General features: G+C 41.4%; 4 protein-coding genes across 10 annotated transcripts; 2 read left to right on the top strand and 2 right to left on the bottom strand.

The window, feature by feature from the left end:
• Positions 1-666: 666 nt before the first annotated feature.
• LOC144521016 (uncharacterized) lies at positions 667-44,962 on the bottom strand. 5 transcript variants are annotated; one of them, XM_078255210.1, is made up of 9 exons: positions 44,628-44,962; positions 18,713-18,893; positions 17,079-17,133; positions 16,825-16,915; positions 16,222-16,682; positions 15,729-15,893; positions 14,761-14,922; positions 7,598-7,732; positions 667-4,376 (listed from the first exon to the last, which is right to left on the bottom strand). In XM_078255210.1, exons 2-9 carry the CDS (start codon positions 18,823-18,825, stop codon positions 3,876-3,878), a joined length of 1,683 nt encoding a protein of 560 aa, XP_078111336.1. In that variant the 5' UTR covers positions 18,826-18,893; positions 44,628-44,962; the 3' UTR covers positions 667-3,875. The 5 variants fall into 5 exon arrangements, with proteins under 5 accessions (XP_078111336.1, XP_078111338.1, XP_078111335.1 ...); XM_078255212.1 differs by having other exon boundaries at positions 16,825-16,912; positions 44,624-44,962; XM_078255209.1 differs by having other exon boundaries at positions 44,624-44,962.
• A 4,768-nt stretch (positions 44,963-49,730) lies between these two features.
• nkain4 (sodium/potassium transporting ATPase interacting 4) lies at positions 49,731-96,203 on the top strand. The gene is made up of 7 exons (XM_078255214.1): positions 49,731-50,105; positions 67,660-67,797; positions 68,981-69,061; positions 74,854-75,054; positions 84,645-84,705; positions 93,441-93,525; positions 94,327-96,203. The coding sequence occupies exons 1-7, from the start codon at positions 50,052-50,054 to the stop codon at positions 94,334-94,336; spliced, it is 630 nt and encodes a 209-aa protein (XP_078111340.1). The 5' UTR covers positions 49,731-50,051; the 3' UTR covers positions 94,337-96,203.
• Positions 96,204-97,380: 1,177 nt separating this feature from the next.
• Positions 97,381-103,678, bottom strand: birc7 (baculoviral IAP repeat containing 7). Its single transcript, XM_078255219.1, has 8 exons — positions 103,456-103,678; positions 100,440-101,033; positions 99,825-99,924; positions 99,577-99,658; positions 99,375-99,420; positions 98,966-99,175; positions 97,836-97,901; positions 97,381-97,667 (listed from the first exon to the last, which is right to left on the bottom strand). The coding sequence occupies exons 1-8, from the start codon at positions 103,676-103,678 to the stop codon at positions 97,468-97,470; spliced, it is 1,521 nt and encodes a 506-aa protein (XP_078111345.1). The 3' UTR covers positions 97,381-97,467.
• LOC144521018 (YTH domain-containing family protein 1-like) lies at positions 103,557-113,103 on the top strand. Of its 3 annotated transcripts, none has more exons than XM_078255215.1 (7): positions 103,557-103,979; positions 104,757-104,781; positions 105,361-105,444; positions 106,590-106,669; positions 108,380-110,023; positions 110,208-110,252; positions 110,498-113,103. In XM_078255215.1, exons 1-7 carry the CDS (start codon positions 103,953-103,955, stop codon positions 110,522-110,524), a joined length of 1,932 nt encoding a protein of 643 aa, XP_078111341.1. In that variant the 5' UTR covers positions 103,557-103,952; the 3' UTR covers positions 110,525-113,103. The 3 variants fall into 3 exon arrangements, with proteins under 3 accessions (XP_078111341.1, XP_078111342.1, XP_078111344.1); XM_078255216.1 differs by having other exon boundaries at positions 108,380-110,014; XM_078255218.1 differs by lacking the exon at positions 105,361-105,444.
• The last annotated feature ends 31,076 nt before the right edge of the window (positions 113,104-144,179 follow it).

The following is a 144,179-nucleotide window of genomic DNA, read 5'->3' on the forward strand; positions in this document are numbered from 1 at the left end:
AACCGTACTTTGCTAGCGGGTTATTATCAATTAAATTATCATCTTTGGTCAGATTGTTTCCTCCCCCAAAAGTTATAAACCCCTTCGTTTGACTGATAATGTTAATAGTGAGGTCTAAGTGACTTGATTGCATTAGGGTGGACAAAATAAAAGAGACCCTTTCGGACTGCATTGCATTGTTGGGGCAATTGCATTAGAAGCCTCGCAAATGTGATGTTTTTATTCTTCGTTCTTGTGTCCAATTAATGTGTATACTGTAAAATGTTTGATTGGCTAAACTGTTCTTGTCTCTATTATCAGTCAATTTTGATATTTTTTTCAAAAGCTTTCTTTACCTAGAACTGGAGTGCGTGTTGGAAATGTGTAACGCATAAACGTGATCAAATAATTGTTATTAATAACATTTGTTTTTTTAACAATTATTTTGTTTGTGTTTCAGTTGTTGGATGCACCTGAATGCCTTTATCTAATCTATTCTAAAATCTCTGCAAAGCCCAGAAACTTCTGGTTTATTACTTAATTTTACACAACACATTTTATTGCAAGCTGCATTCATCGCAAGTTACAGTTATTACTGTGAGGCTGCTACAGAGCCGTGAAAACTGACACTGCTGCCTACTTTGATATCCTGTACAGAGCAATATGACAACAGGCAAAAGACAAACACACGTTATAATGTGCCACTTTATTAGAAAAGTAAAAACTCACTTTAATATTTTATGAAGGTTAATATAAAACATTACAATCTTTTGCATATCTGCACTGCCACACTATATTTTATTATACTCATTTTTTTTGTTAACTAAACCCTGTGCTTTAAGAACATACAACATTGGCTACAGCTGTCACAGCAGTATTGGCCCATAATTATATCTGAAGACAATTAACAAACAGCATCTGTATCTGCATGGAAAGCATGAAACATTTTGCATCCACAAAGTACAATGTGTCCGTGATAACCATCTTTTTTTTTTTTCAACAAATATACTGTGTACTGTATGTTACATTGGAACAACATCAGAACAGCAACAGAGTATTTTACACATTTACATCATTATCATACTGTATTTGTTTGTGCAATGAACATCTGTCTCAATCAGTGTATACTGTTTTAACAGTGTCCAACAAAATATATCAGATCAGTGCTTTTTCTCAGGATAAAGAAAATGTGACACATAAAGTGATAGCCAGAGAAAAAGAATTAAGTGTGATAGCAATTTCCAGCCAGCATTGTCTAAGGGAAGCCGCAACAGAGCTTGTTAAGCAACTCAGCTGTTAGCCATTTCTCATATCAGACAGTAGTTGAGCCGTTGGTGCATTGTTGATATCAGACTGCCTCTGCATCTCCACCCCCCCCCCCCCCCTCTCTCTCCATATCACTCCCTGAGTCTCTCAGAACTAGACATCAAAGGCCCCTCAGCTGCACACCGAGGAAGAGAGGTGAAGCAGAGAAAAGAGAGGTCAGTGACAGCTGGGGGAGGGAGTATATGCAAAGGGCTGACCAAGTGGACGCAAAATGTGTCTCATCCGCTAACCTGGAAACACACATGGGTTAATGTTGCAGTGCATGTTCAAGTGTGTGTGTGTGTGTGTGTGTGCGTGTGCGTGTATGCACGCAAACACGTCAGAAGTGGGATGGTCCTTTGGGTCCGTGTCGATTTGCAGTGATCCTATCCAGGTTTATACTCTGTTCTCTTTTATACTCTCTTTTCCCTCCACACCTCTATCGCTCTTCCTTGCTCCCCCAGAGCGGTGGATAAACAACGCTCTAAACTACCAATGGCTTCTCTCTATCTTTCTATTTCTCTACCCTCCTCCTACTTTAAGTTGCTGCTTTGGAAAAAAAACTGAAAGCTGCTTTGCATCACATGGCAAAAAAAAGATTAACAAACAAGAGATCAATTAAGTACCACAATATTTGTTTTCATCTCCATATATCAAAGCATGCACTTTTTTTGATCAAGCAGGAAAAATTTGCACCAACAACATAAACGTACTGTTTTCATGGCAGTGGCATGAGCTATTCAACCAATGGTATTATCAGTAGGTAAGAAAAAATAAACAGTGCATTAAATACAGAGTGCATTTGTTTTTACATACTTTCTGACACAGTAGCATTTATAAATTTATGTTACTAACCTTTCTAAACCCGTTTTTTCTTTGCATGGTTGTCTCACAGTGAGATCATTCTAATGCTTCCTTCATTTCTGTGAGCAGTTTGTATCCCTTTTCACCTCTTATCTTTATTTACATTTATTAAGCCTTTAATGTTTTGTTTTCTTCCTCAGTTATTTCTGTTCCCCAAAGCTACATGGGAAAGACATTGTTTAAAACTGAAGAGAAGAAGAGGCTGGAGACGAGTGTGGGTAGAGGGTGAGGGGCAACCTTCCAAAGGACACTGGCTGGTAATCTTTATGCCCAGCTCTTTATTTTCCTTGGAGTCTAAGCCCTCTGTTGCTATTTCAACCACCAGACTTGATTCTGTTGAGCTATGGGGAGCTCTGGCTTTGACTTACGACTACAGAGCAAATGAGAACTGTACTCGGAAACACCCTTTACAGCATGTCAATGCACAATTAAGCCAAACACCCTTGCAGCTGTGCAGTGCAAAATTATAATAGTCATTAAATCAGATATTTACAGTGCCCAAAGGACATGAAATATTAACTACACAGGATGAAGCATCCTGTATTACTTTGGGCACTCTTTCGTTTCCTTATTTTAAAAATAATATTCTTCTCTCATTTTTCCCAGTAATACAGTAAAGGTTTTGCATTGTGAAATCTGTCACCCATATCACGCTGGGGAAATTCTTGCACAACCCACTAAATGCCCTTGACCTGATCGCTTTACCCCGCATGGCTCTGCCAAGTATGTGTGTAGCTGCGTGGGGGTGTTTTGCCTCTGTTGCCTCGGGCTACAGATGTTTGTCAAATCGGAGCGTGGATTGTTGATTGAAAGTTACAGAAAACTCACTTTTTTATAGTTATAATGATGGCTGTTATTGATAGAGAACTGCTAACACGTTTAGGGCACATTTATGATAGTAATTTGTGAAATGGGGACTATAGCCTTCACTTACCTCTGTGTTTAAGCAGGCCTATAAATGTTAGGCCTATGTTTGAACAAAGCACCACAATGCTGTCTGCCAGGCAACAGGCCACACAGACAACCGGTTTCAGATGTTTGCTGAGGGAAAGCTAAGCACCGCAAATCTCTGTGACATCCATCTGCTTATATTACATAAGTCCCCCCAAGATGAGGCATGTGTGTGTGTGTGTGTGTGTGTGTGTGTGTGTGTGTGTGTGTGCGTGCGTGTGTGTGTGCGTGTGCGTGTGTGGGTGACAACAGCTAACAGTGTGCCTCATACTCCCAATATACCTTGCTACTTCTTTCTATTCTCATGTGTGTGTTTGCACAATGCATGCACATTATTTTTTTTAAATGTATATTAAAGTGTGTTCCTCTCAGGGTGTGAGTTACACCACATACTCTTTAAAGAGTACAGTGTTCATATAAAAATAAAATATTATGGAAAATGATGCACAAACAGGTGAGTATGGTCAGTGACACAGTAGGTTGAAGACATATATTCTTGTTTTCTTTTCTTTCTTTTTTTTTTGTTAAAACATATTTGGTCCATATTGGGGCTGGACTAGGCTTAGGCTGGTTCTGAAGTACAGACCAATCAAGGGAAGTCTGAACCTGGATTAAGACCCTGTTTATACCTGATGTCATCACAAAATGGATCCTCATGTTGTTTGTCTATAGAGGGCCTTGTATCTATGTACAGCAACCTGTTGGCTGGTGAACAGGAGGGTCCCTTTCATGACTCTGTACCAGTGGGTTCTGGGCCCTTTCTGCCTGACAGCCAGCTACAGGCCGGTGACGTACATCTCCATCCCATCATTGAAGGTGAAGATGGTAGTGGTGCTGGAGCTGTTGCCCCCTTGTTTCACATCGCTGATGGTCTCATAGAAGTTTTCCCCACCAGGCAGTCCTCTAGTAGGCAGGGCGGTGGGTCCTGAGCTCTGAGGTGCCGCTGGTGCTGCCTGCTGCTGCGGCATCTGCTTCTTTCTCTTCATAGTGGCAGAACCCCCAGCTGTGCTGTTATTGGTTGCCGCCTGCTCCCGTTTCCGATGGGTGTTGATGGTAGCGTACGCAGGGTCAGACTCTGTCATTGCACATGTGGGCCAGGACCTGTCTCCTACCGGCTCATAGCAGGGCTCCTCCTGGGAACGTGCCTGGCCCTGAACTCCTCGACCTCTGCCCCGGGAACCTCCACCAAAGGAGCGTGGGAGGGTCTTTGATCCGTTGTTTTCCATGGGAGGTTTCTTCTTCTGGGTTTTACACACAATGGAGTAGGTGTCTGCAATCTGAGAACACACAGTAGGAGAGCAGAGTATGGTGTCAGTCATACAGTACAATTCCATCCTACTGTTTATGGCTGGTAGCTCCTAAAATAGAAGGTGACTATTCTGGTCATTCACAGCCTTGTTTCTATAAGTGAATGTCTAACCACAACTGATACATAGCCTACACATGCTGTACTGTGCTGGGATATGAACAGTCATTGAATCACGTTTCCCACCTTTAAGTCTCTTTTTACAATCACTGGTCTCTCTACATAGCTATGAGTCAGTGCAGTCTTCCTATATGTATGTGCTATTTCTGTCTACATATATGTCAGACATAAAGGTACAATATGTGAACATGAGAGTAAACATACAATGCTGCAAATTTGGTGTGTGTGTGTGTGTGTGTGTGTGTGTGTGTGTGTGTGTGTGTTTGTGAGCATGGATTGTGAGGGTGTGTGTGCAGTAGTTTGCGCATGTGTTGACGGGGCTTGCTCTCTGCTGTAACCTGACCTATTTTGACTTGGTATGATAAGACAGAATAAACTGTGTTATCGGTCTGTTGAGGTCTAGTCAGAGTGACAAAGTTAGCTTCACGATGGACGGACCTGTTAAAATTTCACCTCAACTACTTTGGTAACAGAACATCAGAGTATGGTGCAAAAGATATGGATGACAGCCAACTTACTGTGCTCACGGTTGGACTTTGCTCACATATTGTTTGCTTGGAATGAGGCCTATGTACATGTTATGCATGTGTCTGTAAATGCATACACATACTGTACAGTATCTGCAAGTTTGTTTACTGTATGTCTGTGCATATATGTATGTTTTAATATCGAGGACTCACAACTAAAAGGCATGTGTGAAGCTTTGTGGGGAATTGGAATAAACCAGAGCTGTGACCTCTGGCATTTCTGTGTCAAAATTCCACAAGGGGAGCACAAGAGCAGAGAGGATTGTGGGACATGGTAATGTTTACCTTCCATGTTCACCCAGACCAGAAGCTCTGATCGAGTGGCCCTGAGAAACACTGGCTATGCAAACTCTCTCTCTCTCTCTCACACACACACACACACACACACACACTCACAGATTAGCCTTGTTTTTGTTCCACTACCAAAAAACTGAAACCTTAGAGCATAGAGACAATGGTCACTTTCATGGTGCCTTTACATTACATGTCTTACATAACAGAAAATATAATTATATATATATATATATATATATATATATATATATATATATATATATATATATATATATATAAGCTGGGGAAAGTGCAAACCACTGTGGCTTTAGTTGTGAATATCGCTCTCTCTCTCGCTCTCTCTCTCTGTCTCGGACACATACCCTGCCCCCACATACATGTATCTCTTGTGTGACCTTTTAGGATAAACAAAGACCCTGGCTTAAGCTACAAATGTGTGCACACAATGTGCAGTGTGTGTCTGTGTGTGTGTATGTGCAATTGTGTGTGTTTGTGTGTGTGCATTTGTGCACACAGAATTTGCTGCTCTGTGCAGCAGAGGAAGGAAGTCACAAGATGATGGGGATTTCAAAACTGGGCTGCAGCTGTTGAGGAAGCCTGTGCATTGTGCGTTTTCTTTTCTCCTCCCCTCTGCCTGTGCTCATTTCTGTTATGTCTCTTCTGATACTGCTTTAGCTCTCTGCTCACACCAAGTCACATTTAATTTCAGCATACACTGATTATCCATGGAAACAAAAGAGTATGCATGACTTTATGAATAGCAAATATGGCACACGTTTCCAAACGATCTGTTAGCAGTCAATATTCAACTGGTGAGACATGCTTTGTGCAACGTGATTGGTTGGGGAAGGCAGCGCCTCCTAATAGCCACAAACAGAGTGGAGCAGAAGGAGAGAACGCCAGAAGAGAGGAGGAGATTAAGGTGGGAGTGGAAACTCAACACCGTTTGATGGCTGCAACTGACAAACTCCAGAGAATACAGAAGTATATGGGCATGGGCATGTTAGGGCAACAACAAACTCACAAATGGAAAAACACAGCAAATAAGGGACAGAAACAGTTTACCAAAGAGAAGGAAAAAAAATGGAAAGAAAGTTTAAAAGGAAGAATTGGGAGAGAGAAAGAGAGAGAGAGAGGCATTGCAGAATGCAGTCAAGGCCAGCTGCTTTGTGTACCCGTCTGATTTGCAGAGGAGGAGTTTAACTCATGAGCCAAACAGCAGGGACTTAACCCCTTAATCTCCACATACAGGATCCAAACTCATTGGCTCAACACTGGCTTAAACAAGAAATTTAGCAACAGATTACAACTGCAGCTTTCCTTAACTCTTACACACCTTTCAGGATACATTAAACTATCCATTCATTTTTTTGTCATCTAGATTGTTTTCTATTAGATTATGTGAACAATACATTCATTCTCTGACTTATTAAATCCCAAGCTTAAGTCATAAATATACCAACAAAGTTATTGACATGGAAATACGACTTCCCTGAGCTGATGAAGTTGATAATGAAAAAGAGAAGCTCAGTCAAACACAGACTAATAATAGACAGTGGTCTATTTCAGGGACACACCTCCAACCCTCGCATGTCTAAAGTTCCCCGACTGCTTGTAACTCTCAGGATGTTATAATGTTTCCAGCAGAGAGCAACGAAAGGGGGGTTGAGAGTGGAGAAGTGGGTGGTGGAGTTCTTGCAAATGTGGTGGGGTATGTGACATGATTGGCAAGTGCAGGTCCCCCCCCCTCTCACCAGAAGACAGACTCCACCATACTTATACTGTATATATATATATATATATATATAGTCAGTTTGTAGCCCACATCCCATTCTGGGCTGATTACATTCTGCCTGCGTAGGCTGATGAGGCAAGATAGCTTACCTTTAACAAACGTCTCTATAAATGTAAAGTGTAATGTGATAATGAATTGTCAGCAGGTGATACTGATGTCCGATCCGTCTGGTGACTTGTGCGATGGAGACAGATAGATGAGGGGGGAGAGGGGGGGGGGCTGGGAGATTTGGGGTCAGGGTTCAGGCAGGGGGATGGGGGCGGCTGAAACAAAACCTCTGGTAAGCAGAAACCTTGTATGACAGGCAGGTCACAGGGCAGTGGTGTAATGATGGCATGCCCAATCAAACGGGCCCCCCTATCAGTAAACACAGCAGTCACAAATCAGAGACCTGTCTGTATATCTGTCTGCCTGTACACACACACACACACACACACACACACACACACACACTACCTCCTTTGCAGTTGGGGGTGATGGGTGCCCCTGTACGCTCTCTGCACGGAGTGGAGGTGGGTGCAAGGTGATGATGTCATCTTCCTCTGGAGGCTTCCAGATGTACTGCTCCCCATTGCCCATGAACACTGCCTCCTGGTAAACCAAATCAATTGAGGAGCAGGCAAGTATTGCAATTATGATCCGGAGGGCTTTGTGCAAAAGTAATTCACACAATTAAATAGGAATGGTGCAGCAATTTTGAAAACACACGTTTACACGTCGTTTACACGTAGGGAGAGATTTGTTGTGCCTGACTGTGTGTGGTTTTTTCAATAGGTAGGCCTACACAGTGACCATGCTGCACAGTCAGAGCGACTTGTGCGTGTGTGTGTCTGTGTGTGTGTATGTGTGTGTGTGTGTGTGTGTGTGTGTGTGTGTGTGTGTGTGTGAAAAAGAGAGTACATTTGTTTTGAAGATCAGAGGTCATGATTTCATGGAGGGATGACACACTTGCACTGTGGGATTACAGTTTTTCCAACTGCTTACACACAAAATCTTTTCATGTCACACGATTTTTGAAACCTCTCACTCAAAGTGCAAAACTACACAGCAAATCTCCAAAACCATAAGCTATTTCTCAGTTTTCAATCGCATAAAACACTTTTTTCAAAACACTACACACAATTCTCTACCTAAGACACAAAAATCTAACAGGAAGTGACTTGCTTTCCTTTTCTAAACACAACCAATCAAAATGCTACACTTATTTACCAGGGCGCACGCACACACTCCTCACATGTGCAAACACATTATGTCATAAGTGAACACTAACCAATCACTGCTTTAGTATAGGCCTATACAGAGGTCAAAGGTCAGATTACCTGTTTTGAACAATGGATGCCAACAATAGACAGAGAGCAAGAGGAGGAGGAGAGACAGACAGGGGACGACAACGAGGAGGAGGAGGAGGAGGAGGAGGAGGAGGGAAGAAGGGAAAGGAGAGCCATCTCTGATGAGATCAGGGCTACACTTATTCATCAAGTGATCAACCACAGATTGACTATGAGAGAAGCCCATCTTGAGTAGCTTTACAATGGCGTCCATATTGCATGCAACTATCTAATGTATATTTCAGCATTACAAATCAATCAGACTTTGTTTGTGCATACAATCCCCCCCCGCCATGACACACACGCACGCACACACACACACACACACACACACACACACACACACACACACACACACACACATATTCTTTATTCTAAAAATGATACCTTTGGTTTACATATGTTTGTACTTTTGTTTTCTTGTTTCATGCTACTGTATACAACACTGTGCTACTCTTACAAACGTGATGCTTTGTCCATCAATATTTTCTGTTTTACTGTAACATTGCATTGTTGTTTACAGTACACTTTTCAACCCCTCTCAGCAGATTACTTTCTCTCTAGAACATTGTAAATGTAGATATAAGCCTAAGAAAGACAAAAGAGCTTTAGATTTAGAACAACAGTGTGTACATGGTATATCCAAAAATGTACTATTATGAAAAAAAGTGTTTGCCATTTGATGCAAATGCTTCATTTTGAAATGTGTTTATGGTATTTTGAATGCAGTGTTCATTTTGAAGGAGCTGTGAGGCATTTTGCATTTTGCGTGTGCAGTTTTGGGAATTGTGTGTACAGTTTTGAAAAAAGAAGACATAGTTTTGAAAACGTGTGTAAGCAGTTGGAAAAAACTGTAATATGGACTGCTTTATTAAAGTTGATCAGTACTGCTGTGATCAAAATGACTGACCAAACAAGGTTATGGTCATAAAAGTGTCACTTCTAGAGTTTTTTTATGATAGATGTCTCTATTTTAACAATATCTACCCATGTTAAATGATCTGGCTTTTTACTTCTTTTTGGCTCTCCAAGGGGAGCTTTCCTGTGAAGATTCAAACAAACGAATCAGCAAGTGGCACTGTGGTCAAAAAGAGAGTTAGACTGAGTAAACCCAGCCTGATCTGCCGGCGATTTGATTTCGCCCTGCAGCTCAGGCTGGAAACCTGTACATTTATCTATCCTGCTTCCGTTACAATTTTGCTGGGACCAATCACAAACTGGCTTATCCACCTGGCGCGCTATTGGCGGGTTTAACACGATGACGATAGAGACGCGACCAAGCAGCTTCTTGTTTACATTCAACATAGCGGCCACTGAAGCGCAGCAACCCGTTGATGCCGCTGTCGCTGCTATGTCACACGGATCGTTGGTCTGATTGGTTGAAGGACTATCCAATTGCGTACAGAGTCATTTGAACTATGTCCGTTGATCACGCCTCTTGTGCAGTAGAAAATACAGAGCAGACTCCCCAGACTAATGTTCAGTCTTAAAAGATTGAGCTTGGTCTGGTGATAGCCAGACTAAAAGAGAGTGGGAGTTGGTAATGATCCCCTCAGCTGGCAGCTGCTCTGAGACCAGTTCCTAACTGGCATCAAATGCAACTGACATCTTATTACATTTGCTTTGTTGCCACAGCTTTATGTTACTTTTGCTATTAAGCGTTTCCTATCAAAATGTCTGTAAAAGTCTGTATCTTTTCAAAAACAAACAAATAACTAAATTGCCTTATACTATGCAAATCACACAGAATGCCTGCTCAGTTGAATTTTCCAAAATAGTTAATCAGTTACTCCTTGATCTGTGACCAACTTTTGCACCAGGTGTTATGCAAATATTTTCAGTTAAAGATATCGTTGTGATGACAGACATATAGACAGATCCACTAACATAAAAACAATGCAACAAAAGCATAACCCCCATTTAACTCTACTGGTAGAGGTCATTTTTGCAACGTTACTTAAATTGAGAATTACTAAAACTCAACTTAAATTGCTACATTTCACAAATACTGAATGTTCAATTGACAAAGTTCTTCGTATTGTATTTGCATTTTCTATCTGCTTCATAGTACGTATATGTGATCCTTTTATAAATAACAAAACAAAACTGTCTGTTTAATACAAAATGGACTTCATAATAAAACATTACCGAAACAAAAAACTGCTCTGTCACTGTTGTTGATCAGAAACCAATTAGAAACCAATTAGAAAGAATGTAGTGGTATGGGCACATGCAACCAAGGATGATTAAACTTTTATATGCTCCTCCTGTGCAGTGAGAATGAGTAATAGAAGCCGGGGCAGAGTAAATGGCTTCAATATGTGAACATTATTTATCCCCACACTGGCTGCTGGCTACCTGTTAGCCATTTCTAGATAGACTTGCTGATAAATTAACCGGGAACACCCCCCCCCCACACACACACACACACACACACACACACACACACACACACACACACACACACAAACACACACACACACACAGAGGCAGGCAGCCTGCAAAGCTCTTACATAATCCATCCTTCCACTCTTTACTCTGGCCACTCTAATGCTGCTGCAGCACTGAAAAAAGGGCAACTGGGTGGAAGAAACACACACACACACACACACACACACACAGGATTTAGCAATCAAATATTAAAAGTGCAGGTCAACAACTGGGCTGACATTCGCAGCCAAGGCAAAATTGTTTAAACAGCCTTATCAATCTACACTAACAATAAAAGACAAAGTCACCTGTTTTATGCAATGCCAAACTCTCTCTCACACACACACACACACACACACACACACACACACACACACGGAAAATGGATGTGTGTGCCAGCAAACCCTCAGGAAAGGCTGATCACCATCCGATCATTGTCCCTCTTCTTCCCTCTCAGAACTGCCCTAAACGGTGGCCTTGAGTGTTTATAAACATATCCTAGCTGGCGCATACAACACTATAATGTGATTTGGACATTCAAATAAATTCTAAAAATCTTAAAAACATAGTTATAGTTATTAAGGTTGGTTACAGTTTTTTCCAACTGCTTACACACGTTTTCAAAACTGTCTCCTTTTTTCAAAACTCTACACACAATTCCCAAAACTGCACACACAAAATGCAAAATGCCTCACAGCTCCTTCAAAATTAAACACTGCATTCAAAATACCATACCATAAACACATTTCAAAATGAAGCATTTGCATCAAATGGCAAACACTTTTTTTCATAATAGTACATTTTTGGATATACCATGTACACACTGTTGTTCTAAATCTAAAGCTCTTTTGTCTTTCTTAGGCTTATATCTACATTTACAATGTTCTAGAGAGAAAGTAATCTGCTGAGAGGGGTTGAAAAGTGTACTGTAAACAACAATGCAATGTTACAGTAAAACAGAAAATATGTATTGTGGAAAACATCGCGTATGTAAGAGTAGCACAGTGTTGTATACAGTAGCATGAAACAAGAAAGCAAAACTACAAACATATGTAAACCAAAGGTATCATTTTTAGAATAAAGAATATGTGTGTGTGTGTGTGTGTGTGTGTGTGTGTGTGTGTGTGTGTGTGTGTGTTTGTGCATGCTTGTGTGTCATGGCGGGGGGGGGGGCATTGTATGCACAAACAAAGTCTGATTGATTTGTAATGCTGAAATATACATTAGATAGTTGCATGCAATATGGACGCCATTGTAAAGCTACTCAAGATGGGCTTCTCTCATGGTCAATCTGTGGTTGATCACATGATGAATAAGTGTAGCCCTGATCTCATCAGAGATGGCTCTCCTTCTTCTTCTTCCCTCCTCCTCCTCCTCGTTGTCGTCCCCTGTCTGTCTCTCCTCCTCCTCTTGCTCTCTGTCTATTGTTGGCATCCATTGTTCAAAACAGGTAATCTGACCTTTGACCTCTGTATAGGCCTATACTAAAGCAGTGATTGGTTAGTGTTCACTTATGACATAATGTGTTTGCATATGTGAGGAGTGTGTGTGTGCGCCCTGGTAAATAAGTGTAGCATTTTGATTGGTTGTGTTTAGAAAAGGAAAGCAAGTCACTTCCTGTTAGATTTTTGTGTCTTAGGTAGAGAATTGTGTGTAGTGTTTTGAAAAAAGTGTTTTATGCGATTGAAAACTGAGTGAAAGGCTGAGAAATAGGTTATGGTTTTGGAGATTTGCTGTGTAGTTTTGCACTTTGAGTGAGAGATTTCAAAAATCGTGTGACATGAAAAGATTTTATGTGTAAGCAGTTGGAAAAACTGTATAATGCTGAAATAGTCATTAGATAGTTGCATGCCTGTTCTCATTTCTGAAGGTTTGAAGTATGGACGCCATTGTAAAGCTACTCAAGATGGGCTTCTCTCATGGTCAATCTGTGGTTGATCACATGATGAATAAGTGTGGCCCTGATCTCATCAGAGATGGCTCTCCTTCCTTCTCTCCTTCCCTCCTCCTCCTCTTGCTCTCTGTCTATTGTTGGCATCCATTGTCCAAAACAGGTAATCTGACCTTTGACCTCTGTATAGGCCTATACTAAAGCAGTGATTGGTTAGTGTTCAGTTAAGCATAATGTGTTTGCACATGTGAGGAGTGTGTGTGTGTGTGTGTGTGTGTGTGTACCCTGGTAAATAAGTGTAGATTTTTTTGTTTTAGGGACTGTTCATTATTTATTTAAGGGGCCACCAGAAGAGTTTTGGGACCTTTAGCCAAAAAAGACATGACCCTCCCCTCGCCAATAAAAAATATTCTATGACCCTCCAAGACAATTCAGGATAAAGGCATGACCCTCTCCCAACAATTTATCAATACATTCTGTACTGGTTTGCATTTGGCAAATATATACAGATTTCCATTGTTTGTTTTTGTTTTTTTTACAGCTATGAAATACAAGACTAAACCTCTGCATTCTGATCTGACACATCCCACTCCTCTGTTATGGTGTGGTGGCCATTTCAGTAGATTTACTCACTAACATAGTTGTGGAAACAAAATAAGCATGGAAACTAAATGCACAATTCCTGCATTACTGCATTACTTCAAATACTAAGTTACTCCTCTAGTAAACTAGTATTCACATGAAATAAAACAATAAAATATTGAGACCATTCAGCAAGGCACTCTGGGTAATATTCAACACACAAACTGGTTGCTATGGACTCGTCACTAGGCTTTCTCCACTTCGCCGTTTAAACAAAGTGGAATAAACGTATAAAAGTCCAAATCTACACAAAACCCGCAATCAATTAGTAAGCTGACATCAAATGTGGCATTTAGGAAACCTTTATTGCAACCATGGCACGGTAAGATGTCCAGACATAGTACAACAGTCATTTTCGTTTTTTGCGTCCTGCTGCTCCCATCGTCAGCCAGGTAATATTTTTTTTTACTAAAGCAGTATATGAAATCTGATGTATTACCTACCACCATTTAGTTGTTTTGTGTTATTTAAGATATTTATAAAATATCTGGTCATGCCAGAATTATTCCACTAATTTTTTTAAACAATGCAATTATCCGTTTCAGCCACCAGGGGCAGCTCCCCTTGCCCCCATATGTCTATGCCCTGCCCCACAGCAAACTCATGGGTCAGACCCATCTGGTAGCGAAGGAGGGCAGAGACTGAGAGAGCTACATGGAGCTACATGGAAAAATATGCACCAAACAAGCCACTTTAAAATTTTGCTGTTTCATGAATACAAAAGTTGGGTGACCCCCCCCTCTGAACTGAAAAATGTTGGATGACCCTGCCCTCAGCAAAGAATAAAAAGACACGACCCTCCCCTATTTTCCTCCGGTGGTCCATTCCATAAATACCGAACTGTCCCTTAGGTAGAGAATTTTGTGTAGTGTTTTGAAAAAAGTGTTTTATGCAATCGAAAACTGAGTGAAAGGCTGAGAAATAGCTCATGGTTTTGGAGATTTTCTGTGTAGTTTTGCACTTTGAGTGAGAGGTTTCAAAAATCGTGTGACATGAAAAGATTTTGTGTGTAAGCAGTTGGAAAAAACTGTAAATAGAAGTCTGTGAATTGAATCAATCATGATTGTGTTTCAATCATATGCGCACATATACACTGACTATTTATGATAATGATAAATGTGTGGTAAAATCCAATAAGAAGACATCAAGTGACTAAAAAAATTTAAATCCTATGTTACAGTAAGTCTGACTATAAAGAGCTTCTAGTTTGTGGACAGGGCCCTCTGGTGGTAAATAGACAGACTCACAGTTTGGTAAGGCGTCTGTTTGGGTGATACAATGCATTAGTAAGCTTGAGACCGAGCATATTGAGCCAATGATTCCTGTACCTTTGGGAAGGAGTGCAGGTGAAACGGCTCCAGTCCTTTGCGCAGAAACTCCTGACTGCGATGTAGTGGAGGAGGAGCTGTAGAGGGTGAATCACTCACGCTCGATTGACTGTCTGACTGGCTGTCGCCCCCATTATTTTCCTTCCTGTTTGTCTTGTCGACCTTGAGGTATTGAGTCCAGTGAAAACATCACTTTCAGTCAAAGAACACAGCACAAAATCCACATAGTCCACAGTTTATTTGAACTTGTCAGAGTAGGCTACATATAAGTATATTAAACCTATTAAGGGGGCATTATAATTTGAGGTTAGGCTGACTTTGTATTCTTTGAAGTATTTCACTTATAAGCAAATATGAAGCGCTATATGTTATGATGCAGTTTTGAAGAATTGTATTTTTTTTTTTTTTTTTTTTTAATCCCTCTGAAGGTTTGGTAAACCGTAAACTACTCAATTTAAAGTTTAAAATATTCACCTTCTCTAATACTGTACACATTATCCTAGCTTTGACAATTCTTCTAAAGATATATTGCCAAGTTATTTCCTTCTGAGGCCTCTTGCTGCCAGCCTCTACTATGATGTTGCAATACTTCGTAGCCATAGATACGTTACATAACAGAGAGAGAGAGATAAACGTCATCTTTTACGCCAGCACACCTGGTAAATACATCCCATCAAATCTAATCACACAACTTTCAGGAATGACAAAACATCAGGTGATGTTATCTGTCATTCTTTGTTTGACGAGCATACCTGTAAAGTACAGCAACATCTCTGTTTTTGTATTAGCACACATTGGACTTCTTGTTGGAAATGCTACAGTATTATTGCAGTGTACAGCCCTACAACACACTTAAGGAATCTATGAGTTGATCCAAGTCTGGGTTAGTAAGAAAATTAATAACATTTTTATCAAACCAAACTACTAATCAACAAGAATATTTGATAGAAATGTATGTGTATTGGTACCTTTCTGAACTTCCGTATGGAAGCATACTCAGCTGCAGTTGGATCTTGAATGGCCAAGGAGTTGACAGAAGACAGAGGTGACCTGTTGACCCCACTCGCACCATTACCTCTTCCTGTCATCGGTCCATTAATCGCGCCATTCCCTCTGCCGTTCCCTCTGCCACCCTGTGAGAAAAAAAGACAAAGAAACACACGCACAACAGAGATGTCAGTTACCAACAAAGTTATTGTCATAATGCAAAACACCCTAACAGCTGCAGCTCCAGCACTTTAGACCCACATACAAAAGCTGATGATGCATGCCATCTATAGGCAAACAAAGAAATAACTGTTATAGCTGTCACACTAAGGTCTAAAATATTGCTGCTATTATTTTCCCTCCCTTTGCAGGCAACACAGGTTAGCATGTGTAAGACTTGTGAAGTAACGACCGCATAGCACATTCAAAACATAATATAGGATTACAGTGTGGAATCTGTGTGTATGTACGTACATTCACATGCCCGTTCCCATTGCGAGCTCCGTTGGCTGGAACTGGGGGACTTTGGGCAGCTCTGACTGTAGCTGGAGTGTTGTTTGATGTTGATGGCGGGGCCGAGGGTACCTTGGGGCCCGCGTCACCTTCCCGCACACCTACGCTTTCATAAAGGCCGTCATCCAGGCAGTGGGTGGGGGTGGGGTTGTTCCGTATGCCCACCTCGGTGTAGGTGTGGTCTCTAGCCTCCCCCCCTCCTCCTCCTCCTCCTCCTCCTCCTCCTCCTCCTCCTCCCCCCCCTACTCCTGCTCCTCCTACCCCATCCCCTCCTGTCTCCACTTCTCCCCCCTGGCCAGATCCCTGGGGACTGGTGGGGATCTGTGGAAGCTGGCGCCCATGGGAGGGCCTCAGGTCCGTCTGGGAGCGCCGGCTATGGAGGAGCAGGAGATCCATACTGGCTGGACGGCTCTTGCTAACAGCTGCTCAGAGGAGAGGAGGAGGAGGTGGAGAAGGAGGAGGAGGAGGAGGGGGAGAAGTTAAGTGTTGGACGTGGCAGGACTGAAAACAGCTCAGTGTTGTATATAATAAATTGTCACATACAAACTGTCACTCATCACTTACAGTTTCCATTGCAGGGAAAGCGATTGATCTCATGCAGCCTGGTGTCAGATTTGCTCATGGAGTTTAGTTTTGGGTGTCGAAGGGTACCCTGCTGTAACAACACATGTTGATACAAGGAATAAAACATCCAAACGCATGTATGTGCATCCGCATATACTACCAGCTATTCAGGGAGAAAGGATACATAGAACGGAGCAGAAGGCGATAGTGAGGGGGAGGGGAGAAAGAGGGAGTAAAATGAAAGCATGTCTCACCATATTTACAGATGTCCCTTTCTCTCCGGCTGGGGGGTGCTTGCTCTTGCTTTTTCTGACACAACATCAGAGTGAGGAAGGTCAACAGGAGCCAGTAGACAGAGAAAGAGCATATACACACACTCAGAGCAGATAGATACTATCAGCATCCAACTCTGGTTAGGGCATAAAAGTCCTTGAATAATAGCAAGAACCCAGTCAAACAGTGAGTGGAGCATGACTCAGGATTTTGCCAAAGCGGAGGATGTCCTTCACTGAGAAACGTTTGTGTTTCTTTTTTCTTTTTTTTCACAACGATCCCAAGCAAACGTACAATTGTTATTTTGTTATTTTGGTAATTCCCTTTACTATCCTCTGGTATTAGTATTATGCAAAACATGTATCTAGAGTAGTTTAACACCCTGGAGGTGGCTGTAGCTACAGGAAACTGTTGATATGTTGAGAGTGATGAGATGAAGATAAAAGCTCCTGGGTGCAGGTGTGAATGTGTCAACTGTTTTTTCCTCCCCATCCACTTTCTCTCACTTTGGAGATTGAGGATCTGCATCACATATATACTGTGAGATCTTACTGCTGCATAAATAGCATTTCTGGATTGCAAACGGGGGCAGGAATCATAAAAAAATTGTCTAATTATACAAGTTGCTTAAAATGTAACTGAACATAAAAAGTACCACGGTCAGTCATGTCAGATCCATGTCACTGGAGCTAGCTATTGTCTCCTCTAGTGAGCTGGAACTCAATCCTATTCGCACAAACATATGGCCATCATTCCCCAAGGGAACCATGAGAAGGCAAAGAGAGCTCCCCTTGGAGATGTTCATAATAACACGACACAGGAGGGGGGTTAAGGTAAAAATGACATGAAGGGATAAAGATGTATAAAGAATGGCCACAATTACTTACAATATATCTACTGTAATCCTGAGGGGTATTTTTAAATCAATAGTAGAAGGTATCTCTTCCCATTTGTATATGAACACTCTGCCCCCCAACATTACCGTCATCCATGGGGGGGGGGGGGGGGGGGGGTTATATTTCATTCTTTAGATCTTAACAATAGTGTGGTTTTACTTCTATGACATGAGCTGGTCCGACATTTCTCTAGATCTTTATCTGTGTATCCCATGGCAACAAAGACACAGTGCAGCCTCTGATTGGTCCCAGAGGGTTCTGAAAAAAACAACAACCATAGGCTGTTCCATTACTCTTGCCTGGGTCAGAGTCTGATCCTCTTTAAACCGCGGGGTGTTCCATTGCTTTTGCCTGCTGAGGAGTCTGCTTAAAAGAGGGGTGATGTGAGGCTGCTCTGACTCTGGCCTGTCTCCTCAGTGTCCTGTAAACATCATTTCATCTGATCTGACACTCGCAGCCATTAACATTCATTACTGCCACTCTGCTCAGAGTAGGGGATAAAAGAGACAGAGAGGACGGATGGAGGGAAGAGAAAGAAGGGAGGAGAAGAGTTCATAAGAAGTAGAGGCACATAAAAGAAGGAATGGATGATGAGAGTGATCAGGGAGGGCACAGAAAGCTGGCAGCAGAGAAGATAAAACTCTGGCTGTTCTCTTTCCTTTTTTTCAGTCTGCCCTTTCCTTTTTTTCACATTTCAAGTCATGTCACCGTCCCCTTACCTTTGGCAACCAACACAGACAAGGACAATAAGGATGGTGACCACAAAAGCGGATGCTGCTGCAATGGCTCCCAGGAGCAGCAAGTTTTGGTAGGTCGGGTCCACGGCATCCATGACACCTACTCCCTCTTGCTTATTCACTCACTTCCACTCAAGCTCAAACTCCGTCTGCTCAGGAAAACCTGCAGAGATACGGGTGGAGGAAGAAAGAAAAAAGATATGAGTGACATGAGAGATAAGAACAAACTGAAGAAATGCTGCAGAAAGTGAGGTGATAAAAGTGTGTGTGTGTGTGTGTGTGTGTGTGTGTGTGTGTGTGTGTGTGTGTGTGTGTGTGTGTGTGTGCTTGGTTTGCTTCTGGCTTTTTGTCACTGTCTCTTTCTGACATATCAGTTTCTATTTTTGACTCACGAGGAGAATAATGCACAGAAAATAGAACACCTTACAAGGCAGCCAGTATGAGCATGCCAAAATAGGTTTCATCACCCTCTTTCTTTTTGTTGTTAAAAAAAGATCAAATGATACCGTAACATTCATTTGACTAGCCAAAGAGATTCTTGTGTTGGTTTAACAGGAAAAACCAGCTGAGCTCCCCAGAGTGAGTCTCACTGTCGAAAGGACCAGATCCAATGCTGCTACACTTCAATTCCTGGCAGAAGGCTTTCTTTTTTTTCTCTCCAATCAACAGTGACTGAAACACTCACAACAAGATTTTCATTTCTAATAAACAGTGGTAAACATGTTGTAATGAGTGTTCTACTGCAAACAAGAAAACACTTTTACCTCTTTTATACCCCAAATACTTCTACCTCTCTGACACACAAGGGTAAATAAACCATCCACAACCACCCACTCCCTTTTCAGGCCTTCTCTTTCCTCCTCTTTATTGCGTTAAATCGTGCTCTCTAATAATACAACTCCTCTTGTGAAACACACACACACACACACACACACACACACACACACACACACTGAATTCATGTCAGACACAATTATCTCTGATGAGAATTGCATGCTAAAAAAGAGTTTTAAAGGAATAGTTTTGGGAAATTTGCTTTCGTTCTGAAAGTGACACGAGAAGTCCAATATACCAACTTCATGTCTATGCGTAAAGTAGATGTGTTTAGTCTAGCTTTGCATAAAGAAGGGGCCAGGGGAAAATAGCTAGCCTGGCTCTGAAAAAAGCAAAAGAAATACACCTACCAACACCTCTAAAGTGTCATTGTGTTTTTGTATCTATACATGAACAGAAATGTAAAAAGGACAATCAGAAATCGGAAATCAGAAGGGGTTTTATTGCCAAGTACGTTTTTAACACATACAAGGAATTTGTTTTGGTGTTGTTGGTGCACGTCACACATTCTCTAGATGGAATATTTAACAATATAAGTATATGTATAAACAATATAAGTATATGTACACAGTACATTAAATTAAAAATAAAGATAGAAATAAAAAAAAATAATAAAGCGCAAAGAGCAATGTGTTATCATCTTCGTTTGAGTTACAGTTTTCTCATGTCAGAAAGAAACCAAATTAGTGTATTTCACCCTTTTATAATGTAGGTAAAACTAACAGCATCACTTCTCCCAGGAAGCAATTATTACTTACAGTGAGGAGTACTTTATTTTACTGAAAATACCTCTGTAAATAAAATATCTGATGGCAGGAATTTTACTTTTAGTGGACTATTTATACATTGTAGTATTGGTTCATTTTAAGTAAAGGATTTCAATACTTTGTCCACCTCTGCTTAGCCATGATAAAGGAGTTCAGGATTGGCTATTCATAAATGTATTACTAGGTTTGTGTGTGAAGTATTTTCTACCTAACTATTACCAGGTCTTAAACTAGGGATTTTTTAATTTGGTTATACCATTAAAACTTAAGCAATGTCTTAGCTGATCAAAGCTTTACTTAGTCACTGTATAGCACCACAAGCTGTAACATAATTACAAAAATAAAAATTTTAGGCCAAACAACATATTCAACTTAACTACAAATCCTTGTAGATGTAGGTATCGCTTTGTTATATGTATATATGCATACATGGATAAACAGGAGTTTCAGAGTCAGCAGTGTACATGCAGTTTAGAATTAGTGGGAAATATCTGATTATGCTAACCTGACTGAGACTATTTGGTCAGTTAGGCTAACACTACTGGCATAATGTTCTATAAATACTGTGTTGATTTTGTGAAATGCAATCTAAAATCTTCTTCGTTAACATTAATATTAAACAGCATTATACTATTACCTCTAATATATGACCTCTAATGGGTCATATATTAGCAAGCTAATGTTAGTTTTGTCAGTTAGCTCAATTAGCTGGGGTGACACCTGGCATTCACTGGGTGTACATATCTAATCTCTACATAAGAACTAGTTTGTGTCGTGCAAACCCGTTTAAATGTATGCGTAAACATTTACATTATAAGTAGGCTAAATTTACAAAGAGCTGGTGCAACCGGCTCCTGAAGTATAGCCTCCAAAATCTCACTTGAACAAACAATATGTTTAGGTTAAGGTACAAATATGTCCACAATTACTGCCTTTTAGGCACAAAGAACAGTTGTCAATACCTGCACTCACTGCTCTGCACATTTCCCAGAGGCAAAACAACACACACATGTATACACTTGCATATGCTGTATATTCCTTTATAAAAACAGACAATGGCAGCAAAGTGGTTTAAGTATTAGAGAGAAAGCTGAACATCAGGGATCGAAATCACAAAGCAAGCAATGAGCAGAAGGAGGTCATGGCAAGCTACTATATATTGTGAGTGAGACAGAGACACCACAGGATCTGGCTCTAGCTTTCTGTTTCTTGGAGATAAAACTGCATTTTTTTTTCTTCTTCCATGTCCTCTTTTCTTGGTCCCTTCCTCTCCTCTCTCTCTGTCTGTCTGCCTGACCCTGCAGATATGTTAGGCGATGCACAACGAATGAATTAGCAGAGCAGAGGCCTTAGACAGCCCTTTATGGAATAGACAGACAGGCAGGCAGACAGAGTGCAACGCCGTGGAGAGAGAAATAAAACGAGATGGAGAGGGTGAATGTAAGGGAAGGGTAGGAGAGAGATGTGATGAGACACAGCAAATAAGTAGGATGAAAGGACAGACAGGTGGGAGAAGATGCAAAAAATCAGGGAAAGACAGAAAAAAGGGGAGTACACTAAAATCATGAAGGAGGAACGAGGAGGGGAGGGTGTGATTAACCGTGGGGGAGGGAAGAGAGAAATGAGAGTGATGAGACGAAGAAGATGAAGACAGTGAGAGAAATAGCGGGGAAGCCTGAGAGGCTGTGCGATGAGCGCGGGGAGGGGAGGGGGGACAGAAAAAGAAGGGGGGAAAAAAGGAAGCGGCGATGAGAAGGAGGTCATCAGCGGTCTGTTTCTGCCTGCATTTTGTCAGTCCCCTTCTGAAATATTCAGAGGAGAAACACATACGGCTTTCTGAACCACCAGGAAACACAATGCAGGATGGAAGCACATGTCTCGCAGCATACTTAACAGTATATGAAGCTCACAAGTGGTGAACAAGACTCTGGAGGAGGAGAGGCAGTTTGTGCACGACGCACAACGCCCCTGCAGCACGTTCGACAACAGCACACAGTTAGGGTGCAAGAATGTTGATTCCAGCATCCATCTTCGTTTCAGAACATTATGAGTAAAAATGGTGACAATGATAATAACAGCATATTGAGAATTATGACGGTAATGGTGATAGCCTTGTTGATGCCTGCTGCTGCTGGTGATGATTATAATAAAGATGTCAGTGACGATGACGATTAAGGGTGCAGCTACTAATACCGATGGTAATGATGGCGATAATGAGGTCAAACTGAGAGCTGAAGAAGATGCGTTGAGGGGCGGATGCAAGCAGCAGAACTCGTAGAGCAGCAAGCAGGATGCAGCGGTGCAGCGCAACCACAGGGTGGAAGGTTTCCTCTGTGTCTCTGAGATCAGACACACTGGCACACACACCACAGAACAAAACACGCACACACACCAGCATAAACGCATAAACTGTTGTGTTGCAAATCTTTTGGATTTCACAATCACTTTGCAGTGAAATGTCAAACCAATGAACTGCTTAACCCTCGGAGGGACTAACAGACTCTGCAGCCTCTTTATTATGCAATATCTACTCAACAAAAGCTAATTGTACTAGTTTCTACTCCCACTTACGCTTAAAATAGATTGTTGAAAAGAAAATGAGCTCAAATTTCATGTGCCCTGAAAACAGTTTTTGAGACAGAGGTTTATATCCCTAATTTCCAGCTCTCGGGTTAAACAGATCCCATTTCATTTAAATGTTTTTTGCCCATAACAGTTTCTCTCAGGATCTATCATTCACAACTCTGTTAGACCTCATTACATGTTCTAGTACCATTTTTCTACAGACCCTGATAACATAATGCTGGTTTTCTTGTGCGAATGAAAGCATTTTACAGTGATTTTGCTGTCATCTGTTTAATTAGATATTCAAATTAGTGATTCATTACCAAGCGGCTGGTTTATAAGCAATGCCTTTGACTGTGAAAATATCTTTAAAATGGGAGCTTTCTTTTAGATTTAAAAAATAAGTTGATTTCAGTTACATCTCGGAGATGACATTTACAGTTACATTTTGAATTACATCATGAGTTGCTATAAATTATTAACGCTTTCTTTAGTCAAGAGATGTTGGTCCAGCTTTGTGTGGACAGCTTTTACTGAAAGAGCAGAAAAAATGAATAGAACTGACTTGAATAACAACAGAGCCAAATGAACAATGAAGAAAGCATAAACTGGTCGGCTTTTGGGAGGCAGAGTGTATACAAAGTACAAAGTATATTAAGTTTAACCTCAGCATTTCTCGGGTAATTCCCTACAGTCATCTAAAATTAAAGAAATGTGTGCAGCTGTTGAAAGAGAATTTTCAGAATACCAAATGCATGGTTGTTACCACCCTAAAGCATAATATGGAAGTTAAAAACATCTAAGTATTGATGATCGATGCCCTCATCCAGATTGACTGAAAGAGGGAAACATTTCAATAAGCTTAAATTCCTCAGTGAGGGCGCTTGGGTAGCACACCTGATAGAGCGCGTGCCCATATACAGAGGCTCAGTCCTCACCTCAGTGGCCACGGGTTCAGTTCCGACCTGTGGCCCTTTGCTGCATGTAATTTCCCCTCTCGCTGTTCTATCGAAAAAATGCCAAAATAATTGTCTTAAAAAAAGGTGATTGCTTGACTGCTGTTTTGATATTCCCTTAAATAACATGTAACAGCAAAGTGTAATAAGAAATATGCAGACTCACAAACATACATCATACAGTACAAGTTGCATGATACATAGATGTTTTGATTCAGTATGACTTACACTTTCCAAGTATTGCATTATCCCCATTGTCCATCAAGCATAAACGTTCATAAGTCTGTTTAGATATCATAGAAAAAAACGAACCTTAACTTGCCTGAGAATCATCATGTTTTTTCAGTTTTCTTAGTTAATAGCTGTCTGTACATCCATGGGTACATTGCAAACAGGATCTGCTCATAGCTAATTTGGGCATACATACATTTTAACTCCATGGCAACTTTTTACTGCTGTTTACATCCCCCAAAGCCCCTTTATTATGGGAACTGTAGTTCCAAAGCTTAGATCGTGATTATGTCCCAAATCAAAGTAAGACCATAACAAAAGGAGTGACAAAAGTCATTAATATTAACATTAATTTTTCATGTTGTACTGTCTTACTTACATATCCCACAGGCCTCGGTCAGAACAGTTTTAATTGGAACTACTTTCAAACTAAGAAAAAGTCCAGATAAAACTGTTGACATTGAGGACTTTGTTTCTGGAAAGACATGCTGTTGTTCGTCACAAGCTTGAGCATGAACTTCCATTCATTTTCTTTGTATTAGTGGCAGAATTTTCAGAGATGGATATCTTAAAACCTCAGCACGTAAAAACGAAACTATCTGCATCATGGTTACATAGCACCTTGGGGTAAGTAAGAAAATATGTTTTAAAAGTGTTTTGTAGAATTTCCATAAAATTGAGTTACGCTCTGATGAGGTCTTCATTTGGCATACACAAGGTGAGACTTTTTAGTCTCAGATTTTAGGCTGACATTTTACCTAAACATATGCATGATACTACACCAGTTAAATGCCCCCTATGGCCTTGTGCACCTCCTCACCTCAGAAAACAGCAAACTTCTTTCAATTCAGCTTCACACTTAGCTGGTTACGGTCCCTTGTATCTCCCAACCCAAAGCTCCCTGCACTTATCACATAAAGACTTCCCCAAAAAGCCTCTTTTTCCTCTCCACATTGGATTAACAAAGCCAGCATCCATGCAATTTTCCTAATTGTAGCTAGAGATTCACAAGGCTGATATGTTCCCGTCATGCTCCTGAGCGCAGCTTTCAGTCTCTGTCATCACATTAGGCCAAATCCAACTAAGTGATTATTATCAAGGGCAACAATGGAGTAACCCTCCGAGATATGAAGGTGCGTGTGTGTGTGTGTGTGTGTGTGTGTGTGTGTGTGTGTGTGTGCGTGTGTGTGTGTGTGTGTGTGTGTGTGTGTGTGTGCGTAGGAGGAAGTGTAAAGCACTACTCTTGCTCAATATAGGAATTAACTTAGCAAATGCCACTCATAGGCTTTACACACCTAAGACATCCGTCACACAGGCTAACAATCCTTCAGCATCAGCACTGACCTGCAACTGGATATCAACCTGTAAAGCAGCTTGCCCTGTATATGCCCCACCTCCAAATCAATCTATCACGCTATTTGAAGATCAGGCATCCACGCACACATCATCTGTGTGTGTGTCTTCCATACATTGTGAGGAAAGTTCATCAGAAGCCTAGACTACAGCACATTACATCTGAGAGAAGACAAGAAATCACATCATGTCCATGGTAATCTCCAGCCCTGGGGGATACCACTGCACCGTGCATAACAACATGGAGTGATGGGGAGACAGAGAAGAAAAAAGGGAGAGAGAGGGAAGCAGAGAGACAGTGGAAGGGGAGGTAGGGGGAGGGGGGGGGTTACAGCTTAACCCTCTGACATTTTTGCCATCAGCTGCAATGCCTATCTCTAAGCCTCACATACACACCCACTGAGGACTAAGACCTTGTACCGGCACTTGGAAATTCAGTTTGCAATTTAGAGCCTATCCCAAAGTGACCTGTCACAAGCGGTCACATAACAGATCCAGTGAACGTAACCTGCTGAGCTATTTGTCCTGGACTAACATACTAATCTCATAAGCAAGAACAAATATGATTTGGAGTCTGCTCAAAGTTCTTTCTCTTAATGAGTATGAAGTGGCAAGTGTAGGGTTATCTCCAGTCTCACATTGCTATCCTATTGGGCAGCACTAAGCACCAGCCACGATGCCGCTGCAAAATAGCCTCGGAAAGGAACTTGTTTTGGTGGAACATGTGTATGTTTAAAAGTTGTTTTAGTGGTGCAACAGAAAACTCTCAGTGGACGGATAGTCTAGCTAGCTGTCTGGATTTGGTGTTTGGTGTTTTAAGCCCCCAACGTCTTCTTCCAGGCAGCGCTGCATGGAAGGCACTAGGGTTAGGCAAGGGTTAGGGTTAGGTGCCTTGAAGTCGACGGTCGCAGCGCTGCCTTGAAGTCGACGGTGGGGGCTTAAAACACCATAGAGTGATTTACCCTGCAGAAATCTGAGGAGCAGTTAACCGTAGTCCTCGTAAATCTACCGGAATTTAGAATGCCAACACAAAGAAAGTGGAACAGACATTCGGCTGAAAAGGACATCCAGCAGAATTTCTGTCGGCACAGGAGAAATGCCGGAAGTGGAATGTCGTGGATATAGACTAAGTTATTTCTAAAACAAGTTAGAAGTACAGCACAAGTTAAGTAATATAAACAGGTTATCTCTAACACGGTAAAGGTGATCATTGCTTTTGTTTCAAGGATAAGGTTGGTGATATTATACTATAAATCATGTTAAAAGACCACAGCCTGATGTAGCATGTTCCTCTCTTCCATAGACCTCTATTGTTGTTCAAAAACTTTAATTCAGACAGCAATTCAATGCATGTAGAACAGCCAATAGAAACGCTTGCTCTCTGAAATGACCTGTGATTAAACAAAGTCTCCCGTGACGGCTAGATTTTCTGAATACAGAGCCAAAATCAGGTGTAGAAATCTTGTTTTCTCTCAGACCACTTGAATTACAATATGCTGAAATATTATTATAGAATTTTTGCACAATGACGCCAAAAATAAAGTGCCTACCACAGCTTTAATCCTTAGTTGAAAATACAACAAATCTGCAATTTACTCTGAGTAACATTTGCTAAACACTACAGTGCCCTGCATTAGGAAATTATTGAGCTTTAGAAAAAAACTATATATTTGTGACCCTTTTCAAATTTTCTTATCAAAATATATCACACAGAAGCAAATTTATTGATATTTTCCAATAACATTTGGTCAACTTTCATCTGTACAACTACGAAACATATTATGTAATTTGTATATGAATAAATTATAAGATGTATATTATATATGACTGCACTTGGACGCGCTATGTGATTGTGATGCTATTTTTGCTCATGCAAAGACTCTTGTTGGTCTGCCATATTTATCTCCTTCATGACGATGGGGAGAGGAAAAAAAGATTTATAATCTCAAAATGTTAAATACATAAACATTTGTAAAATCCACTCTCTTCTATTCTCAGCAGAGGACAGTTGGCAGCTCCACTCCAGTTGCTGTTGGGTATAAACAAGTGTTTGTTTGATCTGTTCCACACCCGGTCGTGTGGCTATGATGTGCTCAAATGGCAACCCTTGTGTTGTTTTATTTTTAGAGTTACACAGGATTTTGACATTTCACTTGTTTGCCTCATCCTGTGTCGTATGGCGAAATCTTTCCACCATAAAACAACAAAGAAAATCCCAAAGGTTGCTCGACAGATTTCTTTGTTTCTCAGATTTTCGGGTCGGAAGTGTGTGTGTGTGTGTGTGTGTGTGTGTGTGTGTGTGTGTGTGTGTGTGTGTGTGTGTGTGTGTGTGTGTGTGTGTGTTTTAACTGCTGAGTGCAGGATGTGCAAAGCAAATAACATCTACCATAAATGGGGGATAAATGATAAAGTACGATAGGCTAAGTAAACTCTGTTAGCGTACGTACCCTGAAACACAATGTTGAATGGGACCATTTACTATTGGTGTGTATGTAGATTTAAAACTTAAGGGAAGTTTGTGTGAGAGTTTCCATGTGTAAAGAGGCTGTGCAACAATAGGAGGAATAGACTGGATACAGTTTGTTCTAATTGTGCTTTCTGAGTGCACAGAGGACAGTTCCAGTGAGAGACTTCATAAGCCGCAAATACAGTATAGTGCTGATCCTACAGACTCAGGCAAGGCAAGACCCCATTTTCCTCTCACTTGACTCAACTTAATTAACCAGAATAAGTCAGAAGCAACATTCAGGATTTAAGATTTATTCTTATGGGATTGGGGATCTCTCTCTGTCTCTCTCTTTCTCTCTCTCTTTCTGTTTATGGTTGACTACAGTGCTAACTTCCTGCTCATTACTTTAATGATGGTGCTACTGTGAGCTTATGCTCATGAGTGCAGTATGCTTTTTAACACTGCAGTCTGGGAATAGCAAGAATTACACACATACACACACACACACAAACTAATGCATACAGCGACAGAGAATCAAATGAAATCAAAATCTCACACATGCATTATGTATGTGTGTCGTAGCAAAAATGATACATGATATCCACAGTGCTCTGTGGTCATGCATGCACACATTAACTGACAATAAAAGAGTTAATGACAGAAGGAAAAGCAAATGAGAACCTGGGTAAAGAGCGACGGACATCTTTTTTTCTCCTCTTAAGTATCAGCATACATAACTGTAATACAGAGAAAGAGTCTGACAGACAGATATATCCAACCCCAGCTCTCTGCTTTTGCTTTAGATGCATTATTCATCTGTGTGCCAATTTGGAGGAACCCTCCCAATCCCCCAGCTAGCACCAAAAAGAGGAGAAGCGAGAGAGAGAGAGAGACAGGCGGACTAGAGAGAAAGAAGTCACTGCGAGAATGTCGGTAAAAGAGAGACAGAAAAGGAGAGAGGAGGAGAGGAAAACACCAGAACAAAAGAATGAGCGAGACAGACGCAGGAGAAGCGGCAGCAGGAATGGCTCAACCTCTTAGCTGCAATGTAGTGAAACATCCAAACAGGATTTCAAATGATCCAGGGAGATTTCCTCCCTATATGTTTTGATATTCTCAGCTCTGCTTGACTTGTCTGCGCAGAGCAGATTAATGACGATTTCTACGCTAACGACTCCTAACCCTGTTGAAGACACAGAGACCTCGGGCCTGGAGCTCACTTCATGTAGCCTGAAACCAACCTGCGCACTGTTGCTAAATCACATGCTGCAGCTGCAGTATAAATGTCAGTGCAAGCACGCTGTCAAACGTTATGCATACACTTTCATAACTGCACTGATGTCGCCAGGAACTTCCATTTTTGTTCATAGCTCCCGCTGTCATCATCTTTTACTACCTCAACTGTCTTGATAATGTCAGGATCATACCAGCATCCCTCCCAGTCAATGACATCCCCGCTGACAGCTGTTGAAGCTGTCCATCCTGGGACAGCCTGCCCCAGATTTAACCCCCACACATTCAGTCTTCGTCTCATCCTTGCCCTCTTTCCAGGTTTGTTACCTATTATGGCAGCAGGCTGTCATACGTACAGACCAGATCTCTTTAGTGGACACTCAGAGCAGCGCCTCTTCACCATGATGGATGTGTGTGTGTGTGTGTGTGTGTGTGTGTGTGTGTGTGTGTGTGTGTGTGTGTGTGTGCGTGCGTACGTGCATGCATGCGCGGGTGCGTGTGTGTGTGGGCTGGATCAGTAGGATTGCCATTTACTCTGCCACCGTCTCCCCATAACAGCTGGTTGCGTTTACCACCAAGCCCACCTTACTGCACTACATATAAGACTAACAGGCTACCTTTGGCTGTGGAAACCCACTAACCTCACTATTTAACCTTTACACTAATATTGTACAATAATATCTATCTTTATCATATCTGACGTGGCTTCATTATTTCACACAGCCTTGCTGCTACGTGATCATTTCTACTGTAGTGTTATGAAATAGCATTAATGAATGGTGCTGCTGTGAAGGGCGTTGGCTCACACTCTTCTGCTGAAGGATCTGTAAAACTGTGGAGCTGCTGTGAGGATTCGCCTGTCAGATTTGGCCTTATTTGTCAGTTTGCTGTGATTCTGCTCCCTCAGCTTTGACGTGTCACCATTCAGATTGCTTCAGATGGCTCCTGGGAGTCGCTCACATGGAGAGTATATGCCAGGCCTCGTAGCTGATTTACATCAGGTCAGTCTTTACAGAGACAGACAGAATGCCTAAGCTCAACCAATAACACTAGTTATGATTTAAGCAGCTATGATAATCTCCCAAGGTGCTGGCATCGCAATCAAACGGGGAAGTAAAAATAGGTCTCAACCCTAGCATGGACAATTTATTTTAAACTATTTAATATTAAAGATCCGCCACACATTTGCAGAATAATTGTCAATTTGCAATAAAGAAGAATTGTTTTCTTTTACATCTTAATATTCTGTAAAAGTACATAAACACTGATCTGTTTCCTGTACACTCGCACAATCTAATTATATGCAAATGGAGATGGACAAAATTTTGGAAACACCTTTCAGTAATGCAATACAGCATCCTCCAGTATATGGCCTGAAAATGATCACAGCATTTAATCAACACTTCTCCAGCACTGTCAAAAAGTACATTATAAGCTTCACAAAGGTAGGACATATTACAGGCATATTGTGTCGGACTGCATTTGATTGTACATCTATACCTAATAGACTAACTCAATATAGACTATATTAGACACATTTTCTATGCTTCGGGCTGTGTGTTCTTTTTTTTTGTGAGTCACGTGCTTCCACAAATCATGTCAGTCATCAGAGATCACAATCATAACTCAATGAAAAAAAGATGAGACAGAGTGACTCAGTTTATGTACCCTTATTTCTAATTCACAAATATTTTAGATTTTTCAGTTTCCAAGGGTATTTTTGCATCATATGTTTTTAGTTTTTAGTTTGTGGCTTCGATCCACAAACTCAGTGCAACATCTGATGACTTCAGTGTTACACCCCGTCTTATAAAATAGAAACACAAAAGTCAGAAAAGCATAATTGCAAACACACATAAACACACACACACACACACACACACACACACATACGTAGACCCACATGGCAGCGCCAGTTCCCAGGTCTCGGGTGGCAAGTGATGTTTTCACACTTGTGTGGGGAGATTGCTATTTCTGCGCGGAGCCAGATAACTCAATTATTCATCGCAGATGCTGGTGCACTCACTTTACCTCTATAAAGCAAGGAGGCGGGTGCGTCTTGCTCAGTGTGTGTGTTCCACACGTGCATGTCTATGCACGCTTTTAAGTGTGTGCGCATGTGTGCGAGAGACCTCCAACAGAAGATGAACTGCTGACATGCCACACCACACAGTAAGAGAGGAAAGAGGCAAGAGGAGAAAAGGAAAAAGGAGCTGTCATAAACATGGCAATCAAAGAGATATGAAGCGGGAGGTGGGGATCAAAGAGCAGAAGGAGAAGAGGGAAGGAATTAGTTCCCTTATCTTCTCTCTAAGCCAACTGTGCACCTTCCAATCCTCTCTAGCTCAATAAATGGTTACAAAGAAAAATACTTTTTGAATAACCAGCTAAACTGAAATTCAGCTACCGTTGGGTTCAACCTTTCTGCACCAGAGGGTTTTTAAGCACCTTGTGCAGTCTTGCTCCTGTGGTCTGAAACTTAAGCAAACCATTTTGAGCCTGTTAATATATTTCTCACGCATATAATATCACACATTGCTTTTTGTGTCACTGTTTCAACAATAAGTACAGAAAGACAAGGCATAAAGGAGAGGAGAGAGAATAGGCATGATATGCGAATGAGCTGGTGACCTGGGTGGATTTAAACTCACGACACAGTGTGTGCGTTGTTGGGTTTGTGGGTAGATGCCCACTTAGCCACAGACCTCTACACAGTAGAGTGTAAAGGCCGGGGTTCACTGTGTGCTGCCGTGAGTCCACAAACAGCTGCTGAGTGCTGCTCCTAGAGCACATTTATCACCCCTGACACCATATGGAGTCCTGGGAAGTCCTGAACAAACACACTGCACACACATAGCCTAAAGACATGTCCACATATGTGCACGCTAGACATGTACATGCACTGTACATTACACACACTAAGACAAATCTTCACAAATAAACTATTAGACAGGAGACATTTAAACCTTAGTTATGTACACAGACACATGCATGCAAACTCACACACAACCATTAAACATTATCTGTATATCTTTTCTAAATCTGCACATTTTGCACATTTGTTGCATCTTCTGACATCAATCATTTACTTTAAACAAGTGAAAATGTGCACATATAGGACAGACACATAACTCTTTGTCAGTGGTAGCCTATCTCTGCTTGTGCTGCTGCCCTTATTTCCCTGAGGACGACTCCAGGGAGCCAATTGGAGCAGTTACACATGTCGACACTTTCATGCAACCATTTACCAGAGCACACCTGCCCAGTGGCTCTTTTCATCAGCTTTACAGTCTGTAACTCTCACACAGACACATACTGTAGACTGCATGTACATGCTGTAAATTCGCAGCAATACATAGACACACACAGACGATCTTAGCTGTCTCATTTTGATAGATCATACACACACACACACACACACACACACACACACACACACACACACACATGCATTCACACGCACTTCCCTCCACTTTAATCTTTAGGGCAGGCAGAATCTATGAGTGATTTATTTTAAACCATTCCCCAGGGTTTTTTATGGGACTGAGCCAGTACTCAATCTGATCACAGCATTAGCTTTCTATGTCAGCAATTCATGAATCCTCACCCTTAGCCAGAGTTTGTGTGGGTGTGCATGTGTGTGTTTGCAAGCAAGCTAATAAGAGATGGAAAGACAGAGAGAGGCGGGAAGAGATGTGGAGAGAGAGGGGAAGACACAGGAAGAAGGAACTGGCACTGTGATGAGTGTATACTGTAAGTTAGCATACTGTCTGTAGCAGACGCCCCCTTGGTTTTGGGTGAGTCACTCTCTGCACCTGCAAGCTTGCATCCAATCTTATATGCCTCAATATGCAACACAGTTCCTGTGGGTGTGTGTTGGGTGTGTAAATTTTTTTTAGAAAACCCTAAAAAAAAGCACAACATGCACCTCGCTTGCTCTGTAAAAGCAAAGCTCTGGCACAACAAAGCCAAAGCGCAACACACCCCTGAACTGTCACACTACCATCTCCCATTCACTGCCTAGTACTAAGTACCATCCGGATGACTGTGTCTAATTTTCACTGGATATTCCATTTCCATTTGAAAGGTTGTTAGTGCCCATTGAGCAGTGTTATTATGGCTGTGCAGACAGAGAGAGGCTGCCCTGCTCCTCCCAGCCTCAGACGGAGAAGCCATCGATTTGATTCAGTCTTAAAAGCTGGGTTGGCCTCAACAATGGCAGCTTATGGAAAAACCATTACCCCAGGTGTATTCTCAAATGGTAACCTACATGCATGTTTGCCATCACTCTTCCTTTCTCTCCCTCTCTGTCTCTGATTATCCTACACAGCACCACAGATGGAGAGGAGACAGAGGAGAGACCTCAGTGGGTTGCTTCTCAATGGAGTATGCATCCTCTCTAAGTGAGTCATGCTGCCTTTCTTTGCACTGCTTGTCCAAGGCCACCTACCTTACACCTCCACTCTAGCACAGCTACTGCCGAGTTACTACGCCTGCTCATCTATTACACTACTCACAACCTCGCTCTGACACTGTAGAAAAGTCAAAGATGACTCATGTGATCTAGCTGAAATGCCTGCTGCTGAAATGAAAATGATATGTGCTGTTTAAAGCAGAAAGCCATAACTTAATCATATTAGTTAGAATATCACTATGTATTGTCATTTTCCTGGTTAAGTGATGTTAAATGTTATGAATGGCATATTTACTGTGGTTGGACTGACTGTCAATGTGATGCTATTCAGTCTCATTGCTCTGGGTAGTTTGTTATAGCTCACTATGTCTGATTGACAATGCTAACAGCCCGGTTAAAAACTTAGCTACCAACAGTGTTGGGGAGTAACGGAATACATGTACCGGCGTTACATATTCAGAATACAAATTATGAGTAACTGTATTCCGTTACAGTTACAATTTAAATAGTAGGTATTTAGAATACAGTTACATTGTTGAAATCAATGGATTACATGACGATACTTCTCTGTTTCACGAGTTTATTCACTCTCTGAATAAATTAAAGCAACTCCATGCATTTCCCAGAAGCTCCAATATGAAAACGAAAAAATTAGCTATTTGCGTGATCAGTCACAATGGAGTTGGAACCGGCACAACAGAGCCAGGACAGGAATGCGTTTCTATCTTGGAAATTCAAACAGCATTTCACGTTAAAGAAAGAACAGGGAGAAATATAACTGTGGAGTGCAACCTCTGCTTGCCAGCAACCAACCTCCTTTCAGCGTTGAAATTACTCCACCTCCAACCTGAAGAAGCATCTTAAAGTAAGTTTTTTATTTTTTATTAGCCAAGGATATAGTCGTCTGCTGTAGTTTTACTGGTCACCTTGCTATTTTATAGTTGACGTGCGACTTTACATTCTCCTGTGTGCTGATTTACTAGCTCCAGAGCCGTTGTAAGACTGACTGGCCCCGTTTGACATGCTAGCTAACGTTAGCTAAAATTAGCTAGTGGTAGCTTAGACTGCGGTTAGATTTTTGTAGTATGCAGTTCGGGACTACAAATACAACAGAACAGAAGAACACACCAGAATAGGCCTGTTTAGTAAGCTGTAGCTATGTGATGGCCGCATATAATGCAATTCAATGTGGAAGTGATCCAAGTATTCAGAATACGTTACTTAGATTGAGTAACGTAACGGAATACATTACAAATTAAATTTTTGGGCATGTATTCTGTATTCTGTAACAGAATACGTTTTGAAAGTATCCTTCCCAACACTGGCTACCAAGCAGGGAGAGGATGCATTGTTTTGCCATTGTTGTTACAAAAGTAAAGCGTGAGTGGAAGATAAACTCCTTAGTGTTTTCAGTGCCACAGTGAAGCCACAGTGGAAACAACCAGCTAAATAAAATTCAAAATCATGCTGCTTCTTTTGGTCAAGTAATGTACAAGCTAATATTAGCATCCGGCTGTTCATATGAATTATCTTACATTAAAGTCACTATGCATTCATGTACCATACGTGCATGTGCATATTATGCATGTATGGCTACTGTATATACTTGGATTTAGGGCTGCAACTACCAATTATTTTCATTATCGATTTTAGCCGATAATTGTCTTGATAAAACATGTCAGAAAAATGCCCATTATAGTTTTCCACAGCCCAAGTTGACATCTTCAAATGTCTTGTTTTGCCCGACCAACCAGTCTAAAACCCAAATACATTCCAGTTAGAAAGAAAGAAGAAAAAAGGCACTTTATTAATCCCTCAATAGGGAAATTCTATTTACTGTGTTCAACAAAGAAAATCATTGAATCCTCACTTCTGAGAAGCTAGAACCAGCAAATGTTTGGCATTTTTGCTTGAAGAATTAATAAAACCATTATTTAATTATCAAAATAGTTGCTGATTCATTTTCAGTTGATCGACTAATTGTTTTAACTGAAATACTATTACTATGTTATTAGGTACTTGGCCTTATCTTACAACACATTAATTTTCATGAGATCACTTAATATAGTCTGTCAATAAAGTCATAATCTGCATATAATGCTTTGTTACAGTCAGTTGTGCTAAGCATGTGGTTATATTAGTTATGTGACTTTTCTCAACAGTGTTTTGAGTTCATTGAGGAAAACATAAAAGGGACAACAATTCACATTAAAATTTCACAGGCCTTGCTGCTCAGTATGGACGGAGCAAATCATATCAGTATTGATTTTGCTTAGTGTTTGACCTGCTGGCCTTGCATGTTTGATGCCAGTGAGATGTATGTGTGTGTGGCGGTGTGAATCAGGTTAATATAGTGCAGGGGTTCAGCTAATTGGGTTAGTGCACGGTTTGGCTAATTGGGTTAGCAGAGATTCGATGACAGCCACCACGCTGACAGACCCAGCTTGCTATCGATCCAATGGGTGAATGAAGGGGACAAACACAGCAGGTGCTTTCATTAAACAAGTGCAGGCACATGCAAACACAATGAGCTGCACATACACACACAGTGTCAGATTACATTGGAACTTATTGCATCGGCTCAATTGTGAAAGAGAGAGGGAGGAGGTGTACAGATACCATCAAATAAAATACAAAAAGTGCTTCAAATGATGACGTGTATTTACAAAAATGGTAACAAATGGCTAAATAAATGTGGATTTGTGTGTGTATGTGTGTATGCACATAAAAGAGAAGCCAAGTGTGTGAGAGAGAAAAAGAAAGAGACCACTTGGGACCTCAGTTCTCTTTCATGTGGAGGTGAATACATAAATAATAAAATTAAATCATCAAAAACAGCCCAAAATAGTCCCAGCCCTTCTCTCAATAATATACACACACCAAGTATCACACGTTCCACATCCTTCAAAGTTATATTAGTTGGTAACACTCTTCAAATTTAATAATCCATGTATTTAAATGTCAAAATCATGACAAAAATATCTTTTTTGCGCCAGTTGGACAACAATTAAAATGACTTAGGTATAGATATAACATTCCTCCTGATTAAATATGTCATTTTAGAATAAAAAAGTAAAAGAATAATGTGGTTGTGTATCTTCAGGCTTTGATGTGCTGCTTGCTTCCATAGCTACCTATTATCTGATGGTAGCTAGGTGCACTCTGCAAGGTGTCGGGGGAGCGAAGTACTAAATAAAGATATTTTCAAGGTTTTCAGGCACCGAGAAATCTCAACCCCAGTTGTGTCACTTCACTTCCTCGCTTAACACAATCTGCTGCCTCCTAAAATAGCTCAGAGTTTCTCTGAAGCCACTGCTCTTGACTTACCACCAAGACAGACAGATAACGTTTTGTAAAGAAAGACTACGCCAATGCAAAAAACCACAGCATCCACAGTGCGACAAGCACACAGCAAGATTCATTTTGTGTGATCCGGCTGTGTGCTATATGTGATAGGTACACGCAAAGTTTTGGCGGCTTAGGTTTCAATATGGGATGATCACACATCTGTGATAGTGTGCTAAACATTTTGCCCTGCAACAAATTACCTTTATTTTGCTTTTGAAAACCTTAGCGGTATAACTGTCAAGCCAACGTATCCTTGTGTAAAGAGATATTTCCAAATCTTGAAACTTGCCAAATACCATATTCTAAACGGATTAATCCCCTCTTGCTTACATTTTGATTTTGCTGTGAACCATTTCTTAAAGCCAAAGGCAGCCTCTGGAGTGGAGTTCAGCTAAAGTGATCTCTCTTTCCACAAGCCACTCTTATTAAGCAGCACCACTAAACGCCAGAGGATTCTCTTACTAAACCAATCAATATAGAATCTGCCTTGCTACGGTCCCCGGAGCCTTCCCGACTCCACCCTTCATTCTTCCTTCGGCTATCACTGTCCATACAGTCTCTCTCATTCATACTCGGCGAGGGGGTGAGGTGGATGCTACTGTGTGTGTGTGTGTGTGTGTGTGTGTGTGTGTGTGTGTGTGTGTGTGCATTTGTGTGATCCTGCACACCCGAAACAGATCTGATACCAAATGCAGCGCTGTCTCAAACCTCACGAGGTGAAACAGGTGAAAATGGTCCTCTGAGGCAGAGCTGAGGAGCAAACCGCCTGTTAATGAATAAATAACACACTAGTCAGCATGAATGCACGGCTGTCTTCGCGCTCTTTGAGTGCAGAGGCTGATCTTCCATCGCCAACACCTGTGCGACTGTCAGAGGAATCAATAAAGAGCTACTGTTGCAAAGGTGAACTCGCCCACCAGAGCACACTGTGCTTACACTGGCTGTCTGTGTCTCGAACAGGAAGGAGACATTTATGGCAGAGTGACACCTCATATTCATTAATACCATAACTGTGTTGCCAATTAAAACAAAACATACAAATATATGCATACTGTTAATATGGAAATACAGACAGATGGATTGGGAAGGTGTAGAAACACACATACATGCACAAACACAGCCAAACATACTCAGACACTCATGACTGGCTTGATAATCAATTCATCACCTTAAAATAAGATACCTTCAGTCACAACAAATTGATCACAACTGCAACATTTACCAAAGCGTAAGCAATAAGCATACATTTCCAACCACATTCTGTAACTATCCCCTTATCACAGTTATGTGTATATGAGTAAAATGTTAGTTTTTGTATTATTTCTTGCAGAGATTTTCGGTTTTCATATTGCAATCTAGCTGCTGCACACGATGGAATCATTCAATGATCTCAAATGTGCTGAAACAATAGGCCCATTACTAACTGCAGTTGTGTTTGCTATATGATGAGTTGTAGTTGCATTATGAGTAATACATACTGCCACTCTTCTGACAAAACACACCTGTATCCCGCAAGTCGTTGGTTTAACGCTTGGCCCAAATCAGAGGATGAAAAGTGGTTATCTAACGCTCCTCCTACTCCTTAAAGCAAGAGCAGGCGATAGTTTTATGTTTTATGTATGTAAAGTATGCCGATCTAACTAGGGCTGTAATCTCCCAGTCGATTTATTGGTTGATACGTTCTGGCTCGACCAAAATTCTGATTGGTTGATTTTTTTGCCGTGTTAATTTCTTTCTTTTTTTTCTTCTTTTTTTTATTTATTTTTATTTTTATTATTATTTTTTGCCGTGTTAATTTCATCAGGTGGAAAGCACTAATTGCTAACGGGGGTGTTTTAAGAGCACCCCTGTTTCACAGGTAACAGTCTGTCTTTAGAACACCCCCCTTGTTTTCACTTTTTGGATCAGCCCAACCCACTGGAGACAGAATGAAGAAAGTACTAGAAGGCCTTGGTCTGGTGGTTTGCTGAATATTTATTTAATCGTGAGCGTTTAATTTATAGTCAGTCCTCCTCTACCATGTCAAAGACATTGGCAGTGTGGCAGCATTTTACAAAAATAGATAATGGAAAAAAAAGTTGAATGCAAAGTTTGCAAGCAACAGTTTGCATATCACAGCTCAACTACAAACATGGCATATCACGTAAAAACGGTAAGCTAACTTGTCTGCGTTAGGTTGCCCCGTCTGTTTTGATTAGGCTATATGAGCATATCAGAATTGGCATATTCTAATGTTTTAGTCTAATAATCGTTTTATAGCTGCAGGCGCACCCGCCAGCAACTACGGTAGCATCCCCCAGGGTTAGCTGCGAAGCTGAGCTCCTATGTTCAGCCTCGCTCTGTGCAAGGACATGCACAGAGCTGCTGAAATGATAGTGTCTGTCAGTTATTATAACATATGACAAAAACAATTGTCTTATTGTATATTATTGTATAGTATTATGTTGCATATTCCTCAACAGTTCTTGTGCTGATATCACTAGTTGACATAGTACTATTTTCGGAAATCATAGGCTATGAAATTGCGCAGGTGCACGTGATGCAACGCTGTCAGAGCTGGCAGACAGACAGACTCGAGTGTCATTTCAGTGCAAAATAATTAGGTTTAAAAACGAAACGATTTAATATACTGCAAATAGCCTACTAGTTTTTTTTATGTTTATTTATAATTCATTTAGACGGACAAGGCTACCAAGTACTGCGCAGCTGATAAATCTAACGCTTTTTTTTTTTTTTTTCTATGCCCCCAACAGCATAAAACACAAAGCACAAGTGCATCCTGTCCTCGCTAATGAGACCCAGATGATTCGCTCTGTTTGCGCAGATTAAACTGCTGTTGGTATAAACACTTCTCCGCCCACAAGAAGTGACAAACTTTAAGAATGAAAAACAAAACGGTCTCCTCTATTTTAAGCATAGATAAAGAGTGCTCTGCTTTACTGTAGCTGTAAGCTTTATTTTTTGTGAGGCACTGAGTGGAAGAGTCCAGCAGCAAACAACAGAAAACTGAGGTGACAGTGTTGTGTATTGATAGTGCAAGAAAAGTTCAATAAAAAGATTGATTAGACATTATTTTAAATTGTGGGGCAAAGTTGTGCTGGTCAGTACGTCTTCATCTTGATTGATGGACATGGGGTCCCCACTGACTATTTTGGCGGCCACAGACACACACACACACACACACACACACACACACACACACACACACACACACACACACACACACACACACACACACACACACGTTTTTATACACCATCACCAGAAGGTTAATAAATCAAAGAGCACAGGTGAGTCTACATATGAGTTGAGGGTTGAAGGAATATTTCCTCAATGGAGACTATAATTCTAAGCTCAAACTGCACCTGATGCTCAGACCTTGAAAAGGTTTTTAATCCCTCTAAAAACCAGCTGATAGGAAGTTTAAACTAATGTTCTTATGACTGATAGAAGTATGGTTTTAATTGTCGAAACAAATGTGCATGCAAGCAGATACACACTGTAGAAAAATATTGTACATTTCTAGTAAATAAAGCACCAAAAGTTTCACACAAGCTTCAGGACAGGAGCATGTTTTCTCTCAGTTCACGAAGTTGGCTGCTAGGTGTAGAACAGAGGATGAGCTACATTATCTACATGTAATAATGGAGCTGCAATGTTCAGAACAAGCGTATTAGCTATGTTCTTGTATTATGATTGTGTCACATTAGACATAATGGGGAGTTAACAGAACAGCTACGGAAATCACTACTTTTCTTTGCTGCTTTATTTATTGTGTTGTATAAAGTCATGTTCAGGGACATTATGCTGTAATGCTGCTGAGACATGAATCAATACCTATACATTACAGTACTCCTACTCTAATGGCAAGCTACTGCAGTGCTGAACCTAGCCTGAAATGTATTTAGTGCACACTGAGATGACAGATACTAAACTACCCGTGCACTCAAGGATTAATGAGAGGGATTCTGTATATGGATTAACAAATCAGGACATGCAACTGACTGTTGTGAACTTTCAATCAATTCATTTTATTTGACACTTTCTTGATCACTGGTTGATATGGTGATCTCATTTTGTTTAAACGTGGTGTTATATGTGCTCGATGTCAATGTTCAGGTCACAATAGCACAGCAGAGAAGTAAAAAAGAAAACTACTCAAAAGCTATTTTTCCCCATTCATTTGTTCCCATTTTATTTGCTTGTCAGTCCTTTTCTTTCTTCCTTCAGTGCCCATTTCCTTGTTTCCTCCCTTGGCCACTTTAATGCCTCTTATTGTCTTATACACAGCATTAATAATTAAGAACATTTTATGCAGACAGTGAGTGTTGGTGCCCTGAGCCCTTTGGTCACGGATCTATGGCAGTAATGCTGGGTGGCAGGCCAGTTTGAGGCCCCGCACAAGTCCAGGCCAGGGCACATCTGTCTGGCTGACTGGCCAATCTACGGCCCCCGATCCCTGAGCTATTATGCACACAGCTGACATGCACACACACGTGCGCATACACACTTTGAGGATTCACGGACCATTTACTCCGGGATCTGTAGAGCTCGCATCACACTTTTGCACCTTTTATAAACAACCGAAGGCCTCAGACAATGACATTTTCACAAAAGCCTAAATAACTGTGAGCCCGGTGCTCTCTGTTATCTCTCTTATAAACACTGCAATTCTCAATCACAGACACACCATCATACTCACTCTCTTTGTAATATGTATTTAGTGTTTAGTGTGTGTGTGTGTGTGTGTGTGTGTGTGTGTGTGTGTGTGTGTGTGATAACCTACTGTGTGTGAAATATTAGTATTTATTTGAAAAGGAAGGTAGTTTCATTGGACAGAAAGGCAGTTTAAATTCTGAGTTTCTGATTGGCTTACAGCGATCTTGAAAAAGCCTGTAACCTCCTAAGTGGTATTTCTAGCAATTTTAAGGCTCCAATGATATTTTAAATCAAGCCACAGAGCACTTAGGACAACTTTAAATTCACTAAGCTTTGCTCGAACAACAGTAAGGTCATCGGTACCATGATTGTGCAATACTACTTACATTTGAATCAAACTCTCTCTCACACACACACACACACACACACACACACACACACACACACACACACACACACACACACAGCTATTCTATGTAACATATGCTGTCATTTTCTTTAGATACAGTATACTATCATTCTTTTTTTAAATAAGTGGGAAGAGTGAACCGATACATATACGTTTGTGTGGGAACTCATAATCTCAAAACGTACCACAAACCCCAGTTCCTTCTATTATTTTCCTCCACTTTCACTGGGTTTTCTTCTTGGTTCTGTATGTTTTACGAAGTCATAATTTGCGTCAGTTTGCTTCTACCATTGAGCATCTTTCCACTGATTTTGTATGCAATCGCACACCCTCTAAAATTTGCTTCGCTTTCAGTCCAAACATGTTTGTAGTACCATGTGACTTTAAAGGTATATCTGTAAGAAAGAATAGTACTGTGGTTTACACATTGTGACACCGTGTAAAAAAAAAAAAAAAATGTATGTATTTCCATACATAAAATGGCCAGAATATTAGAAACACCTCCCAATATTAAGAGTCCAGTACAACACAATCACTATGACCTCAGTGGTGAAACATATAGTTTAATTAACACCTCTATGACAGTGTAAAGAAAAACTGAACATTACAGGCATCATATTGGACTGCATTATAGTATACAGGTGTACCTAATAAAGTGGAAACTGAGCATATGGGTGTTGGAGAGAATAGATTATAATAATGAGAACAAGAAATCATGCATGGGGATTAAGAAGGTATGCTAGTGTGTACGGGAAAGTATAGGTATAGTGTGTGTGAGAGCAGGTAGGATTTGTGACCTAAACAGCCACTCGTAAATATTACTCTTTGAGAGACAATATACGTATGTTTCATATATGTATGCATGTATGAGTAGCAGACGAGAGGGAAGTAGACATAGGACAGAAGCTGTGATGCAGGTGTGCAAGTGAACCCGGGAGAGTGTGTTTTTTTCTATGAGATGAAGGTGGGAAGGGATGATGGGATGGAAGGTGGATGAGAGGGGAGGGAGGGAGGAAGGGAGGGAGAAAATAGCGCTGCAGTCCTGTCGCCTTGGGTGCATCAGCAGCAGGAATTGTTCTCTGCCCTGTGGGGGCCATCTGACTGTTCTGTCACCCTCCACAGAAGGCTGACTCTGCCTTAAAGTGCTCGGCCCGCGCCTGCAGTTCAACATGCTTGATGTTTAATACATACACAGGGAGAATATTGAGAACGCCTCAGGAGAAATGCAGTACACAGGCTGTAAAGGAGAGAGGTTTTTTTGTCAGTTTGTAGAACAACCAAGAATAGAGGAGCTCCTGTACAAAGTGCGCGTGGGCAAGCTGTGAACATAATTGCCCAGAATTTGAACCAGCGCTGAAGCTCAATCGCAAATTTGAAATATACGAGATCCAAGAGTTAAGCACCTCTCAACAAAACACACTTGTAGTGAGTGGGGGACAGTTTTATACTGGTGGTTGTATAATGCACTGACTTATTCTATGCCAGGAAACATACATCATACCCGTGTCTGTATGTATGTCGTGAACTTCCCAGTGTGCTCCTGTACTGCAATCAGCTTGAGTGTGGTGTAATTCAGGGCATCACTCCTCAATAAGGCAGGAGAACTGGCCTCAGGGGTGACCCTCCTGCTTAAGTCAACACAATGAGTGTAATGAGGTGAAACACACACGCACGCACGCACACACACACACACACACACACACACACACACACGCACGCAAACACACACACACACACACACACACACACACACACACGCACAATTCGCTCTGACTGTGCAGCATGGAGATGGGAATCCTTGCTGCATAGTAAGTGGATTTCATTCATCTACATGCACTGAGCCTGCTAGAGAAGTTCTAATCACACCCACACCTTCAGCAGCACAGTGAGTGCTTCACTACAGGTGAGAAAATCATTACAAAGTGATTTAGATAAATAGTTGGGGCAATGATTAAAACTTAAGCTTGACTACTTAGCAATCATTTCAAGCTACTAGACAGCCTTCATTTAAGACAAGCGTGTATTTTAACAGTCAAAACTTGAACTATTTTGGTAAAAAATGAAACATGAAAACCTCTGTTTCTGTTTGACATGTCTGCGTCTCCTCTTGTGCACCGTACAGTCTCTGAGTTCATCAGTTCTGAGTCCATAATTAATCAACCCTGCTGTGTAAGTAGGACTGGTGCCTTTCTCTTATCACGTACAGCAACCCACGCCCTCTGGGCCATCAGCGGATTAATGATGAGTGCATGTGATAGGAGAGCCCCTCACAATGGCATTATTAATTAGCCTTGCACCGACACAGTGGCCGCAATGTGCAACACATGTTCACTCTAATCAAAACTTTAAAGAGAACATGAACGACCTCCCAATCACCCACTCTAATACACTGCATGATATTAAACCTTGATGCGCGCATGCATTGAGTTAAGGGTGTTGCAGGGTGGGAAAGTGCACCATTTCCAAATTAGCAAGGCAACTTTCACACATCGCTGACCAACCGGTTATGCTGCACTTTACTAAGGAGCCTATGAATAATTTATCAGACAGGTGGGATCGAGTAGGGAATAATTCAGAAGCGATAAAGAGGGACAGGTAAGCTGAACGGTACAAAACTGTCCAGATTGTCAACAAAGTCGAACAAAAATGAAAGAGATCAGATGTAATGTACTCACTCGCCTCCCGGTGCGTTAGAGGAGCATCCCGGTCTCTCGCGGCCAGCTCTTCAGATGAGTTCTCCTGGGACAGCGCGCTTTGATCCTCACTATCATTCTTTGCAAGGCTCCATCCTCCTCACAGCCTCCCCTTACTCATCTTCTTTGGCATCACATGCAAAAACAGCTGCATGCCAAGTGAAATTCGCTTTAGACTGTTGTTTCAGGGTTACAGTCGTCCGTCTCTCAGTATGTGGAGCAGGAGTGACAGCAGCGGATTCCTATTTGAGGGGATGCTGACGCGCAACCGGAGGGGCTCGCCTCCTGCCTTTCTCATCTGGCTCCATCAGCTCTCGGTAAAGCAGCACCATGTGACTGAAACCACTGTCAAATTAGACAGAATAACAAGATTGGTTTCCGGTAATGGCTTTCAAAATAAAACATTCATTATCAAAAGAATATTGGTAAGATTGTTCATGTTAGGCAACAAATCTGAAAAAATAGGATTAGACCTCAAAACAGCAAGCTAAAAAAAAAGCAAGGGACTAAGGCTGGTACGGATTAAATCAATATTACAAAAATAAATTTGAAAGTGTTCTGATATTGATGTATATAAATATCACATTAAATAATATAAAATATTTTCAATGCAATGAACTCTTCAGTTAGCTTAGCTACAGTTGTTCTCAGTAATTGCTAACGCAAGCTAACTGCATTCTAACACTGAGGAGTCACCAGCGAAGAAAGCAAAACGTTTAGCGAGCCAACAAGAACCAGACATACTGTATAACGTTATCTTAAGGTTTTGTAGAACAACAAACCAGGGCTACAATACCTGTGGAAATTGGATTCAACAATCGCCGAAAGAATGACTCCAAAGGTATGCTTATGTTGCCGTTTCTGCTAACATAAGTTAAATATGTTTAAGTTAGCATTAGTTGTTTGCCAAATGCATTTATTTGTGAGTTTTTTTTAATTGCATAATATTATTTGCAAATATTAGCCTGTGTCATAGACCATTAAGCTTTCTGGTCCATTTTAAATAACTTTACACAACAGAGAGAAGTAATGGCACAAGCTCTCCTGCTCAAAGTCCTCAGCTATTGGCAGATACTGATAAATAACCTAGCTAACATTAATATACAGGTACAATTTAATATGACATTTTTTAATTTTTTTTAAATAAACATACGCTAAACACATTGTTTTCAGAAATCTTGTTTTACCTAGTAAAACTAGATTTATCAAACCAAAATTTCAATATAATGACACATATTATAATGGTCTACCTCATACCTGCCCCAACCTCTCGGCTGTTTCCAATTTATGGATTTAGACCATAGACTATATATAATCTAGATACTATCTAGATTATAAAAACATTAAGCTATTATATCGATCAAATAAAGAACGTTTTTTACTAAATGCATTTTCACAGTTGTACAGTCCATAGTTATTGGAAAGAAGTTTCAACTAATTCTATGCATTTATTTCGAAGGAAACCTACCTAATATCCTGTATTGTCCCATCTTGTGACTGGCTTGACGCACCTGTAAAGGAACCCATTCAATTAAAACTGACCTCACCGACGACTGCCCACAAGCGGCCAGTGTTAGAATAACACCAACTGTGATTCTGGCGACCGGTATTTCTTCACCAAAGCATCATCCTATTATAAATTATTGACATGCTCCTCATAATAACCTCTGTATTTATTCTTCATTCTTCTTCAGTCTGGAACTTTCTTAATGGCAAAATAGTGAATAAAAATCAGATGAGACTCTGCCTCCAAGGGCACATGCATAATCCTAAACTTTAATAAGCCTGGGCCTAAATAAAGAAAGAATTGGTATCTTTGGGACAGCCAGTGGTGGCTGTAATTTGCAACTATTTATGGTAGTCTGTGTTGATAAATGTCCTGTAGATCTTAAGGTAGCAGCTCATTTAGCTGATTTAAGGTTAGGTTATGATGTATTATTTGCCACAATCGGTGTTAGGTGCACCAATGCAAAGTATTCTGTGTTGTCTCTGTAGGCACAGCAGCACCCTCAGGTGACAAACAGTATTTCAGCCTGAATAATGGCATCTTTTGTAAGCCTGTGGTATAGGCAAACTACTTTGTTACCACAATTATTTGGGGAAGTTTTTCAGGCTGCTGTAAGCACAAGAAAGGAAACTATCTATGTTGCTCTCATATCTCTGCCAGCCTCACAAATGAGGAATTGGCTGTATGAAACAGACAGTGTCTGCATGAGGAATTTTCACTGGGGTGTTTGAGCACCAAAATGTGTGACAAGAGAAACACAGAGTGAAAAAGAGAAACAGAGAGAAAGACAGAAAGAGTGGGAACTAGAAGCGCCAGCCTAAGACGCTTTCAGAGAGAGAAAAAGCCTTGTCCTTTTGAGGTCTTTTCTCTATTGTTGTCCACCTACTAGCCAGACTCCTGGGTCTCCTCCACAATGCAGGTCCCCTCAGAGCAGCTCACCACTGGCTGTCCTGTCACTTCACATTAGTGTCTTTCTGGAGAACAGCAGCCCCTGAGGGCTTGGACACACTTGTCATGAAAGAAGTGTTCTGGACACACGCGCACACACACACACACACACACACACACACACACACACACACGCACGCACGCACGCACGCACACACACAGACAGACACACACACACACACACACACACACACACACACACACACACACACACACACACACAGAGTGAGTCGATAAAGAGGTGTTGGGCAAAATGGGCAAATTGAGAACACAAGGAGAATTTCCATCAAGGCTTCTAATATAACTATAACAGTGACCTTATTTCAGCCTTGGCTCTTCTGTCTAAGTCTGACTCTCCCACCCACCAACCTACATACACACGCACAGACATTTTTTTATGTCACACATTCAGAAACATGTTCTCATAAGAAATGCAGTTGTGAATGAGTGAGCTTCATGCGTGCAAGACGTGGAGGACAGTCACTAATGTATTCTACTAGCTCCTGCACTTACTGGCTTCATGCAGTAAAACATGACAGCTGTTACAAACAAATTGGTTAATGCCACTGACTACACACACACACAAATAGTTCCTACATGTAATAACGTGTTAGACCAGCTGGTGTGCCCATCTTTACAAACTAGTGCTATACAGCCTATAAGCTTTGTTTAAACTGACTTTGTTTCAACTTTATTTTAGGATTGTAGCTGTTCAAATGTTTCCAAATATAGAAAATATTGCCTATTAGCCTGAATTTGGTGCAGAATGTGTGGAGAAAGATTTAAACAAGGCATCTAGAATATTTCTATGTGATGTATATCTGGATTTGAATCTGAATTTCACACAGTAAAAGGTATAAGCATCATTGTTGAAACAAGCTGAATGAAAGGTTAAACTTTCTTTCTTGAAAGTTTTCTTTCTTGAACTTCAATAATAAATTGATAAAGTCATAAAACCAATCCTAAATCAAGGTCCACATTGATTTTTCCAGAGCTTTTAACTGTATTACATTACCTTCATCTTTGTTGATGTACAAAGCTCTTTGTCTTGACTTGTTGTTGGTTCAGGTGAACCTTGAGCACACACCTGAGCAAACTAGTATATGTGCCTAAGAATGCCTATCTAAGACTAGAAAATATGACTAGAATAAAAGTAGCCTAATGTCTGGAGCACAGACAAACATCATCATCAGAGAAAACAGATGAGGTGGTGATGCTACTTCAAATTGATCACGATGCTTATTTTTTCAGTTTGTGGGTTCTCATGATGAAAGAACAGCCTTTTCCCCCTCTACCGATTAAAAAAGAAAAAACCAATTCGTGCTTGCTCGCCGGCTTCCATAAATACCCTGTGGTTATTTTTGGCGCTAGGGGGGAGGAGCTACTGGGCCCCGGCTGGACCAGGTGGGGAGGGCGATGCGGAGCAGAGAGAAGATGGAGCGCTACTTTAAAGGAGCAAAGCGGAGAAGTGTGTGATGAAATGAGATGTGAAGTGTTCCCTCACTCAGCCCGCAGACGAGTATAAAAGATTCATCAAATTGGTGTGAGAGAGAGAGAGAGAGAGTGAGAGAGAGGGAGAGAGAGAGAGAGAGAGAGAGAGAGAGAGAGAGAGAGAGAGAGAGAGAGAGAGAGAGAGAGAGAGAGAGAGAGAGAGAGAGAGAGAGAGAGAAAGAGCGAGAGGGAGAGAGAGGGAGAGAGAGCGAGAGGGAGAGAGAGAGAGAGAGAGAGAGAGAGAGAGAGGGAGAGAGAGAGAGAGAGAGAGAGAGAAAGAGGGAGAGCGAGAGAGGGAGGTGGGACCTGCACTCCGAGAGAGGAGGAGGAGGGTGACTGAGAGAGTTGATTTTAAGATCTTTTTTTATTATAAATCATACCGAGCAATGGCTAGGCAAATTGAGATTAAAACAAAGGGCATGTGTGGAGAAAGGCAGGGCCAATCATTTGGAGAGGAGGGGGTTATGCTTTGCGTAGCAAAAGAAACTTGTTTATTAAAAATAGTAAAATTAATAATTTCACCAGAAAGTGCAGGTTAAAGGTATCTTACAATAATGCCCAAGATAATCAGGGGGCCCGTAATAATATGAATTAGTTCAAACGGAGTCTAAGAGACGTGTCTTGAAAATCACATAAAAAAAAAAAAAAAACTGGCTTCCATTTTGAATAATAACCCTGTAATATAGCGTGCTTTTGTACTTGTCAGGAGTGCATCTCATCATATAGTCACAAGATGGCGCCTGTCCTCCATCAGCAGCAGCATCATTAATAGCAGCTCATTTAACCCATAGACTATATTTAATCCAGTGTCCCTTCTCAGCACGAGCTCACACACGAAAGTCATTAAACCTAAAAATGAAATGAGTTTGTTAACAAACACTAGTAGGCCTAGGCTAGGCAATGAACCTTTAACGTTTCCCCACAAATGAATGCAGTAATTGGCTTTGTCGTTTTATTCGTGATTTTAATTGCTATTATACGCCTTTTAAATGTTGCTTCAATAGAAATGTATTCGGTCACCATGACAATAAATTGATTGCCTCTGTTCGAACATTTGAAATTAACAAGCGCGCGTTGTCTCTTGTGACACACCACAGACAGCGTCCGGAAACCAGTTGACGCCCTCAGTGAGCCACATCCCAGCCTACGGTTGACTACCCCAACACCACCACCTCTCTCCCCCTCCTCCCCCTCCATACACACCGGCTCGCAACCACCCACCCAGCCAGTCACCTCAAGTGCGACCGGCCGGCAGGAGCGGAGGCAAACACACAGAGCCGGAGCAGACAGGGCGATCCTGCCGCGGGGGTTGGGCTCAGCAACTTAGACACACGGAGCAAAAGAGGAGAATGGGACGCCGGTGCTTGGATCAGGACTGAGTCTGGTCGGCACATTGAGAGCTCCTTCGACCCGTTTCCAAGTCCCTTTCTCCCGGATCAGAATCACATTTTCACCGCTGACACAATGGGCTGCTGCAGCGGACGATGCACTCTTATCTTTATTTGCACTTTACAGTTGGTGAGTTGACCCACACTTCTCTACTTGTTTTACAAGTGTTTACTAACTTACAGTGTTACTGTAATATTCTTTAGAATGGTACTTTATGATGGATGGAATGGAATCTCTCTTTTAACTGGGCAGTAATAGCCTATCACATGTATGCGAACAACTGATTAACAGGACAGTTAGACGTTTTAGAAATGTCAGTAGGCTACATGCTAAAACTTCTGGAGCTGACTATAAGTAGGCTACCAGACGCACATTACAAACAAGTCTCCACGTTTTCATATTTTCTCTTACACACCCTTCGCTTTTGCTGAAATCGGGTCTGAATTGAAATCATCACGCTGGATAGATAGATGTTGTGTGTTTTGTGCCCGATTTTAAGTACGAGTGTTTCTTTATTTACTTGATCTTGAGGAAATTCACTGTCGTGATAGAAAAATTATGGTGCTTTTGGTGTTAGGAAGCCAGCTGTTCTCAGCACTAACAGCCTTGAGGTAGTGGCACAGTGATGGGCAGCAGTAAATGGGTCAACTACTGTGGGATGCATGATGATAGTGCATCAACTAATGTATGGATTTGCTCGTTTGAATATTATAGGATGACCTTATATACTCAAATAAAGACTCTTACCTGAAGTCACCATCATGTAGTTCTGTGTGAGACATAAACTTGAAGCCTGTGTCTGTATTTCAGATTAACATCCAGAGTGTTGCCACCTCCTGATGTAAAATATTTAAGATGTCTGCTAATCCATAAATATCTTTTTTGATCTTGAGATCGAAAGAAATTGTTCATCAAGAACTCAAACCAGCTGTATGTTGGAGAGTGTTGATCCACAAAGCTTTTCAGTTTCTGATCGGTGAAGTGTGGGCTGTGACATTTTACTGATGGTAGCCGTAGTAGAGTAGAGTTTACTTGACAGGGTGTGACAATGTTATTTATGGTGGTATTAAAACTGAGCTTGCTCACAACATGAGCCCCCAAGTAAGTGTCGCTTTTTACAGCTAAAGAGTCAGATGGGATGGTTCTGATATCATATCGTGCGTGAGTGAATTCGAAAATAAAGAAAAATGGAACACATAACAAAAGGAAAGCATTTGATGGGAAGAGATGGACATGGCAGTTGGTATCACCCATAACTGTTTAAAAAAAGAAAAGAATGACTTCTTACCACCTTCGGCTCTAGTATCCTGCTGCCCTTTCCCCACTTTATGTTCCAAATTGATGGAGTGCTGTTGTGTATTTGAGCCTGTGCACCTGACAGGTTACAGCTCTAAATTCATTAAATAAGTGAGGAATAGGGAACTTGGACAATAGGTAGAAAGTCTGCTTGTATCTATATGGCTTTGGTATTGCTCCCTTATTAAAATCACTCCTCCCTCTCTGACACAAACACAAACACTGAGGGCTGTGAACTCACCTTGAGGGACACACTTGTTTTCCCTTCCCAGACTTCGGACCTCTTTGCCTCATTAGAGAGGAGGATGTCGACCATTTGTTAAGAGGTTTATAAAGCTGTCAGTGGGCTGCCTAAAAAGTCCCTGAAGACTCCTGGATACAGCTTTATTTTCCCCTGGCACTTTTTCTGGAGGACCTGACACTTCCTGTCTGCAGAAACACACACTCGCACACATACACATGTCTGATGAGGTTAACCCGCAAAGAGGGGTTGCAGTAAACCCTGTGTGACCTTTGGAAAGGCTGTAAGGTTGTAGCCGTGTGTATTTAGGTGAGCAAATGTGCATATGTGTGCGTGTGTCATTAATATACATGTGCACATGTGTGTGGAGCAGCACAAGGGGCTCCCACTCTCCCCTGGCTGAAACCTATGCATTGACAATGAGCCAGGTTATTCCCAGTCCATTACAGGGTAAAACTACCATTAACAAAACAACATACTCTGCTCCTTAGATGTAAAAATATCCCTTGTGAACCGCTGTGTGTGCTAATTAGCCAGGCATAGTGCTTTGATCAAACCTCTTTTGGCATCTCGGCCATCCCCTAATTGAATTGTGGTGCGCTTTCCTCATCAACAGGCCGAGCGGTGGGACTCATCTCTCTGGGACAGAAGGCAACAGATAATGAGCCTGTATTGATCGAAACGCCTCTGTTCCCTCTTCCCTCAGCAGCCTAAATAGTCCAGACAGTAGGGCTGGATTGTTGTCAGAACCCCTATCAGCCCCAGAGAATGGCAGGAACGTTGGCAGGAAGCCCTGTCTGTCTAATGATTTGTTTATACTCCGAGACACAGGCAAGCTCATTTTGTCTCAACGGGTCGGTTGTTTGAAGTGTTGACCTAAAGCTGACCTGGCGTGGAAGTGTTTCGATTGGTCAGTTACCGGGACCGGTCCAGACATATTGTGAATGTCAGCGACTGGCCATGAGGAGGGACGTTGTTCTGAGTGGAGCTGATGGTTAATACGGCACCGTGGACAGTGTGTGATTAATGGAGGAGGCCTCGTTGTTGGTCATGGTGGTTTTGCAGAAAAAGGGCAGACGGGGACACACACACACAACATACACACACACTATCACACTGAACAAGGGTAATGACTTCAGAACTGAACGTTGACCCTGAAAATGTCTGGCCATAACTGCACTGGCAGCACTGATGGATACAACCTCACAGAGACACAGACACTATTTCATGCACGCCTCTTCACACACAGACACAGCTGTTCATTCTGTCCTGTGAGTTATACTGTAGGTTAGTAGGTCTAGTGTTGGGTAAAGATTACATCCTTTGTATGATGGGAAGAAGTGCAGCTTTGTCATTTTTGACAAGAGGAGAGAAATGAAGGAAAGAGCTGGAAGGCGTTTTCTTTGATCACAAGCAATGAGAAGAAAAAAATGTCCATGTTGTCACAGTGAATGGCTTCGTTTGTACCCATATAGTTCTATGTAGGGCTTTTAGTGAAGTGATCCATAGTACAGAGGCAGCAGAGATCCGCAAGTTTTACCTCATCCTCACCCCTCTAAATCAGAGTGCTATGTGAGTGTTTATGTGTAATATCTTGCATCACACTGCCAACTTTTGCTCTACTCTTTTTATGACATAGCTGGAGAATATACCATGTTTGTAGTAAAGGCTTCAGAGGAGAAGACAGAGTTCAACCAAAGTGCTTTCAAGAAAGTTTTAGCGGAGAAGCAGAGTGCCTCCTCCTGAAGAGTGTTATCTTTAAAAGGCACAACATTATCCCCTGGCCGGCATCTCCCACCAATTACAAAAGATTTAGGCAGTTTTATTCCCTCTGCCTTTATTGCTAACTCATTTGCTTTATGGAAGCACTAATATTCAAATTTCCTGTTGAATATTCTATGGGTCTAATGTTACACGGCTAAGCTAACCTGGGCTCGTAGAATAAAGGAACACAGCTACTAAAGGCTAACCTAGCTCTTAACATTAAATATATTGTCTCCTCTCCCTGCCTGTTTGCATTTAATGTGAGAATGAGACCTGAGCAGGCCTGGATGAGTGTATGTCTTTCCTACTTCTAGAGAGGTTGTGCTGTGTTAACTGACTCACCCAGACGATGTCTCAGTTCGCAGTCGAAAGATGGCTGCTGGCTTCGATGACAACGCCATTGGGAGTGACCTCCGCTCCTGGTCCGTTTTCCAGCGTCCTCCATCGGCACCTGTAGGCCAGGTTTTAAAAGTTGTATTGTGGGGAAAACTCTGGGTCTTTCAAATACTGTCTTTCTTTCAGCGTGTAGTTTGCAGCTCTCATGTATCTTGCTGCTTAAAGCCTCCATCTTCTCCTTTTTTTCTCTTCCTGAATGAATCCCTGAATGAATCCCTCAATGAATCGGTCCCACACACCTGCAGTACTGGGTTAAATCAGTGTCCAAATGTCATGTGTCAGTCTGACCCTGGCCATCAGCTAACCACGCCCACTTCTCCAAAGACACTAGACTGATATCATCAACAGTAGAGATGCTGGATGTCTATCAACGTACTGTCTCTCCCACCTCACCAATCTACATACGCATGTGTACTGACAGACACACACATACACAAGGTCTTGGCCCATAGCTTTGATATTAATGCATCACACAGCTGTAATTAAGAATAATTACAGCAGCTGGGGCAAATTGCATGGCCATAAAACATTGTATGCTATCAGGCCAGCAGACTGAGAGTTACTGCTACTGTATAACCCTGTTCTGTCTTCCCAGGAGAAGTGATATATCAAAACCTGGTAAATAGTGAAATATGAAAGCTGTTCTTGGCAAGAGCAAGAAGATTTCAATTTGATCAGTTACAGATGCTGCAGACATCTGTTTAGGGTGTCTTTTTTGGTGGGTGTTTTGTTGAGCGTATGGGTGTAACTTCTTTAGAGTGTCTTTGTGAGCGTGGAGTCTAGTTTGAACAATGATAATGAACTGTATTTCCTTGGCACTGCCAGGTTGATGGAGGAGATAAGTCAGCAGGAATTGAGTGAATGGCCACAGCTCTTTTGTCTCTCTGTTTCTTTACCCTTGTCTCTGCCTCTCTGGGCCTGCTATTTGGTTCTCATTAGGCCTTTTTCCGGACTGTGAAACACCTTTTTTTCTTACTATTTTCTTTGGCTTGCACAGATGGTGGCAGAATAAGATAGCATCCCTATCTGAATTATCCACGCAGATACAAAATGTGGTGTCTGTGTGTGTGTGAGACACAGCTTGCTGTACAGTGATGGGCTCCCCATTCACCGAATGCCAACAGATGCCAGCAGCAATTTATTTGTTGGCTTCTTAGTTAATTTATTTTTGACTAGTAGATTTAAATGGAGCTGTACCAGTATGTGCTTTGTATGTCTTGAAGACAGTTATCATTACAACATACGGGTTATACATACACACTGATGACTGAATATGTCAGATGTGGACTGAGGGTGGAGTTTGTAATCTACACCACTAAGCCTGAGGCGACTCATAGTCCATTATCTGGAACCCAGCGAGTATTGATCAACACTGTGAAGCCAAGTTTGAGCCTAAAGTAGCCTCATAGGCCTTCCTGGCAAAAAAAAAAAAAAAATGCAAGAGCAATCAAAGCAAGTAATGACATTTGTAAAAAACAAAAACAAAAAAAAAACTCTTTTCTTATCTCTCAGTTCTTATCAGGGCTGTCACTTTTTTCAAAAAGTCCAGTTTTAACAACTTTGAACATGTAATTTTATTTGTTTGAATTAATTTGAGCAAAACCCATATATGTAGTGTAATGCACTGCACAACAGAACCCCAAATACTTCTACAAACTGCTTCTTAGATGCTATGGTGTTGTGATTTTACAATCAGCACGGCTTTGCTCGCTAGTGGCCTCTTCCATTTTTATTTATTAGCTTAATTTACTGATAGGTCAATAGGACATGCAGTAGGTCAAGCTGTTAGTGAATTTTAAGAAATTCTCTGCTAGAGCACATGGAAAACTACTTCAATCAGTCTGTCACACTTATAGACTGTTGTGTTTAATTCAAACAGGTCATTACAGTTTAAATATTTAACAATTTTCACAATTACATTATTTTGTAGAATTTAGGGGTAAAACTGCAGGTTTGACGTATACAACCTCCATCATTACTAACATTACTAAGAGAAGCTTGGCTAGCATCACCAAAGCCTACATTTACTAAAGTAAATACAAGTAAATAAATCCACATGCTAGTCTAAGTGATGACATATTGAAAAACAAAGAAATGAAATCCATATTGAATAGATATGAGCCAACGTTTTTCCTAGAATGGAATATAACTAATATAAATAATAATATAACTTCAGGTCGTCAAGGCTCCGTCTTGGCAGTTTGCATCAGGCAAGCCTGCTAAAGTCTGCTGGCTGAAATGGTTCAGCAGCTTAGAATGTGGAAGGACACAGCCATTAATAAAAATGTTACTTGTCTTTCGGACCCAATTAGATTAATTCAATACAAGTTGCTGTTCAGACAGTTAGAATTACATGACCATTGATTAAAAGCTGCAGTTCAGACAATAGGGAAAGCCAGTCGAACACTATGAAAAAGGACTCCCTGACTTTTAAGACTCAGATTCTTTAGGTCAATACATAAAATCAACTTATCTTAAAAGAAAGTACATGTTTTAATTTTTGGGTCCTTTTTAAAGGAGGGTTCATGTGGTGGCATATTCGTTTCCTTATTAGATACATTGTAGAAGTGGGAGATGGAGGACAGTATGTGACCGTGGGTCACAGAAGTCTTAACCCTTGTCTTACATTGTCTCTGGGCCCTTATTCTTTTCATTTTGGCAGGTCACCAGGTCGACATAATTAAGTACAGTGTGTGAGTGCTGTGCTTGTGCTGTCAAATGGACCCCTGGTGTTCAGCGCTGATTGTGGTCTTGACCTAGACTGTGTTGATTGCTATGCCTGAGCAGCCCTCATCCACAGAAGAGCGGACCCTGACAGGTCTTTCTTCGTCACTAGTAGCAGCCCCATCAAAAACAAGTTGATTAAACAACAGCCTACAGTGTTTAAGAGAATGTGTTTATGTGTGTTGTAGGTCACAAAGGCAAGGTGACTGCATAATAAATTCAAATTCACAGCTCAGAATTTGGAGCTCCCTCCACTGTGTCATCCTCTCACCTGAGAGCCTAATGCAGCCTGGGTACTCAGAGATGAGAGGCACTGCTTGAATGTAAAATGAATGTTCATGCTCCGCCCCTAACGTGTATCCTTTGTTAAAACACAACAAGGCTTTGTCTTATCTCCCTTTCCCTTTATCTTTTATCCCCCCCCTACATCTTCTTTCCCAGAAAGAGGGGGTTTTCTCCCCCTGCTGGGAAAATGTTTAAATTATTGATTACCAGCTGATTTATCAGTGGGGCAGAGCCACTGGAGATTTAGGGGAGATGCAGATAGAAAGGTGGAGTGAAATAGAGAGAGAAAAATGGGGGGGGGATGGGTGGTGGCTCGACCTCTCACTCGGGGCCAATTATGTGCATGACCCTGAAGACCTGAGATCTCTATGTTTAGCTTTCCTTTTTCCCTCTCTTTCGTTTTTAATCTCCATCTCCCTCCCTCCTTTCCTGTGCACTGTTACCACGGAAACCTTTATGTATACAATAAAATGTTGAAGAGCCCGCAGGAGATAAAAAAAACCAACCTGTCAAACAGAAACATGGGAATGTATGATGCAAATCTGAGATAGCATGCTGAGGAGAGAGACGAGTGCTATAAAGGACCTCTGGGTAGTGGTGGTGGTGGTGGTGGGGGGGGGCTGAATACAACACGAGGCTCCGTACACATCCTGCTCTCAGGACAACTGTCACTCTAAAGATAGCTCTCCTTGCATACATTGCCTTTAACCTCACCACAAAAAACGACACACCCAAAATGCAACATAGCAACCAGTCAGATACAGCTGAGTGGTTAACTTTGGACTAACTTTATCTAAAATGTGCTTATTTTATACTTTTGAATGACTTTGCTTGTTCAAAACGGACTAAAGCAGCCAGGTTTTATGCTAATTGGGAAGAGGTGGTGACTTTCTTGTTGTTTCTCGACCTTCCCGAGAGTTGGGAGTCACTGCCCTTGCTGTGTGCATGTTGGTTAATAATAATATGTGTACTCGGAAAAACCATCTCCTCTTTGTCCCTGGTGGCCCTATTTACAACTGTTCACCATTTTAATGTCTTCAATTTAACAGACCATTAATTATGTGGTTATAGTGAAAACCTTGGGCTGGCAAATGTGAGAGTGTGCGCATTTACCCATCCATGCAGAGGCTTGTGTGAGTGTGCCTGTGTGTGTTCCACATCAATGACACTGCAATATTGAGCTATAATGGAGATAAAACTACAACTATTTGCAAGCCCATTTCTCTCTTTCCATTCCAACTGTTTCAGCACTGTCATTTGTTATAGTGTGGCATCGAATAAATTGCTTTGGGAGCACCACAGCTGGAATGACTATCTTGACAGATCACATTCAGTTGAATGGCTGCAAAGCATATTCATCTAACTCAAATACCCCCACTGTTTTTTTTGGCATTTAGTCCTTGTTGTACAAGCGGTTGATGACTTCACGGATGTTTTTGCTCTAATTATGTTGTGTGATTACACGGTCGGACAGCAGGGATGCACACAGCGTAACTTCCTCTACTGGTGGATGAAAGATTAAGAGTGATGGTATTATGATGAAAAGAGCAACATTACTGACTCTGTTATGGAAAGTAGAGCTGGAGGGTACAAACTGCTGACAGCTGTTTGCTGTTCTTGACTGTGTAATCATGATGAGAATTTCCTCTGTTGCAGCTAAATTGCCTACTTGTTAATTGGGGCGAAACCTAAACAGTTTTTGTTAGATCTGGGACATGGGGAGACAGAAGGAGAGAGAAGATTGGCTGGTTTAAGCTGCTCTCATTTCGTCACTTTCACTTCAATCCTGTCTATTGTTAGTGTGTTTGGGATTTATTCATGGCTGTATTCTTGTCCTGCTTTTCCTCCGTCATCTTCTCTGAGAAATCAAAGTATCTGTGTGTGATGCAGTCTGCTGTCTCATCCCTAATTTTCCATATGACACCCACAAAACAAACAAGGACTTTGGTGCTACAAGAAAAGCAGACAAAACCTCACAAGTGACATTAATCCCTCGGGTTGAGGCTGAAATCATATGCAGCCACTGCTGCTGCATTCCTCTTCAAGTTGATGCAGCAAAATCTAAATTAGCCTCTAATAATCCAAACATTGCTGCCACCTTTGCAGACAATCTTAAAAGAAATGTTGGCTGACGGCAAACTGGAGGAAGAGAGATAAAGGGAGGAAGACAGACTGAGTGAGATAAGCGTTTTCACAAGAGATACCAGCCATGTGAGAGGGGATGTTTGCTGTCACAGTGTATGAATTTGGGACACATCTCAATGAACTTTGCTTCATCAAGTCAGCTTGTTGATTTTTCTGCTAAAATCCTTAAAATGCTGTCTAGTCAGTTTTGTGCAGGCTGCTGTTATTGAGAAAGTGAGCATGAAAGCAGTTTAGACGTGGAACAGGTTAAGAACTGTTATGTTTCTTCTAGCAAAAGATTAGCTATGACTAACATGGAAACAAGACTTAATGTTTCCTTTGTCGGAATTCATGGAATGCTCTATTACACAATGTAGTCATTATCCTCTGAGCTTCATCCTCTAATCAACAGTTTATACGGGTAATAGGTGCTGACGAGTCATAATTACTTAATACATCCGGACACATGTAAATATTTAATTGTATCAAGGGGATTATTTAAATTTCATATAATGTCTTATTTTAATTTAAAATGAAATGTATGTTACGACTGTGTACAGCTAGATGCCGTAATGTACTGAATAAAAATATAAAGCTGCTTTCTGCTGCGCTGTCACGATCCCTGATACTGTTTTTGTTTGCCTCTCAAGTATTTTAGCTCATTAGACTTCTTTTTTACAGCAGACATTTTGACTTGTCGTAGGAGGAAAAGCACAGGTGTTACTAATAATATTACTGATGGCTCTGTTCTATTTAAGTATTCAAGTAAACTGACAGTTAACCAACATGCACTTTACAAGGGCTCTGAAACCGAAGCGGCTAAATATAATTCAACTATCGGTATATGTTATAATTTACTTCAGTTCTTTCTTCAGTGTCTTGTCAAAATATATTTTCTGTGAAAAAGGCCTGTCTTTTTTTTAGCAATGCAGTACAAGTAAAATCGACTTGTTTTCTTTCTCTCGCAGATTTAAAAATATGTAATATTTACACTTTGCAGTATAAAACTAATTCAGACAGCCAATGATGCATGTGCATAATTTCTCATGAAATTGTGAAACCTAGTTTGCGAAGCACCCAGGTTTAGGCCCACGATGACCACGGTGAAAGATTAGATTAGATTGGACTCAACTTTATTGTCATTTAGCAGATACAGGTACAGAGCCAATGAAATGCAGTTGACATCCAACCAAAAGTGCAAAAGAAGCATTAAATACCAAAATGCAGGTTGAGTACAGTATTCTGTGCAGTTATGTAGACGATAGAGATTAATTATGTACAACAGTGTACATAATTACACTGTTAATTAAAACAACCCTTAATGACAGTTTTTAAATAATTTAAGCACTGAATTGTCTGTATTGTAGCTTTACTCTTATCTGAGGGAAATAGCATGTAATGCACACCTAAAAGAGTGGAAGAACATTTTTGAAAGATAAGAAAGTAAATGTAAAAAAGCAAGGGAGATGAGAGTGGGCTGAGGAAACCAGGTAGCAGATGAGACAGAAAGGAGGTGAAGAGTTTCTTAGAGTGCGATAACTTTAACAACTAACACGGCCAGTTGGGAGACCAGAAAGGGCGACTCTCAATAGGTCTGACCATGGACTGTATACAGAGAAGGGAGAGCTTCATTCAACTGAAAGCTCAAATGAACTAAACTCACCTGCCCTCAATAATATTGAAGTAAACAGAAAATGATTGTGGACTAGTCCAGCCAAGAAGTTGAGTATAGCTTAATCTTAAAGTGAGCGACAGTAACAGAGAACATTACAACACAAAACTGAAAAGTTTAAAGTAGTTTGCCAGTGCCCAGAGGGAGACTCAGTTCAAAGCACTGGCTTTCATCGTGTTACTTTCAGTGGGACGGATTTGTGTGTTGTGTGTTCCCAATAGCATTGAGAGATTAGCATGTTATTAACACTAAGAGCACTAGAAGTTTAACATATTGCATCTTAAATAAAGAGCTCTTTGAAACATAGGCTCTCAATGGCCACTTTGCAAAAAAACAGAGCTGCAATGAGCACTTTACTACGACGGAGCATTAGGGCCACATCAAGGGGAAAAAAAATGAAGTTTTTATTTTTTATTTATTTTGCATTTTGAGAATAAAGTCGAAATGTTGAGAATAAAGTCAACATGATGAGAATAAAGTTGAAATACGTTTTCGAGAATAAAGTCGAAATGTCAAGAATAAAGTCAACATGACGAGAATGAAGTTGAAATACTTTTTCGAGAATAAAGTCGACATGTCGAGAAAAAACTTGATATTTCAAGAATCAAGTCGGACTTTTGAGAATAAACCAAACTACTAACTTTACCTATAGTATTCTACAAAGTGCATGAAGTCTTTCTCTTTTAGCGCATAAACACAGTATGGTGATAAGTATTAGGACTTTGAAGAGATTGTGCCAAAAATTGCGTCTCTTCAGGAGGAGAAACCACACAAACTTGGGAGAGGTGGCCGCATTCCTGCAAACTGAAATAGCTTGTAATGGACAGATGCAAGGGTATTGATGGTTACACCTACGTGCAATACAGAGAGGATATGTTGTATCACAATACACAATAAGACAATTGATCAACTTGTTTGATCCTGAAGGAGGGGTGCTCAGGCGAGCGCAGCACTCTAAGGATGTAACCCATATCTATGATGCTGCCTACATGGCAGCTGGCATGGCGGACAGTCGCTCTAATGTGATTAAGTGATAAAGGAGTTGAATTTATTCTCGTCATTTCAACTTTAATCTCGACATTATTCTTGAAATGGTATAGTTCAACTTTATTCTCGTCATGTTGACTTTATTCTCGACATTTCGACTTTATTCTCGAAATGCAAAATAAAAAAATATGTTCCTTTTTTTTTTTCCTTTGATGTGGCCCTAATGCTCTGTCGTACTTTACTCACTGTCTGTTTAGCACCGCTACCTAAAACAAGCGGTACTTAGTGAAGTACAAAGAGACCAGCTGCTGTGTGTTTCACTGTGCAGACCATATTTCAAACAGTGAAGAAGAAAGTGGCTTATGAAGGCACCCTACCTCTTAATCCCTGTCTCAGCTCTGCTAGACCAGGCACCACCAAGGGCTATCTATCTATCCAACCCTTCATGCACCCAATGAAAGCCACACACATACACACACATTCTCCCATCACACATGCTGAGATTGGCACCATTAGTTACATAAGGACCAGGCAGGCACCAGAGCATAATGACTTTACCCAGGCGAGAGGTGAAAAATTGGATTGGAGAAGGTTTTTGAGAAGTACTTTACTGCCTGCTGAGAGTCACAGTGTAAAGACAAACCAGGGCAAAGCATGCCACATTTAAAAAATACAACCCGGCCAGCCTCTGATTCATGGATTGTCTCTGTGTCTTTCACTTGATTTAGATTTAGAATAGAACAGTTATACTGACAGTAGTCTCGCATTGCCACTGTCTACTCCACACAAACATTCTGGGATAGGAGAAAAAAAACGCTCTGGGTTGTTTGCATTTCTTTAAACCAATCCCAATCGTCTTGGGCGGCGCTAAACTCCGGACGGTGGCTCTGCAAAATAGTATCTGGAAGAAACTTGTTTTGGTGGAACATTTGCACCTCACAAAAGAAAATTTCACATACAATATTAACTGAAGTTAACTGATTTTGTAACCAATTTGATATAAAATTCCAAAAAACTGAATTTTTATTTAATGGCATAAATCTTCATCCTACATACAGTATATTCATAGATATCTGCTCCTGCAGTGATTATGATGTGCTACGTGATCAGAGCTGACACTGAGTACGCTCTGATCCATTCAGGTCCGTAAATCCATAAATGACCTTATTAGAGTATAATTAAGTATAATTTGGACTCAGAGCCCATGTCAGATTATGAGTTCTAAGAGCGAGTGAACCTGTGAAGAACTCTAATATTTCTATAGATTTTCAGAGGTACTGTTATCAAGTAATTCACGAGGAAAATGCCAAGAAGAAAGTAAAAAAAAAAGATTTTGTGTAGCAAAGATGTTTTTCAGATTTTCTATCCTGTTAACCATGTGCTGATCCCGTCAGACTTGTTTTGCATTCCCCTGGAGGGGATCTCAACAGCCAAATTTGGAACCAGTGATTTAAAGGGCTACGCTCATAGAAGTGGAGTTACTGCTTGGTAATTTCAATGTTAAAACTATACAAAGAGAAGACAGTAAAATGCAAGCCATGAATCAGAGGCTGGCTGTGGTTTATAATATGTCATGTTTTGCCCTTGCAGTCACTCCCAGTGACTCCCAGGAGGCAGTAAAGTACGTTTACCAGTTGAAGTGCAAAACACATTTGAAACAACTGGTAATTTGGATATTGAATGCAAATTGCCCCTCTGAATATTATTGTTTTATCAGGCTTGGCCTCATTGGCTAATGTGTACTTGTATGTCATAGTAATACAATACACATTAGCGAGTCCATTGAGATAAAAACAGGAGATAACGTGACCGTAGTTATTCTCTGAAATTCACCCCTCACATCTCCTCAATGTCATCCTTCTGCCTGACGATGTGAGTCAGTTATATGCTTGAACACAGAGAGACTGACTCATGCAGCCTAAAGTCATACAGAATGGACACACACACACACACACACACACACACACACACACACACACACACACACACACACACACACACACACACACACACACACAGACAGACTACCTCCTTCAAAGCCACATATCCTGACTACACATTCAGTAACATTATTAGAGGACATTTTACAGAGGACATGCACAGATTGAGAAACACTGATTTGATTTATAGTATCTGGAGGCTAAGGTGGAGAGCTGTGAAAATGAGAGGGTCACCCGTTGTCTCCATCCTCTCGCTCTGGGGCAGCGTCATCAGGTCCTAACACCTCATCAGAATTGTGTATTGTACTACTGCATGTCACTAACTTGTGACAACACAGGTGAGTTATTTATCATAAACAACTGTCATAATCACCGTGCCATATCTCTGCTTGATATCCGAGTTGGAAGCTTAGGCAAAGCACTAAACTGTTTTTCATGCATTTCAGCCACTTATCTCGAGCACACATGCACATCTTAATTAGCTATCAACTGATGCAACTCAAACGTGTTTTCCCTCTCAGACACGTTCACTCTGATCCTCATCACTCTTATGTGTGGCTTACTTCCCTGTCTTCTTCTTCATGGCATGTTAACAAGGTGGTGATGACTGAAATGTTTTGGGACTTTGATGTTCTTTTGAGGAGAGGAGGAATTATAGTGTAAGGCTGTGTCCACTTGTGTGTTCTTTATCCCTAAGTTTGTGTCTGCTTGTTTATGCACACCTCTAGAAACTGAGTGAATATACACAAGCTAAAATCATCTAACAGCAGTAGGGGGGTCTACGATCCTTGTTAGTAATCTGGTATCACGTGGCTGAAGGACGATGATAATTCATGATTTAGAGGGATAAAAAAAAATGCGAGAAGAGGATGGAGCAAACAAAGGATTGGCAGTAGTGGAGATGAGAGAGGGGCTTGTTGCATCCTGCTGTCATGCCCACCCCCTTATTGCTTAGTATTTATGGTGGGAGGGATGGTATGTGTGGGCAACATGCTTCTCCACATATACACACCCAAAACCAAAATACACACTAAGAGATTCCGTCACCCTAGAGGGAGTCATTTGTGCTCGCAGGCGGACGGTTGGAGGCTTTTACGGGTCGTTGTGTAGCCGGCTCACTATTCCTGGAAGAGCGTTCTAGTATCTTTTGATCAAATTCTACCCCACTCTCCAGTAACCTGCTTCCTATGAATTGTGGGCTAATTGTGTGTGTGTGTGTGTGTGTGTGTGTGTGTGTGTGTGTGTGTGTGTGTGCGCGCACGTGTGTGCGCAGAGGCCTTTCTATTCTTGATTGATTGTTATCATCTTGGTGGATTATTGAGTTAGCAGTGAACGTGATAGGCTTACTACAGCATCTCGGAGGAGCAGGCGCACATACATACTGTACACACATGAATCCTCATGCCGATACACTTCTTTAATTCAATGACTGGTGGAAATATTTCAGGGAAAGGGTCCATGGCCGTGTGTAATGAATAAACATCAAAGGATGTAAAGTATGTGTGTTGGATAGATGAAGGTTTAATGCTCATTAGCATGACTATTGCCCTGGACTGGCTGGGTCAGCAGTCCATGTAAGAATACATTTGTGCATAGGGCAGAGTGTGCGTTTGTGTGAATGTTAGAAAACTAGTGAGCAGTGTGCCGTTCGACAAAAAGAGGGAAGGAGACAAAGATACCTAGTAACTTACAGTTACTGTAAATACTTTTCATTACATTCATTTTATTTAGCTTATTAGGTGAAGAAACGGTGTGAATCAGCTTCCCCACAAATTAAAATGTCTTCATTCTATTAGGCTTTTCATTATTGCAATGAAAAAAATAAAATAAGATAAGCTATTTGCATTTATCCAGCCAAATAGAATAAAAGCTGTTTAACACATTTTGCAGAGCCGTTGGATCCCCACCAGGATTACCAGAGGACATTCTGAAAGCTTCAACACGAGGAGATATACTGCACCCTGTCTTTTTTCTGATTCCTGTGTAGAGGGAGCTAGAAATTTACAAACTTTGACTTGACAAATGGACAGAGGAGGTCAAATATACAATATGCTGTGTAATACTTTTAGCTAACTAAGTTACAGAAATTGTCGTACACACCCCCGCCTATTCCTGCATTGGAAAGTTTTGAGGGGGCTGGATTTCCGAAGCTATTTAACCATCGGATTAACAGTTCTAATTAAACAGAATGGCATATTTAGGCTTCCTTTGTCAGTTAAGCAATTTGTTTCTTGCTCATCTTTTTTTTTTCTCCTTTGCTCAAATCGATGTGGATAAAAAATATAATTGAACTGTTGTAGCTTTGTTGGAGTCACACATGGTTGCTTACGTAATGATAATGTTCACCTGTAATCAGCTAAAGATTTGCTCATTAATATCATTTATAAGGTGTAAAATTGCCTTTCTCACATATTTGTCCTTCTTTGAATTAGATTGGATCAGGACATTGGATTTGATTCTCATCAACATTACGCCCTATGTCGTACGTCTTCATAAAATATTCTCTATTTGTCCAGACATGCGTCTAAAAAGCCAAAGCTGAATGATGACTTCACAAATGTCAATTCCTAAGGGTCAGTCCTCTAAGCTCCCCCAACATATTTAACTGCACCTCATCTTTGCTGATGTCCTCCTGCATGAGTTTTATTGAGCTCTCTAACCATGACCCAGAGCTGACCAGAAGATGTATGACTCTTTTGACTCTATTCATTTCCCTCAGCCCCTTTATCCAGGGGATAGAGGGAGGTTATTAGGAGGGAGGGAGCTCAGTCGTTCTACATTAACATATGTCGTTTGTGATTTTTCTGTTTTTGTGCCATTTTATTTTTCATAATATTCTCCCCATCCATCTCAATTTAGTTTCCCAGCCATTATTCATTCTCTTTTTTTCTCCTCCTTCCTTTAGAGTGAAGGCTTTATCTTCGGACTATTCCTTGACTTTGGTATGATAATACTTGGTGCAGGTCGCAGTTCACTCACTGTGACTTCTGTCGCTTCACACCCTGTCTGTGGAGTTATTGCCCTCGCCCTCTGTGCGAAGGAGTGTTCATTTTTAATTATCACTCAGTATTTGATCATCTCCCTCCCCTGCCTGTCACAATGTCTCATTGGGTTGCCGGTAACATTTCCATTACATTAGGAAAAGCAGCCACGGCTCTGTGTGTGTGTGTGTGTGTGTGTGTGTGTGTGTGTGTGTGTGTGTGCGCTCGATGATGCGTTCCTATCATTGCGGCAGAGATGAGATTCCCTCCTCCCTCATCCATCTTCAAGTGCTTGGCTGGAAATGACATGTCGACACACAGTGATACACATCGTTGCTTGAGACACACAAGCACACACACACACACACACACACACACACACACACACACACACACACACACACACACACACACACACACACACACACAGGGAATGGAATTGGATAGAATTCTACCTCCCCCCACCTCCCAACTAATTGAGTTGATGCAAATACGGGCTCACAGTCTTAAAGCTTCAAAATGCTTGTTTACTTTTTTTTTTTTGCTGTTGCACACACCAAGAGCTCAGGTAGAGGGGAATGGAGATAGAGACCGAAAAGAAAAGGACATCATGAATGAATCAATGTAAAAGCAATTGGCCTAAAACTGCTGTCGATGCAGTAGTGGAGAGGTCGAACCTTTTATTAGGAAACTGTGGAATTTGTCTTTTCATTGTAGAGGGTTTAACTTTGCTTATGCTTGTACATGTGAATGTGCATTGTTTGCAAAGCACATATTTCAATAAGTGCCTAAGCTCACTGCAGTGGTATTATTAAGGAAGGTCCTCACCTCCTGTAAAGTTCCCAGAGCATTCTCATTCCTGGAGGCCATTGGCAGGAAGGTTGGAAATAGTGAGCGCCTCTTTAGCTCAGCAGGGGTTGAATCGATAAATCTGTCATTGTTTATCTTACAAAACTTCCAGTCTTCACCTCTGGCGCTCCCACAGTCGGAGGCTGAACACTCAAGCTGTTCATGTCTACTTGCTCAATGTAGGATTGTTGGCCAATTGCCGTGAGGTAAATGGATATTGTCCTCAATAAACTATGAGCGGTACATGGCCAAGTTGCCAGTGTGTGTCTGTAGACTGCCATTTTTTTCTAAGGCTGGTTCATGGACTGTGTTACTTTGGCAACCCCAGAAGTTCACTGTCACAGCAGGAGAGGCAGTTTGCTTCCCGAACATTGCCAACCTGATAACATTTGTCTCTTTCTTTTTCTTTTATCTCACCCTCTAGGTGTTGGCATTAGAAAGACAGGTCTTTGACTTCCTGGGTTACCAGTGGGCCCCAATCCTTGCCAACTTCTTCCACATCATCATGGTCATCCTCGGCCTTTTTGGCACCATCCAGTACCGGCCGCGTTACATTGTGGTGGTGAGTACATAACGAGTGTGAGTAGAAGTTCACATGAAACTCTGTACAGTCTGTCACCTAATCCTATTCATCACGGTATTTGTTAAGCAGTGTCACTTTACTTTGCATCAGTCCTCTGTTTATTTGATTGGACATGTTGTTGCCTTTCCTCTTTAATTGCAAAGTGTGCTGCACTCTCGTGCATTGTGCAACACCCTCAAATCACTCTAATCCCATGGTAATTAGGGCTAATTAAAGGGGGTGGGGGTGTTGGTGGGAGGGGGGGACTAAGGAGCTCATCAGATTTATACTCAGCATTGAGTTTCTGGACACAGAAGGTCATTCTTTGAAACAGTACAAAGCATGTGATGCCCGTTGTTTCACTCCTTTTGTTAGAAAAACGCCACTATGAAGCTTCATAAATGTGCTTTTATGCACTTCAGTTTTCATTTTATACCATAACGTTCATTGTAGGCATTAAAACCCTATTTCGAGCAGCATTAGTGGCAGCAGAGATGGTGACGTCAATGACAGGAAAAGAGAGTGAATAAAGAGAGACCGGGGAGATGTAGACGGATAAATGAGAGCCACACAGGAAAGTATGAATAAACAGAGGAAGAAGGAATTCAAGGGAGGACAGGAAGGAGGGAAAGTAGAGCTCATGTCAAGTGAAAAATGAGAGAGAGCAAGCTAAGGGGTTTCATGATTCAACATGTATGTTTTACGAAGGTGCTGCTCTTGCCCTCCGCTCTTCCTCTGACACCTCTGACATTTTAAACGCACAATTCACCGTGAGTCAGAGGATTTTACAACCTTCACAATGATGACTCTCTCAGTCTGTATCTGTGAATACCACTCAGTGTCTGTCAACAGTTGGCTGTCTGACTGTACAATTTTATAAATGGTTGAAGTTGTAAACTTCATTCAGCCTGAGCAGTTAAAAAATGTAATGCTCCCACAGGGTTCGAATAAACTTGCTGAACTTACTGGCACCTTTAAAAAAAGAGTGTGTGTGTGTGTGTGTGTGTGTGTGTGTGTGTGTGTGTGTGTGTGTGTGTGTGTGTGTGTGTGTGTGTGGTACTGACTTGACTTTGTTTAGGAGCTCATTAATTCAACCTGCTTTTTAATTCAGTATCTGTCACATCCTGCTCTGTTCAGTTCATCTAGTTTCCATGGAGCTAATCTGTCTGTCTTTGCCCTCCAGTACACAGTATGGGCCGCTCTGTGGGTGGCCTGGAACGTCTTCATCATCTGTTACTACCTGGACGTAGGCGGCCTGTCCAAGGTGAGCCTTTCAAAATTTCTGTCTGCTGTTTTCTCCAAATCTTTCGTCGTGCATCTGTCAGCCAAGTTGGGTGGCTTTGTCTGTACTGTGATGAATGTTCCTTTCTTCCTGAGGTCACGGTTGCAGGCTGGCGGAGGAATTAATCCTGATTTATATTCCTGTGTTCAAGAGTTGCACCACCTACATTACAGTTTTTGTTTTAGACGCATTGAGAACTTCGTCATAGCTGACGTACATTTATACCGTGGTCGCAGAAAATACTTCTGATTGGCTGGCAGGTGTTCTGATAAAAAACTAAAGACATATCTATCGTATCCGGGTAAACTAGCTGCCATTACTGGAGTGGGTAACTTCTACATCCACACAGGTTACCTTTTATCTTTCAAAGGAAGGGACTGCTGACAGTGATCATCCCAAACATCTCTGCGTTCACTGTCAGTCAGTTCGGCATCGCCACCACAGTAATGGCGGCAGTGCTAGAGAGCAGAAAACATAAATCAGCCATCAGATTAATCTATAACAGGACCGTTTTACCACTCCTAAATTATTAAACACGCCTGAAAAAGCCTCACATCTGAGTTTGTTTTTTCTCCTGAAAATGATTCAGCTTTAATTCTGACTTTGTGCTAATGTATGTATTCTTTTTTATTACACCTAGTATAACAGCTCCAATAAGACTTTTTGTTTGTTGTGAAATATTAAAGCATTATTGAAGTATTCCTGAGCTTTATCAGCACTGAACATACTGTATATGTTAGCTCTAATTAAGTATGATGCATATGATAAATCACTCCCTAAACTTTAGGAATCTGCGCTATACACACCTTCAACTGCTCCACAGAGATGTATAATTTGGCCTTGAAGAATGTCTGTGTTCCTTTAAATTGTGTGTGTGGTGTATCTCTGCTGACAGCGGGACAGTCACCTCCCTGTTGAGTTTCAAGTGGAAGCTCACAGTTTAATAGGTAAATAATCTGCCCTGTGGTTCCTGAGTGCAGATTTAGATGCATATTTATCCAGACAAAGAGAAGTGTTTGGGTGGTCACCTCTCAACCTGTCAATGTATCCACGCTCCCTCCTCAGGACATCTTCTGTTTTCCCTTTTTTTCCACTCAGCTCACTGCTCCTTTGATATTTTTTAATTTATTATTCATATTTTGTAAGTTTCATATTTTGCCTTTTTCATTTTAGTCTCCTCTCCTCTCCTCCCTTCTCCTCTCCTCCCCTCTCCTAGCTATTGATGGGTGTTCTGCCCAATTGCCCGCCTGACCATTGAGAATAATGAATTCATGTAGGCAACGTTCATCTCACACCAGTTCAGACAGCCAAAATGAATTTCAGAAACACCTTCCCAAGCTCTGGCAACTTTGTCATTGTGTGATAGACCATGGCTCCATCGTGTGTGTGTGTGTGTGTGTGTGTGTGTGTGTGTGTGTGTGTGTGTGTTGTGTGATGGTTGTGTTCTCCTGCATGCTTCCTGCTAGAATAATGAGGCTTGTAGGGGCCAGCTGCTTGGGGCTGAGGCTGGGTATTAACCCGACAGATGGAGCCAACCTGGGCTCCCAGCTCTGCGTATGGTGGCCAGGAGGAGAGCTAGCTAATGGAGCGCGCACACACACACACACACACACACACACACACACACACACACACACACACATGCACTACCGAACTTGGCACGCACCGAGTCAGCTAATTCTGTTCGGCTAGCGTTGACCAATGTTGACGGGACTGTTCTGGTGTGTGTGTGTGTGTGTGTGTGTGTGTGTGTGTGTGTGTGTGTGTGTGTGTCTGTCTGTCTGTCTGTCTGTCTGTCTGTCTGTCTGTCTGTGTCTGTCTGTGTGTGTCTGTGTGTGTGTGTGTGTGTGATTGGTGTGTGTGTATGGGTGACAAGGCCCTTGAAAGGGAGGGGGCAGGTTGTCAGAGTCATATGCCACATGCTCCGTCACCTCCTATTGATCCCTTATCCCCTCCCCCATGGTGCAAGACAGACTGACAGACAGACCCCTGCTACTCTACACACACCTCTGTTTTAAACAGCCATTCACTGCTTCTCTTTTTATTCATTCTCTCTCTCACTCTGCACACAGTGACCGCATACACAGAGACTTTGGACATGTCTGTACTAAGCTATCTGAATTTGAAAAAGGCTTCTTTTACACTCCTTAACTGAGCTTTTCAAAAATGTTTTCCAATAAATAAATAAAATACCCAATATGTTAAGTTTTGATTCTAACAAATCTATTTTAAAATAATTGTCTCTTCTGTCTTTTAATATCAGCAAAGAATCATATACAAAACAGGAAGTTGCTTATCTAAATAGCAAATATATGTCTGGCAGGAATTGATTTTTATCTGTTCAGGGCTTAGCCAAGCTAGCTGTGTGGCTCTATGAATGCCAGTGTCAGTCAGTCAGTCAGTCAGTCAGTCAGTCAGTCAGTCAGTCGATTCCACCGCTCCAAATTTAAAATAATCTCAACAACTAGCATGGCTGTCTTGTTATAACTTCTGTTATCCATAATTGTTTAAAGCTAAAACCAAATTGATCTGATTAGGTATAAGAAATGATTCACAATCAATTTGATTTGATAACATTTTATCAAACCCCAGTGCTGCTCCAGAGTCTTAGTGTGGATTATTACAGGCGCCTACACTGCTTTGATTGCTGTGATTGCTCATATTGATTGTCAATATAGCTGATCACACAATACAGGTCATATCAATAACATGTATTTATGTTTATTTTGTTGGACAACTTTGTGAGCATAATGTAGGGATTTGAAAGACAGCTCAGTGTAACAGATTCATCTGTTTTGCCTTATGTCAACATGTAGCATTCATGAGCCGTGACCAAACTGCAGTTTTATAGTTTTATACAGAAACATATATCTATGAGAACACCTAAACAAGAACACCTTGTGTTTTCAGTTATATTAACACGCACATAACAATTTTGTTGTTGCTGACTTAGAGGGGATAAAGAAAAATAAATGTCCTATTTTTTTGCAATTTCAAAAACCGCAACACAGCCTTTCTAACTCCTGAATCAATATGCAGCCACTGTGTGTGGACACCTTTTATAAAATGTAAGTAAATGTAATACTATTATCAGAGCCAGAAGAGTCTACAACACTCAGCGTTGCTCCCCAAAGTTATCACACAAACATAAACTCCCTTCTCTGTTTTTCATAAACAATACATCATGAGAAATACTATTCTAATCATTTGATGTTTAGCTTTATAGAAAGCCTCATGTCTCTAGTGGTTCCAGTAATAGGATAGTCTCCAAATATGTATTGACTTTTGTTTGAGAAAATAGTTTGAGCAGTATCAGTAGACTAACCTTGAATCTATGATATGGGGGAATTGATTTGTGCTTTGGGGTGCAAGGGAGCATAACAATAACGCTCCTGACAGTAAGTTCCCAAAAGACTGAATATTGACTTCTGACGTACTGCAGTTGTGAGTGCGGCTACAACTTGGATATAGATGGTTTCTCTAGCTCGCAGGCTCAATCAATGGCATCTGTCAAGTCATTAGACCTCACAATCCTACCTATTGACCTTCAGCTGCCCTTGTTTTTGTGACTGTGTGAGAGAACGACAGAATGACAGAGAAGGAAAATAGAGACAGAGGGTGATGATGAGTAATCAACATGAAGAAAGAGAGGGATAATATACAGTAGCATTCGTTTTAATATTGTTCATGACTCCCGTTGCAGTCATTTGTAGGGCTGGGTATCGTTCAAAAAATTTCTTTACAGGTACCATCATAGATATATATCTATGAGTACCAATACCAATACCAATACCAATACCGTGACTTTGATACCAGTTCCTGAACGATACTTTTTATTTTATAAAACAAATTTTAACAAAAAGAAACATTACAACAACATGCTTACGACATTACACATTACAGCACAACTTTTTATTTATTTTTCAGCTCCTACTACGTGAGCCCCGTCTCTTTATGTGTAACGTAGAGTTTTTCCTTCGTGTCTCTATGACATGTAATGTTAGACAGCGAATCACGAGCATTATTAGATCTTGGTAGAAGCATGCTGCATGTTTATTGGCTCACTGACGCTGATGAGATTTGCTCCTAGGTATTGAAATTTGGCATTGAATGACATGATGGCATTTTTCGAGACTCGATACTAAGGAGGCAATTCAGTCTGTGCCTAAAAAGTTTCGAAATCGGTTCCCAGCCCTAGTCATTCACACTGACTGTAGAGATCTGTTGTTGACAGTTGTTGAGACCAGTGATACGTATGTGTACATGTGAGTGTGAGTGGGGGTTGATAGGAATCAGAGATGTTTTCTGACAGCGCTTGGCTCTGTTAATAATGCATGTCTTGTCACTGAGGGGCAGATGCGGGGTTATATTGCTGTATTGTGGTATTGATTGGTGTGAGCGTCTGTGCGTCTGTATGTGTGGGCTCATATGGCTGTGTTCAAATTGGACATCACCAGGGTGTACAAGAGCTACATGTATCAAATGCTTGATCTAAAAGTTATGGCACTGATGTGGTACAGTTTAAGAAGTTGTGAAAGTTTTCTCTGAAAAGTCTGTTGGCTTAGATTGACTAAAGTTCATGCACTCATAACCTGTGTCTCATATGCTTTAGACATGTCCTATGTGTTGTCATTCTTCAGTTAGAGCTATAAGGTTGGTTCACCCGAATTATGAAAGAAAAATCTCTTATATTCTCAACTACCTCTGGTGGTATCTTTAGATATTTTGAAGTTTTATTTGCCCTGGTTCTCAGTCTCTGAGAGTTCTTCCTTCATACAGTGGAGGTGAATATAGTATTATATAATATTTGTAGTGCTCACAGCGCTGAAAAAACTATTTTCAACAGCAACATCTCTGTCCTGAAACAATGTCCCTGTTTCTGTGGATAAACCACAAAACACACTGTCAACAGTTTGCAGAGGGATTATTTATTCACTAGTAAGTAACTCCAAATCAAGCTGTTGACTGTGACATCTGTGAAGTATCCGAAGAAACAGACACATTGTTTCTGGAAAAACATGTTGCTGTTTTGAATTAATTCAACACTTTAAGCACCACAAACAGAATGCCATTCACCTCAATTTAATGATTTGACAGCAGGAGTCTTAAAGACGCTGGGCAAAGAAAATCAAAACCAAAACTATCTACATGGCTAGACAGCTCATAGTACATAAGAAAATGTGTTTTTAGCCATGCTAGCAGCGTTTTATCTAGGGATAACAATATTGTTCTGTCCATCACAACTATTGATTGGATTGCCATGAAATGCTGTGCAGACATTCATGTTCCCAAGAGAAATAAAACCCTAATGACTTTAATCTCCTGACTTTTCCTCTAGCGCCACCCTGAGGTTGAGTGTAATGTTTAAGTTAAACTATTGGATGGACTTTGACTTTCCCACTAGCCTCAATAAACATTATACCTGCTGAGCATCAGTTAGCGTTGTCTTTGAGAGCACGTTAGCATGCTGATGTTAGCATTTAGCTCAAAGCACAGCTGTGCCTAAGTACTGTACAGTCTTGCAGAGCTGCTGGTACGGCTGTAGTCTGAGTCTTAATGTTGTTTGTAATTGGATGAACCAATCCTTTGAGCAAAAGAGAACAGCCATAATAAAAAAAAACACCCAACATCAACATCAAGTGTCCAGAGATGAGCCCCCTGCCTTCTGTACAAGATCACCTGTGATCCAGCCTTGTTTTTCTCATAAAGAATGAATGTACATCATATGTAATGAATAGTCCAAAAAAGTTTTTTTTTTTCCCCTCTCTTTTCAGGACAGTGACCTGCTGACATTTAACATCTCCGCCCATCACTCTTGGTGGAGTGAACACGGCCCGGGCTGTGTGAGGAGAGAGATGCCGGAGGCTCCAGGGGTCCGCACAACAGAGAGCCACTCCTACATCACTGTCATGGGCTGCCTCATGGACTACCAGTACATCGAGGTTGTGCACAGCGGCACACAGATTCTCGTTGCTGTAAGTACAAGATGGCAATGTACATATGACTCTAGCATTGACATATTCACATGCAGGAACATGTCATGTCACAGGAACTTCTCATATTACTTAACACCAGCAGCGGCCTCACTCACCGTGAGATTCATGTATGTGAAAGGTGAACATGATAGGGTAAGGAAGGTGATGTTTTTGTTTTCCCTTCAAGCACTTTTCTCAATAATCTTCCACAGCGGTCTGTTATTTTGTCTATCACAGCCTCCCTTCCTCTGCCCCAGTCACTGAATGAAAAATTGATCTGTTGTTTTGTCTGGCTGAGGCTCTGACCTGCCAGCTGCTAACAGGTTACTCAAACACTGGAAGGACTGTTATTGTCCTCTTTGCACTGTATGAATAGACCCGAAACACACATCCTGCCAGCATACGCATTTACACACACTTATGTATGACTGACTAAACCTAATATTGGATGGGGGCCAGGACCTTCTTAGTTGCCAGCACAGCAGGTACGTGGGTTCAGACATGCACATTACACACATTTTTTCACAGTAACATTCACTTACACACACTTTGACTCCATTGCAATGTACATAAACACATCCACACCTATTTTTCACACTTTTCGCTTAAATACGTGTGGAGTGGATTTAATGGTGGCAGTGGGTGACCAAGAGAAGGAGAGAGCTTACACACAGCAGCTTCATCAGCCTGATTTTCATGCTTACCATTTAATCTTACACCTGGGAGAGCACAGTGAATGCAGTTAACTACATGGTAGATTAGAAAACTAGCAGAGGGACCTAGTGTTGAGAAGCACTGGATTGTACCATTCATCCAATCACCCCCATGGAGGAAGGTAATAAAATGGCTGACCTCACTTTATAGCCCCAACTCTCTCACTGAACCTCATAAGCCCCTGCACTATAGGCAGTGAATTGGTATGTTCCTCGCCTCATGTGTATCTTTACTCTTCCATAGGAGCTGGGAACACTTTTTTGCCTACGTTTTTAGATGGTATTATCCAACCAAGCATACAACACTATCTCCGTGGGAACAGCTCCCGAGAGGAGCAGGGAAATTGCTACTGAAATCCCAGTGTCACAAATGGCAGCATTTTCCTTGTACCCACGATTCTTCTCAGGCTAAAAGCAGAGCAATGCTTAGGAAAATACAGTCCTTTTGAGATGTATACTCTTGTTTTGGTTTATCCTTTTTCCTCTCTGTTGGAACAGAGGGCCAGACAGAAAAATAGTGTTGAAGGAGTGAATGAAAAGAATAGGAAGAAAGTGGGGTGTCCCTTTGTCTTTGCTATAGGGGTTTCAAGGTTACCGTGAGAGGCCATTAAATATTTAGTTTGGGCTCCAAGGAGCATGTTTCATTAGGATGAAAAATGTGGATCCACTGGCCAATAATGGAGGCATCACTGTCATCTCTCTGCTCAGATTCATCATGAGCTAGAAGGAAGCCGATCAGAAGTGAAGCTTTGGTAAAGTCAGCCCTGTGTTGTTGCTTATTGCCGCTACAGGCTACATTCAGTCAAAAAGTAACTTAGAGGTTTAAATGATGAGCTTGAAGTGGAGGCAACCTTTCCAAACTGGGATAATGTATTATTCATTGATTCATCACTGGGGGGATATGTTGCTTCATTTCTGCCATATATTCTTTGTTGCCTTCACTGAAGCCCAACTCAGGCATCCATCCTACAGTACATATTGTTATTGAATGGCTTTGGTTTTCTTTTAATAATGACTGATTTCCCTGTCGGTTTAGTCAGCAGAAAATCCACACTCACACCTCTCTCGATCTTCCCACAATCCTTTCCTTTTCTGCTCCTGTGCGCTGCCTTTGCTGTTAAATAAAACAGTTGAGTCTGAGAAAACATCTCCGTTGAGATGAAGTGTAGTTAGGAAGAAAGGTATGAGTGGGAAAAAGAAGAGAAATTGTGCAAGATGTGATGTTCAGTTTACATCTGTAGACAACTCTTACACACTAAATGGAGTAGTGAGAGATGGCAAGGGGTTGTCCGAGCTGCTGAGCTTCTCATAAAATGCACACACACACACAAACACACACACACAGACACAGACACAGACACAGATATCATATTATTTAACGTAGGTTATTGCCGCCACAGTCAATGCTTTCTTCTGTTGCCTCTATTCCCTGGGAACATGCATTGGGAGGATTGTGTGGAAGTTGATAATGGGTGGGACGGCAGCCTGCGTCATTCTCTTGCTCCATTGCTCATTTCCTCCTATTTCATCTATTTTTCTTCATGTCTTCCTGTCTCCTTTTCCTGCCCAGATCTCACACTGTTTGACTTTCATGTCAATCAAACTCCCAACAACTTCAATGACAAAAATGACAATGCTTCTCTCTCTCCCTGCATTGCTCACTCACTGTCACTTTTGCTCATTCTCTCGTTTTCTCTGGAGCTTGCCATGTCAATCTATAGTCTATGTTAAAGTGCGTTAAAGTGAGTTTTTTTAGGGTAGTGTGGGGGACGAATAAGGGCCCTTATTTAATTAGAGGGGTCCTCTCAGCAGGCCTGGGCAGACCTTGTGATAACGGCTCGGGGCTGGGCTTGCCGATAGGGTCCGGTGTGTGTTTTGTGGCTGTTCAGATTCACTCAGCCCACCCCCTCACTCATCTAAAAGGTTAGGGCTCACTTTGATAAGTCCATTAGTCCATGTTGTGTTTTCAAACTCTCCAACCATCACCACTGTGGGGAATTTTTGTGAGTGTATGCTGCATGGGGAGCCAACTGGAGGGATCTTTGATGTGTTTCTATTTAAAGTGCACAAATTTATCCAGAATCAGGAAATGGCCATGCGTTGTCTAGTATAATAATAGCATTAAGCACTAGGGGTGCACGATTCAGAAAATGTCACGATTCAATTCAAAATCGATTTTCGATTCAAAAACGATTCTCAATAAAAAAAACAAAAAACGATTCACAGTATGTAAATGTAGTTACTTTTCCCATGTGATTGCAGTAGACACAATAATAATACAATAAAAAAAAATTTAAAAAATTGAATCGGTAGAGCATGAATCGTGATTCGAATGTGAATCGATTTTTTTGCACACTCCTATTAAGCACCTCTGCAATATGTCAGCGCTGACATATGCATTGTAACTGCTCTGCAAGTTTTACAGTATCTGCTTCAAAGGATTATAAAGATCCTAGGATTAAAGGACTGATAATGCAGTAGTGAGCAGTTATTAGGTCTGCTGGCTGCTGCCAAAACCAGGGAGGGGAAGGGAAAGACCCAAAGACCAGAGGAGAGAATTAGTCTACAGCGGGTTACTGAACATTGTGTCGGGCTACTTGCAGTACATAGTAAAAATATGACTGCCCGCCATTATACTTCAAAGGCTGTCTCCGCCAAGATCTTTAATTGTTAATCTGCTTTGCAGGGAAATGGTTTTCCTCCGAATAATTTTACTCTAATATTTGGTCTTTTTAAACTTCTGAGAGTAGGCAAGAAGAAGATGGAAATTAACTTAAAAAGTGAAAAGCAAGCAACATTGAAGAAGTAAACCTTCTCTCGCAGCATGTTTGCTTTCCTTTTTGCTTGTTGAGTGTGTACTTGTTTTATTTACCTGCCTGATTCGCCTTCTGTCCATTTGTTTCTTGGTCCAGAGAGCCCCATTTTTTTCCTCTTCACTCAGTCAGACCTTATCTAAAATCTTCTGTATGGGGCTGCAAGTGACAAACAAGCTGTGTTTTCTTTCTTCATACAGCTTTTATTTATGCATGGGTAGCCTCTTGTGTCTGTATGTTGTTGTTTTTTGACATCACCATGCTGTTATTTGCAGTTATTTGACGCGTAAGATGCAAATCAGCACTGCAGACACTTAACAACCCCATGTGACCCTGTAAGCTGCATAGATCTGTGTGTGTGTGTGTGTGTGTGTGTGTGTGTGTGTGTGTGTGTGTGTGTGTGTGTGTGTGTGTGTGTGTGTGTGTGTGTGTGTGTGTGTGTGTGAGAGAGAAGGGGCTGGTAGAAAAGAACAGGTGGATGTGGCCTCTGCAGTCCCTATCTCATCATGTTTTGTCATTAAACATGCAGCTGCCCACACACACACATCTAATTTTCTGCAGAGAAGCCTGTACCTTATTGTCAGGCAGAAAGTCCTGTGTAATTAACCCACAAGACATCTGCACCACCACTGTCTCCCTCTTTCTTTCTGCCCCTCCTCCTCTCTCCCATGTGAAATATTTTTACCTACGAATTCCTTTCATTATGGTGCACCAGGTAAATTTTCTCCTGTCACTGAGCCACAATCAATAGTGTGTTAATTAGCTTGTAGATCGACTTGGATATCCGTCACTGCACACACGTGCACAGGCTTTTCCACAGGGCATCTCTAAATGTATATGAACTCAGAAAACAGACAGATATAGGGCTGAAACCAACAATTATTGTCATTATTGATTTATTTGTTAATTGTTTTTTCAACACCTCGCCAGTAAGATTTCTTCAAAAAATTGCCATCAAAATTCTTCAGAGCCCAATTGCTTTTTTTGGTCCAACCAACCAGGAAAAAACGAAAGAGATTTAAGTTATAATTATATAAAACGGCATTGGCATTTTTGGCCATGATAGCTTTTTTGGTCCACCACTTTGGTCCAGACGGAAATATCTATAAGTGTAAAATGGATTGCCATGAAATTTTGTACAGACAGTTCTGGTCCTCAGTGGATGAATCCTACTGACTTTTCTTTTAACACTACAAGCAAGTAAAAATGTCCACTTATCTTGTGAAATATCACAACATGATATTGGCACAGATGAATTGGCACAGATTTTTTTATGCAGTCACGAATCCCAGATGATTTCTTTGCTGATCCTCTGACTTTTCCACTAGTGCCACCACGAGGTTCATATTTGTGGTTTCTAGCGCAATCATCAGGTCAAATTTGAATTTGTCCAACAAGCTAACTAAGATGGTAAACATTATATCTGCTAAACATCAGAATGTTAGCATTGTCATTGGGAGCATGTTAGCATGCAGCCAGCAGACGTTAGCATTTAGCTCAAAGTACCGCTGTGCTCAAGTACAGGCTCAGAGAACTGTAGACTCGCAGTTTTGATGCTCGATAATTGACTTAGACGATCAATCTATTACCAAAATTGTTGATACATTTTCTGAGCTATCAATGAATCAAGTTATCATTCAGGACTTCACTGATACAATTTTAAATGGAAAGATTGAAAAGGCCTATAGGATGTAGTTGTTTAGACCTTTGCATTGAGCAGGACTCATTTGTTGTGGAAATGACACATATCCATGTAGTTGACGGTAACACTGATTTGTTGTTATTGTAACTGAGAAGTCTTCAAGCTTCTAATCATGAAACGGATTCATGTCTCGTAGACTGATGTTTATAAGTGAGTGTGTGCATGGTTGAAGGTGGTCATGTGTCTTGCTGTACTGGCACATTCAGTATACACCTGACCTTCATTAGCCTATGCAAATACAAGTAACCCTCCTTTCTAGCTCAGCAACTGGCCTTCCTTTCACGCACAGACCCATGCATTTTTGAGCCTTGAACTTCTTTTGGCCCTCATTATCTGAGAGAGGAAAAACAGATAATGCTGAACTATCACAAATACCTCCTTTAGTTTCCTCTGCAACATAGTAAATCGTAAATGAAGGCCCACTGGAGGACAGCTTTGCTTTTGATGTTTATCCATATCTAGTGCTGCACTTTTCATGCACGGTTTTCTGCCTTCTTTCTTCCTTCTGTCAGTTGTCCAGATAACTGTTCAGTGCTCAAAAATCCTACAGAGGAGACAGAGAAGAGGGTGCCACTTACTGTTAGAGCAACAATAACACAAGGACACAGAAAGAGGTGTGGAGAGAGAAGATAACAGATTTGCAGATTGTAGAGTGACAGTGATGTGGATGGAGACCTGTATTCAAAAAGTGACTAACTTAAAGCAAACAGTGCAGAGTGCAAGGAGAAAACACAAAACAATGATTGGCAGCTAAATGAGTTGGCTTTAGTTTGGCACATCCTCACAGCCAGACAGACATCAAACCTCAGAGGACATGTGGGGGCTTTATGAGCTTAATTAATTTGACATCAATCTCTAAAATGATCCCTGAACTCCAGAAATGACAGTGGGAAGTCAAAGACGAAGAAGGGCGGGGGTGATTATTTAATATGCAGGGATATATAAGTGGAATTGTCACTTGTTATTTAGGACAGTGACCTATATTAGCTAAGGACAGCAATGCCTCCAGCAAAAAGGCACACTGAGTGTTCACTTCACTTCTGATCTTATTACCTCGCTGTACATCACACTTAATGTACCGTAGCCATAGAAAAGAAAACTAGAAGACACAGACATGAGCAGATATATTCTAGTGCATTCTCCATGCAGCGTCCAGACTTTCTTGCTGTCAGCAGTTATCAGTCGAGGAGTAAGAAACTGTGCTGATTTCACCTTACTGACCAGACAGGCTCACTCCCATGTTTAGCATTCACTGATTAAAGCTATTTTATGAAATTTCTGTCGTGTTGGGTTTGTCAACTCACAACTGCTATTTATGAGTGTGCAGTGAGGCTTGTAGCTGTAGTAAGTTTGCAAAATGGGATTTGCAACATTAGACATATTCCAGGAAATTCCCTTACACTTTTGACTAGTTTCTCTTATCAAAACAACATAGTGTGTTGCCATATGACATGTTGCACATTTTGTCACGGCAAAAATTCAGATGGGTTCATCTTTTTTTGACGATCCTATGTTTTTTGTCCCGGACTCCTCTTCACGTGCACTTCCGCTACACAGTGGTCTCATTGAAATGAATGAGGGGCCGCTGTTTTTTTCACAGTGTTGTTTTTATTGGTCTGAACATGGCCTAATACAGTGTTCACCACCACGACAATTGAGAGGATATCTTTTGGAATAATGATGTTCGTCCATCCAGTAGACAGTTCCAAAGACTTGTATTACAACTATTGTTTCAAGTTGTGATGTTTTTACTCCAATTGGGATTATTTAAGTAGTATTTGTTTTAGAGATACAGAGCACGAGAATCCACGTCTGCTCACTGCGCTGCCATAACCGGAAGTCCAGTTCCAGAGACTTGATTAGGCACATTGAAGCTGTTCTGGCAGCTCGTCAGTAGACAAACACGCTAAGGCTATGTCTACACAACTACGTTATCGTTTTAAAACGTATATCTTTTGCTACGTGTGCTACGTACACTACACTTTCAGAGCCCTAGACGTTTGGAAACGCTGCTGACCCTGTTTTAGTTTGGAAACGTCAGGGTTATGTAGTAGCCTGAACGGGCAGAAATAGAGACCCTTGGAAACGTTGACGCAGACTCCCACATTCGCTCCCTGATTGGGTGTTATCAGTCACAACATGTCCTTCCCTGATTCGTCACGCCACTATCATGTGACCCTTTTTTCCAGAAGAAAACATCAGCCTTGACTTATGGTGGTTGATTCAACATGGATAATGAATTACAGCCATTTCTGACCTTGTTGTGAATGCTATTCAAAATTTTATAATGCTACTGCCGACGTGTGCAAGCGATTATTTGATTGTTTTGCGACAATTCAAACGTCCAACGGAGATTCTTTTAGTTTTAGTTTTTTAGCCAGTTTAAAATGAAGATGTAGTAGTGTGGATACAGTCTTAATGTTGGTTTTTCTTTTAATTTGTCACCCATCTGTAGGCTACACAAACACTCTGCACTTCTCTCAGTCTCAAGCCTCCTCTGCTGTGACATATTGGATTTGCTGGATCTCAGACCACATCAGAGACCAGAGCCCTTTATGAAAATTAAACAAATGTGCACTCATGCATAGATATTAACTCACACGAGCACACACTTGGCGCACACTTTTACAGGACAAACACACAGACATAATGCAGTCTGAAACATGGTGTGCCCCTGCTGTTAACGCCATCTTGTGTTTGACACTGGCTTTATACATATGCTAATTCACCTCCATTTCACCACCACTGTAATGGATGGGGTGAGACCAGCAATTAGATACTAGAGAGAAAAAACGGAGTGAGAGAGAAGCAGAGAAAAGAGTTGTGTATCTTATCCACCCCATACAGAGACGGACCTATTCCCTTTTCTACCAGACACTACACCTGTGTTTCATTCATCAATAAAACATTTAATCTACATCTGGATGAGCTTCAATAAAGGCCAAATATATTGTTCACATGAAAAACAGGAACAAAACCCAAATGGTAGAGATGAAAGACCTGCAAACTACACGCCATCTTTGTTTCTCTTGTAATTACACAGCCAAGTTAAGTTATAGGTTGAATGAATGTTACATAAATAGCCACCACCAGACAGTCGGTCCCCCCTTGGGTTTTGTGTTTGTGTACCCAGTGTGCGAAGAGGGCAGCGTGCCCAACGCTGTTTTAATTGGCATGGCAGAGTGCCAAACGATGGAAGGCCGGGTGGAGAGAGACTGTCTCTGAGTGTCTGCCTGTCTTGGTGTCTGTTTCTGAGTCGATGATAGCCATCTGCCAGTTCCACAGGCTATTCTCAGCACTGTTTGCCCGCACATGCGTTGGCGTACAGTCACTTTGTGCGCTCGCTTTGTTGTTTTCTGGTGTTTGTGCATATGAGGTACTACTGTATGTACACTCTAGAAGCCCTTGTCAACTGTCGTAAGCTTTGCCAACACTGGTATAAAGTAGAGTGGAGCTTTGAACACCACACTGATATATATTATCACCTTTAAAGTTGGCAAACTTTTTAGCAAACAGTTGTGTATTTCCACATTCAGCTCCCTTGTTTCTGGACACCTTATGTATGTATAGTCTGATATTGTATGTATAGTCTGATATTTACTCTGATTTTAGATTTTTTTTTCTGTTTGCGGCCAGATTTTGTCAGTGTTTCAACTGTGCAAGATACAGTCACGAAACTTTACAGGTTGAGATCAAAATGAAGGCCAAGTTGGAAAATGGGTGTGGTCCGAGCAAGGGTGCAGGAAGTAGGGGGGTAGATATTAGGGAAGGGGCCATGGCCCCCCCCCCACGTCAGACCCTGGCTAGATTTGGTGTCGCGGCTGGTGTGATCCCATCGCAAGATGGTCACTAGTTTTCATTTTTAATTAATCTGTTGATACATTTTTTGATGATACAGACTAAACAATTTTTCTAAAACGTCTGAAAATAGTGACAAAAATTCCAGAACCCAAGGTGATTCATGGAGTCTTCATGTTGCTTGTTTTATCTGACTAACCTAAACATATTCACTAAACAATGTTATAAAACAGAGAAAAGCAAACCTTCACATTTAAAATACTGGAACTGTAAAGCTGTAAAGCTGTGTAGGAAGTACTTGATTATTACATTAAATTGCAATTAATCAAATCAATCAAATAATAATCAATGAATCGTTTCAGCTCAAGTGTTGTTCTTTGCACAGTGTCCTGAGGACACAGCCACCATCTTTCAAAATCGAGTCTGCATCCCCACAAAACTCGCTCTTCTCCAGATGTTCTGTATTATCATTTTGTCAATCAAAGCAAACACACAGCTGTTTATTAACTGCACACTGCCAGTTCTGCAGAGTCTAACCTCTCTTGTTTGCTTGTGTGTTCACAGCTCCTGGGCTTCGTGTACGCCTGTTATGTTGTCAGCGCTATCACTGAGGAGGAGGACAGCTGTAAGTCACTTAACGTCACCCTTAGACCCCCGCCCCCACACGCACACACACACACACACACACACACACACACACACACACACACACACACACACACACACACACACACACAACATCCTTCTTGAAACAGTTCATTGCAACAGTAAATGAATCACTCTCAGACCCTCTCACACAGATGAAATGGAAAACACCCGAGTTGAGGAGAACAGGGCTACATCTTTCTTCATCTCCCTCTCTTTCTATTCCACCCCACACTATCACCGCTCCAGCTCTCCCCTGTCTCCATCCCCTCTCCTCCCCCACGCCAGCTGGGCCCTCTCTCTCTGTCTCCCTCCCTCCAGAACCGAAGGAGCCATGTGTTTCCTCTCCACACCTCCTTCACCCATTCTTTCCTTTCTCTTTCACGTGTCCACTCCTCGCCTCAACTCTCCTCCTTGTCGGTCTGTGTGGTCCTCACTGTTGTTGTAAACCTCCTTTAATGTACTCTGGCTTTCACTTTTCTCACTTTCTTCTCTCCATGTGTCCCCTTGTTTGTCGCTCCAGCTGTCTGTTGCCTGGCTAGGGTGGGTGTTTTTGCACCTCCCCCACTCTCTTGTTCACAAACACACACACGAACACACCTTCTCTCCTCGTGCCTGTCTCTCTCGCAGCTAGTCAAACATGTACATCCTTCCTCTAAAGTGGCTCAGTATATCAGTACTCTCGCTCCCGCCTGTGTCGGCGTATGTTGGTCTGCATTAAAACTTAAACATGGAGTCAAATGAGGATGAGAGTTGACCTTCATTCTAATCCTGTCATGCATAAAGCAGACAGAGAGTGAGAAAAGGGTGTGGGAAAAAGACGACGGGGGATCGTGAAATGAGTCATCAGAGAAGAAGGAGAAACCAGAGACGAACACATGTGATAAATGACCCAGCTGCTGTGACCTCATAGGCAGCAGGTCAGAGGTCCTGCTGGAGGTTAGCCAATCAGAGGGCAAACATTTGATCTAAGGGTTAGTGGCAGTCGTAAATATCTGATTAGCACTGCAGTAAATCTCCAGGACGCATAGCGTTGTCCACATGCTTGAGAATCTGCCTTTACATATTTTCCCTTTTCCCTCTAACTCAGTGCTTTGAAACCAAATAGTTGAATGTATTAACTCTCTGTGAGGATTAGCTAAGATTAAATGGAGTTTCTCAGGCACATATTCATACATACTCTATGTGCTTGTTAGAATACTAATTACGAAGTATCTGGAGCCTGGCTGTAATCATGTCAATCCCCAAACTCTCTAATTTGATTTAAAGACAGCTTAATAGACAAAGCACTACATGCACTAATTACATCTTAAACAGTAGACTTGTAATTTGGGGGACTTGTGATGTGGTTTCCGTGTGTGTTCCTGTAGACGAGTGGTATAGACGTCCAAGCAGTTCTTTGGTGGTCACATACCAGAGATTCACTGGCTGTGAGTGGCATCACCACCCCCAGCTCTGGGCAGTACCACTTAATCACCGGTCACCCCTAAGTAATCCCTGGAGGGTAATACCATTTCAGCAGGAGTTGAGACAACTGTAATACAAAATAAAGACTTTCCCTTTTGTTTTCTGTGACATTTGAGCTTCGTTCATCCCCTGTATGGACTGTTTGCACAGATTGTGTTTGTTTAAACTCATAGCGGACAGTCATCCACATTTAAAAAAAACAGAGTTAAAAATAACAACAGAGCAATTAGGAAAGGTTGGTTAAAAAAGCCTTGGGTGAAAATAGAACATGGTGGGATTTTATTTAATTATCTGGCGGTTCTTCTCTGATCCAGGCTGTGCTGGAGTAAAACGCTGCTGCATCGCTTCCAACTGCTAGCTCTTTGTTATTGTGATCAACCCTTTGCCTACACACACACACACACACACACACACACACACACACACACACACACACACACACACACACACACGCGCACACAAATTTGTTCCTGCAGACACAGGTGCACAGACTCACACTCGTCGCAACACAGAAACCAGCTAAGGCACTCTGCAGCTCTCATTTCCCCCCCCCCTCTCATTTGATGTGTAGATTAAAGCAAGTTTCAGCATTGAGCTCCCTGGCTGCCTCAGCACCTCTCCTCCTACTCAGAACTTGTCCTTCTCTTTACATCCCCCTTGTTTGTTTTATTCCTGTTTCAGTTTCTTCGCAGTTGAAATAATCATGTTTGAGAATCCAATTTTAGTGTGTTTAAAGGCGCTGACATACTAAGCCGATAATCGGCCGTTGGACAGTCTGGCGAGGTCAGTGACTTGAGTCTGTTCGGTGTGTTCCGTGCTGCCGACCGTCCGAGGGGCTGTCGGCCTTCATTTTGGCCGATTTGACATGTATAATCGGCGGGACGGGCACTGCCGGCAGTCGGACTCAAATGACCCATCTGACTGGTAGAGTGCTAACCCAGAAACGGGGAGCAGAATGTGCGTGACTAGAGTCTCTCAAAATCTTTTAAACTGACCTTTGTCGATCTGAAATGAAGACCGATTCAGCAACTGCATGGCCTATTTCTCGCTTAAAATGTTTTCAGAAACACATTTCGGTGAACTATTTTAGTAGAATATGAGATCGTATTCTGAACAAGCCGCCATGACAATCTGTCTTTGAATTTCCGGAGAAACCAGACCCACGTGACGCGTTCGTCCAATCAGCTGCCAGTTTTCATTTTTGGGCGACGATACTGATTAGCGCTGCCTGCTGTTATGGAGACGTATCACGTCGCTTTGGTGTGTTCCGAGGCACTTTTTTGACCAACTCGGGGACACTGATCAGTCCAACTGCCTTTTCTGCCGAGGGTCGGCCGTCTGGTCTGTGTGTCTGCAGCTTAAGAAATCTTTGCTGTCTCCCTTTCCTCTCTGTCTCTTTTCCCATCTCTGGCTTTCGAGCTTTAATAAGGTGTGCTTGTAAAAAGTTAGAGTTCTCTGGTCCCTCGTTTTATCAGCCTCATTAAGCCAAAGAGGGGAAAAGGAGATGAGGCAATATGCAGGAACAAACAACACAAGACAAGATGAGCTTTTCAAGAATAAGGAGATAAAACAGGAATTCCTCTCATGCCGAGCACTCTCTCACTCTCCAGGGAGACGGGTGAGTTAGATTTAAGTGCTCAGGCTTGCGTAAAGAATAGCGAAATGAAACACACCCGTGCGCGCGCGCACACACACACACACACATACACATACACATACACATACACACACACACACACACACACACACACACACACACACACACACACACACACACACACACACACACACACACACACTCAAGAAGCCAAGAAAGCACAATGGGCAGAATAACAAGCATCATATACTATCAGCTCAGGGTTTGACATGGCTTTCATGCTTTATTACTCATACTGTGTGTGTGTGTGTGTGTGTATGTGTGTGAATGTGTGTGTGTGTACACGTACCTATACACCACTTGTATTTGTGTGTGTGTTTAGCTGACTGTGCGTGACTAAGTGTTGCCGCGTTGGTGTTTGTGTGTAATTGTGTGTGTGAATTTGTTACAGAGTTATCGGTGGTGAGCAGACACACCGACAGAATGAGTGGTGGGGAAAATCCTCTTTGTAAAGTAGGTCATGGAGTTAGAAGCCTAGCACTGGGATAAGCTCGCTTTAGCATGTCTGCTAATTATGCTGCCGCCCTCTGTGCTGAGTCACATCCCCAGAAAATCCTCCATAGCAGACAGAGACACTGGAGGGGTGGATGGATGTGTAGGTGGCAGCATATCCTCAGGTTGTAAAAAGAGTGAAAAGGTAAAAAAAAGTCTCACCATGTTTTTATCACTTCAAAATGTTATTCTAAAATGACGTCAAACATAAAGAACGTTCAAAGATTGTGAATACATTTTTTTTTAATACACACGTAGGTAAAAGCACAGGTATACATAGCAGAATGAATGATGGCTGAATTCCATATAGCGGCTTCAGTTTCAGGGTTCTGGTATTGTTCATGTTGACTCACTGTCACACTGTCATGACTTACTGGGACACTTGAATGGAACTATGAAATATCAGCTGTAAAAAAAGCCCTGTATTCGTTTTTATGCCTCTGCTCGAGTGACAGCCATGGCCAGAGGCATTAGGCCGGCTACACACTGGCTGTGTGGCGTGAGCGTGTCAGCTGCATGGCGTGTCCGTTTTTATTTTGGCTCCCATGTTAACAGGTTAGAGCTTGCACACTGCCTGCATGACACGCACGTTTCAGGCGCGGCTCGAGCCGCAACGAAAACGCGTGCATGCTAGAAATAGGACCGACGCCTATTTTTCTCGTGACACGCAAGCATGTTGGAAGCGTTTCCCAGGCAAAATAGAATAGGAAAAGATGTTTATATGTCATTTTGACACGAAAACATTTAATAAATGACATTTTAATGTTTGAAAGTCTCTAGGTTTTGACATAAATGCAGATATAAATGTAATTAAAAAAAATAATAAATAATTATCGATTTTCAAATATTGCACCTGTCAATACAGAACGAAATATTCTGTAGCCTATTTTGCCGTCAATACTGCCGACCTTGTCTTTGCTGTAATCAAATCTAATATATATAAATATATATTTATGTTTAACGTGGTATTTCATTTTATCAATGGGACAAACAATTGTGTACCGACAAGGCTGGCAGCAGCGCCGTGTCAGACACGTTTCTGGTGTGCAAAGACATCAAAAATCCACGCAGCCGCCACGCAACTGACACACAACAGAAACGTGTGCAGCCGGCCTTATGTTTTTCATCCATCCCATTTTCGTGAACGTGACATCTCAGGAACGCCTGGAGGGAATTTCTTAAAATTTAGCACAAACATCCACTTGGACTCAATGATCAACTGATTAGATTTTGGGGGTCGAAGGTCAAGTTCACTGTGATCCATAACTCAAGAATGAATATGCTAATTATGACAACATTTTATATACATATATTATGAGTCTAGACATGGATGTAAACTGCAACTTGACTGGCAGACACTTAACACCGCAAGAAGGTAATTTGAGTAAGTTGATACTACTGCAAACAAATATCTGCATTAAAATAGTTGTTGGTACTCACTTTCTTGCGTGAAATAACATACCATTGGAGTGTGATACATGTTTTTCTTTCACATATGACATTAATTGTTTGTTTGTTGTAAAAGCCTCTTCACACCAGTAATTCACTTACACAGGCGTTTTCACTATGTTGCCTGATTAGGACGCGCACACACTATGTTTGATTGACACTATTATTAGTTTTGTTGAACTTGTTATGGCATGACAATTTACACCTTTATCTTATCCGGCAGAGTAATTGAAAACACTTGTGTGGGTGGGCAGAGCCTTTAAACTGCATTTTGATTGGGTAGAGTTGAAAATATAGCAAACATAATGTGTTCAGTTTTCCTTGTTGTGTTACAGTATTGGCACTTGCTTTGTGTTACAGTATATTTGATCTATATGTACTATCTTGTTTTCACCATCATGTCCAAGTGCTTTCCTCCTTTTTGTTGCCCATTTATAGTTTTTAGAGCTACTGTATGTTCAGTTATACACAGACACAGATAGAAACACCTTTTAAACGTTGTATCTTTATTTCATAAATTAAGTTGTATGGATGATGGGCATTATGGCTGGGTCAGTGCATGCATGAAGATACATCTTTGAAAAGAGTGAAAGCGTACTGGACATTGTGACAAATGCGAAATTAGGCAGTTGCAGCAAACAAGACACAAATAATGAGGGTTTAACAGACACCCAGTCAATGATTGAGCACAAAAAATAAACACAGTGGCAGCATCTTTTACTGTATTTGTCACATTAAGGTTGTCACCTGAGTTTCATTTTAATTTAAACATAATCCAGAGGCTCTCCTGGTCTGTCTTTGCCTGGAACCGTTCTCCTCTGCATGGATGATTAACTTTAAATACACTCTTAATCAAACATACCTGAAGTTTTCATATGCGAAATAACAAAGCATGAAACGAACCAGTCTTGTGGTTTTGGTAGCAGTGATGGCTGTGTAATGGTGTGTGAGGACAGAGATGCAGTACTGCAGAATGGAGCCAACTATGAGGAGTGTGTGTGTGAGAGAGAGAGAGAGAGAGAGAGAGAGAGAGAGAGAGATCACAACTGTGTCTTGTAACTCACCTCTTCCAGCGTTACAGACAAGCTCTAAAGTCTCGAACTATCTGTCTGCCCTTTATCTCTCTGTCTTTGTCTCGCCTTGTTTTTCTCTCTTGATCCTGCTCACCAACGCTCTTTTATTCTCACCAACCCTGTTTTTCCCTCCTGGTCTTTTTCCCTTCATGCCTTTGTTTAATTTCACAGTCGGCCAGCCCTTCCACACACACACAGCCACACACACACACACGGTGGGAGATGCAGCAGTAGTGTGATTGACTGTCTCGCTTGGTTCAGCATAGGTCCTCTGATTTCAACCAGTTTCCACTTGAACTGAGACATAAATGTCTTACATTACTTCCTGCTTGTTTAGGGGCACCGCATAAATGCCTTAACTATTGACCTACATACCTTTCATTTCTTGCTGGTGTCCACACAAGTGAAAATCAGCTTGCTCCCTCTGCCTGGAAGAAACTGAGCTCACTCGTTTCAGTATTACAGTGCCAGTGATCTGTTTCCAAGTCCACTACCCACAGAAAAAAGTTTAAAATCATTATTTAAATCTTTGCCATCCACACGGAAATGCCAAACCATTATAATGCAGCTTTCCACCATTCCATCGAAAGCTTTTAAAAGGCATTTTCAAAGTGTTGTTTGCTGTTTACAGAGCAAGCATAAAGATTGCTTCAGCAAGTCTCAAACATCACCTAAAGGTGGAGCACATTATTGTGAGATTTCACCTAACATATGGTAGTGTTTTCAAAATGCCTGTTAATAAACATCCACAGATTTTTAGACCTTCGAAGGTCAGTGAGCTGTATAGAAGATCCACCTCAAGGTATAATTAATGGGAAAAAGGTTCAACAGCAATTAACGGGCTGAAATACACTACAAAGGATGTAGGAGGGATGGAGCACAGGGTTATAGATGATGCTTTTAAGTAAGGTGCAACGACTAATGTTTTGACATATAGGCTGTCTTCATTAGAGTAAGAGCAGGTGGTGGCACCTGGTGAGGCTCAGATTCAGAGCTTTAAGATGGTGCGTACGCAGTGATGTCCCATGCTAATTATGAAATTGTAATTGTTTGTTGTGCAAGATGAAAAGTCCCAAGTCATTAGAATCCATCCTCTGGAGAACTTGAATATCTGCCGAATTTCACAGCCATCCATCCAATAGTTGTCATGATACTTACTCTGAACCAAAGTATTGGATTGACACACTGGCGGATGCACCGACCGACAGACACCGCCATCCCTCAAGCTGCTTGTGTGTCTAAAAATGGCAACCATCATTATCATCTAACCGTATTCCTCAGCACAGCTTATCATGGCAGGGAATGGGTCCCCACCTGCTTATAATGAGAAAATCAGTGGTACAGAAAAGAGCAGGGAAAGCGGGTCTTTGTGTGTGTGTGTGTGTGTGTGTGTGTGTGTGTGTGTGTGTGTGTGTGTGTGTGTGTGTGTGTGTCTGTGTGGGTGGGGTGTGTCTATCTGGTTTGCAGATGAAACACAGAATCCCAGAAAACCAGGCCGGGGTCAAAGGAAAGGGACAGCCCTCATTGCACCCTGTGGCTCTCTGCACTCATCCTGCCTACCTATCAGTATTCCGCAGACCACCCCTGCCTCCTCTTATCAGGATGGAACTGATTTGGCCTTACAGTAGTTTCCATGGTTCGCCTGTGTCTATTTTCCCCCTCACAGCTGTTGTTTCCCAGAAAGTAACAGATCAGCCCTTTTTTTTAGTTTTTTGGTTATCCTCTTGAACTAGGATCCGCTGTTTGTTTGGTGTCTTTTTCCACTGAGTCAGGTTCAATCTCAGTTTTTTACTTTTCCTCCCCTCATGGTGTTCCTAGCTCCTGGACATGCTGGCCTCTTTCACATGCGCTCCTACAACCTAATCTCTTTGGCCCCCCTGTCAGTCAGGCCGACAAGCATGAAGCACCACCGTCCTCCCCCCCTCTTTCTCTCTTCACTCCCCCTCTCAGCCTTTGTGTCCCCTCTACAGCCGCAAGCCTTTCCCTTCATCTCAAAAATATCTCTCTGCGTCTGTGCAAAAAAATACACAGCACTTTGGTTACCAGCATGTCCCTCTTTCTTTCTCAAGCGACATAACACTGGTTTGCTCATCTGCACACCGCCTCGAGTCTGAACTCTTAAGTTTTCTTAAGTAAGAAAAATAAACAGAAAGGGTTGAGCATTTGGTCGGTGGCTGAAGGTCACCTCTGTTTCTGAGCGATAAAAAGGCTTGGGCTACTTTGACAGCTGGCCAGCTTTCACCTGTTTTCAAGCTTCGACTGTAGAGACCCAGGCAGACACACAGATTTAAACAAAAAGTTGAAGCAGATATGTTGTTTTATTTGTTTTTGGATGGACTTTTATTTATTAAAACTAAAAAAAGACTTGTACTGTTCTTGGAAAGCTGCCTACCGTTACCAACATCCCTGCATTACATCTGTTCCCACTGTGTCTTTAGTTTCCATTTCATTTCTCATTCAGCTGTGTGTTTGTTTTTGATCATGCATGTCATTTCATTTACATTACGGTATGTTATTTTGTTATTGTCGGTCTTTTAATTTACTCCACAATTTATGTGTTTAATCCTTTGTTTTCAGTTGATTTTATTGGTGGATTTGACCCATTCCCACTCTACCATGTCAATGAGAAACCATCTCATCTCCTCTTAAAGCCCATGTACCTGTAAGTATATAGTAAATGTGTCATGCCACCATATGTGTATATGCATGTAAATATTCACATTATCCGTTGTGGGCCCATACAATTTGGGTTGTACCTATTTGTTGCCTGCATGTTATTGTTTTCTCGTCAAGGTTACAGTACATCCGTTGATTTTCCCCAAAATGTTCATGTTCATCAAAATAACACTGACTAGTAGTGATTGTGCAGACAGTTGCTTGCTCAGTATCTGGAGCTTTGAGTCATGTCTGGGGGGTAAACGTCTTTCTGAAACATACTACATCCTATCAGAGGGCTGTAGGGAATTTGAAGGCCTTTCATGACACCGTTGTGTGTATGTGTACGGTACACATGGTGGTACACACGTGTCCCCAGGCCGCAGGCAGTTACTGATAGAAGAACACAGAGAAAAACACACAAATGTCTGTCTAAAATTGGATTAATCAATTAGGTTGTGCAGAGAACTTAATAACAATAAGTCTGGGAAGTCATGTAATAATTCTCTGCCGACATGAAATTAATATTTTATTAGCTTCTTGACAGCTTAATCAGCTCCGTCTCTAATAGGAAGGAGGAAGTTTTCGTCTCCCCCAATCTACTGGGAGTTATATCCAGGAGGAATTCATCCAGGAATGTGTGTGTGTGTGTGTGTGTGTGTGTGTGTGTGTGTGTGTGTGTGTGTGTGTGTGTGTGTGTGTGTGTGTGTGTGTGTGTGTGTGTGTGTGTGTGTGTGTGTGTGTGTGTGTGTGTGTGTGTTGCCCAACAACTGTTAATTCCCTTCCCTTTCTTTCCATGTTTCTGTAGGTCTACGTAAATAAGAGAGCGTCCAGCGGGGAGTTGACACAGCAAATTCCCACGGCGACAAAATGGCTGTTGTGACACAAACATCCAGTTCAATGGGGCACGCCAGACATTCCTCCCCTTCTCGATTTCAGTACTTTAAACATGTCATTTACTGGTGTACTGCCCAGAAAAGCCAACACTCAGTTAGGGTCCATTGTTTTCCAGGGAGGGATGACGGGTTCTGGGAAAAGGGGGGGATTACAGTGCAACAAAGCCTCATATTGTGTGTTTAGGGAAGTATCAGTCATTTTCTTTGTATTGAGTTCTCTGCTGAGGTCCTATTGCTGTGACGACCTGCCCATTCTTGTTTAATACTCCCCAAAACTGTATAGAATACAGCATATAAATACATTATGTATGTAATCAGGGACTGCCCAGCATTCCCAGTCTGTGGTACTGTGTCTTAGAGGACTCAGTGATTTAGCATATTATTGCTGGTTTGGCTCAAATCTTGGCCGGAGGGCTGAATTACAGTGGAGCCCGTGGAATGAGTTATTGTGCGCTCATTGCCTGTTTACTTTAGGCCAGGATCTGTGTGCATAAATACACAAGCAAACCAGGAAGAGGCAGGGGAGTTGAGAGGTAGAGGGAGGGAAGGAAACAAAAGCACCAAACCTACAGGGGCATCTGTCAAAAATAGAAAATGTAAATAATGAAACGAGGGGGGAAGAATTTTAGATTTAGAGTTTGTAATGCGAACTATCAAGAATGGAAAAGAGCGTTGAGTGTAAGAGGTGTTCAAACAAGGAACGGCAAGTCTTACTTTTATTTCTGGAGTCTTATTGTTATCACTATTTTCACCAACAGCCAAGTAAGTATTTCTAATGTGTCAGGTGCTAGAAGACTGGCTGAAAGCTTTGTTTACACATCAGTTCTTCTCCTCTAACTACTGACACTGATTTTTAACTTCAAGAAAACAATAGAATGTTTCCCTATTCACATTGCATACAACAGCAATGAGTTGTATGACTATGGTCTTCAATGTAGAAGTAGCGGCCTGTACCTGAGTGAAGCACAGCGTTGTCTCCTGTCACTTCACCAGTGTAGATTCTCAATGGTGATCGTCTCAGTTGTGATTGTTTTATAGCATGTTTTTTTACAAGGTTTGTATTGTAATTATGTGTATAACATAAATAAATGACAAAATAGGAAAACTGATGTATTCTGGCTGTATACGAGCTGGTTAAACAGCAACTGAAAGCTTCTGTTGAGTCATTTCTTACTCAGATTTATTTTTTATCTGACCGAGCAACATCACACAGTTTTATTTAGGCAAGTACACACACGTAGGTCATGTCTCCTATACTGATTGGTAGCACCTAATGTTAAAAAGTACTAAGTACTAAAGTCAGAGCCCCTGTTGCCTTACTGGTTGTGTGAATCACTACTGCTCTCTGGTGTTTAAAGTGTTCATGTACAAGTTGCAAGGCTACTGAGTTTCTGCTACAGGGTCCATAAATCTCCATGTTTGTCTTAAAACTATTTTTTGCAGTAAATCTTAAAATATTATGTTTTAACTTGGTAATTGTCATGTAGGAGGAGTAGGCGCGTTTCAGTGTTACTCTCGGTCAGTGTTTGAGTTACACTGTGGCTTTCGGGGAGCCCTATTTTCGGGGGTGGGAGGGTACTGTACACATGCAAAAATACACTATCAATACATTTCCATTCCTTCAGAGAATATTTTTCCTGGGACAACAAAGAAACAGAAAAATAGTGCAATGTTTGTTTTCTTTTAATCCGCCAAGCAACAATAAAAATGCCAACGCACAGTCACAGGCAATGGTTTGTTAAACAGACCAGACAAAAGTTGCATCCCATGACAATTATGAACATGCCCACAGTCTTACGGAAAACATATTCCAAAGAAAAAAGTAAATTCCCGCACACACTTTTCACCTCTGCATGATTTATTTAAGAAGTATCAGCGTTTCAGCAACATTACTTTTCCTATTATTTATTTCAGGAACCCTAAGATATAGGGCAGGGGGGGAGCTTATGTCATTTTCAGGGGAGCAAAGCTCCCTGTAGCTCCGCCTTATTTCGAACCCTGCACTCCGTCCTTTTCTTTATAATTTAGGTCAAGATAATTTTTTGCCCACTACATTTGAATCCAGCACATTTTCATTATGCTATTTGTCTGACTACTACGTTTCTTGTGCTAAGTTTGAAACTGTCTGCTTAGCTATTTTGGGGAATCAAAAGAGTTGTGAACAAAGGTTCATTCTGTTGTTTTCACTCATTTTGTCAGCACCTAAAAATATCCTGCTGCGTGTCAGATTCCTTTGTGATATTAGATGTTCTTCACTGCCAGATAGACGTCCAAAAACTGTTATGATTCTGAAAATCATATGACCACTTCTGCCGGCTAATTTCACAACGACCCATTTTTATTTCATTGGTCACCTCTTTATTTCCAAGATGCAATAATTTGTCTTTATGATTTAAAGTTTACACACCCCTGGAATAGCTAACTGGTGTGTGGGTTAGTAAAAACACAAAGCACCTCATATTGTAACATAATCAGTATTGGTAGTAAATGCTACTATGTAAAAACTAGTCTTCCTCTCAGTGCAATACAGCCTCTTCCTAAACCACCCAGTGACTGGAATTAGTTGAAACCTGTTACTAGTGAGTATATGTGCTAGTCTCCACTGAAAAAGATTCTACGTGTTTGTAGATCATTCTTTTTCTTTGTATAGAAAGTGGAAAATGTATTTTTTTTCTTCTCTTCTATTTTGTGCCCTGTGTTGCCTCAACCCCTGTGACCTGATTGTGTAATCCTATTTATCCAGAAATGTGCTTTGTGTTCATGTAAATAGGTGTTTGTTAATAAAATAACATGCTCTTGTAATGATATTGTGTGTCATTCAGTAGATGTGTTGTGCGTGTAAAAATTGTTAAGTGCACTCTGACGGCAAATAATAATGAGCATACACATATTTTGAACAGCTTAAAATGTTCATTATAGAAAAATGATCTGTAAACTCAAGCAACCAGCAATCATCTTTATTTTTTATCAGTACGGTAAGGTAAAATGAGTACAGGGGGAAACTCAAGGTCACTCATGCAACACCTGTATAACAGTGGATTCTCACTACAGCCTTAGGACATGAAAGCACGAACACTGCCTCTAATAACAGCTCTGCAGATGGGGCAGTGACGCAGGCTGGCAGCGCAATCACCACACACCACCAAATGGCCACAGGGGATGAAGACGATGGACACCAGTTTGTCCATACACACCTTACAGGTCCTTTCCTCCTGCAGCTGCCTCAGCAGCTCCTCTGGGCTGGGGTCCTTCACTGTTGGAGAAACCACAAACAGAAAATTTAGATGAGGACACTCGCGCTATGTACAAGCTAAGTGTCGTGTCTATAGGATAGAGCAATCGTATGTCAGCAACTATTGATATGAAAAGTGTTACAAGCACAAATGTTTTCCCGCTAATCATATAGGTGTTGCCCTCTGACCTTTCTCTCTGATGGGTGTTTGTGTCCTCACATTTCCAGCACTGGAGCCCTGCCTCGTCTCTGGCTCTGAAGGACACAAACATGAACAGAGACAGAACGAGAATGATTCAAACATATGACAAACTTAAGACATCCATTGTAACATTAAAATGTAGGTTATTGCTAATTTTCCTCACATTATTACTCATGTTAAATAGTCAACAAAATGAATTTGCAAATTGTATTTGAATAGGTTACTTTGGAAAATGACAGTGGTTCAGCATGCTAATCATTGATACCTCTAGTTGACTGTTACCAGTGGTGAAAAAAGTATTCAGATCCTTTACTTGAGTAAAAGTACCAATACATCAATGTAAAAAAAATACTATATTCTACTATATACTATACTATATATAATACTATATTACAAGCTAGAGTCCTGCATTTCAAATGTTAAAACTATAGTGCGTAGTTTCTGTTGCCCCCATGAGGAATTCTAAGTAATGACAACAACACTGTCGGCATGTCCACATAATACAGCCTTCCGTGATCGTGCAAGCGTCCCCACCCTTCCTCCACACAGTTGCTAGAAGCCAAGGAGGACACAGAGGATTTAAAAAACATGGACTCTTCAGAAGAGGTTATTATCTTCACTCGAGTTTCTGCGCTGGAAACTCACCGGACGACACAATCTTCTGAACACAGCCATACTGAGAAATACAGAGAGAGTTGTGTGGAGCTGATTAATTAGCTTTATAGCAACTCATCTGGCAATGGCTTGAATGTAACAGACTTTCATTAATACCAAAAAGTTATGCACTAAAGCTTTAATTAAAAGTACAAAAGCATCATTAGCAAAATTCACTTAAATGATCAAAAGTGAAAGTAATGTGAACTGCTCACAACTCAAAAGGTTGGAAACCACTGGCTTAATCTTTAACAATGTATTGTATTTTAGAAGCGTATATGTGTTTTATGTAAAAAAAATAATCTGAAACGTAACTATAGCTGATCAATGTAGTTGAGTAAAAGAAAGTACAATATTTTGCACTGAATTGTCGTGGAGTGGAAGTATAAAGTAGCATAAAATGGAAATACTCAAGTATGGTACTTAGTAAATGTACTTGTTGCTTTCCACCACTGGCTGTTACCTCTGCTCTGTGGCCCCCGCTGTCTGTCCTCCTGCTCCGCCTGCAGTACGTCAGTGACCAGGTCAGACACAGAAGTGTAGTGCTGACCTGTCAAAAGGTACTTGGTCTGAACCAGACTCTCCACCAGGTTGGCTTCAAATCCCATCTGCAGCACAGTCTGCACGACCGGCGAAAGCATGGCCGAGGAAGCTCCCAGACCTCCGACCATATCTAGGAGATGAGAGGGGGGAAGAGGTGAGGAAGACAAGACCAGTGACCATATGGTCACAAAGACACACAACGATAATTATTGGCATTAAAGCAGGCGACTAGCTTTTTATTCAGGTCTACATGGTGGGAATAAAGATTCTTTCTTGGTACATGTACATACCCATCATTCCCTGCCTTGTTTCAGTTTTGTTTGACTTACCATTTCTGGATCCGATATCTCTGCTTGTGGAGGTCTGTGATTCACCCTAGAATAAATAATCACGTTTTGAATTTACAATGACAGTCATGACTGATTTAAATGCAGCAATGACAAACTGTTATTTATCAGTGTGTGATTATAATGTCTGCTGTATACCAAACAGACTTTATTCTGAGCAGATAAGAGGGATAAAGGCTCTCACCACAGTGTCACCCAGATGAAAATGAGCATCTTGTATGTTGCTGATGTACTGCTGCCCTCTCGCCTGGATTAAAAACTCACATCTGAAAAATATAAAGATGCTGTTTTATAACCTGCTAAAGCATACATGCAGCACACAGAACAACAACAAAATATATATTTAGAAAAACATTTTCATTTGCCAGTGCATAGGCAAATGATGTATTCAACTGATGTCTATATCTGTCTTGTGACAAGTCCTGCTGTTACCGTGGAAACCACTTGGCGTGTTCCTGCCAGGGGTCGTCTCCTGGCTCCCAGTTCCTCAGCCCTCCATCACAGTGGAAGCATTTGACATTGTCACCGTGACCTGTCAGGGTGAACAGGACTACTGTGAGAAGAGTCTAATGACAGAAACTCTGTGAATCTCTAAAGCTTTGAACACAGACCATGTCTTTATGGATCAGTCCGATGCACGAACTAAAACCTGTACAAACTACAATAAAGGTGAATCAACCCTTCTCTGACACAGTCTCAACAAAATGAACACTAGTAGCTTCAGAAAAGCACGACCCATTGTAGGGTCACTTTATTTGATTGCATTATTTTGTGTTGGTTTTCACTCTGTGTATTGCCTGAAGCTGTGGAAGCCCTACTTCTTTAGCAGCCCCAGCTTTGTCCAGGTTGTTCTGTCCACAACATCATGACTCAGCAGGACAATTGTACCATGAACTCTCTCACAAAGAAAGGTCACTCTAGCAGGGACTGGGTCAGTGCAGAATATTTTTACTGAAATATACTCACAGACACTCACTAAATATTAAGACATTAAAGAAGGAGCATATAAATGTGTTTAGGCTTTATAGTAAGACAATTAGTACCTACCTGTGTAGAAAAATCCTGCTCTGACAAGAACATCTGGCTGGACTGAGGCCTCGGTGGGCCAGTTGTGGAAAGTGGTGAGCCGGGAATCCTCAGCCTCCATCTCTGGGTAGACCGCTTGTCCAGCTGTCCCCTGCTCATCCATAGTCATCCTCTGGAGTTGACTCAACAGCTGGCCGTCCACAGAGTCGGAGGATCCAACTTGGAGTGGAATATTTCCCACAGCTCGACCAAGTATGAAACTGCAAGTGGGGAAATGCCTGTTGTGCTCGGTGGCCGGGCTGTCCCCGTGTACCCAACATCTTAAAATCCCTCCACAGCAGAAACATTGGACTTTATCCCCGGGGCCTAGAAAAAAAAAACCCGCCTTGGCCAGGTCTCCAGATGTGACAGGTGCATCTGCTGGCCAGTTCTGAAAAGTTCGAAGTCTCTCCACTTCTCTTCGCATCTCAGGCTCCTCAAGGATGCGCAGCATAGTACTCCTGTCATCCGTCATTCTGTGGCATGTAGGTTTTCCTTTCTCTTCTTGTCCTGTGCCAGTCATCCCTTTTACGGTCCATAGTGGAGCACGCACTGAAGGTGAGTGCAGCACACCAGCTGAAATAATATGATCAGCTGTGGGGGCCTGCACAGCGGCCTACAGGAGACTGCTTTCCAGAAAAGCCACCAAATGCCAGAATGTATGCTCATTGATCCTTGAATGAATGAAAGCCTGAACATGCCATGTTGCTCCGCCTCTTAGGGGGAAACATGTAAAGCATTTCAGAGAATACTATGGCCTAACAACTAATATGAGTATAAAGGGATATTACAACGTTATTAAAAAATACCATTAAGCATAATGAGGTCACTTTAAAGCTTACAACTGAATAACATCGACATATAACTTTAACCTATAACTCTACATGAATAAAGGGATTTCAACAAATGCCCAAAGACTTCATCTCATATAAGAAAGAAAACTTGACCTTTCAAAGTATTACAAGCACAAAAGTGGCCCTTTATCCTGTTTATCCTATCTGATCTTTCTCTCTATTGGGTGTTTGTTTCCCCAAGGGCCTACGTAATGTATCCTCCCTTTGCTCTTGAGTTTGAAGATTAATAGTGAGGATGAAGGAGTTAACTAGTTCAACACAAACTAATAAGCTGTGTAGTCATACTTGTTCCTTGGGGCAATAGGCTACAATACTCAATGTTCAGGGTGCACTGTTTTATACTTGTTTGTGGGATTTGTTGTTGTGGCTATAGCTTTTTGAAGACTTAAATCATAACATGTATATCCATATTGTTTTTAATACTTTGTTGGCCACATATGTTAGGATGTTACATTTGAAATAGCCAGCCATGAGTCAAAACATAAGCTACACAAGATGGGAAATGAGCTGCTTTATATACCGTCAGTAAAATGAATAGCTATTATATAAGCAGTAGGGTATAGGTTTGACTTTTGACAGAATTTAGGGGGCTGTGGGTGCATCATTGCTGCCTCCTGGTGGTGAAGGGAGTATTGACTACTGTAATATATTGCTGGAATATATTGCAGGCCAGAACTAACCAGTTCATGATAACTTTCTAGTCATGCTGAAATTGCCATGACATCAGAGTTATTCTGCAGTCAACTTGCTATGTAGCCTACTACATGCATGGCACTGAGAAGCTCCCATCCTGGCCCCACACAGACACATTTCCAATACAAATCCTATAAAAAGTAGCCTACGTTTCTATTCCAAAATGCCATAATGCCACTGCCTATTAGCCTGGTTGACAACAGACCCTTCTCAGTTGTAACTGAGAGTGGGTTTGGGGAAGGTTCATTCACAGCCCATTTCCAAAGAGGCGTCACCAACAGACGCCGCTCAAATGCCTCTGGGCGCAATTGGATAGTCCTAAAACCAATCAGAGCGATGAAGGACATGACACTTCAAAGTGGCGCTATCGTCATCGTGTAAAGCCCTCCTCAACGGTTGTGATTGGTGCCTCGATTTGGAAAAATTGGAAATGGGCTTGAATGGGCTCTTGGCCAGACGGACTTGCAGAGCAAATCTCAAATTTGCCGGAAGTTCGTCAGGGTTTTCCCAGGCTAACTGCCTCTGGGGTCACCTGCCAAAAAGTGCTGAAAGCTGGAATGTAACCACGAGGGATTTTACTGATGTAGACTTTAGACTTTGCTATGATCAAGGTGACTGTGGCCCTTTCCTACCTTGTGTCATTTTTACATTCCAGGATGTCTCACATGCACACTGCACTGTGCTAAACTGTATCAGATCTTCAGGCCCAGCAGAAAAACCACACAGTCTGCTGATAGCCCCCTAGTTGTTTCCCTTGAGGGAGTTCCAGGGGGTCCCCAGCAAACATGGGAATGATTATTTTCACTATAATTCCTGTAAGAGCCATGTTGTATTATTTACAGTTTTGCATTTTAATCCCATTGCAAAATTAAATTGTTTTATGGCATTTAAAATATGTAGGCTAATGTATTCGAATTCAAGTAATTGTTGTACAATGTGCTTTGATGTGTGTTTTGCCCCTTTTTTTTTTTTTTTATCATATCCGTGGAATAAACCGTTTTCCACTCTCTAAGAGCCTCGTCATCATTGGACAGCCGTGCACGTTAAAGTTGGACATGGTGGTCTACAGAACTCTTTACATGCAAGAAGTTGCGAGGTTTTTAACAAGCTGTCACTACCATTCCAACCATAAGTAACACAATGACAGAATGTAGTGGTGTCATACACTTTCTGTGATAAAACATTGTAAAAGCAAAATTCTTATCAGATGGGGACCTTTGGGACGAAATCTTATCAATTGGGTCCGTGGTCTGATTTGTGTCAGTTTAGGGAACCTTAACATGAAGTTTGCAATGGGAACCACTGGTTTACACACAGAGATAGCAGACAATAGCACCATGTCAGTAAAAGTATAGAGTGCACTTTTTAACTTTTAGTATCCATGTTTATGATTTGGGCTCATTCGTTTTTCGCTATCTTTGTATTATCTAAATCGCAGAAATTATACTCACTTTGTTCAACAGAAGATGCTTCAAACTTTTGCCACCCCGCGGTGAACGACGTGAACTGCAGCGGCAGCTCAAAGCCCGGATGGAGCAGCCATTGGGGAAGTGTAGTACAGGGCTTTAACGTAACTGAGGAGGGCTCTCTCTCTCTCTGGAATAATAAAGACAAAGTAAAAGGCGACCGAGGGCAGAAATATTCAAGCACCGAAAGGTCCATTCGGCTACACATAGCTAACGTTTACTTGAAAACCTGTGCCAGGACTTGACTGCTTTCGGACACAGTATCCGAGGCGACAGACTTGAGCTGTGGAAGTTGGGATACGTGCTCACAGCGGAAAACATACAGCTGAGGCTGCGCTACAACTACTAGCCACACGCTAAGCGGCACAACTAGCCACATAGCTAACTGTAACTAAGCTGTGAACTTGCTTTCAAATCACTGGGCTTGAAATCCAGTCACAAGCTCAGGCTCTGTGAGAATCCAGGGACTTGCTTAATGAATTATGTCTGCCACAAGCATTGACCCTCAGGTAGGAAGAACAATGTAACGTTACCTCGCCTGTAGAGAGCTTGCAAGCTAGCTACATGCTAACGATGTATTGGGCTATGGCTATTGCTCGGAAGTGCTGGCTAGCCACTAACGTTGGCCGGTGCATGTAGCTAGCAAGTTAGCTACGTTCCGTTAAACAGTTGAATGTTTTTACTGGACATTCACGAAAGATGACACTAAGTTATGCGTTACCATGTAAACAGTTGTCAAACGCATTATTAACTGAGGCCATGTGTTTGTACAACCAACGTAGCAGAAAAACCTACCACATTTGGAAGAATAACGTTACGTGATACCTAAAGCTAATGTTGAAATAATTGAACGGAGTTCCAAGCTAACGTAACTTTGTATGGAAGGTGATACAAACCCCTGCATTGTTTCTAGAGGGACCCACATGTATTCAGACTATTATGACAAACAAAGTTACAAGCTGCATTACCGTTATTGGCGTGTATAAAGTCATTTAAAGAAGGCTAACGTTAGTTACGTTAGCTAGCGAAGTTGTGTGTGATTTAACGCCAAAAGTTACACACCAAATAAATGACTAACTATAGTAGGCAACCGTAAGTATCTACAGCTTTCACTGCAGCGTAACATTACATGTTTTGCATTGCGTCTTTTAAGGAAGTAGTCTTTAATGTTCAACTTCTGAGCAAATGCATTGCTAATATATGAGGCTGCACTCCGTCTAAAATCTCAATTCAGCTAAGATAATCATGTCTCCTTTTTTTCTTTTCATGATCCAACATGGATGCAGAGATCAAAGGGACAAGCATCTAAAGGTGAGTTGCGGCATCACAAAGGACTGAATTTGTTTAGATATCTGTTTAGTCTGGGCATATCTTCTTTGACTAAATCAGCATTACATACACCAGCCTTTGATTCTCTGATATACACTACTGTCAGGCTACACATTATTTTGGGAACATAATTGAATACTTTTGCTGGGTCTTGGCACAGTGTAAACAAAACGCACAAGTTAAAAACTTTTGGGATAAGTTTATTTGCTATTATCTGTAACCATCTTACCATAATTGGAGGGAAACATGTTTTCCTGAAATAATTTGCCTGGCTGTATTGTGAATATGTTCTGCAGAAGTTAGTATGACATAAACAATAGCTGGGTCAGGGGTTTAATAATTGAGTGGGGGCATACTGGGAAAGCCATACACATGTGAGACACATTGGAGTACAACATCCACCATGTCATTAAAAGTGCAGGTGGCTTGTGGGGGAAAATACTTTTATTTCTTTGTTTGCTGATAGTATCCATGATGAGAAAATGTCCATGATGCTTATGCTCAGTTTTCCCTGCACAATTCTAATGCCGTCTATTGATGCAATCTTTAATGTTTTGGCAGTTACATATTTGGTTCCTGAGGTTATGGCACACCCAAATCTGTCTTTTGAGTATGACAGGCTCAACCCCCGTAGCCTTGAAAGTTGTGAGTAAAAGTTTGTAATTTGCTATTTCACAAAAAATGGAGATTGTAGTCAGCTTGGAATCTAGTATAAATTTCACTTGCCGCATAATCTACCTTGCTACTGTTCATCCTTATTCTGAAGATGTTCCAATCATATTCCAAAAATACACTTGTTCTGTTTCAACCCTAACCCTGTAAATGTGTGCACATTGGTTTGTGTAGATAGTACATCTCCTGCACCTACACACGTCAAAGTGGTCAGAAACTAGGAAAGAAGAATTCTCCTGACCATGGGAGAGTGGCAGGCAGGCTCTCTATTTGCGCAAACCATTTGAAACAAAGGCAGAGTCCTTTAGCTGTATTTTGCCCAAAAAAAATGACAATTTTTAAATATGCACAGCAGACAGTTTTGAGTGGTTTTAGAAGCTTCCATGGACTTTTTTTTAATTCTTTGGTCCCTTCAAGCTGACCACAGAATCCTTTTGTGAGGGGGCAAACTGCAAAGTTTTATAGCCACCTTGTATCCCTACAGGTATATTGTGCAAAAGAATGTAAACATAAATCAGCAATCAAGAATATTTTTTGGGGTGGGGGGTATTTCCAGTCTCACTCTTCCCTCAATGCCACCACTAACCCCAGCTATACATAATGATTTACTGGTAATGCATGTTGTCAGTTCCTCACTAACGTAAGCGTTGGCGACGGTGTTGTTATGGCCTTGTAATTGCATTTTTATGATGTTCAAGTCATCTTTGATTTACTGCAGTTTTCAGTTGGTTGAGTGACAGGCAGGTCTTGACTCACGCTTCACCTGCAGGCCTCGTTGGCAGCCGGCCACAGGCTGATTCACCTCCAGGCTAGGCTTGGCTTGACATGGCTTAGTGAATCGAATTGAATACTACATCTCGTGTTGATCATATGAAATGATAGATGAGTAGCAGTAACTCTTTATATAGGGTTATCCTTAAATCTGTTTTTGTGCTGTGTTGGAGCTGACCAAATGAAATACGATTTTTTTTTTTTTTTTACAACATAATAATTTAAGCCTAGGTCACATTCCAAACTCAAAACATCTTGATAGCTAAAACAACTATTGCTATCTATGTCTTCAATAAACTGAATCTGTATATTTAAATGTATATTAATGTAATTATGTTTTGTTGCAGTGCAAAATGGTTCACTGCATCAGAAGGAGACTGTCCATGACAATGACTTTGAGCCATACCTCACTGGTCAATCAACTCAGGTAAAGCTCAATATCTCTGTCTTAAGACAATTGTTAGGAAAATTGTGATAGTGATTTCTTAAATATTTCTTTTATCGGTGTGTCACAATATGGCACAATCACTTATAAAAGAATCAAACTGATAATCTAAACACTGAGCTGTATGCCACAGTTAAAGGTGCAATATGTAATACTGACAGCTAGTGTTTACAATAGTTACTGCAGTACAAATTCAAAATAATGGAGAGAGTCGTCTCCCCCTCCCCCTCCCCCTCAGACTCGAAGTTCACGGAGGTTGCCAGGCTGAGACCGCAGCATCCACAACAATGTTGTTAGACGCTAGTCTCACATAGCCAGCCATTACTTCACAGCACAGCGGAGTAGCTAACGTTAGATGCTGGCTGTATTGACAGTTATAAAAGCCCGTGCTCACGCGGAGCTCTGTACCCAACTGACGGACACACTTTTCGGCTTAGAATTACGGAAGGAACCGCTAAAAACGCAACGACCTCGCTGTCCTCTCCACCCGACGGACAGACACACTTCTTAGGCTTAGAATTAGCTACGATAGGAACGGCTAAAAATAACACTACCTTGCAGTCCTCTCCACCCGACTGAACACACTTTATTGGCTGAATTACGGCAACAATCGCTAAACACACTGCAAACTCACAGTCCTCCCCGATTTACAGCCTCCCTCTCTTGGCTTAAAATAACTCCCCATTGTTGGCTACGGCCGCTGAACACACTACACGTTGTAAACAGCCGTGGCCCGCTTGCCTGCTCCTCCGGTAACATTAGCAGTTAGCAGGGATAGCATGGCGGCGTTAGCCAGGACCAGTCTGGATCACTTTACTGGCTGTGTCTCAATTGTTTTTGCGAGTAACCAGCTAGCTAGTACACTAGCTATATAATTCAATGTACACAAATGTTGAAATGATATAAAATGCCTGTCCGTTGTAGCCGTGATAAATTAGCCTGAAGCCAATGCTTACCTATTCAGGAGGAAATTAGCCAACTCGGCGTCCTTTTGGGCTCTAAGCTGTCTCCATCTTTCAAATACATCTCCAATATTTACCCGGGATTAGTCACGTCTCTGGTCACTCAACTGTATGTAGAAACATGCCCGTTTTTTTTTTTTTTTTTAGGTCGGGTTGAATCTTTCTCCGTTGATCCTGTTCGTTTGTTTGCTGCTTTCATGGCTGTACTAACGTTACAGCTGTAGCGCACTGGGTTTAAGTTTTTACAGGTATATCTGGCAACCCGGCCTGGCTGTCAAACTGGGCAGTTGATAAACAAACCGATATTCCGTCACGGAACGGAAATTTCAAAAGGAGAAAATACTGGCATTAGCATTGTTGTCAGAAAAGATAGTATTTCAACTTAGCATGTTTACTTAATATCTGATGACACATTTGGGTCATTTTTTGATTTATTACAGTAAATATATTACACATTGGACCTTTTAAGCATTACAAAAAACAAACACTTCAATTATTTATTTATTTTTTACAACAGGAATTTGTAGAAACATAACGTGGTGTGGTCGTTTCAGCAGAGTTGTATTCTTATGGCATTAAGTTATGTTAAGTTATTGCCCAACCATTACATTCATGCATTAAGTTAGTCACTCATGTTAAGTGAAGTAGTTTATTTAAAATCAGATCTGATTAAAATCAAACTGTAAGTCACTTGCTAATATTGTGGCTCTGCTGACCTTTATTCATCCAGAACAACAGCTACCAGTCTATCACCGACCCCTACCTGTCCAGCTACTATGCCCCCTCCATTGGATTTCCGTATCCCCTCAGTGAGGCTCCCTGGTCCACAGGAGGGGACCCCCCTATTCCATACCTCACCCCCTATGGACCCTTGAGTAATGGAGACCATCACTTTATGCCAGACACAGTGTTTGGCCAGCCGGGGGGTCTGGGAAGCAGCATCTACCCCCACAGGTTTAATTTTTTCCCTGAAAACCCTGCTTTCTCTGCTTGGGGCACAAGTGGCTCCCAGGGCCAGCAGACTCAAAGTTCAGCATACGGTGGCAGCTACAGCTATCCCCCCAGTTCCCTGGGGGGAACCCTGGTGCCTGATGGTCAGACGGGCTTTCACAGTGACACCCTCAACAAAGCCCCCGGTATGAACAGCCTGGAGCAGGGTATGGTTGGCTTGAAGATCGGAGGGGATGTCACTGTCCAGGGGTCAGGAGTCAAGGCTGTGGGATCAGTGATTGGTGGACCTGTGGTGGCAGCCACAGGGAACGGAGCCACGCCTATTGGAATGCCACCACCCAAACCCACCTCCTGGGCAGCCATTGCCAGCAAGCCTGCCAAACCGCAGCAGCTGAAAGCTAAAGTGAAGCCAGGGATGCCCAATCCAGGGGGAGCTCTTCCCCCACCACCCATCAAACACAATATGAACATCGGGACCTGGGACAAGAGCCCCGTGACTAAAGTAGCCACAGCTCCACTGCAGCAACAGCAGCCTCTTGGCCTGCCTCATGGCATGCCACCTCTAGCCCCCATGCAGCAAGGACCCATGCAGCCCCCACCTCCCCAGTCTTTGTTGCAGCCCCAGATGCAGCCTATGGCCTTACAAACCCACCATCACCAGCACCATCAGCCACCACCTCAGCCCTACCACAACCACACCCAGCCCCCACAACCCCAGACCCGTTGGGTTGCACCACGCAACCGTAACCAAGGCTACGGGCAGGGTGGCCCTGGCCATGACGGTTGTGGTGTGATGGGTATGGTTGGTAGTGGAAACAGTGGTCCTCAAACTTCTGCCAGCCAGGGACCTGGTGGAGAGTCCCACCCAGTGCTGGATAAGCTGCGTGCCTCCCATAGCTACAACCCCAAGAACTTTGAATGGAACTTGAAGAATGGACGTGTTTTCATCATTAAGAGCTACTCTGAGGACGATATCCATCGCTCCATCAAGTACTCCATCTGGTGCAGCACGGAGCACGGCAACAAGCGGCTGGACTCAGCCTTCCGGGCCATGAATGCTAAAGGCCCTGTATACCTTCTGTTCAGTGTCAATGGCAGTGGTCATTTCTGTGGTGTGGCAGAGATGCGTTCACCAGTGGACTATGGCACCAGTGCTGGTGTTTGGGCACAGGACAAGTGGAAGGGCAAGTTTGACGTGGACTGGTTGTTTGTTAAGGACGTGCCTAATAGCCAGCTGCGCCACATCCGCCTGGAGAACAACGACAACAAGCCAGTGACCAACTCACGTGACACCCAGGAGGTTCCTCTGGAGAAGGCCAAGCAGGTGCTCAAGATCATTGCTACCTACAAACACACCACCTCCATCTTTGATGACTTCTCCCATTACGAGAAGAGGCAGGAAGAGGAGGAGGAGGTGCGCAAGGTGGGCACAGTAATCTCACTGTGTTGCCTTAAATATACCAAAAATATTTATTTTGCACAATTGATTAGAATAAAAGTGTATTCTTGCTCATTTTTTTCTAGATGCTACTTTCTTTTTCCTGTTTATTTGTGTCTGAGAGACTAATTTTGTCTTTCTGTTTCCTCTTGTTTGCTCTTTTTGACAGACTTTTGAACCTTCTCCGATACAGAACCGCTCTCGGTTGGATCAGGTAAAGAACTATGTTTTCTTGTTAGTGTCATTGGCTCCCCTGATTATTAAGTGCTTTTTTCTAGAAGTTCTGACAGTTATTAGTGATTGCTCTTGATTGTGTTGTTCACACAGTGAGGATGACATTTTAGATACTCTAATATTTAAATAGCTTTATGTAGACGTCATCAAAATGTCCTGCAGTTTACTGTGCTGTTACGCAATGTTTGATTGTCTAATGGTATTTTCGTTTTGTTTTTTAAACAGGAGCGCCAAAACAGGAATAAACAATAGAAGACATTTATCCTTGGCTTGATCAACAGTTACACTAGGACTTTTGATTTAAGAGACAGAAGAATATGAAAATGCAACCAAGCCCTTCATTTTTTTTCTATTTAATCCTGGTGAATCTCTGCCATTGTTGAGACTTGTGCTTTTTGTGCCCCATGTACCACCCACTTCTTGTGCAGGGATAACAAGCTGATTTAATGTATTACCTAGCCACCACCACTTTAGTTCATTTTTTTTTTGTCGTTTTTTTTTGTCTTTTTTTTTTTTATATATTTTTCTTCCTGTTCCATCTCGTACTCTTCTCTCACCAGACTGGTTTTCTCTCTCCTGCCCCCACCACCACCTCTTTCCAATTGAATCAGGGTTTGACTGCACCATGGAGAAAAAAAAATCTGCCACTTTATATTTCAGTACAATCAGGAACGGATGTGTCCTGCCCCTATTTGTCCATTGGGGGGCAACATTGCCATGCTTCAGAGGTTTAACTGTGCCAACAGGGTTGGAGGATCCCAAATGTGTTGTCGGACTTGGAGCTGTGCGAAAATAAAACTTCAATGGTTTATCTATTTTTCATTCAGATTGACAAAATCTCTATTTTTTGGCTTACTACTGACAATTTTCATTTCAGAAAGCCGTTTTCTGGAGCCTTAATGTTTTTTTTTTTTTTTCTAATTATTGATGACTTCTCAAAAGAACTGCTCAAACAGTGACACTGCTGGAGAAATCAGGGATAGTGTGAAGTCACAAGGGACTCAAGACATTTCTGAGGAGGAATTGCAAAGGCCTCTGGGAAAAGAAATAATGGATGTGTCCTCCACAACCAGAACTCTCACCATTTAAGTCAAATATTGTGCTATCGACATCCCTTAAACCCCTCTGCTTTGCTTTCTTTTTGATGTTTGTCTTGAAGAGGTCTTTTGTATGTTTCATCAGGAGATTCTGCTTGTGAACGCAACCCAGTCTAAGAGAATTGTCGCATCCACCATTTTAAATTGTTTTATAATCAGAATGATGTCATTATGTAACTGCTACATTGAATGAATTGTTGCTTTTGCGTTTTTTCTTTCCACAAAATGGGGGGGGAGGGTTCGCATATTTGTCCATTCACCATCATTCTGTCTTAATCCTCTGTTTTTTGTTTGGTTTTTCCTCGAATTAGGTTTATCATGTTGGTCGTAATGCTAAGCTTTAACGTAGGAGCCTATATATTCATGGAGAAAGCCTAAAAATGTATAACCTAAAAATTTAATGTAACTGATTTACTATCGAGTAAGAAAAAAAGAAAAAGGAAATGTGGTTTTTGTGTGTTTTTTGGTTGTTGCAAAAAATAGTTTGTTCTAGACTGAAACCATTGATTATGATACAGTAAAGTACTTTCAGGTATGTCAATGGGAAAAAAGATTGGATATTAAAAAAACAGTCACTAATAGATGCGTGTGCCCATGCATGGCAAGCTGCAATATAGGAAGTCAATGTTAAACTATTCTCTATCCTGCAGCTTTTCTGTGAGACTGGTGATGATGTTTGGTCCTTTAAAGGACAGTGTCCCCTCCCTGTTATCGTTTCAGAGCATTCAAAGCCAGAATGCAGTTTTTGTTAGTGAGCGTTTGAGATCAGCAGGTTCTCTATTCTCTTGATTACTGTCAGTTCAGTATTTTGTGGATTGTGAGGTTACCATGATGCAGAGAGGAATGCTGCTAATCGACACAGCTTTCTCTTTCATGTTAAGGGATCTTTTCTCATTTTGGCATATTGTGTATTTGTGTAAGAGTTTAACTCTGATGTCGCTTCATGGTAACCTGATCAGATATATTCAGATCCCAATTCCTAATTTTCTGTTTGGAATCTTTGAACTGAAACAGATATTGACAGTTGTGGCCTGAACTCATTCACATTAAGTTGTTTGGTCTGTTTTTAGATTATGTTTAATGATGCATTTGATCTATTTTGACTGTCAGAGCTTAACCCCGTTGTTACTTTGAGATGGCAGAAGTTCTGCACTTTGCTGAGTTCAACCGAGTGTGAGTAAGAACCGTATGCTTCGCAACCGTATTTCCAGATGTGTGAAGCTGCGTTGTATTTTTTACCTGGCCAGTGTAGAGAACTGACCTCTAACAGGATCCTTTCTTCATCTCCTCTCCTTTTTTACCTGCACTAAACAATAGCTAGGTTGATCCAAGCAATACGGTGAAGGCCCTTCACATGTTTGCCTTCACCGACACCGCTCTCTCCAACCAGCGTACAGAGTCACGGGCAGGTGAGAAGCTATAGGATGCCACCGAAGACCGAGTCACAGCCATCTTTGCCTCAGGAAGCATGAACTGGTTGTGATTGTAGTACAGGACTTACGTGCACATTGTTGATAACTGTCAGAAGATGTTAGTTTGCAATAGAGGGATGTCAGGTTAGCCATGAAAGTATATGTATCAACACTACAAAAGGATTAATGACATGAAATATTAAATAAACATTGATTATCTTATAGACCACAGTTGTAGTGGGCATAACTTGTTCAAAAGATCTATCTTGGTTTTTCTTTATTGAAGAAATCAAGCCTTAATAAACTGTCCATTCAGAAATGACTTTGTCTCGATCTCATGAATTCTCTGTTAGTGGGTAAACGGCCAGTCCTTATACCTAATACAAAGAGAGGAATCTCTGTAGGGCAGCCCCAGTGCTTAAATGCCACTGAAAGGTTTTTCTCAGTTGGAATTGTTTCTTTCTGTTGTCTTTTTTTCCCCCCATCATGTTACTACAGTTGACTTTACGCTGTATCTGTAAATACGTTTCTCAAAGCAGACCTCTGTTTCCACAGGCTTTAGTGGTCTACAACAGAGTATGATAAAGCATAGAAATGGGAGTGCTGCCGCCTAGGATGAAGGTTTACGTTATTTAAAATGTAAATAGTTAAATGGCATATCCATCATATATAAGTAAACAGTATTTGACATTTTAGTGGCTTATTTAAAATGTAAAGACCAAGGCTGTAGGTTAAATCCGTGTACATATTTGCCAAAACATTTTTTAAGTACAGTTTTAGCCTGAGGTGCCATGTACACATTCAGTTATAGGCACTGATAATGTATAATAGTTTTGGTATTCAGCACAGATTTACAATATATTTGTTCCACACTTGTCAAAGATTTTCTTTCTTTGACAGGAGCTCTCCGTGGTGCTGATTCCCTGATTTGGAGGAACTGCTGGTGGGATGTGCCAGGTAAAGAACACACTCTAGAGTAAAAAAAAAAAAAAGACTAAGTGATCTCATATGAAACGGTGGTGGTAATTTTCCTTGCGTTTAAGATATATACGACTTTAAAATGTAATAGAATATTGTGCCACACAACGATTTAAAGGTACGCTTCCAAAAGAGATCATCCCCTTTGCTAGAGTCACCAGGTAAATTTGTCATATCTGGTACAAATCTTCCTCACAAGATTCAAAAGTTATCAATTTTCCATTTATAAAAATAATTCACGTCAGATGTAGTTCTGCAAGTATTGCGTGCATGGTGCATTGTTGGCATGACTGCCAATTATACAAAATAATCACAAGAGAATCACAAGCAGGAAACTCAGTGTGAACAGGCTTTATTTGTTGTCACATTACAAAGTATGCATGAAACTTGAGACAGAAAATAGGCAAACAATATCACATTCAGGCTCAATGCTATAGACTCGTATCAATCTGGAGCAAACCATATGTGGCATAAATATATTACTAATAACGACCCTACAATTATATTTGTTTTTGGCTCAATGCTCAGATTGTCAATTAAAAAGAGCTATATATTTAGGTTACTTGTATTTATATAATGGTTGTTTGCAATTCAAATATAGGATCACAAATTTAATGTTACATGAAAGTTGCCAACGTTGAACCTATGATGTACTGTAGGCTACGTAAAAGAAAGACAAACAACAGAAAAACAACTTTTGCCAACTTCTCCCATTAATGTTTTAATTTGGTTCATTAATTGGTTCTTACTAAAAGTAATTTATCTTCAAAAATATGTGTTAAAGACCTTGAGTTTATTATTAAAACTATATCCCTTTTGAATTGAATGTATCTTCCCTGCAAGAATACTCAGTGGGGGATGAAAACTGACACAATATACTACTTCAGTGGTGACTATACTAGAAAGCCTGTGCAACTATTTATTTATTAACTTTTAGTTTATTTAATTTAGTGTAGTATTAAGTCCAACTGGGCTACAGCTTCAAACATGCATTGTCAGTAGGACGCCTGTAGGTGGCATTGAATAACTTAGGTTTCTATATGTTGACTCCATCCGACTATACACTGCAGCCATCTTCAGTCTGTGTCCCTTCAAAGCTCTTCAGCCTCTGCTGTAGGCCTGAGCTTTGAGTCGCACAGTGAAGGTGTGGTGGACTGGAGCTGTTGACCTACTTTTGTTTATAAAAATATTGTATTAAAGCAGAGACTGTAGCCTACCGTGTTGGCCTCTGTAACGTTTTGTAAAATATTTCTAACGGTTACAATAGGACTGTAATAGCTTATAGAGACTGCCGCACAGACTCCTAAAGATGAGGATTTAGCGTTAATGCACTAACAGCGGCGGATGTTTCCCTGTTTAATGTGTAGGCTGGCTTTGCATCAGTAGCATTAGCCAATGTATTGAGTCCTACCTAGGTCTACATTTTAAATATAAATATTGATTATTTTTACATTTTATATTAAGGTCAACTCTCCCAACCCAATGTATTGACCGCCTGACAATAAACAACATTTTTTTACTCCAAAGAAATAAAAACTGCGTAGGCTACTTAAAAATGAAGCCAGCTCCTTAATTTACCAACAACAAAAAAAGAAGATGTAAAGAATAGCCTACCATAAATGTCAATGACTCCCGAAAGATAAGTTAGTAGAACCCAGAGGTAGCTAAGCCATTGGCCCCACTTGGCGAAAGTCCAATTGTTTTCGTAAACCTGCGTCGTATTTTGCGCGAGGCGTTTTACATTTTTTGGATAAGCAGACTAAACATTTAAAACTAGGCAATTTCTGACTAAAGACGTGATGTAAAGGTTAACTGGCGGTAACCTCATTTCATGCTGTAATAGCATATTAAAGTACGCATTGCGCCCATCCAGTCAAAGCAATAAACAGACACATAGGCACGCATATACATGCTTGCGCGTGCGCACGCACACACTCACGCGCAGCTGAGTGACAGTACAGAAGTCAGCTTTATCCTGCTGCTATGCTTGGCAGCCAGGGCCTGTTTCTGGAACATTAAGGGTCAAAGTAGTACACTAAATCCTGCGGCCTGATGAAACAATGAAGAGATCAAACATGTGAAGCATGATGCTGTGGAGATTCCTCTCTTGGCATTCACCGCGTGCCTTAATTGTATGGACATTAAATCAAGGTCCGCTGTGAACACGCAGAGTGACAACCCTTCGAGAAGCCTCCTCGCCCCTGCTGATGGGTGCAGAATGAAGCCAAGCCAGCAGCCTCCGACCCTGTCTGACTTCCGCAAGCTCAAACCTCCAGCATCTGCCGCCAAGAAGGATACAAGACTGCCCGACTGCGATTTAAGTACAGCTCCCGTTTCCGTGCGTGCGCGCTCTCGGCCGTGCACACCCGCACACACACTCAAATACACAAATCTAAAGCCGATTTGCAACACAATCACGGGCGCACACACACGCATGTAGACACTCACATCGTAAGCCGATTTATAGCCTACACCAGCAATAATGCGCGCGGCCACATTATTCTCCTGCGCCTCTTTGGATTCCAAGCAAAGAAATATTGATATCACTGCGCCATTGGACCTCATCAGCATACGGCCCATAATCAAAGGATATGAAGCAGAGCTTGCACCTGAAAGCCCTTCTTATTAGCATAGCATTTGCAAACACTCTAATTCTCTGGCTGTGCGTCTTTTACGCATCTCTTGGCAGGTTACCTCGCACAGAATGACAGCTGAAGCTACACAGGCTCTTGCTTTGTCCTTCCTCAAAACCACTCCATTTACAACATTAGCCTGACCCAAAACACAAAGACAACAGTGAAAACAGAAGAAAGCAACGATGGCAGCACGTCACAAGGCTATTTCTTTGAAGGCATACATCCCACTGCGAAGAATACTGTATTTTCCATTCAACTTGGCTTGAATGCAGTTCCCCGATTTGTCCACGATCAACGCCCTCGGACAAAACGCGCGATACCTCCTCTCTCCTCTCATGCAGCTGACAAACTACAGATGGCTACTTTTACATTAGGCTACTGTATATCTGGAAAAAGGCGAATCGTTCTTCTATGCGCCACACAGCACCCTAAAGCTCGTTTAGTCGGGATTCTGATTTTTCTCGTGTTTGGGGTGGGAAAAAAAATGGCTTCTTTGTATTCAAAAAGGTCCTCTCTCCACCAAGAGTCAGTCGGTTCCTTTTGGTTCGTGTCTTTTTAATCTGACCCATTTCAGGCACAATCCAGCCCTGGATGCATACCCCCTCTCTCGCGCTCCTCTCTCTCTCTTTCTTTCGGGCTGTGTGATCCACTGTCTCCTGGATTAGAGCGCCCCTCTCTTCCCATCCTAGACAATTGCGAGTCTCTGCTGATTGGGTTTCAGCGCAAGAGGATTACATGGGCGCACAATGACGTCATGGCCCGGGGCCCAAGCCCCCCCCTCTCACCTCCCCCCATCAAAACCAAATCCTCATCATCCCATAATGTCCTTGATACCACCGGCCTGACTTTCTGCAGCACGTCATGCATGCATGCACCGGAGACTGTTTAGGCTTTACAGATAAAAGTTGTAGCCGATGGTTGGCATTTACTAACAATTGCAATGTTGCATGCAGAAGAAGTTAAAATAACATGGCAGTTCCACTGTTGCTTGTGTGCACCTGTATGCCGACAGCTTAAGGGTTTTACCCCAGCAGGTGCATGACCAGCAGCTAAATGCTGCTATGAATGTTGCAGGCTTATGGTAAATAAAAAGGTTGGTAGGCTCAACTATATACTGCATTTTTTGGTCATTGTGAGGCAAACTAATTTCCAACTAAAGTTTTACTCGCGTTCAAAACTGAACGCCAGCGCATTGGCCTCTTCACTGAAATTATGCCAAGATGTAATGGTGGCCAAAATGTGGATGAATTCTACTTCACAAATGAAACGAAAAAAAGATTTTCTGATTAGCTTAAATATATTAACCCCTTCACTACCTTCCTGTTACTGACAGGCCCATATCAGCATGCAATTATTTCCCCTTGTGGGACTATTTGTGCAACATCCACATAGAACTGTATCCAAATCTGTAAAAGATAAGCATTATTCTTCTAAGGCCTGTGGCCTGTTATCCCAGATGGTCTGGGATAATACCATATGCTGCTGTAGCAGTGTATCATAACATATTTTGCGTAAAAGGTGAAGATAGAAAAATATTATTATGTGCTGCATTTTTAAGTTACACAGTACTATACATTCATACATTTATATGTATATTCTGTTATGTATAGCATGCACCACTGTTAGCACCATGGTGGAGGAAATCCCCTATAGTCTAATTGATTATGTAATTATTATTATAAATATAGTAATCCTCTTGTGGGCTCGGACTTTTAACTAAAACGTTTTTTTTTATTTTTTTTATTGGTTTTCGAAGTGTTGCCTTGATCGGTTGTCTGCCATTTTGGTGCTATGACCTATATCAGGCCTAAATATTCATCAGCTCTTTTTAATACATTCCTGTGGGTTTCTTTTGGAAATTGGCAAAGCAGATATTTTGCTTGGTGCTTCCATGTCAAGGTGCAAATGTCCATTTTCGATTTCAGGAATAATTTTGTTTAAAAAATCGTCTTCTTTTTTTTTTTTTTTATTGTTGACCCAAATGTGGCCCTGCAGTCTGCAGCCCATTCTCAATTTTAGTAATTTAACCTATATTTGACCTTTACATTAAACAAATAAATGCTATTAATACTGCCATAAATCTATGTGCATTCATATAATGCATTTCAACGCCGTCCCAATAACATCCTACAGGAATATATCGATTTCTGTCCCGGAAGAAAATGCCATTGGATTTTCAAATGTTTCTCCCTCCTTCCGTAGCTTGTCTACCTCCCACTGTTGGCTGAACAAAGAGATGGAGAGGAGGAACCGTCAGCGGATGAAATCGCTGCACTTCACTCTCGATAACTGAGTCTATAGAATCGCAAATGCGCTCTTTGTTAAAACAAATGCAATTATTAACTTTTTTTAACAGGCGTGCCTATTGTCTCATCTGAGCCTCCGTCGCAATCTGCATGTCAAAACGAGCTTCCTGCATTTACATTAATGCAAGTCAATTCACTGATGCAAGTCATTTGTTAGGCCTATTGGTTCCCCGTTGCCAAAAATGAGGAAAATGTAATAACCCGGCCTGCAGAGCGGACACCTGCTACAGGGAAAGCGTCCTCTGTCCAAATATAGCCTATACTAATACATCCATGCTGGCTTGGACTCAATCTCCTTTGTTGTGTCTTACTCTCGTCGTTGCGAGTATCCTCCATATACTGTGGCTCCATCACGTCTTCTCTCCATTTTGTGCATCCGCGGGCCTTCACCTGTGCAGAAAACGCAGCAGCATAACGCCTTAACTTGAGTGGAAATAGCCTCCGTGTGTCTCCACATGCAAGACGAAGCAAAGAGAGAGCGATATTGCATTGCATTGCGGTTGCTTTTTCTCCCCTCATCTCTCCCTCTGCCGAGCTGAGCGGCCTCCACATCTTAAGCTGAATGAAGGGGGAGTTGTCCCTGTGCATTACAATGAAATTCAGGCCCCATTCATTCAGCCACTGTCTAACGGTCTTTGGACAGCAAATGCACCCCCATCGGGGGGTCGCAGCCCCCTCATTACACCCCCTCAATCCCAACACGCAGCTCCCCACAATAGTCCCAACAAAAGAGAGAGGCGAGTCGGCCCCAGTTGTGCGAGCTGCGGCCCCTGGACTTTTGAGGTACGCTGGGAAAATATTCCTGTGCATTTGAATTACATTAAGGAACGTGCCGCGGTGGAGTTTAATGTTGAGTTATCATCAAAAAAGCATTTCAAAACAAATATGTATGTTTATAATTGCACCCCGCCTGGATCTGTGAGCCTCGGTCCTTCTCTGCAGCAGCTAAAGCTTGGCTGGCCGTTTAAAATAAAGGTTGAAGTCAGGTGATGCAACATGCGAAACACACTGACTCGTTTAATTGTGGTGTGTCAATAAATGGGCTAGGCAAAAAAGTTGGCGCAAACAGCTGTGTAAAATATGGTGCACATAGAGAGGTGGGCTGCAGGGCCAGCCTCACAATTGAGCATATTCGTTTAATCCATTCTATCTGAGCAAAACCACACCATAGATGTAAAATATAATTGAATTTAAAGCAATACATTTTTAAACATTGCGGAACATGCGTCTTGTGTAATGCCATTTTCGAATGTCGAAACAAAATGATGTAGCCTAAAAACATCAAGAATAATTTGAATAGGCCTACGTGTCTTACAAAAATTGTCACCGTGATGCTGCTCCATTCACCTGTAAACACAAACACAAACTTATCTCAACCCATTTGATTTCGCCGTAGTCCGTTATTTCAGGCAAAAAAATCAGAATTTATTTGAATAATTGATCACATTAGAACATATAGCCTTTATTAGTGCTACTACTACTACTACTACTACTACTACTACTACTACTACACATAATAATAATAATAATAATAATAATAATAATAATAATAATAATAATAATAATAAATGGAAAATACAATAGAAAAAAATAGTGGACATTGTTGGAGAAATTGTCCTGGTGTGGAGAGCCAACTTTCCCAGGGAAATCATACCGATTTCCGAAATGCTGTTGAAGGCCCGAATAGGCACAGCTGGGCATCTGCTTATGGGCCTATTCATCAGGAGGAGGGAGAGGTCAGCGCTGCGGCCCGGTGGGCAGCTCCGCACTATAAACTCGTTATGCAGATACACAGCTTATAGTTTATAACAGGACTTTCCTACAACACAGCATAGAGACACTCTGAGAACAAATAAATCACCTTCATCACATAATCAGAAACGTTTTTTTGGGAAGAATATAGCATTATTCAAGATAGTTTATGTTATTTTGAAATGTTATATTCTTTATATATATATATATATATATAAGTGTAAAAACAAGTGTTATTTTTATCAGTTTGATTTTCATTACTTTTTTTCTTTGTAAAATATGTATGTAGCCTAAGTTGTGCTTATTTTTTCCTCATTTTATCGTTACAGGTAAGGTGGATAAAACATCTCAAATTAGTGAGGGGCTCCAGAGAAAAAAAAGCAAAGGTGTTGGTAGCGTCATTCTCAAATGCAGGAAATTCCATTTAAAACATTGACTGAAGTTTACCAAAGAGAAAAGAAACAAATCTCCGGTGCATTTTTTCCCCTCAACCTCCCACACTTTTATATTGCAACTGCTACTTGTTTTGAGAGGCATATAAAGAGGTGTAATTTTGCAAACATTTCTTAAGTACAGAGAGACAGAAGGACCCTCCAGTATTGTACAGGGAGAGAAAGAGAAACACGTTGACAAAGGAATCCATTGTTCCTTGTGAACAATTCAAGGGGCCTAGTAAGCTGTCCTCTACGATCAGGCAGCCGGCCACTGATTTGAATGCAAGGGGCCCCTCCAAGGAGAAATGGTAATATATGGCAAGATATAACAAACAGTAACCTATATTCAACCCTGCAAGTCCTGTACACACATATGCACATATGCACATATGCACACACACACACACACACACACACACAGTAGACACAGAAAGAGTTAGAAGCTGGAAGTTTGCGGAACACTTTACTATACTTTGGATACAATGTGTTACACTTGCTTTTAGGATGAACCACACTTTATTGTTTTAGTCTCAGTAAAGCTAATGTGGTCCACATGGTCAAAGGTAAGCTTATATTGATGCAGAAATATAATGTAAAAATATTAATTTAACCATTCATTTTAATTTGTTCTCTTAGAAAAGAATATTATATATTAAATTAATTTATTATTATTATTATTATTATAGTCTTCTCCTATTACGACAATTGTTTCTGGGTTCCCAAGGTAATGTACACCTGGTATAAAATATGATGATAGCTAAAAAAGGTAAGGCTTAGCTTACACTGTACCTTAGCTACAGTATAAGGTAAATGTTATGCCAGGCATTTTTGATATTTTTAATTATATATTTTTAACCTTCTAGCATTGTTTGTGCAGTAAGATTCCAGTATTTGCTATTTTATTTTGTTTTGTTTTGTACTCTTTCCAATAAGCTAAATTCAATAAAACAATTATTTTATACATGCATGCACGCTCGTACACACACACACACACACACACACACACACACACACACACACACACACACACACACACACACACACACACACACACACAGACACCAACCCTGCATACACACTGACAGGTTGTAAACACAAAAGCAAAATTCCTCAAATTATTTTTTTATACACAGCATTAATTCCTCATTTGGATGTTTTATAGACATAATGACTTGTGTCCTTGTGCTCTGTGGACTCACATATCAATAATGTTGAGCCACTTGACCAGCGAGGTGAACGCCAGTACTAATGTGGAGGTCCTTGACTCACTCTGATAAATGTCATGAGCTGTTTGCATTGATCTGTTTGTGACACAGCCAGTAGAATAGGGTCATTACCCTGTCTGTTTGTGTATGCTTAGTGTACATTTGAAAGGCTCTTGCATCTCAGATTTCTCTTAAACTTAAAAGTGTGTGTGTGTGTACACATTTGATCTGAATATGCATGTGTGTTTATTTGTGTGTATTTACTGAAAGAGAGTGAACCCCCATTGATATCTCCTAGAAGTAATGGTTGTACAAAGATTTTGATTGGAGTGGTGTTGCTGATAACACCTAATGCTAATGCACGTAAAGACGCTTGTGTGAGTGAACGGCACAGATTGATGTACAAGTGGTGCAAAATTGACTCAAGTGTGTATTTGACCGTATTTCTATTTAGATAAGTCTTACTTTGTACAAACATGCATTCCATCAGTTTATGCATATTATCATTAGGCTGTACATTACTGAAGCTGCTTCTCAGTCATGTACTCCAGTCTGAACAGTCAGGAGCTTGGAAAGGAAATAGACTCAAGAACAGGAAACACTGAATAAGCATTAACTGCCTCCATAGATATTCACTACTAGCTGCTGTAAAACAAGTCAAATTCCAATGAGTGTAATACGTTGGCAGCAAAGACAGTTTTTTTTTGTATTCCACTGAGACAGAGAGCAGAGGTGACACCACTGCTGAGGTGACTTTTACACAAATCTTGCATGTCAGCCGTTCACATGAAAACAAAGGCGCGCGTTTAACCTCCCTTCAAAGCGCTGCTCTTACTGATGCTCATTCATGCCCAGCTGATGCTGTTTTATAAGTGCGTGTGGAGTAACACAAAGACACACAAGTCCTTCTTTTACTCTTTCTGGCTCTGCCACACACAAACACATAGCACATGGAAACCTGCAACAATTCAACAAAAACTTATGCACAGTTTTTTTTTTCTTCCATCCACACACTGTGACTAAACCTCGCTTTCATCTCATATTCACAGCACACCGCTCCTCTACACTGTCAGTTAACCCTGTGATTAACCTGCACCTCAGCCAAACATCATTAGGGGGAGAGTAAAGGAGAGAGAGGAAAACTGAGGAAGACGGGAGACAGATAAATGGAGCAAGCGGGAAATGGGTATCTTGTCATGCATTATATGGGAAATTCAAACATGAGGAACTACAAACAAACAAACAAACAAACAAAGTATTATAATTCTATTTATAATTTTTGCCTGCATTTACATTGTTCTTTTTTTAATCTTTTTGAATATTTTGAAAATCTGTCTTTTTGTCTGGCTGACATATATTTTGTGCTGTGCTGGACATATAGCATTATATATATATATATATTGTTTTAAATAAATTGTGCTACACTTACCATATAGCCTCACCCCGATGACCTCTCCCATCCCCCACACTTTTTTTTTGCAGATTGGGTAGGCCCCAGTCGAGAGGTTTAGGCGTTGGAGCATCAGAGAGGTTTTGCATACAGCTGTATTCAAGTCTGGGGCAACTCCACAGATAGGCTGATGGAGGAGGGTTATGGAAATGTGACCAAACCCAAAATTTTATATCATTTGAAAACATGATGTGGTGGTAGGTTTTACGCTCTAGATAACAGACATTTTACAATTACTGTAACATTGAAATTTAGGGCGGTGATCCTATGCGAGATGGTGGGACGTGAAATGCTAAAAGATGACGGGTGCTTACCTTTACTCGTCTCTGCTGTTTGTTGTAGGAGACAGCCGAAACCACAGAATGGAGTCTAGGAGATGAAGGTGTTTCTTTACACCATTCTTCATTACTGTAGCCAAGGGCATGTGGGGATACATTCTACAGAAAATGTAGTGATGGATTTATATCCCCAAAACACTTCTTCCTCTAAAATATACTAAAGGGTAATCAATGGTTTTGCAAGTCTACTTTACACTTAGAGCTATTTTAAGATTTAGTGTTAACATTATTTATAGAAATTACATTTTCAAAACTCATATCACGATATTAAATATTCTTTTCTGAATGTTGCAATAAATTCCATAAACTTTCCCTAATTTCATATCCTAGAGAACTTTGTATGTTTCGTTGACAATAATGCAGCTGGAGATAAGGTTGATGAGGTCGTACACTGAGGTTACGGTTCAGACATTGTTTTCCTCCCTGTTGGTGCGGCCCTTATATTGGTACAGTGCAGTGCGCATTGTGTCTAGTGGGCATTGTGAAGTGTCTGGGGGAACTGTTTAGTCCCCCATAAGAAGATTAGAGATGATTGGTTTTATTGACCGGCCTATGCTGCGGTTATCAGGGCGACTCTCAGAGCACCGAGCCACGCTTTTGTCTGGCCCTCATTGTTCTTCCCAGCCCAAGACCCTGCGCTGATATGAATTTGATATGACAGTAAAGTGCCAATTATGTACATACATGCAAGGCCCTGTTCCCTTTCAGCTTTGTGTGGAGTGAAAAGACAGCGAGGTGAGGAAGAGATAAGGTGACAGAATATCTTGAAGGGTTAGCAAGTGGGTCTCGAGGATAATTTGCTGTAAGAATCTGGAGTCTGTTATTTTCCTGAGCCTTATATTGTCAATAAAACGCTGCCATTGAAACATTGATGAGTGATAAAGAGGTTACGTGGGTGTGTTTTCTCTACCAGCTAGCCTGTCATATCTTATCAGCTTCAGCTATGATGGACTGATTATTGTCATCAGTTCAAAGGTTTTACTAAATGACAGAAAGCATAAATAGTACACTGGTTTTGTTTTAATACAACACAGAGTAAATGGTTTTATTTCACTTGTTAGATTTAATCATTATTCACGTCACCTCCATTATTGCATTCTATCGGCAATAGCTTAATTTGCTAACAGTGTATACACTTATGTTTTATGTCTGATCATAAATCTACATCAGGTATAGGTGATTTCACATTATCATTACATTGCATTATGTAGACTACAGCATTATGAAATATATAAATGTTTGTTATGAGTGTGTTCTGCATTTGTGTCTGTATTTGTGTGTGTGTGTGTGTGTGTGTGTGTGTGTGGACCTGAATCAGGCTAACATTTGAAATCAAAGTCGGAAGCAGTTTGTAAGTCAATTTCTAATTCCCTTTTATTCCTCTCTTTTCTCTCTCTTTTACGTACTCGTCTTGGAAAAAAGGTGTTAAATCATCTAAATCATTCCCTGGCTATTATATCCAATTAATGCCTCCTCATGGTGTTTTATTGTGTTATAAACTGCTATTGCTTGTGGTTCAGTAGACAAACACAATGTGTGTCTGTGCCGCCTGCCACCGGGGCTGGCTGTGGCTGTGCTGGGGAGGGACAGAGGGGGACTTGGCCACTGCCCATGGGGGCCCTGGCCACTCTAAATCAGTTAGTTTTGGAGGAGATCCTAGTCGGCTTTTTAAGAGGGTCCATTATAGGCTTGTTAATGCCTCAGCCGAGGGGGAAACACTACTAACGGCACTCAATTCTCTATGCACTCAGTCTCCTTCTCTCACTCACTCTCTCACACAAACACACACCTACAAACACACATGCCCATTTTCTTCTCCCCCTCGCTCTCCCTTGTGTGTTTCTCTTGAGATGTGTAAGCGACTGCGTGTTGTCTTCTCTGTGTATCCAGTGTGTTTTCCACACACTCGACACACCCATCTCTTCCTCTGTCTTCTCTTCATGGATTTCATGGGTTTGGCCTTCACTGAAAGTAATAGGATATCACAAAGTCTCCCCATTTCTTGCATTGATCTGTGAGCTCTGGGTCTGACTGTGTTCTTTTGTGCACGTGTGTGAGCGCGCGCGTGTGTGTGTGTGTGTGTGTGTGTGTGTGTGTGTGTGTGTGTGTGTGTGTGTACGCAGTGTGTAAAATGTGTTAAGCAGATCGAGGATTTCTTTGAAGATGTATTTTGGAGCCTGCAGGGGGATTCAGGAGTGTGTTATTGCATATTTAGGACACTGTGTGAGGGTCTTTTGAGAGAGTATATGTTTGTGAAATTTTAATTCACACTATAAGTGTGAAGCAGCTTAGTTCATTTATCAGTGAGAGGAGATACCCAGAGAGCTGTTTTAAGTCCCAGTAGGTCCTTCGTCACACCGAGCTCTGGAGGATCCTAACTAGCTGCAAAACTAAAAAGTTCGCAGAGGAACAATTGCATGTTGGTAGTGTCGGTTCCCACTTCATCTGCTGTTTCATATGCTCTGCTGTCATACATTCACTTGAATTGTCCCGCTGATTTATATAATGTATTTCATCTCCACAAAAAAGTGGTCATGACAGCTTTGTTCTGCTCGTGATCAAGTTATAGGCACCAATATTGCCACACCTGAGGTGCAAGCTAATGTCGTCCATCTCAGCATTCTGAACCGTCGTCAAGGAAAGGTGCCTCTCGGTTGCTCTGGAAACCATGCCTCCCAGCATGCTTTGTGTGAGTGACAGGAGGAAGGTGTGACAGAGTGAGAGCTTTGTGTGAATGGACATCCTGCGAGCTGGACAAGCTCAAAAGCCTTTTTCTATTCATCAGCTGAGCCTAAATGTACCACAGTTCATCCCTCACATTTTCACATTCTGAAAACAATATTATTATTATTATTATTATTATTATTAATAATATAATAATAATAATCATAGTTAATGCTTTCAATTATGTGCAGGTGATCTGTCCAAGCTGAATGGAAAGACTTCTATATAGGTATAAGATATACGTTGTTATCATCTTTCTCCTTCTATGTTCAAATTCTTATTCTCAGGGAAAAAGATGTGCAAATTCTGCGAGTGTAGCAGCAACATCATTTCGCTGTTGAGAGGAATGAGCAGGATAAGTGGCTTCCATGATTGGTTACAGCAGTGGCAGCCTGTGTTCATCTCGCTCCCCTCTGTGCTTGCTCATGCGAGACGCTCCAAGAGTGTGTCCTCCTTGGAGAAGACGTGTCTCCGCGTATGTGTCCAGCGAATATAAGTCTGCTTTCTCCTCCAAAACAAAGTAGCTCCGTACTATGTCTGTGTATTGTATTGTAGTGTGCGTGCGTGTGTGTGTGTGTGTGTGTGTGTGTGTGTGTGTGTGTGTGTGTGTGTGTAAAAGGTACTTGACTTCATTGAAGGACAATGTGCACAATTTGCAGTAGTTAGTGCATGCATGTATGCAAGTGTGTTGGATAGATGTGTCTGCGCTGACGTCAATACAATCGACTCCTCAATTACAAGTCTTGTGTATGTGTGCAGGGTTCAATCTCACAAGCCAGATAAAGTGTGAAACCAATAACTGATAAAGTATCAGAAAATCAAAGAAAGGGTTAATCCTGTTTGAACATCAATCAGTCGGCCTCTCTTGATCGCATCATTATAATCTCACCTGTGTTTCTCCATCCTCCTATGGTCACCCCAACACACCTTACCCTACTGTTGATTTCACCTGACTGCAAACTTTAACACCTAAAACAGTCTTGTCAGCCTCTAAAACCACATTTTAGAAATACAAAAAAAAAACACACACACAACCAATGACGGGACTGTGAAATCCCCACACATTTTCCCACCCCATTATCATTATCACCATGTTATCACCACATCGTCATTGGCTGTGATGGTGTCTGTGTTGTTTTCCTGTCCTCCAGTCTGTGTTGTGCCTTTAAATGTTTTCAGGTTTTGATCACCGTGGCTCTCGCTTTAACTGCGATGCTGCTGTGTGAAACAGAAATACCATACATTTCATGAGATACTTTTTTTTTTTTTTAAAAGATTGTTTTTGGGCATTTTAGGCCTTTGTTGACAGGGGGAATGACATGCAGCAAAGGGCCGCAGGTTGGAGTCGAATAGAGGAGTAAACCTCTACATATGGGCGCCTGCTCTACTAACTGAGCTATCCGGGTGCCCCATTTCATGAGATACATTTGATGCAGTGTTCGTTGTTGCTCTGATGGGAAGAATAATCTAATCCCTGACTTCATGACCCTATTAATGACGATATATCCCTGAACAGATCCCAACCTACTATTGTCTTCCTCTTTTCTTTATCTTTTCTAATAGTTTTGGTTCAAATCTGTTCATCTGACAGACAAGGTTTTACTCATTGAGCCTATTCATGTCTTCCGGCCCTCCTACTTGTTTTTCCTTGTCCTTCCTTTTTTAAGTGTCTTCTTATCATTCAGTTTTTTTTGCTCATTAGCCTACTTTATTCTCCTCTCCTCTCCTCTCCTCTCCTCTCCTCTCCTCTCCTCTCCTCTCCTGCATGCCTCAGCAGCCTCTTCTTCCTGTCTGTCTGTGTTGGCATGAGCCTCCCTGGCTCTGCCCCCGCCTGCCCGCACTTTATGCTGATTGGACCAGCTGTTCCACTTAAATTCACCATGGCAACCACAACCTGTCGCCTAGCAACCCAGCTCTTCTCCCTGATTCCTGCCAGTGTTCTCCACAGGCAGAGGGAGAGAAAAAGGGAGAAGAAGAGATTGAAAATTCCCTCAGATTTGTGTGTGTGTGTGTGTGTGTGTGTGTGTGTGTGTGGACATGAGTATATTTGGCTCCTCTTCTGTGAGTCAGAAAGAAATGTGTTGAGTGTGCTGATGAGATGGTTAAATGCAGACTGTGTTTGCATGTAGGCAAGAGGGACCTTCAGTTAACTCTGAGTAGGCTGGCAGGCATAGATGTATGCACCAAATGAATGTGTGTGTGTGTGTGTGTGTGTGTGTGTGTGTGTGTGTGTGTGTGTGTGTGTGTGTGTGTGTGTGTCTCTTCTTGTCTCCCATTGGCTGGACTTGTCCTCTCATGCGTGATGAGAGCAAGGGTACATGCAAGCTCATGCTAAAGAATTCATGGCGCTGCTGCTCTCAGAGGCCCCACTGTCAGTGTAGCCTCATGGCCCATGCATACTAATCAGAGACACTGGATAGATGGACACACACACACACACACACACACACACACACACACACACACACACACACGTACAAACACCGAAATGGATTGAGTAGGCACTCTGTTCTGGCGTATATTTGGCGTATCTATTTTAACCGGGGAAGATTACCCAGTTGCTAATTGACTTTTCCTGCGGCCTGGGAAGCTGTCCCATAGCCAGGTAATCCCACAGCTCATCTCCTGCAAGATGACCTCTTATCCTGGGGAGAGCAGCAGGAAGCTCCTCTCCACCTCATAATTGGATCTCCTACAAGTCCAAAGTTGTTGTCAGGTTTTATCTCACTTCGTCTTTGAATCAAAGAAATATGAAATACTTAGCCTCCAGTGCGCTGCTTCTGTACCAAATAATGTATACATTCCCAGTGTGTATTTTTAGTGATGACATACACATAATTAATTATGACTTTATTTGAATGTGTGTTCAGCTGCCTTCATCACCTCCATGGAGAATTAGCTAATTAATATGAGCAACTGAAACATGAACAAACAAAGATCGTAGAAATATATGAGGAGCCATAAATGAAACATAAATTCTCCAATGACACTTTGTAATGTGCTGAAACTGCCACACAGAATTGCCATTGTGTAGACTTGTAAATTGTTAGGAAATTAAAGGAAAAAATATAAAAGTTTCTTATGTATAGAATATCATACCAATAATAATGTTTCCATCAACTTGCTGGCAGCCTTTTTGCTGCTCTGGACCCAGCTAGCCATAAATCTTTTCAAAGTAGTTTAAAGTAGTTCAAGCTACAGACAAATCATCATTTAATAACATTACTTGTAGGGAGCAGAATTGAACGATCCAACCACTTTAGAGATCATTTTATAACCTGCTCCCATAAATATATTACAGAAAGGAGCTTTTTCTTCACGGGGTTAATTCAATGAACACATTTGCAACAACTGATGCTTTCACTTGTGTGAAGACATTTTTTTTAACCAATTTATTGATATAGATAAATAAACAAGAAACGAAAAGAAAAGTATTTTAAGCTTCTCATCCAGTGCCACTTTCACTACTTTGGTTTATGACCAAATAGTGTACTTTATTATTATTATTATTATTATTTGGATTGAACACTGTATCAAAATCATTATATGTCTGAATAGTAAAAATAAAATATCTGAAATAAAACAATAGTAACACTGCTTTTCCTACTGTGACAAGTCAAAATGTATGTGAATAAGGACTATTGTGCTTTTTACTGCTACAAGGCTGTTGAATGTTCTCTCAAAACGATGAGGTGAGACATTTTATCAACAGTAACATTTTTAATTAATTATTAACACGTTTCATCTTCAGTCCTGAAACAAAACTAAAGTACCCTTCCTTTTTAAAGAGGCTCTGGTTAAGAGAGCCAGAGCCAGACTCACTGTATTCCTGTGTAAAACTGCCAAACACTAGCAAGCACTCCTCAAATTATTACTTGTACAGCTTCTTCCTCCTCCCAGCTCTTCTTCTCTCTCGCTGCTGTCGTTGTCTTTGGGTCTCTCCCAGAAGAAAAAAGCAGATATGACTTGTGTCTGATCTCCAGCTTCTAATGCATGTTTTGATTGGTTTATAGATATCACCCCTGTTCATGTAAGGTCAACACAGACTGCCTCAGCAATTATGGGTTTTTGAACTCCTTGTTTCCATCGACTTTTCCAAAACACTGCAGCCACAGGGTCAGATATGCATTAGGGATAATAACTGGTATCTTTTAACTGGTATCTTGTTAATCACGCACACCACAACACACTGGTGCATTGACTCAAACATACCCAGTAAACACTCAACACCTCTAAAAGCAAAGGACCTTGCTATAAGTAATTTGCATGAGATGGTATATGCAGAATCCATTAAAGAATGTGATGAAGGGAAACAAGCCAAATATCTTATGGTAATTGAAACAGGTTTCCTGAGAGGCTGCCAGTTGGCCCACCAGGATTTGAAGCAGCACCGGGCCCCTCGTGTCAAATGGGGCCCCAACACCAATCTGTCTGATTGGAAACCCTGAGTTCAAACACGGAGGAAACGCCCTCGCACACGGGGAGCTGGGATCTGAGGGGTCAGACCTTGACCCTCACAGTGTGTCGGTTCCCTTCAGCTGCACCTTCCCTTTAAACACTGTAAAGCTTGCTCTGCGTTCACCTTGACATTTTTGAAGCTTTAAAGGCCCCGGAAACCTATTTTCTCAACTTCTTATGAGCTATGTGGTCCTACATTAATACAAAATATTCTGCCAAAGTTTTGACAATTTTGGTTATTTCACATTTCTGTATTTTGTGTTTTTGTCTGGCCTCCTCACTGGTTTGAAGTGGGCAGGACTAAGTTCGGGAAAGGTGATGTCACATATTTCCGTGAACCAATCGGAGTGAAGCAACATTTGAATCAGACTCTGGTGACAGTTGTTGGTTTGTTTTCTTATGTTGCCAGCACTGCCAATCAAATCAAATCTACACCCACACAGGACTGAAAAAGCATATTAGCTAAGTTTATGAGTGTTACACTCCTTAACTTTTGCATGTTGATTTAGTCATGAGTTATTAAGGTTATAGAGAAATACTTGCTTTAGGTGTCTTGCAGCAACACAAAAAACTCCCTCAAGTTATGTTCCCATTTTTGCTTACTCCACTCTACTCTATAATACTGTATTAAGAACTGATTTTCAAGGCTATTGGACCTTCATGCAGAGGAAGCTTCCGCATCAGAGAAACACACAGATTACACAGGGATTAGGGGGTGTAATCTCACACGTTGCTCTGCAATGCTGTCCACAAAAGGAATAAATGAGGATTGTTTTTTCAGTTTTGCACTCCGACACAAAGAAATAATTTTTCACACAAAACACATATGTACATACTTGATTGTACACTGCTAAGAAAATTTCCTTTTCTTGTTTTCAGTTGACTTTAACAAGTCCAACTGGTGACTAGAGAAACACAGAAACTTGAGAATGTAGAGTCTGACAGCACTTTATCTTCTTGTTTTCGTTTCACAACAGAGATATATAAAACTGCAAAGTTTAGTTCAGTTAGATTTCTCTATCGAGCTCTTCTTTCATCTATCCTTTATCTACTGTTGACAGATAGCTGACCTTCCTCATCTCTCCTTTTTTTTTCTTCTGAGGGAGAGATAAAAGAAAAGATGGGACTCGTGGAGTGTATGCAGTGTTTGGGAGGATTGAGGATGATTATTTTCGGGGATGGGGAGGAGGTTGCTGTATGAAAACAGAGGTCCTGGCTCAGCCTTAAGTGATGTTTTGATTGCTGTGACAGTTGATCTTTATTATGAAATTCCATAATAGAAAATCGACCCTGTCCACTAAGCCTGGGATCTTATCTGTGGGAGTCTGCATTCGATGGAAGTGTGTGTGTGCACATGAGTGTGTGTGTGTGTGTGTGTGTGTGTGTGTGTGTGTGTGTGTGTGTGTGTGTGTCTGAGGGATCAAAAAGGGCAAAGATATGTGCTGAAATCAGGAGACAAGAAATCTAACCGGACAAAAGTGACTAGAACTTTTGGCACTTTCTTCTATTGATTACTATAGTACAAAACCTTACACTTGGGACTCTAGAATTATTATTCCTGCAGGAGATGGTCTGGTCCTTTGGGTGAGTGTGTGTGGTGAACAATGCTGCTGCATCACTCCAGCAGAGCCCAATGATAAGGGGCCCTACATTTACCCACAAGGTTTGAGGACAATAGCAGGCTGGGGCCTTGTTGCCGTCTCAGCGGCCTGGCTCTCCTTTGTCAGTGTGGACGTGTGAAGCTCCAGTGACAGATGGCAGGGACATACTGCCATATCTGTTACCTTTCCGAGTGACGTGCAATATGTACTCTTTCCTACAGACGACCACAGAGAGCCGGCAGCTGTCCATCCCTCTTCCCACACCGCCCTGCAAGGACTAAAACACCAACAGCCCAATCCAAATTCAGCTGAGAATAATCAGGCTACAATACTTACAGATAATCTATCAAAGCATGTTACTAATATTCCTTGTTTAGGCAGGAGCAAAAATCACATCAGGATGAAAAAGAGAATTCAAACATATTTTTGGCAAGTAAGAATATTCTATTTGCAGCCAGTGTTATTTTTGGTTTCTGTTGAACACGTTCTTTGTTGTTTAAGGAAAAAGTGATGCTGTATTCTTTCATATTTACATCAAATCAGTCCCCAGGGCTGCACAGTGCAGAATATAAATCTAAAATTGCATAACGCCATGTCATCTTTCTATTCTGAAAGTATCTCCTTCTCTTCTCTCCTGTAACATGGGTACAGGCATTGTTCATTTCTTTGAGCGTCTAGACAAAATGCAATCTGTAATAAGCAGCTATGATACAAATATGTATCATTAATCATCAAGGGCAAGCCTGAGAAATGTAATTCTTTTAGCTTATATGAGTCACTGTAAAACACTACCACTAAAAGTGTCTGCATGCTCTCTCCCTGTATCTATGTGTGTGTTGTCCCTTCTCCCCCTGTATGTGATTTATAATAGCGTAGTCTTAGCGAGGGCCTTTGGAGGCAGATCGAGTGGAATTGGTCTAATTTGCGTGAACTGCTGTTGATTTATAGCCCAGCCAGAGGTTAATGATGGTGTCGCTCATTGCTGCTTGTTCTTTCCACTGTAATGTCGTTATAAAGAGGCACTGCCAAGACCCCGCGGCATTGTAGCCACCATTCCTTTCCTCACATTGACCCCACTCTTCTCCACTTCTTGCCACTCATCCCTGACACCTCATCTCACTTCACCTACACAGTCACTCACTGGAGAGATTGATTGCCTTTATGAAACAGATTATTTTGGACAAACGCCTTCGCTGCGTGCTCCGGAGTATGGGCACAGCTAGGAACAATGCAGGAGCCAGTTCTGGAAGAAGCAATTTAAATACAATACAACCCCAATATAAATACACTCCATTACAAGTACAAGTAAGTATTAGAACAAAATGTACTTACGTATCAAAAATATGCCGTTTGCAGGCCACCATTGTTAATAAGAATGTTTTCTTAATTACTTGCCTGGTTAAAAAAGCAGCCCCTTTTTAAATGTATATGTTATTGGATTAAATTGTTATTACCAATAAAAACAGTAGAATAGTCCTGCATTCAAAGTAAAAGTACTTAGTAGTTTTTTATCAGCGAAATGTACTTAAAGTATCAGAAGTACTCTTTATGCAGAATACCCCGTCAGATGGTTTCAATTATATACAGTATATATATATATATATATATTATTGTATTATTATCATACCAAAGTAGATTTAAGCAAGGAACCCCTTCAATGTCAAAGTGAAATCAGATCTCTACAATCAATCTGAATTAACATTAATATATCAGACTTATCTCTGCATGGGTTTTTCTTTACCAAAGTGCTCAAGCTCTTTCAGGTCACAGTGAATGGAGAATGAAGAGTTGGACCTTCCAGACACAGGTGTACTGATACAGCAATCAACTGACAGCCCTTGATGACACACAGGTGAAATGCATTTAACTAATTATGTGACTTCTGGAACCAATTGGTTACTCCAGTTAAAAAGAGTGCCAGTATTGTTTTTTTCTCTCTCCATATTAATTAATGGAGATCATTTTATAGATATCTGTTTTATTTACACATCCAGCAGATATGGAGCAACATTAGCATTCATTTGTAATTGTGTTTTTGGCCACCTGGGGAATGTAAGTCCAATATTCACTCTCCTTTTAGCTCTGTTTCTGATTAACTCCTGTGGGAAATATCTGGCTCTTTCGTAGCCCCAGTTTGTTCCTCATGTATTAGCATACATTGGGGTCAAAGATGTAACCATCGGTTTCTCTAAAAGACAAAACAACCTTTTAATGACCTGGGTTTTTCAAACATCGGCAGTTAATTACCTTTTAGAGAAACCGATGGTTACCTCTGTGACCCGACTGTATGCTTATACATAACTGTGTCTGTCTGTCCGTATGGTGCTGAGCAGGTGGTGTACAGTGGGATTGTAGAGCTTTTTCTTCTCTAAGAGCAGTAGGAGTGAACAGTTTAGTTGCAGCTCAAACCGGAAAATAATGAGCTGAAACTTGCTCTAGTGCTCCATAAAGCTGAGGGGAGCTGCAGATTCATGAGATCTCTGTAGATACATCACAACGGGAGATCCCTTTCATATTATCACATTGTTTTCACACTAACATTTGTAATGATAAAGTGTTGATAATAATAATCATACATTTTATCTATACAAAACATTATTAAGTGCTTTACACAAGATTATAGCCACTTTTAAGTACAGTACATAGATTAATGTACTTACTTACTTTCTAGTACTGGCAGGAGCACACACACACACACACACACACACACACACACACACACACACACACACACACACACACACACACACACACACTTTTTTTCACACATCTTTGTGGGGACCCGTCATTGACATAATGCATTCCCTAGCCCCTTACTCTAACCTTAACCATCACAACTAAATGCCTAACCTTAAACCTTACCCTCACCCTAACCATAACCTAATTCTAACCCTAATCCTAAAAACAAGTCTTAACCCTCAAACAGCCCTTTAAAGTCGTGGTGTCCAGCATTTTGGCCCCACAAAGCTGTCCGGACCCCACAATTATACTGTATTCCCAGTTGTTGGACCCCACGAATATAGTTAAACAAGAACACACACACACACACACACACACACACACACACACACACACACACACACACACACACACACACACACACACACACTCCATGACATTGACACTCTGTGGCTGCAACAGCAGTTCCAGACAGGACTCAACTGTGCGTGTCTCCAGAAGCAAGGAATGTTGGTAGCATCAGCCCAGGAGAGGCTGTGTCTGTCTGGGCATGGATGCTGCCCTGTCACCCACCCCGCTGCTCCCACCCTAAGCCCACCTCTGCCTCCCTGATCATCAGCAGCAGCAGCAGCAGCAGCATCAGCAGCAGCAGCTCGGCATTTGAAACCCTGAGACAAAGCCTGAATACAGAGAGAGACAGAGGCTGGAAACTGAAATCACAAGATGTGTGTAAAGTTCACACGCCTGCTCCTATTTCGTATTGCTTTGTACTCCGAAAATAATAATTTGCAAATCCATCCAGCTTTTATTAATGAATGTGAAATTCATCTACCCACATTAAACCCTGGAAATGTTTTCCGCTTGACCTGCGAGAGAGGGTGCTTTGGAGTATTTCTCACAGCATCAGCACTGTGACAGGAGGCAGCCATAGTCTAATATTGGGGGAGGAAAATATCCAAAGTATTTACAAAACACCCATGACACGTGTCAAATCAGTGTTGCTGTGCTGTTTGTAGTCAGCTCTTGATAGTACCAAAGCATTGCCAAAGAGAATTCTGTAGCGCCGTGGCTCGTCAGCTGGGTATTGAATTTTCTGCTTTTATGAAATGAAATCTATGTGCGCCTCTTTCCCAAGAAACATTCATGAATTCAGATTTGAGTTTTTTTTCAAGCTCCTTGTTCCCTTTTTGTCATTTCAATCACATTTTCATTGAATCCAAGTTTGCTGAGATAACTTTGAAGCCCAGTCTGTTCTGGATAACCAGAGAAATGGGATCCTCAGGGAAAATGTAATGTTTCTTCATTTTGTAGTCGATCTATCTATCCTCTTTCTTCTTCCTCCCTTCCTTTCATAACCTGTTTTTCACTCACTCTCACACCACAGCTCTACATGAAATATGATCTGAAAATGTCAAACCTCTTGTGGAGTCTGTTTCTACAAGCCTAGTTAGGACAGTTATTAAATATCACTGAACAAGTGCAACAAACAATCAGACAAAATCATTTTCCCTGTCACCACACATTGAGCTGCAGCATCCATGAGAACGAAAGGTTTTATATTTTAAATCTGTTCGATGTAGATATATACCTGTCGTCTGAAGGGAGCACTTAAAAGTGGAATTCAGAATATTCATTTTACTTGGGAAATCTTGGCGGTATGTATGTATGCGTAGAAAGTTGAGTGGTGTGTGAGTGAAAGAAGGGAATTGCTGTAGAAGAGAGCACGAAGAAAGACATAGAAAGAATTTAAGCTCAACATAATTCACAAATATTTGGTATATATCATCCAGGATAAACATATATGATACTTATTTCCTTGCCATGACGCAACACTTTATGTTACATATAACATGATATAATTTGCTATGCAATTTGCTGAAAAATGTCCTTTTAGACAAGTAGGACAAAGAGGCAGATAGAAGTCTGAGGAAGAACATGTTAGATTAGAAGGTGCTGTGTGGTTGGCCAGTAGCAGTTGGAATGATGCACCACAAAGTGACAAGGTGCTTCTGCCAGACTTTGCAGGACACACACACACACACACACACACACACACACACACACACACACACACACACACACACACACACACACACACACACACACCATCTGTTACAGACACACAGGCAGTGCAGGGGCCAGACATTTGCTTCACATGACTCAGAGGCAGAAACACATCCAGATACCAAACAGTATGTAGTTAATGTGCATGACAGGGCTACATACTTTAGACATGAAATAATTCTACTTTTGAATCAAAGAGAAAGAAATTAACAATTTGGAAAAAAATGTATTTAAACATAAACTCTCAAATACATTTTCAAGCTTGCGTATATAAGATTTGTGTGGAAGGAATCATGTGTATTAGCTTTAATTATCTTTTCTTATTTATCATTTTGTTTGCAATATTCTGTATGTTTTATACCTGACAAAGTCCTCAAAAAGGCATATAAGATTATCAATGATGCCACACAAGCATGTGTTTTAGATTTAAATTCACTGTTTTTGACATAATGGGGTGTGTGTGGTGTTGGCCACTGCAATAAACCCTTGTGTATTTCAACTTTTTCCTTTACACTATCATATGTTGTGTTTTTGGTTTGTTTTTATGCATGTTAATGCATTGTGTTTGGACTTGCCTCAAATTTCCCTTTTAAGGAACACGTACATTATTTAAAATTGTAAACTGAATTGAATAATTGCATTAGGAGAAAGGTGCAGTGTATACAATTATTTAATCTTCACACATTTTTTTTTTTACGTTTGCAATAGTTCAAATCTGCTGAAGAACCAATTTGCCAAAATGCCCAACTAGCGTTTTATTAATTCACATGTTGAGTTAAAATGATGTGATTTATGCAACCCCAGCAGATTTTTTTTTAATCTGAAAGTGAAAGACAGAAATATAAAAAGTTCTCATTTCGTACAACGAAACTGAACCTTTTAGCATAATAATAATAATGGCTTCACTTGAATATGTATGTTATTTCATGGTATTGGTTTTCTGCTGCTTTAATGGATGGATGTAGTGTTTCTCCTGCTTCATTGTCTGAGTGTGTGTGCGCGCGTGTCGAAGGGCAGGTTGTGTTTGGCTTCAGATAGAGTTTGGGTCAGGACCGCAGGGTTGGAGGTCAGAATTTAGCGCTGTCTTCAGGCTCCACTGTGTCATCTGTCTTTCTTGGGTAAATCAGTTGCCTTCTGCCAGGGTCAAGGTTTGGTTAAGGTCAAAGGTTGCCAACAACAGCGAGTGTCTCATGAGGCAAGGTGCTCCGTCTGCTGCGTCACAGACACAAAGACACAAACTCAGACACACACAAAGCTTTGTGGGCCTTATCTGGTGGGTGCAAGCCCAAGTAACAGCCGGACGTCTCCCCCTGATGTAATGCTCATGTTTAAACTGCTGCTTATTCTGTCTGATCTCCATATCTAAGTGACACCCCCCTCAACACACACACTCTGACCTCTACCCCCACTACACACACATTTTACACTCACATTTACCTTCTTCACAATCTTCCTCTCCATCCTCCAACTCTGCTGCTCCATCTTTCGGAGAAAAATAAAACTTAACCAATGACAAAAAAAGGCTGCTTACTATGGTTACTAATGGTTTTCTCAGGACCTGCCCTCCCCCTCCTCCATCCATCCATCAATCCATCGCTCCATCCCTGTGCTAACCCCTCCTCCTCCCTCAGCCCCCAGCTGAGCCTGCTGACGGCGGCGGTTGTGTGGGGGTTGAGGTCTGTTTGTGGGTGGGGGGAAGGAGCAGAGGGATTTTGGGGTAGCTGGGGATGAATGAGGTCGTCTGAATGTGCGACACGTGCCGGGGCGGCTGCTGCTGCTGCTGCTGCTGCTGATTCACACTATTAACACCCCTCCTCCCAACCTCCTGACACACACACACACACACACACACACACACACACACACATATGCACAAATGCATACACAATAAAACCTCATGGCATTCCCCTTTTATCTGACCTTATTCATCTATTGGAGCATAAATGCTTGAGACAACACTCTTGACGAAACATGGAGGTCTGCATTGACAGACACAAAACTCTACTTACAGACACACAAATATGCACATGCTAACATACACACAAATACATGCACGGCTCGTGCCAGATCCTGATAGGCTGAGCGCAACAGAAGCAGGCAGGGGGGAATTAAGGTCACATGGTGTGTGCTGCTATAATCCTTTACTACACCCAAGGACAGGTCGGCCTCTACTAGCAGCAGTCAGTCACCCCCCAACAGGAGAAGGAAAAGGGGAAGGGTGGTGTGTCTGGGTGGCAGTTCATGATCATGTTTGAATAAGAAGATCACACATGCTTTACACACATGTCTCGTGTCTGCCCTGAGCTACAGTACATAAGAGACTGGTGTGTGTGTGTGTGTGTGTGTGTCTGGAGAGAAAGTGATAAATGATAAATAATAATCTGTGTATTACTGTAAATCTGAGCGGTAGAAGCAAAGAGAGAAGAGAGTACAGTAGTACAGTATTATGTGTTGTTTCTCTGGGGAGGCTGAGGTGACAGACCGGTACGCCTCTCACTCCAGTGATTTCGCCTGCCGCCTCATATACCCACAGCTCTACGGTCAGTTGCCATGGAAACAAGAGGATAGGGTGTATATTTTTTGGTGAAATGTACATTGGCGTGTTGAGGAGGATGGGGCTGGCGTGCTGGAGTAGCGCTTATTTGTTTGACTTATTCATTTGTCTGTGTGTACATACATGCACATAAATATATATAGGCCTACTGTGTGTGTGTGTGTGTGTGCGAGTGGGTTTTTATGTTAGTACTCCTTTGCCGTCTGTTCACCTGAGGGATGGAGGATTAGGTGATTTGTGTGAGATTATCTGGAGGTGAATCCCTTGGTTGTGTTAACGACTCAACAGTGGTTTAAACACCCCCACACACACACACACACACACACACACACACACACACACACACACACACACACACACACCAAAGGATCCTGCTGTCATTTCTCAGCTCCATTGGCACGCCTTGTTCTATCACACTCCAGTGAATTGAAAGGATGGATTGTGCTCCGATGTCGCAAAAGTGTGGGTGCACGAGAGTGTGTGCATGTACTGTATCTTTCTAAACATGCGTGTATTTTTATTTGTATTTTATTGATGCATCCATGTATGCAGGCATTTATTAGTTGAATTCCTGCACATCACTGTTTGTGTCATTTTCCTCTGAATCAGCATACTGGGTAAACAGAAGCGTGACTCGTTTTAATTACAATGTTAATTGATAGGAAACAAAAGGGGCTTAATTAGGTGCAATGAGGCAATGGGCACAGTGGCACTGTGGACTTAATGATTCAATGCCCTCAGCCTGCCAATACAGACATTCATCTGTACGAGCACACACACAAACACACACTCGGAAAATAGAGGGCATACTGAGCGAGACAGAAAACGCATTGGGGAAACCCTGAGCAGGGAGAGAGCAAGGTAGCGAGGCAGAACTTTTAAGTTGTCGTCGTCATTTATTCACTGTGCCTGTTCTCGTTAACAATTTACAGATTTGCTGTTGTTCGACTAATGTTGTGGAATCGCCAGAGAGCAGAGGAGGAGCGAAGAGAGTGAACAGAAAAAGAAATCAGTAAGGCTGCAATGGAACATGTTGCACAATCCAATCAATATTTTCTAGTCACAGCCGGCATCAGCCTCAGAAATAAACAAGCTTTATAAGCCACATGGAAAATCACAGCCAAACTCTGACAAATACCTTGGAAAATTCCTCTATGTGCGGGGGAGTTTGTAGGTAATAGGTAATAGGATGTCACTCTATTTGCTTATGTGAGCATACATGTTTGATGACTTTGATAATTAAGCTTTTGTTTGGGACCTCCCTCCTCCTTCCTGCTGCCTCCAGCTCCTCCACCACCTCCCTCTCCTTCCCTCCCTTATCCCTGGTGCCGTTATTGCTGTGATATTTTTCTCTCCTCCATCCCAGAAGTAATTTGGCTTGTGAAATTGCACCTTTTTCCTCGACCCTCCTTAGAGTGCTCCTCTTCGATTTCCTGTCTGGGTGGCTGCAATCACTCTCGCCTTGTCCTTGGTCCACGACCTTGGCGGCCAACACCCCCTCCGATCCATCGTCACGGAGATGACCCCACATCTATCACCATGGAGATAACCTTTGCACGGCAGTGTGCCACACCCATCCTAAGGACTCAGCAGAGTCACTGGTGCCTATACGCACACACGCAGGCACGCACACGCACGCACACACATTGCATCAACATTTGGGAAGATATTGTGGCTTGTTTTCATTGTTTGGTATTCCTGCGAGCTGCTGTCTCACTGTGAGAAGTCTAAAAGTCAGGTGAGAGCAAATTCTTGGAATTGAAAGAGAACTTTCTCACAAAGTGAACAGCACGCAAATAGATCTCTTAGATGTATCAGTCCCATTGATATGCTGTGATTAAAGAAGGGTGAGATAAGGCGAATGAAAGAGATTAGAGATAGGAGAAATGTAGAGCGAGATAGGCACATAAAAGGACAGAGCAGTGGCCCCTTCGGGCTGCTTGATTAACTTCTCTGAATGCAGCACTCCTCGTTCTATTTTCAGATAACATCGACAAAAAAGCCAAAACAAAATAAGCATTATCATGATTGTCCTCCTCTTCCTCACCTTCATCAGCAGTACCATCCTTGTTAAATGTACCATTGCCCTCATTGACACAATAACTTGTCATCCTCCCCTCTTCAAATGTCAGACTTTATTAAACATTGTACTCCTTTTAAGCCATTGTTCTGAAATGCTCTGGTGATTGCTGATAGAATACTTTCAAAAATAAACACACTAGTGGCATATTTAATTAACAAACAATTATTGCTTCCTACTTATGCACAGTACTTCTCTGACTGACCATTCAGTAAGAGGTCTACTGCACCACCAGGTATAGGATATCATTTGTAACTGGACTGATTCGTAGATGCCACCATTGTCTTGTACTGTATATGTTTAACAGCTCTGCCAAAAATACTTCCTCCATCTCTATTGCTTAAAGCCCGGTCAGTCTCAGTCATTACTTCCAATTTAACACTAAACCCCAGAGAAAAGAGGAGTTGGCAGTCAGAGAGCAGAACAGGAGAGAGGGAGAAAAGGTTGAAAGGAAGGAGAAAAGCGGGAGAACCAAAAATAACACAAGTACCCCCCACACACACACACACACCCTCAACCCCACCCTCTTACAGAAAGAGAGGGAAAAATATGTGGACCCCTGTTGGAATTGCCAGTACCACTCAACCGTACTCTTATGCAAATTTCGCTGTGTCTGTGTCAACGGTTGCCGTGTTAACAGGGGAAGCTGTGGTACGCAGGCCCTCCTCACTGCCACATCATTTGTTTAAGTCATCCAAACAAAAGCCAGGGGAGAGAGCCACATGATTGGTGAAATATGCTTGTGTGGGACCACTGCAGTGGAATAATGATTGCGGCATTACTCCTGCGTGTGCCAGGGGCTGTGTGGCCATTTCATGCCAGTACTGAGTGAATGTAAGGGATGTTTATTCATGAGGGAGAGACAGCGAGAGAGAGAGAGAGAGAGAGAGAGTCAGAAATAGAGGGGTAATAACGGATGGCGGCGTGGTGGGGGACACTGATATAAGCTGCCTGTGTCTGAATGTGCTGAGACTGTGGACCAGCAGAGGGAGGAAGTGCAGGATGAAAAACAGAAAAGGTGATATTTTTTCTGTATGTCATTAAAATGGAGTTCAAGAGAATTATAGGTTAGGGAAAACATAAAATGTCTGCAGTCTGGTCTTGATGTAAGGCGGAGACCTAAATGTAGGCACTGAACTTAATTTATTTTCAAATCTGTGACCTATATTTAGATATAGGTAAACAAAATCTATTTTAAATGCTTTGAATTTGAAATCCAGTCAACATTTTCCAACAGTTTCTTCATCTAAAGCAATTCCATGTGCGCCTGTCGCTTGGCAAGTTAACACACTTGCCGTTATGTGATGCTGCTGCAATGTGCTTCACTTGCTTTTTTGTTTCTGAGGAGATTTACGAACTGAAAGACAGAAATCCACATACAAATGGTTTCTGTAGTTACTTAAATGCTGTTTTACAGTCAGTTTCTTCTTTTGTTTTTCATAATCGATGGGTGCCTCTGGCTGGTCTGATTATTCATGTTTCTGTCCCAACCCACAAACAAATTTCTCTCTCTACGTCTGTACTACAACAGTCAAAAGACAAAAAGCTAATTATATGACAGTATCACAGATGCAGCTCCCCTATGGCTTCTTCTTAAACAAACCAGTCAAATGGCCTCCAGATTTTTTCATACACCCCCAATTTGCCTCTCAATATGTCAGTCTCTCCATGGACATACATTGCGCCATATTCTTGATCCAAGCACCAATTGTAGGTGCCTCCATTTTCTTTCAGATGAGAGCTATAGTCCTTTTTGCCTGTAGTATAGAAAAATCAGATTTAGATTTGTTGGATACAGTTGCAGCAAAATCATCTTGGTCAAGTGAAATGTTCACAGACAAGATGAACATAGTTTTATTGATCACCTCCCTTCAGAATGTTTTCATTTTGTCACAATTCCAGACACAATGCATACATGTTTCCTTTAGCATCATTGCTTTTAAAACAAAGGTCAGGTATATTACTGTTGTATTTATTCAATTTAACAGGAGCTGTGTATGTCTGCATCAGCCAATTATATTGGAGTAGCTTTACATTAGAGTTTGCTGTTTTTTTCTGAGATGCGTCACAAGTTTTCTTCCAACCGTTTTTTTTAAGTCCGCCCTCCATGTCTCAAGTCTTACTATTGATTTTTCTATA

Source organism: Sander vitreus, chromosome 7 (genome assembly GCF_031162955.1).
Source record: "Sander vitreus isolate 19-12246 chromosome 7, sanVit1, whole genome shotgun sequence".
In the NCBI taxonomy this organism is placed as follows: domain Eukaryota; kingdom Metazoa; phylum Chordata; class Actinopteri; order Perciformes; family Percidae; genus Sander; species Sander vitreus.

What these genes read in the sequence shown, in the direction of transcription:
- LOC144521016 (XM_078255210.1), bottom strand. Translation starts at nt 18,825, where the DNA reads ATGGATGCCGTGGACCCGACCTACCAAAACTTGCTGCTCCTGGGAGCC. An exon ending in CTTTCCCTGCAATGGAAACT is followed by an intron (nt 16,683 to 16,824) that starts GTAAGTGATGAG and finishes TCCTCTGAGCAG; the next exon opens with CTGTTAGCAAGAGCCGTCCA. An exon ending in CACCCCCAACTGCAAAGGAG is followed by an intron (nt 4,377 to 7,597) that starts GTAGTGTGTGTG and finishes GTGTGTTCTCAG; the next exon opens with ATTGCAGACACCTACTCCAT.
- nkain4 (XM_078255214.1), top strand. Translation starts at nt 50,052, where the DNA reads ATGGGCTGCTGCAGCGGACGATGCACTCTTATCTTTATTTGCACTTTA. An exon ending in GGCCGCGTTACATTGTGGTG is followed by an intron (nt 67,798 to 68,980) that starts GTGAGTACATAA and finishes TTTGCCCTCCAG; the next exon opens with TACACAGTATGGGCCGCTCT. An exon ending in CACTGAGGAGGAGGACAGCT is followed by an intron (nt 84,706 to 93,440) that starts GTAAGTCACTTA and finishes CTTTGTTTTCAG; the next exon opens with TTGATTTTATTGGTGGATTT.
- birc7 (XM_078255219.1), bottom strand. Translation starts at nt 103,678, where the DNA reads ATGTGTAGCCGAATGGACCTTTCGGTGCTTGAATATTTCTGCCCTCGG. An exon ending in AGCAGGATTTTTCTACACAG is followed by an intron (nt 99,925 to 100,439) that starts GTAGGTACTAAT and finishes TCACCCTGACAG; the next exon opens with GTCACGGTGACAATGTCAAA. An exon ending in AGATATCGGATCCAGAAATG is followed by an intron (nt 99,176 to 99,374) that starts GTAAGTCAAACA and finishes CTCATCTCCTAG; the next exon opens with ATATGGTCGGAGGTCTGGGA.
- LOC144521018 (XM_078255215.1), top strand. Translation starts at nt 103,953, where the DNA reads ATGTCTGCCACAAGCATTGACCCTCAG. An exon ending in CCACAAGCATTGACCCTCAG is followed by an intron (nt 103,980 to 104,756) that starts GTAGGAAGAACA and finishes ACATGGATGCAG; the next exon opens with AGATCAAAGGGACAAGCATC. An exon ending in CCCCCGTAGCCTTGAAAGTT is followed by an intron (nt 105,445 to 106,589) that starts GTGAGTAAAAGT and finishes GTTTTGTTGCAG; the next exon opens with TGCAAAATGGTTCACTGCAT.